The sequence below is a fragment of the Tinamus guttatus genome, unplaced genomic scaffold (genome assembly GCF_059628265.1).
Source record: "Tinamus guttatus ecotype Peru unplaced genomic scaffold, ASM5962826v1 Tinamus_guttatus_pri_ptg000188l, whole genome shotgun sequence".
In the NCBI taxonomy this organism is placed as follows: domain Eukaryota; kingdom Metazoa; phylum Chordata; class Aves; order Tinamiformes; family Tinamidae; genus Tinamus; species Tinamus guttatus.
The window spans coordinates 1,876,884-2,021,062 of NW_028288722.1; the positions used below are offsets into that span (position 1 = coordinate 1,876,884).

Below are 144,179 nucleotides of genomic sequence, written 5' to 3' on the forward strand. Positions count from 1 at the left end.
CATATTCTTACATTTTCATCTCCATTTAGTTCATTTCATCACGGTTGAGGTAATGATAAAATACTGGTGTTCACCGCTCCCTGTGACCACGTCTTTTCTCTCTGCCTCTTGCAGGGCTCGGCATGACGCAGCTGCTGGCCCCGGCTGCTGCTTTGCAGACCGGAGCTCTTGGTTCAGGGGCCGTCCTGGAACTGAACGAGTTGAGCTGCGGCATCGTGACGGGGTGGCTTGTCAGCGTGAAGGGCACTGTTCAGCAAGATCAGAGCAGGGAATATGTTTTAAAGTGTTGTGCAGCTCTGCCATATGAAGACCACAAAGATTTGGATATTTTTGTTTTTAAATTCATTGTTGGTAGCCACAAGATGGCAGTTCGTCTTCGTACTGCTGTCAGAGCTGCCCTGCTTTTTCGATGGCAATGATTTTCACCTCCAGCTCTGAATGGAGCCATTCAACCTGTGCTTGCCCAAATGTAGCACCGTTGCTGTACACACGTAGCCTATTAAACCTGACTTGCTTCGTCACCCTCGTAAAAGAATCCTTTTTTCAGGGCAAGACTGGCGACACTTAGCAATGATGAAACTTGCTGAAGATGAAGTATCCCTGTGGTGAGGTCTGTCACTCTTAGGTCATAGACAAACAAAAATATCCAGACTTCACTTCATCAAAAGTCAAAGTCAAAGCCTCTTTTAATAGCTCTTTAATGTGACCCATTTAAGCAAATGTCTGTGTGTCAAACTAGCTTTAGAGACTCAAGCTTCATTTTTCCCCTTGAAGACTTACAAGGGTGATGAATCAGCTCCTCAAGCAACTGCTAAAGAGTTTAGCTCATTCCTTACTGACTACAAAAGGAAGTGGCTCTAGCAGTAGGGCTCATAACACTTATCTTTAATAAGACGGATGTGACTGCAGGGCAAATGCACAGGTGAGATGAAGCTGTAATTATACCTGGTTATTGGATGGTTATAATTAAACCCCACTGTCCCAGCCCTTCATATGGAACAACAGTTGTGTGTGTGTATATATATATATATATATATATATACACACACACATACACATATGCACATTTGAAAGAAAAAAATCAGGAAGAACTAAAAATGAGCCAGTTGCTGGGTTGTTGAAGGCTGAAGTTTGCAGTAGTATTCTGACGTAGGGGCTCCTTTCCAAAACCATAACGGGTCTTACTGTTGAGGTTCTTGTTGCTTTTCAAGCGACCAACTATAAATGACAGCTTATATTACTCAAACTTGTCTTAAAGGGTACTTGCATCCTGGCTTAGAAGATGAAATTCTGTGTAGATCAGAGTAAAATTATGCACATAAAAGTGAAAAATAGCATTTAAGTTCCATCCCTTCACACATCCACCAACTTTGGGTCTTGCTTGATGTTTTTAATGCTTCTTGGGCTAACAGGTACCTTGGAATCTAAGGGCCTGAATTTGGTAGTTACGTAAATCGGAAATACAACTCGGCAACCAAACTGAGTTTAATAAATGAGCTGTGTACAATAGTAATGAGAACAAATACCATGTAACTGTGTCCTCCCTTAAGGGGTTCATCAGAACAAAGATTAAATTAGTGAAACACAAATAGCTAGAAAATTTCCAAGCCTCTGAATACTTTGGTCATCCCACACACAGAGATAGACGGTCGCTTCAGGGTCACTTAGTTGAAGTGATAATAATCCACCCCTTCCTTCAATTTCAGCGTGTTTAAGTTTTCTTCAAATGCTCCACCTGTCAAATCCTATGGGGAAGAGAAGAGCATTGGATCAAGCAGACAAACTCATTTCAAGTCATTGCCAGCTTTCACTAATTTGCCTCTTTAGACCACAAAAAAGTCCTATTTGCAGAGCTAAATGTAAATAGGCGAGAGTTGAGAGATGTTTTCATACCAAAATTAAGTGTATGCCAAGAAATTAGTGTTCAAATTAAAATGTTTGGCGAGTTCATTGACACTGTCAGCAGGAGAACACGGCAGGTTTGCACCAGGAGCCATCAAGCAAGCCTCAATACTTGCTCTGGGGTGGGTTTGAATGCGTGAAATATACCCAGGTAGCAGCAGAATCAGACCTGTGAGCTGCGTCTCTGGTGCTCTGAGGAACTGGAGCTTTGTTGCTCTTCTGAAGTGGCATCTTCCAGAAACACCAGTTCTAATTACAAAACAAACCAACCTGTTACCTCTAAACCTCTTTCCTTTTGCTTTAATTTATAAGTGAAAAGAACCGGTGCGTTGTGTGTGTTTGTCTCAAGTCTCTTGCCCAACCCAAGCTGTGGTGCCTCAAGCCCACAGGGCAGTTCCACCTTCTCCTGTGCCACGCTCACCTACCTGCCACCTTCTGCCATTTTCACTGGCAATGCCCAAAACAAAAACACACACAAAGATCTTAAGATCCTCAACAGAAACATTACTACCAGGTTTAGAGTTAATATTTGAGCTCTGATACTTACTGATCCTAAAAACGGTACAATAAAAACCAATGCAGCGTTTGGAAAAGGGCAGAAAAGGTCCCATGACAATGAAATGTTTAAGACGGCTTCACTTATCGGTGGTCACCAGTTATCTGAGAGCGGAGGCCTCTGGTTGTGAAAGATGTTGAGTGCCATTTCAGCTGCTTGAGTCAAGCATCCTTGACTCTGCTTCGAAGGAGCGGGTCCAGGCTGTGCACGTCGGGCCTGTCCCTGGGCCCGTGCGACGTGTGCCCGGCGCCGCAGCAGGGAGGGCCACTCCGACACACGGGCGAGCTCGTGGCCTCGCTAATGGTTTCATCCATCCTGCATTGCCCAAGTCAGGTCATAGGGGACAGCCCTGTTATGTTTTTTAGCAAGTTAATCCACCTGCTCTAAAGAAGGATTACGAAACAAAAAAATAAAAAGAGCCCAGATGCTACACTAAGTTGGCTCATTAAAACCAAATCTTTCATTCCCAGAACACAGGAGAGAGGTGACAGAACAAGGCAGTGTTTTACTGTAAGTAGTCTAACAGTAAATTCACTTCATACAATCAAACTAGTTTAATTAGTGGGACGGAAAGTAGAAAATCCCTTTCAATTCAAGCACTTGGACTCCAAGCCAAAACAGGTTACAAGCAGCGATTTCCAAGGATTTTTGCTTTCACCTCAACAGAGAGAGCACGAATACACAATGCAGACCCATGGGTGAAGTGGTCTTGGAGGCTGCAAGACGATTTTGATGAGCTAAAACTGTGATTTTAGTCTCTGGGTGAAAAAACATGAACACACACACACACACAGAGGCACTTCCTCAGCAGCAGATCAGCTACAGCCCTGTAAAAAGCTTCTTGCAAATTAAGCAAAAAATCAGTATGATAATGTGTTTGTTTCTTTTTTTTCCAAAAATTATTCAGTGACAAAGTAATACAGAAGCCAACAAGAAAACTGCATGGAATAAAAATGAAATGAAATGAAAACAAATGCAAACAGTATGTGGCGATCAGAGCTGTTTCTTGCAAAAAACATTTAATAAACATAGCTAATCTTCAAAAAAATAGAGTTTTTAAACTGCATATTTTTAAGAAGTTTAAAATGTGCACTGGAAATAGTCGCCTACCACGAGGATAGCAAAAGGCAGTACGGCCCCAGAGCACTATTTTCCAGCAGACGAAGGATGTCATTGAGGGTTGGAGTAGTCTAATGAAGATGAATTTGGCTGTCCACGTTTTTTAGGTACTTGCTAATGATTTAAGGAATTAGCTAAGTGGCTCTGCAGCTCATTCTGCTTTATGACAGTCCCATACAAGGTGCAACTAGAGGCAGTGGGGGAGAGCAGTGAGGTCACAGTGGTTGCACTGGCATCTAGGTACAGATGAACTGCTGCGCCTAGGGTTTGCCTTCTCTTTGCTGTGACTGCATGACCTGAAGGAAAGAGTCGGATGAAATGACTTGCCTTTAAGCATTTGAAAATGCAGGTAACCTCTGCGTGTGGCAGCACGAGGATACCGGCCTTTTATTTTTGTTTTTTTTTGATGAGACCTTTCACATCTTCCATGTGGCAACATCCTCACCAGCTGGGGACTTGACCTCATTTTTTACAATTGTGTTTGGTAAACCTGGATAAATAGCTTCATGACAGAAGAAACAACTATCACAAAGCAGAAACTATTTTGTTATTTAATTCGGTCATAGCACCTATATATTTATCCCCTTACTCTCCCTTTTCCTGCACAAAAACACAAGGCAAATCCCACCCGTCCAGTGATGCAGCAGAACCAACCCTTGCCTGTGGCAAGGATCGGCGCAGAGGAGTGAAAGTTCCACTCTGCTCTTTCCAGCCCCTTCAGAAACCACCTTCTTAGTGGCCAGGCCTGAAGTGTGAGGGCAGGCAGGATACCTGAACACATCACACCACAGACACCTACGCGTTTGGTTTGTTTTGCTTCCCATAACCAAATGGCTGGTGAGAAGCGTGGCCAACTCCCGCCACCATCTCGTGAGTAGCAAGAAATGGATTTGATGGAGCCGGACAAGCTCTACCAAGACACCCAAAAGCAGCTAAATACAGCAAATATGAGAGCGGCTGGAAGAGGCTGCCAAAAACCCTCTCCCTGCAGATCAGCTGCAAATCCTGGTGATGGAGGAACAGGGGCTCCAGCAGACCCGTTCTGGAGAGGGATTTGGTAGATGACTGACTCGCTCTGTGAGACCATCTTTTCTCTTGCCACTGGGTTTTAAACTCTTCCTACTCTTTGGTACAGATGTAATGTCTATGTTTTTAATCTTTTCCTTGTTTTTTATTTCTTTTTTTCTGTGATTAAAAAGATCTGTTCACGGTTACTAGAAATTTGGCACCACACAAATGGCTATTGGCATTCTTCTAAAAATCCAGCTGCTTCACGAAGTTTAAGAAGCAACTTCACAAAGTCTGCAACAATCTCAAGCAGGTCATATTGCCCAGCCCGAAACTAGCACTGATTATTTACACGCTAGTACAGTCTGCCACATGATGTGATCAGCAAGTGGAATACGCTCAGTGGCAAGGACTGGGAAAACCTGAAATCACAACTGAAATCCTGGGCTGTGGTTTGCAGACAAGACGGTGCATAATGGGCTCATTGTGAAGGCTTCAGAAATGAACTGTGCTTTGACAACAGGTTGCACAGATGTTTTGTCGAGGGACTTCCACCCACCATTATACGCAGTATGAAAAATTAAATTAGTTGCAATATTATGAGTTTAGCCAACAGTCTATCAAACAACAGTACATGATAATGCCCTAAGGTACTTTCAGGCTGGCTTCACAACTCGCAAGTTATGATCTCAACATTGAGCATAAAGTAAGGAGTGCCAAGTTAAAAAGGGACAAAGGGACTGTAGGAGATGGGCTGAGATTCAGATAATCAATCTTTGAACAGATATAAAACATCTTTAATATGCCTGTGTCTATATGTAGCTACATATTTAGTTACTTCTAGAGACATAGTGCTTAAAATTAGTCCGTGTTTGCTATTGTGCTATTGTGTGGCTGACCATATAGTCTCTTTTGTACTTATAATGGTGTTGGACAAGAAGGTAAAATATATCGAAGCTCATTTACAGGAGCTCTACCTTTTATTAGTCTTAATACTGCCTATTTTTCTTAATACTGTTTTAAATCCCCTAACTAACTAGTGTGCACAATCAAGTTGGTGAAAAGGCAGTTCCATATTAAAAGCTTCCATGAAAAGCTATTCACAACGAACAGCAATTCATATGGTGCAAACACTGACTCTTGGCATGTAGCTGAAGTGGAGCTGCACTCACCAACTTCACGCAGATGATGAACGGTGGAGCTGCCTCTCTGAAGTGGCATATAGGAATCTTTGGTTTGGGTTTCTCCTGCAGGAAACAAGAGCGAAATTGAGTTTTGCACTGCACGCGGGTTACTTGTTCACTTTCTTCTAGGAGCTATTAAACATTAATCAGGAAAACCCTGAAATAGTCCCTCTGTTCAGATGCTTCTGCTCCTAATTTTCCCTGTCATTTCAAGAACCCGCTCGTGTCTGTGGCTGAGGTTTTCTGCAGCACCAGCTCTGCTGGAGGACTCGCCCCTCTCTGGCCCCAGCTTTTAGCCCTCCCCCAGCAGTTGCCCCTTTTCCCTGCTCTGACTGCAAGCCAAGCTGGTTTAAGTTTATATCTTTTTTTTTGGTCAAGTTCATTTTCTGCCCCTTCCGGGAGCTGAATCACCTTGCTGCACCCTCAGGGAAGGCCCAGAGCAGGCACAGGGCAAAGGGCAGGGGCAAAGATCAGAGCTTCTCCTTCCACAGGAGCTGCTGCTGGCTCGAGCCCAGCTCTGACTTCACCACGGCTCCAAGCTGCAAAATTTTCTACAGCTTCAGCACAGGTCACAGGGCCCCGTTCTTCATGGCTGAGCTGATGGGATGTGCTCGGTGGGCAAGTGCTCAGGGTCTGGACCAGTTACACTGGTAATGTCACCCCCATGGTGGTGACCAGCGAAGCCTCAACACTCCAGGTTCAAATCCCCCCCTCCAAGTGCTTTCTTGCAGGGGAAAGGTCTCATTAGATGCCCAGGACATGACTTGCTTTTAGTTGCCCTAGTCTAATCATCAGCTGCATCTGATGCCCTCCAGTCACATCCAAGGACTGTGCAACCTCCGGGTCATCTGAGTCACAAGGCAACTTGGTAGAAAACTGGTTATTTGGAGGGTTATTTTTCTGCCAGATCAGCAAACCCAAGAGCAGTGAAGCCCAAGGACAAACAGTACCTTTGCATCAGCTTCCACGTGTTGGGTGAAGCTTTACTCCAGCTCTTGAGCCACCATGACATTCATATGGCCAAAAGCTGGCAGCCTTTTTTGTCCTCTATGGTTTGTTTTTCGCCATCTAAAGAAGATCATCTCTCCAGGGAACAAAATGCTGCTGCCTGCAACACTGCAGGCATGTCAAAAACTCCACATTCTTGCTTCTGTTTTTTTTCTCCATTTGCATAGGGATTTTGGTTCTGTACATCTTTGCTGACCAACCTACTTGTTCCTTAGCCCGGGTTCACAGAGACACCTCCACCAGACGAGTCCCCTGGCTCCTGCGCCCAGGGCTCAGTGCGGGTTCTGCTCTCACCGCGGCAGTTGAGCTGGGGGTCTCCTTGCTCCACCTTGATCCCCGCTGCGGTTCACGTTCCGGGACGAGCTCCCCCTCTCCCTGCCTGCTCCTGCCCCGGGCTGCTCGCGCAGCACGCGCTGTGCAGGATGCACACTGGGGCGCGGGGTGGAGCAGCGCGTTCCCCAGCGCCGCAGCGAGGAACGTGCAGCAGCAGTTACAACCAACCTCTGATTCCTCGTAAGTGTAGAATCCTTTTGCTATTTTCTTTTCATCAACATCACAAAATGCAGTTACCTGGCGAAACAAAAGCAGATATTCCAGCTGCATTGTATTTCTGTAAGGAATGTTAACGGCATATAAATGAGGACAGGAACATGGCAAATCACCTGCTCCTCATAAAGAGCTTAAAACTATATTAAATCCTTTCCACACAGATCTTAATGAGATTTTTATAGGTGACTAGGAGCACACTGTGGTGAGCTGAGCTACTGACTGTGCAAGAGAAGAAATGGAAGAAATATTTGAGATCATTAACTTCATCCTTAGAGACATGGGAGCAGACTAACAGCAGCCAGCTGAGACCTGCGTCGTGACCTTGGCCCTTCCATTCAATACCTGCCATGGGGTGCTCCAAATCCTCCTCCTTCTGCCCACCCAATCGTACAACATACCAGAGGACACCCCAGGGGAGCAATGCTGCAACAGCACTAGAGGTGCTCCAGTGCCACCAGCCTCACTCCTACATCAGCTCGTAACCAATGTGGGGGACTCCCATTTGTACTTCTGGAACCCCAGAAGTCTCTGACTGTGACTGCAGATTTCGTGCTCTCAAACATCCTAAACGACAGGCACGGCTTTGGGGTTTGTTAGCTGCAAAGCCCTGCAGATGTGGTGTTTAAACACACATATATAATCATGCTGCTCTATTTTGCTTATTCTTACTGGAGTTATTACTCAAGCATTACTTAGAGCCCTAGCTGCCAAATATTTGAGATGTTTATTTGCATTCCTCATAAACATGCCTGCAATCCAGCATATAAACTGGCCTTATTTTTGAACCATTAGGGTGCCAATAACATTTCAGAAGACTTTTTGCAATGAATATAAGTGTGTTTCCCCTGCTTTTCACTGGCTCTACTCATGTTCTATACACAGGACTCTCACACCGCAGCGGAACAGTTAAGTTAGTTAAGGCCTGGATGAAATCAATTATTCTGGGGAAAGATGGAGAAGAGCGTTCCTATCTTTTAATTGTTGCATTAAAAATTGATTAACAACACTTAATATTGAGAAAATTTGAAAAGCCAGACAGCTGTTTCTTATAAATTTCTTGAGTTACATAAGGCTGCAAAAGGCTGGCCTCCTTTCTGCATGTGCAAACATTGCTCTCACATTTCCCTCCTTTGATTATGATGATGATTTTCTTTTACCTAAAGTGACCTCGTTCTGTTTGGGCAGGAGCCCACTGGCACGTGGGGATCGGTGTCACACGGCGGGACTCCTGCCTTCTTTTTCAGTATTTCTTTCTCAACACCCAGTGCCATCTTTGTGGCCCAGTGGCAAAATGAGGTCCCTGTGGTTCAGGAAATGGCCAGATGGAGCTTCAGCAACAACAAAGACATTTCCAGGTCAAAAATACTTTGGAGATGGCCAATGGAATAGCTTCCATTTCCACTAGAGCAAGAGCTGAGCACCTTAGACTCACTTCAAAATTTCCTCTCCTCCTCAGTGGCCGGTGACAGGACAAGGGTAATGAGTACAAGGTGAACCCCAGGCAGTTCCAACTCCATATGGGGAAGAACTTCTTTGCTGTGAGGGTGCCAGAGCCCTGGCACAGGCTGCCCAGAGAGGCTGTGGAGGCTCCTTCTCTGGAGATCTTCAAACCTGCCCGGATGTCACCCTGTGCCCCTGCTCTGGGTGTCCCTGCTGGGGCAGGGGCTGGACTGGATGATCCCCAGAGGTCCCTTCCAACCTCAACCATTCTGGGATTCTGTGATCTTATATGTCCTTGAGCACACACATATGTCCATATACATACATACATACATATATATATATATGTGTATACATACACACATGTACAGGTTACTTGGCTGTTTGAGTTATACTTCTGTGTTCACCACCTTTAAAATTCATTAAGACTTCAGTTTGCCCACTAATATCTCGCTGTCGTAGAAGCTGTGACAGTTAGAAAAAAAGATTTTAGCAGCTCTAAAAGGATGAGTCTTCACTGGCAACTCAACACAGTTTGGGGGATAAATACAATCCAAAGGTTGACTTTTCCTACAGTAATTGAAGCTATTTTTTCAGCTGCTCACACGTTTGTTGTTTTGCTATTCATCTTTCACATGGGGTGAAGGGAAATTCCAGCCACTCTTCCATGCCAGGAGCCGACACTTCAGCTGTCAGGTCTGTGCTGAGAACATGGCTCCGCTCACCTTCCCCGTCAGCGTGTTGTAACCAGTGTGTCCACAGCGCAGGGATTTCTTCTCACCTTGAGTGTTAGAGACCCCAGTAGCATCCTAGTGGCACTGGGTTCCAACAGTCATGTTAACTTCTCTCAGCCTTTACCATAACTCCTGCCATTAGATGCATAAAAGGACATGCACCATCTTCAACATACAAACCACCCAGACCTGAACTAGCAGCCCATGAAACTCCCAGGAACAGCAGCTGGGTGCAAAAAAGCCCCAGGCAGGACAGGCAGGGCTGGGACAGCTTCCCCTTGGAAGCCACTGCTGACTCCTAACCGCTTTTTTGAGTTCCCGCTCAGGTATTTCCATGTATAATTTTCAATAGATTCAGCCAGCTTAAATCTGATAGCTGCAGTATCACCAAACAGGTCAGACTCGACGGGGCAATTCTGCTGCCAGAATATACACCGCGTGGGTGGCCAAAGCGTAAGGCAACTATTCTTCTGCCACACACTATTTATTTTCCAATTAAAGAAAATGCGAGTCCGGAGACTAAATACTGGCCTTGCACACAATTGTTTATCCAGTAAGGAGCACTCAAGGCATCAGGCTTATCTGAGCTATTTACTTTAAAATATTCGGCTTAGCGGAGAGCTACCTATTTATTTTCCTGCATTAATGGGCTCCTACCTTAAATCTTTCCTCAAGACCAGTTATCCCCACTTAAACTAGGTTCTCTTGAGGAGGAGCCTGTGTTGTAACTCTATAAAGCATTCTCAGGCTTTTTCTTTATTGAGAAAATACATTAAATACTAGGCAAAATACATTACAAATCTCAATATTTTACTTTCAACTGCTTCCCACTGCAATCCATAGCATCGCACCATGGTAGTTTGAGGCCTCGGCTCATACTTCAGTTACAAGGAAACTGAGTATTTAGCGTTGGAGCCTGACTTGTATAAAAACCCCTACAATTGCAAAAGAAAAAAAAAACACTTTTCTGTCAGCTAAAAATTGGAAGAGCCAGCTCAATATCAGCTAGCACAAGCCATTTAGTTAGTGTATGTAACTGTTTTATAAACACAAATTGTACCATATGGAAACAATGGTGTAAGAAAAAGGGAAATAGGAGAAAACAGTTCTCTCCCTCATGAGAGAAAGGTCATACAGCTCAAAAGATAAGGTATTTACTCAAAGAAAACTGGCGGGGAAGGCACTTCTGAAGCAGATAAATGCACTTCTCTGCTGTCTCTTTTCTTTTTCTTTTTTTTTAATAAACAGAGCAGCTGCATGAAGGGACTCACAGATTTGGGCTAGGAGACCTCCCCGTAGTGAAAGGAGATTAATGGGCAGGACAAGCCAAGGAATCATTTAAGAGTCAGCCTGGAGTCCACTCCTGAGTTGTTTGAGCTGTGCTGCTGTTATGAGAAAATTGTGTCACGCTTGATGCGTTGGCCACGCAGGGAAGGCTCCCTTCCCCTTCTGCTTCCCCTTCCCCTTCTGCTTCCTCTTCCCCTTCCGCTCCCCCTTCCCCTTCCCCTTCCCTGTCCACTCAGCTTTCCTTGGCCTCATTTTGGTGAATGATCTCCATGGCACTTAGTTCCCCACTTTATTTTCACCTGTGAGAGGTTTACGGCCCCCCTGCGTGATGCAGGGCAGCCTGGCAGTGCTGAGGCTGGATCCTCTTCGGCGCGCGTGGAAGGACACGAGAGACCAACTCTGCAAGGCAGAGCCAGCACCTTGCACAGAGCACGTGAGGAAAGATGGAGAACCCTTGGGACACACGATCCCTTGCCCATTGTGTCCTCTCCCTCCTGACTCCATTAACTGCTCTCACAAAACTTACCCTTAAGGAAGGCAATCTCCATAAAATCTTATGTGAGCGGCTCTTCCCTATTAGTGTCTCTCCGGGTCCCTGGCTGTAGCACGATGTTGGGAGAGTTCACAGTCCTGCTTGCTCTGTTCATTTGCACATTTCACACCTCCATGGCCCTCCCCATTCTGTTATTTTAGCCATTCGTGTCAAAGGAAGGACTTTTAAAGCATTACAATGCAGGTTTCAATGCTAATGCCTCCCAGCACGGCACACACAGAGCCTGGAGCTGATAAGCCCGTGGGCGCTCAGGCTCAATCTGGATGTTTGCGGTACCGGTATCAACGCGCTGCTCCTGTCCACCCAGGCAGCATCACAACCTCTGCTGAAGCTCTGGGTGTCTTCACCTTCCACATGTGTGGTTCACGGAGGAGTTTTAAGACGCTGCTTCGCTAAAGACAGCGCTCTCTTCCCTCCTGACATTGCTGCAGAAAATCTTAATGCCAGAAACCAACATCCACACACAGGCAGTGCCAAAGACTGACAGCCACAAAGACTGTACAGACACAATCACCTTGTTAACTACAACTGCCTTCATGCAAAGCAGAACGGGAGCTGCTGCACGGATCTCTCCAGGACAGGGGGCTCTACACCAGCTTCTCACGGATGTGCTCTGCGCTGCCAGCGCTCGTGGGAGGTGCAGAAAGGGCCTCCTGCAGAACGGGGCTCCCGCCAGACAGATTTCCTGACTGCATTTAAAGCATTTTATATAGTGCAAAATGAAAACTGGCAAAACAGAGGCTTTGCTTTAGGATGCCCTATGCTGGGCACTTAACTGACACTTGCATCTCTGTCTTTTTGCTCTTTGAGCTCTTCTACGTTGCTTCAATGCTGACACCTTATCTTTTGCTCCACTGAAAGGTGGCTGCAACACCCTTCTCTTTGCTTGTGTTTCTCTGTTTCTTCCTGCCCCCACTTCAGCTGCTTGCATTGCAAGCTGCTTATTTTAAGAGTATTTAAAATGCTACAAAACCAAAACATTTCCTGCCCTTGTGGGCTAGCAGAAAGGTGGCAGGTAAAGCCCATGCTTTAGTGTCATGGGATAAAGCAGAAGAGAAGCTAAAATGAGACACCGCTGGAGATTTTAAACGGTTAATGAGCTAGGAAAAAGGGTACAAAAATTCTTTCTTGAAGCATTCAGATCTGCTTCTGGTGGATAATGTTGTCATATAGAAACCTCGTGGGCTGGATGTGTCCCAGTCCTGTTTCCATGCCACTGATTATGTGTCTGCTGGTTATTTTGTCCTTTTCCCCTCCTTTTCAGTTCGGTTACTTGAGCACTATTTTCAGCTATCGGAAATGACACTAAAATGTTAATTCTGAACTTCTTTTAGCTGAGGTTTGACGAGGAATAAAAGAGCAGACAAGACAGCTCAGAAGCCCTCTAGGCATATGCGGCAACTCCAAAACATTTGGTTTCCATCTTCAGCTGCGAATTATAGACAAGACGGATGTGTTTTAAACAAAAAAAGGTCTGTTTGACTTCACTCTTGCAGAAGTGCTCATACTGAACCACTGTCAACTGTGTGAATCAAGAAGGGCACAGCCAGGAAAGTGAATTTCCCTAAGAATACTGAGATCCTGGCAATTAATTCATTAAAAAAAAAATGTAGTTGAATCATTTTTCCCATGTTGCTGTGTAGCAAGAACACTAAGCCTTGGAGTCTTCTCCGAAATCTCTGCAGATAAAGTGTTATTTTATTTTATTCACCACGCAGATGTCTGCAGGAAGAGAGAATATATTACTTAGGTGTCCTTTTTTCTTTTGACATTTTACATTCAGACTGTTTTCCAAACATACTAAAATAATAATTTGTTAGTGAGTGTGACCAAAGATTGCTGCTTCCTGGAACAAAATTTTGTTTTCTAATGCATTTAACCTATTTATACTTTTTGAATATCCTACAACAGCCTAGTCAATACAAGAAATGCAATTGCGCTGTTTATCAGGTATCTAAATTTTCTTGCAGAAAATTTAGAAGAGCTTATGTTTTCTGTAATTCTGAGTAAAACAAGCTGTATGTGTATATTTTTTTAATTTTTATTACCTGTTTTGGTGTGTCCTGCCTACTGTCTCCAGGTTCTCAGAGCCAGTTCAGAACAACTTTACTGAGGCAGGAACCGGGCTCATGACTTCCCAGGAGACCCCAAATCTCAGCAAAAGGCTAAAGGAACAGGGACACAGAGCAAAGGTGGCACTTTCAATAGTCTAAACTAGTTTAAAATATGAAGTCAACTGCAATGAAATATAGGCATTTAAGTTGTACAGCTTATTTTAACAATCTTACTTGCATGTAAAAGTGTATTAAACCTTCTAAGAATCACACTTCCATGCCACTGTGCCCTCAGAAAACAAAATGGTAATTATATCGGCACAATACATCATATTTTGACTTAATATGCTTGTGAAAATCACTTGTAAAGTTTTTTAAAATCTACTCTAAAAATATTTTTTAAAACTATTCTACAGAATTGATGCAGCAATATCATAGGGCCTCCATTTGCAGTACAAGATTAGACTCTATTTGCAGATTCAAAACAAGAATGACTGTCCTCAGAAGATGAGCTGAAAATGTAAATTTGGTTAAGAAAGTCTTCTGCGGGTGAGACAGGAAAGGTATTTTATTGTTTTTCAGGGCTGGAAACGATGAGGCAACAACTATTTACAGCCTTTGCTCATATGGGATTTTCAAGTCTTTGGCAAGAGCTGAAGATTAGTCACCAAACACCTGAAGAATTTTTGAGGAAAAAACCTAACACTGAGTTTAGCCAGCCTGTTTCGGTGATATTATTTTAGAAATCAAAACAAAACAAAAGCTAAGAAAAACTGCTACGAATCACCTACTGCAAATGTTCTGAATGGAGTCTCCTTCCCTGGAGCGCTTCCAAACCTGCCTGGTGCCACCCTGTGCTCTGGGTGTCCCTGCTGGAGCAGGGGTTGGACTAGATGGTCTCTAGAGGTTCCTGCCAGCCTCAACTGTTCTGGAATTCTGTGAATTTACTTCCCCAGGCTCAGGCAAGTCTGACTCCTCTTGGCAAGGCCGGGCTGCTTTGGTTTTTTGAGCAGCCTTTTGCCCCTGCCCAGCTACGCAGCACAGGGAGGACGTTTAGGCTTCACTTCTGACCGAGCCCAAATAACTAGAAAAAACATCTTAACCACTACAAATAACTCTGAACTTCACCTGAAATTAGCTCGCTAAAAATTAGGCTTCTAATCTATTTTAGGATGACAGAAGTCACTTTCTGAAGCTATTTATGATTGCTGGTTATTGAGGAAGCCTCTGATGCCAAATGTGAAACGGATGAGGATGGATTACCCTATGCAAGACACTAAGAGCGAGGCTGCAGCTCTGTCTTAGCAGCTGTTTTCTGCAGAGCCCTGGCAAAATGAATCACACCAGAGAGGATTATTGCACATGCAAACTGCATTTGGTGCACAGGCTTGCTAAATGCACCGAGTATTCAGTATTTAACAGGTTAATATTCAATGTAATATTTCAATATCAACCTAAAGCATACTGGAATATGTATAATTATAATTTTGACAGAAGCAAAATAATATCGCGGCCTCCAGCACTGCCAAAGCAAACGTTATGCAGAGGTCAGCTGGAAGGAATGTTAGAGATCCTGGTTAATCAGAACCACACTGTCAGGAAAGTTGGGAATTAGGGTTGCTCCTTGCTCAAGGAGAAGTAAGTCCACGTTGTTTAGCAGCAAAATATCACAAAAACCAGTCTCATTTTTCCCTTGCCCTTTTTATCCTCTCTGCAGGGGCATCTTCAAATTATTGTGTTGGCTACACAGGATGTGAAGCTCTGAAGAAGTCACCTGCAGACGTCAGCAGCAAGCAGAACCCAAAGCAAGAGATTTGCTCTGTTTTAATATCAATTCCCATTTTGTCTTGGCTCATTATAAAAAAAGAAATAATACCTAAAATGGTGTAACATTGCCACAAAGATAGCATAGCCCGTTTTCTACTCTGCCTGTCAAAAAGCCCTGCAGAGCATCAGCAGAGAGTCTCCATCTCTTCCACCAGCAACTTATCTCCTAATCCTTATAACTGTGTAGACAGGACAGCGTCCTGGATGCTGCAACTTAGAGGAGTTCACAAATTGTTCTGCAAAATACTAACTAAAAAGCTCATTTTCACCAAAGCCCCGAAGCCAAGCGCGCCCGACACCGCTCCACGAGGTGACTCAACGCGTGCCATGGCCCGTGCTGCCCTCCTGGCGCCGAGCGCTCGTGTGCTGCCTCCAGGCCGTGCCCGTCGCTGCAGGGCGGGCGGGAAGAAGGGCGCTGCGGCACGGAGCGGGAATTCCGCAGCGCCCCGTTCCTGGGCCACAACCGGCTGCGTCTGTTCAAGAATTTCCACTGCCGAGTCACACGTTTCTTCTCTTTGTACACGCGTGTGGTCTGGGGACTGCTATGTTAATCAGGTTTACGTAGAGATTTGTCACTCTGTCTTCCCACACCAGTATTTTTAAGGAAAGAAAACATATTTGGTAGTAAAAGTATGTTATGTGACTGTTTATAAGAAACAGCCATCTGAAACGAGCCCTTGAGCCTTTATCTAAAAAAAAGTTATTAGACAAAAGGCTATGTAATAAAAGTAAGGCATTTAAACTCTCCAACAAACCTCTCCTGAGAAAAAATGGTCATTGCCAAACACAACTTCCACATTTGTAAATAAATTAATTGTAAGTGGAATTAGATATTCACGTGCAATTGTTTCTCCCTGCCTCTGCCCTTGTTGCACTCCTTTCTCTTTAATGGCTCAAGCTTTTCAACAGGGAGTTACAATACACACCAGGCTGCTCTGCATTTGACAAGGAGCCCTCTCAAATCCACTTAGGATTGGGGCAAATATTTCTAACTTAGTTTCATCTAGTTCTTCTTTAGACATAAGACAGTGTACAAGAACCTGACTATATTATGTATCAAGAAGCAAGGAGGCATAAGAGAAAGAAGCAAATGCTTTTATAAGCCATTTTGTCCAATGTGAATAGCTCACCTTTTTCTGGTTTGCTGGTGACAAGCTTCTGTAGAGCTTCTTGCCCTGTTTGCCGGCATTCCAGATGGTGAACGACGTCCAGCGGGTGAGGACTCGGTCTTCAAGAAACCTGACTCGGTGATTCCAGATGGTTCCCCTGGACAATTGGAAAAACAGTGGAGGTTTTGGTGGAGTTTTTCAAACAGAGATCATAAGGATAGATTCAAAGTCGTAGCTGAAGTATTATTTCCAAGAAGCATTATAGAAAATCGCATCAACATGAACAACTGCAGTTGTGGAAATCAAATTCAACAGTGGCAGGTCGGGCTGTCCACCAAACACACCTATCTGGAAGCAACAATTTGTAATTTGCAATAGATTCTGGCAAGGCAGGTCCCAAGCCCAGGCCGTGCTCTTCCATCCACCCATACATTCATCCTCCTTTTTCAATGAAAATTTGAAACGTCAGTTTTATACTCTGCTCTATCCATGCAGACACGCCAAAGCTGGAAGGCAGGTCAGTTCATTACATCTTCAACAAGTCCCTTTTCAAAGCTCAGATTCAATGGACGACTGTTCAGGAACTGCCTAGCGCTGACCTCCGAAGTGGCCCAGAAACAACCAGAGCTGAGACACGACTGAACACTCGTGACTGGGCATACACACACGAGAAGCAAAATTAAAGACAGTGATTTAATTTTGAAGTCTCCAAGGTGTTATCCAACAGTGATACAAATAACTAACCGGGCCTTTTATTTTGAAGACAATCTTTATAAGAATTAGAATTGCTGGACACAACAGAGCAGTGAAACAAATCACTAAATTCATCCACGGTTTTCCACATCCTGGGAACAGCCCTTTTTCTTACCAATGTAATTCAGGTTTAAGCCCCAGTTTTTTGACTCTCTTAAGTGGGTATGCACGTGACAGACTCACAGAGTATATTATTGTCTCTGCTTCAAATCAGAGCCCATCAGTCAGCAAGGTTGTCTTGGGACAATCACAGCGGTTCCAACCTCAGCTTCTCATCTGACCAACCACCAACCTTCTCCTCTCCAAGTGCAGCTTGTCATTTTCTGGCAAAACCAATGTTTTTTTCAAGTGTCCTTGACATTATGCAGCTCAACTGTCCATGAAGCACAGGTGGGAAGACAGTCAGGACTAGGAACTGTTCTGTTAAAATTTTATAAAACTTAGTGCAAGGAACTTTGTTTTATCTGGGTTGTTCCTTCACAGTCCTGAGTTATGGGTTGAGAAATATCAAGCCATCACAGCACTGAGAAATATGGATTCCTGCTGCGATTATTAGCTAGCTCCAGAGACCCTAACCTCACTTTAGCATGAAATTTTTGAGCACAGCCCGATCCTTGTAAGGCCACTTAGCACTTCATCACCACTTGGGGTGTGATAACTTGGAAAGAACTTCGCATGCACCCAAGAAGCAGAGCTACACCATATGAAGCTGAAGCAGTGTTTTGAAGACGATAGGGCTGTACACCAGCACTTCCACTAATGGGAAAAAAATAATCCTGGATTTGACTGCAATTTTTTTCTAATGAAACCACAAGCTGCATCTCTGCTGCAGAGCATCCTTCGACATCTGCCTCTGCCTGGTCACTACCACTCACCCTATCCCCAGAGGGAAAGGAAAGAAATAGGAAAGACAAGTATTTTTCCAGGATCGCATTCCTACAAATTTAAGAGCTTCTGCTAGCTTCTGTAAAGGAAGACTAGCACTTTACACATAAATGGAAAGGTTTTAAAACTGATTATACTTTGAAATATGACTTTAGAACAGTGCTGTATTATATTCCACAGGTACTTCTCTAGACTTCAAAATCTGCTAACTCGAGTGACACAGACAAGGTTTTCCTTGCAAGCCTGCAAAGGCAGGAAAGCTAAGGAAGAATCAGCCAAATTCACAAGTCATACAGAGAATTCACTAACTTCTAGTGGTGGGGAGACCTGAAAACTCAGCTAACACAGCGGGGTGAGCCAGGTTCACAGGGTCATTAGCAGTACAGCAATGATCTGAAAGAGCCCAGCATGACTCATTTTTCTAAACATTATGTCAAGTTAATAAGGAAGAATGGTTATAGACCAATGTATTTTTTTTTTGAACTGCATCAAAGTTACAAGGCTGTGGTGACTGCCTGGAAAATCTGCAGCTGTTATGGTGCAGTGATGACATTTTCAATAATCCACCGCTCGGACAGAAGCCAATCACATACGTCTCAAAATTGAAAACTATTTTTTAAGCTTCAGAGTCTACACAGACTCAAAATAAGTTGTGCTATGATGTGACACTTATCTGTCATTTTTTTCCATCTCTGAAGCAAACAGAATATATAAAACAGCAAAAAAAAGAATTAAATACTATAAAGCAATCTGTATATTACTTATCTGTTCAGCTGAATGCTGTAGAAATCTAATGTGCAGCTTAATTCTGAGTACAGAAAGCTTTATTTATACAGAAAGATTTATTTAAAAAAGGCAAAATAAACCACTGGGAAAGGTGAGATATTAAAAGCTGAGTATGCTGGGTTACATTAGACATACATACATTGCAAAACATAAAAAGATCCATACCAAAACAAAACCACCAACTGAACATTCAGAGCGCACAAGTAAGTAGTAAACCAGGCGGTGCCACATTACACCCCTGCGCAACCTCTATTAAGCCGCTGTCGGCACCGAACCAGCTCTGGGCAGCAAGAGTGCTGGATCCCAAAGAAACGAAGGAGCTGGGGGCTCCTCGACCTCCCCACTCGGGCAGCCACGCGCAGGCGCACGGAAAACGCCCCGACTCGCCGCAGAGCTGCCCGGGCTCGGTCGGGGCCGGCGGCTGCAGGGCAGACGCCTTCGCTGCCCGGTGCCCGTATCTGCTCCCGGCCACGATCACCTGCAAGGATTTCAGACTCAAGGACGTTCGCTCGCCCAGTTTTTTCTGGAAATGTTATATTCAGGATTGCAGGCGTGAACAGTATGAAATAGGGGAGCTGGGCTCAAAAATGAAAGGATGTGAAACGCCTTAAACCCAAGAGTGACTGGATCCCCGGCCAAATACAAGAATACTGCTAGACTGACTTCACTTAAATACCAATAACTGGCTTTTTTAAGGGAAGCCAACACAAACAGCACTTTTGATTCATTACTCAAATGGCGAAATATGAAATTCATAAGATTTATTATTCAAACGTGTCTGCTATCATCCTAAACAGAAAACGCTACTAGAAAAGAACTTTAAAAATGCTTCCCCAGACTCCCAGTGCCCATTTGTACAAAAATTTTAGGATGTATCAGACACACTGAGGTTTCGAGGTGCAACCTTGAGCCTCTCCTGGCAGCTCCAGGCCGAGATCACCAGGCAGATCCGGGGCTGAGGGAGGTCAGAGCGAGGACTGCAGGCTCCAGCCGTGTGGAAACCTGCCCCGCACGCCCCTGTCTCACGTGTCCAGGCCAAGGGGCGTTTACGGAGTGGCAGAAGAGAGAACCGCAGTTATCCCCTCCAGGCTTCCGGTTCACCTCATTTGCCGCGTTTTGGGATCTTTCCAAAGTAGATAAGTGGGATTCCTGCCTGGAGGGATGAAGGAATGCCATTTTCCCATCCTTTAGGAGCCAGTGCAGGTGCAACTGGGAACTGCAGCAACGTGCAAAGGATGATTAAAGAAGGTGCCCGAAACAATCTCGGGGTTGTACGAGTCCCTTCTCACCAAGGCTTCCCACAGTTATCTTCAGATTTCATGTTATTACATATTCACAGACACGAGCAAGGTATCAGCATCCTGCCATTATCCCAAATCAGGGCTGCTTTTCCCTAGCCATGTCAGGGCTAAAGCTGTACTTTTCTGGTAGCCTTTGGGATCCTTTCCTGGCCCAGATTCAGTGAGACTTTTCCTCCAGCCAGCAGCTGGGATGTAGACCCAAACTGCGGAAGTTGATACCTGCCTCCCAATTCTCCTCCTCCAGCCAAGCTCTTGACGGACACCGGTTTCCCCTTTCCTTCGTTTTCTTGTCGCCTTCTCACTGTCCAAAAGACATGTTAGAAATATACATCTTTCCTTTCGGAAAAATCACTCCTAAGTCTTTCAGAGATGTCCTAGACAATCTTTTCCATGGCCCCTCTGGGCTCATCAGTTATGTAGTGTCTGGAAGGACGATGAGGAGCCAAACTCCTGCGGGAGTGAAATGAGGGCATTCATGCAGCGGCGAGAACAGCTCGGGAGGATGCTCCTCCGGCCGGGGCCGCTGCCACCATCCCACCCTTCCAGGAAGCACAACGGAGCTCTGTTTTAATGCGCAGGCAGGAGTCGAGAAACATCTGCTCTACTCCTATTTGGAAAATGAAAGATAATGTGACAATAAAAGCTAGATGATTTAATGCCCGAGCTCAGTTAAACTTCTCCGTGCTGCTGGGCTCCCCCTTTCCCGTCCTTCCCCGCTGCGAAGCTGCCTGTGCAAATCCACAGCCCAGAGACAGACGCCCAGCAAGGACTTGGAAAATGCAGAAACACAAGCCCAAAATCTGAAGCAGAGCTGAAACAGTCGTCACCAGTCCCTGTCCCCACTAACATCATCCATCCCTCTGCACTCCTCTGGGTGCACTGCTGCCGCATGCCGCTCAGGGGGCAACAGGAGCCGAGCTCTTCCAGCTCGTGGCCTCTTTCTATTAAATCACAACAGTTTAATCCAGATTTACACTAGAAGTGAATACTATAATGGACTTCTAATGGCAAAGGGAGATATTAAAAACAATCGCAAGACTTTTTCATAGTTATTTTGCAGGGAGGACCCAGGCATTAGGATCCACAGCAAATTGAGACACGAATCTCATGTGAACCTTGACCACGGTGGTGAATAAACTGATTTCTTTTCTTTTTCCAGAGTTGCTGTTCTGTTGAACTTCACGTGAACTTATTAATTGTGGGACTATATCGTCCCACTGAGTTATTACATTTACACTGTTAATAGGTTCTATTAATGTCCGAGTTCATCTTCGGGCCGTGGGTCACTGGCTGAGGCACGGTTCGCAGCGCCGCGGCCTATTTCTCATGAAAGGCTTATTAAGAGAGACAGAGACTATCAATGTTACTGCCATTTGCTCTTCAAGAATCTAATGAGGTCATTAGTCGCTGTGTTTAATTGAAGTGACAAATGCAGGCAGGGAAGATGAAGAATGCGTTTGAGCTCCTCATCGCGCGGAGATGTGGCACCCATTGCTCTGCCCTGTTTATTTTGGATGCCGCGTTTGCGGGGAAGGAGGCGGCACTCCCGGGCTCACCGGCAACACGAGCGCAGGGCTCCGGTACCTCCGGAACAGCCGGCGCCCGGTGCGCACAAGATGCCCGTTCTCTTTGCTTAGATGACACTGGAAGCTTCTAGTGCCTGAAACCAGACGGTTGCAATAGATTATGCAATGTTGGTTATTTCTGCAGATCAGGCTCAAATACAATATTGTATTTGTTCTGAATCCACAGCCTATGATACTACTGCACTCTTAACATTTGCTGCAGAAGAGAGAACTGCCTGAATCTCAGAGGAAATGTGCTTTTTTAAAATCTTATATTCTACATATATTAAATGTCTCTTGAGCAAAGTTTTGCGAATTGTTACAGAGACTGGTGTCCTACACAGCTGCCTGCCTTCACGAGCAACAGCACATAAAGACAAATCTAACTTTTTATTGCTAATCTTGAACCACACAGACTTTCATCTCACAATGCAGTACATTGTTTTATACACAGCTCCTTTTTTTCTCCCCTTTGGCGAGATAAGGATCTATGATTTTTACAATGTTTTTATTATACACTGAACTTTCTTACGACAATATTTCTCACTATAAAGTCAGCTCTGATATTGTATCAGATCAGTGTAACACAAAGTACACATAGCCCTAGGACACAAGCTGTAACGCAAGAGAAAATGATTTAGATGCAAGAGATACAATGTGGGGGATCTGGGGCTGTAAACGCTGAGCTGCAGAGAAGTTTCTCAAAACCAGCACCGCACATTCACATCTAGCATGAATCCATCACAGACATCATATAAAATTACTCTGAGAACATTTATATAAAATTACACTGAGAACATTTATGTATCTGTATGCGCCTAATAAATCTAAATATAGACTGCACTTCATTCGGACTCCGTCACATGCTCCCAACATTTAATAACGCAGTCCAGTGCCTCCAGGGCAAGGGAGGAGGCGAAGAAGTTCTTGTTTCCTGTTTCACAGATACTTTCACCTCTAGGTATTTGTTCCAGAAGGATACTAATCAGAGCAAGTGATTTAAAAAAAATCCTTTAATGTTTACAATTATATATCAGCTAATGTAAAGAACTCAGGGCTGCTTGCCAAATAGCTTTTTTTTTTTTATGTATTTCAGCAAGTTTGAAAATGCAAAAGCAAGCCTCAATCATCAAGTCCTATTATCCAGCGTATTGAAAACTTATTTCACTTTTTAAGACTGGAATTAGGCAGAAACTATTTAAAAAAAAAGAGGGGTGCCAAAAAAAAAAAAAGGCATCTTTGTTATAAGTAAAAAAAGCAGCTTTGTTATAAGTAACCCCTTGCTCTTAGCCAAGACCGCTTGGTGGTTTACTGCTCCCAGAGCCAGGTCTAGGCTAACTCCAAAAAAACATAAATTTAAAGACAACATAGACCAACACCGAAAGGCAAAATGCCACAGAAACTGACCAAACAAAACACACCATGGAAGAAAAGGCATCAAGAAAAGGTGCAAAGCGCATTGGAGAAGCTGGAGTGAGCACAAGGCCGACTGCAATGTTAAGTCGCCTTCGCTCTGTCACAGGCAGCGCCATGGCGACGGGGCAGCGAGGGCCGGGCCCCTGAGGCGCAGGCACCAAACTGCCCACACAGAGAGCCATGACACGAGCTGGCGCTCGGGAGCTCATCCAAGCCGGCCTCAGAAACGCCAGAAAGGCAACGGGAAGAGCGGCGAGCCCGGCTTCTTCGAACGAGACGCGAGAGGCGCCGATTTGGACGTGCAGGCTCCACATCTGAAACAGCTTACAGCGTTTCCACATTCTTGCGGGGTGTTGTAATTCAGGGGGCTTGTGCCCCGCAACCTTGTAGATGTGAATAAGCAACAGCTTGCAGTAAATTCAGAACAAACTCATTTCCAAGAATGAAAAGCTTTCCCACAAATACAACCTTCCAGGCGCTCCAGCATCCCGTGATGCCTGGCTGAAGGGTTTGCAACCAAGTGCCAAAACCGTCATGCACAAAAACAGGAAAAAGGACTATTTAAACACCAATAAAAGAAAGATAATGTATGTCATACTTGTTTACAAAATCCAAAGAGCATCTTCTCTTTGCTTTAGATGAATGTTTCAGAGTTAAACGACTTTATGTTTATGTGTAGGTATATATGTATGTATATATAGTACGTATGTATATATGTGTAGGTATATGCAGATATACCTACACATCTGCAGAAATATACGCTCTATGTACGTATATAAATATCTATAGTGACATTAACCATGACTATGATTAGCTTATTAGCCTAGCTATTGTATTACAGCATTTGAATAACAAAATAATACACTAATTTCAAACTAAGTACATAAGAACATTATTAGTTTTACTAATTACTTCTCCAGAGATACAAGCAAGACTGATTGTATTTATCTTGTTAATTAATAAGAAAATGGTTTACTAATTACTCTCTTGTTCTGGTGCAAGACTTCTAAATGGATAGTATGACTTACATAACTTTTCATTAATAAAAACACACAGGAAAAGAATGAACCATTTTTATTATTATGACGTGGGCTCAGCTTGCAGGACTTGTGACTGGGAAAGACACCTTAGATGGCAAAGATGAGCAGAGGAATCACCTATTAGCAATGTAACATTTTATTTTAGGCTAAAAGAGCGCTGCAAAAGCAGTAGGCAATGATTTGCACAGAAGTGCCTCAGATAATTACTCCTAAACATCCACAGGTATTTTTCAAACCTCGCTATCTGATTTGGATGATTTATATTTTCTTTGCCTATTTTGAAAGGATTATGAGTGTGGCAAATTATCAGATGAGTGGTTTAGTTTTTATTAATTTTCCTAAAGTAGGCTTATGTTGGTATTACAAAAGGCTCTGTTTTCTTTTAAACTCAGATATTTCTTTTCAAATTAAACTGTAACATTAATAAATAATTTTCTTACGTTCCACACAGCACGCAAATACGTTAAGCAAAACCTCCTACTACTAATATCCCCACAAAACTTCACCACCGGGGTATGTTTCACACAGACTCTAGCAACTGCCTTCAAAGTGCTCAGGAAGCTACTGCTGCTCTGCTTGCTTGGGCCATGCTCAGCAGACGTGTTAAGCAGCCGTATGAAGTGCTGGAAATCCATCTATTGTGAGGCTAAAACTGAGGGAGCTTTAACTAACCAGAGAGGATGTCCAAGCAGACTGTGAGATCTCATGTGCTGAGCTACAGCGTTTTGTGAAATTACTTCAAGAACAGTTGCAAAGACCAAACAGCTTCTCAGTATTTTTTCTCAGACACTTTATGTAGGTGCATGTGCCTCTCTTACCAAAGGATTTGCAAAGAGCACCAGTGGTGCTGGGTGTGCTGTGATGTGTTACTTTGGTGTGATCAGGAGGGAAACACCTTTGACCACAGCAGTTCTGTTCTTTGGGCATCCTGCAAGGCTCTGAGCAGAGAGGTAGGACAAACTGACACATTACAGAGGAAAACAGAACGCACCATCAGAATGGGCTACTGCCAGCATATGATATACAGCTTGTTTTGTCTTCTTGAAAACCAAAAACAACAACAAAAAACATAACTAGGTATTCTATTGCCTGAAATATCTGGAAAATAGATTAAGCATCTCACTTTGCCAACTGCCAGTCCTTCAAGGTGAAGCTAATCTTTGTGCTTATGCACTATAAAATACGCAACTTACTCTAGCACGGAATGAGTTGCAGCCTGGGGGTGGTAGCGGTACAGCAGGAGGCAACGGTCAACACGGAAGACGTCACCGCCCTTTTCGATGTGCTTATAAAAAAACAGCAAATCTTCTGGAACGCCCTGCAAGTGAAGCAGATATTTCAAACCAAGAAGCAACTACCATTCCTTGTACATCAGGCTGCATCTGAGTTCACATTTCACTTCCCTGATGACTGTCTAAGGTTTAACATCATTTTATTCAAATTCTTTGTACGTCATGCCGTGCCATGAACTTACCCCATGGGTCATTGTATAGATATATGTACAGAAAATATAAAGCTAATAAAAAAACAGTCAGGGCTGTTGGAAAAGGAAGCACAGCTGAGCACACGGACAGACGTGAAAAATAAACATCATCTCATTCTGACAGGGTATAAGGCTTGACACAGGTTCATCTCAAAATACATAAATTCAAAAGCTTAACAGTTCATAAAGCCTAAAATGCCAAAGTAACCCAATTCTTTCCTGAAGGGAAGCAGTGATTTCAGAAGAGTGAGGGTTTTTGCTTTAATAGAATTCATGCTCTTTGGTTGCCATACAGAAGCATGCACCAGTCTTCCAAAATAAGGTATATTAACCTTAACAAAAAGCCTCAGAATGATTCAAGCTCTATGAACAAAACTTCTTTTTTCCTTGCCACTTTCTTCTATGCATCATTCTTCCTAGTGGTAACCTCTAGGAAACATTAGAAATCTCAGGAGCATATGGAAACATTTCCAATCTAAGTCCTACGGTCATCTGGACAAAGATGTAGTGCCAGAAACCAATCACATAGCACACAGTATTCACTTGCATCTCATACATACCAAAGTAGAAATCCACCTTCAAGGACACTGCCCTACACTAAAGGTGAAAAGCAGCACTTGTAAACATTTTACAATGCCCAAACTTCTTGAAAAATTAAAGTGTGGCTAGAAGAGTCGATTTTCAAATATTTAAATTCTTTCTTCTTTCTTTCCTCAAACTCACTGTTTAAAAACTCACATGAATTCATCAGGTTAAAAATCTTTGATATGAGAACTCAGGAGTGCCAACTGAAATACTTAAGAATAGCATCAATAAAAACTGAAATGTAAAAACTAACTTAAAAGTATATATGCTTGAGAAGCAAAGGTACAGGGAGCCAGGGAAATACATTTACTTCTGCAGGCAATATCATATACATGAATGTGAACAGAGGCATAAACCTCAACCTCATCAGTAGGTAGTCTATTTTGACACAAAAAGATAATGAAAGTACAAGCTAAATTAAAAACCAACCAAACACTTGAATTGTTTTCCCCATTACAGCCTCTGAGTGTTTTCCGTAATTAAGAAAAGGAGATTCTCTAATTGAAGCACTGGACACAAATTCATTCTGTGGTTTCTTCTGGCCTTTCAGTTCCATCCAGAAGAGGACAGTTCTGGGCCTGCTTTTCATACCCACCCGCCACACTTGGTGCTCGGCTCAGACACCGTCGCGACTGAGCGGCCAGAGGGGAGCGGTGGGAAAGACAAAAAAGGCTTTGAACCTGGGAAAAAATTCCAAGCAATTGAACATACATATTTTGGAAGAAAACAGAAGCAAATTGAGCTCTGGAGTTTGCAGCTCCACACTTCACTATGCAAGATTGATTTAAGACCCTGAATTCGTCGAGGCTCCCAAATTCTGATATAAAACGGATTCTGATCTGGCTGCTTGGCAAGGGCAGCTTATCTGCAATTAATCTTTCTCTTTGTAGTTACTTGACTGATTTCTACTTCAAGAGCTCTGACACAGAAGAAAACTTTTACACAACTATGTAAAATTTATGCTTTATATGAACCTGCTTTGATGGTCACAGAAGGAATCTGAGGGAGGCTGGAGGAGAAGACAGCAACCACAATCAGCAGGAAAACAAAAGAGAAACACGTAAACTCAAATTCCTTCCATTTATCGTGCAGCCATTTCTATTCTTTGCTTATTCCAAATGTCAATGAAAAGACTAAGAGTCAAGAGCAGAGTTTAAACCTTAAGTCTGTTTCCCAGTCACACGCTGTGTTAGGCTGGACGCAAGTTTTATAGCATGTATCAGTTTACTGCGTAGACCTATTTTGATTCAGAGATATTACATCACATTCTTACTTGCAATTCATTTTATTTGGCCATGAATTTATACTATCCATCAATACCACTGAAGGTTAGGGTGAAAAAAAATGATGTACTCCAAAAGTGGGAGAATCTGTCACTACCGCTCGGTGCCGGAGGGCTCTCTGGCTTTGCTAGGAGCAGTGGATGTATTTCTGAGATAGGGCCCATTCCCGCAGGATGGAGCAGGTGCCCTGCACTGCCCAGCAGTGGCCTCTCGCATTGCAGAGCGGCAGCCGTACGCATTCCAGCGGAGGAAAGATGCTGCCCGTGTTACAGATCCTGCAGGGACGGGACTTCCTACGGCTCTCGAGCATCTACGGTTGTTCCAATACAAGAGCTGCCTCCCAGCAGAGATACATTATTGGATCCAGATGGCATTCTGAACACCAGGAATCTTTGCCAAAGGATTGAGCTTTCAAGGGAGAAGCTGTTTAACCACGACAGGGTAGTTGGAAGTATTTTGGGAAAATTAATAGCTACAGTTAAAAATATCAATTAAGAATCCAGTAACTCAGCACTAGGCCACCATATAAATAATTCCCAGCATGAATAAATATAATGAAGTTGCATAATCTACATGCTGCCATACTACATGTAGACTTTTCCAGATTATAGGCAAGCCCCTGCTTCCCCCTAGTCTGTGCATGCCTGCACCGAGGGCTACGTATTGGTGGATGTGTTCGGAGCAATCGGCCGGCTCACTGCTAGCAGGGCAGGGATTTGTGTCTGCCCGGTACCTGGGGCACGCACCCCTGCATGGATGAGGGGATGAGTTTGTGTTCAACCTTGCAGGAACTAAGCATATTCCTTGGTCAGGGATCAAGCTCTAAATATCTGACAATTCCCGCTTGTCCCCTCCTCATTGCCACTCTGGTTTGCTACTACTGGCAAATCACTGAACACGAAGCTCTGTCCCATAGGGTATCACAGATACACTGCTCAACGTTTATATTTGGGAAGCTGCAAACCAGCTACGCTGCAACATGCAAAGCTGGTTACTTTGCAGCTCCAGCACCAGTCGTTAGTGCCCCGTGAGGCACTACTTTGCTCCCCAAAAGGAGAACAAGAATACGGATGTGGTGATACCGTTGGCAGTTCTGGGAAGGTTTTCACTGACAAGAGGCCCTCTGCACAGTGCTGTTGCTCGGCTCCTGTAACGAGCAGATCGTGTTGTAGACCTGGGACAACCAGCTACCTCCTTCCAGCCTTCACCTGTGACTTGTGCTCTTCCCCTGTCCTCTTCCCGCTTCCAATGCTCTGGCAGGCCTGGCAGAGCTGTGTGGGCAGAGCTAGAGGAGACTCCCAAGCAGCCTAACTTGTGGAAAAGGGGATCTGATCCTCAAAGTATTGCACTTCAGTAACACAAGCCTCAGGTGATGAAAAGCAAGGCAATGCAAGCAGATCTATTTACACACCAAAAAAAAAGAATCTTAATTGGAGGAAAGTTTATTTACTCCTTATCTGAGACATGAGGGAAAATCAGGCTATTTCTTGGAACACCTTTGACCAGATAAAGACATTACAGTAAATGCTGGGTAGAGTAAGTACAGATTTTTGCATTCTTCAGAGAAGACTAAAATTGCTGAATGGGAAGAATGAACCAAAAAGGAAGTAACATTTGTTAAAATTTAATTTAATGTTTAAATACCATACTAGCCTGTTTCTTTCAGTAGTTTGTAAATACCTTGGAAAGTACTTTGTTGCATTGATATTTTTCTTTAACTAATGCATTTATATTGCACATTTTAGGTCAATACTTAGAACATTTCAATAGTTCCATGAAAAGCAGATCAAATGATGCAGGTTAAAGCAGTTAAGACTAGAGAGAAAAATGCTAAAGACTTCATCAAGAAAGCAGGAATGTTGAATAAATATCAAAATACTTATATTTCAAAATACTTATGTCAACAGCAATTCAACAGTATTTCCTGGCATTTTAACTCTCTTCCTCAGCAGCAAAAAGTATTCAAAACTCACTGCTAATGGGACTAACTACCAAGCTACTGTAGCCTAAAACTAAATAATATTTTTTTAAAAAGCAGCTAATCTCTGATTTAAATGCAACAGTGAACAAAACCAGCAGACGCAGTAGTTCAGCAAGAATGAACCATTCTTCATGAACCATGAACCAAGAATGAACCATTCTTTACAAAAAAAAAGCAGTTTTGTATTAAATGATACTTTGGTAAGGAAGTTCTTCTCACTGAGATTATTTCAAGCAGAAATTAGTAATTGAAAATGCTCCTCAGTTTAACTTAGGACAGTTACCAGAGCTTTTCTTTTGGATTATCCAAGATGTTCTTCAATACGTCTCTCTCCTGTGCAGATCTGTGAGGCCACCCTATGGCCCATATCCAAATCACGTCTTTAAACCATCTTGGCTTGAGTATAAAGCGGAAAGCCTGTATCAAAGCTAAATTTACTTCGTTGTTTAGAAAATCTCTGCAAAATTTCTTTCCTCCAAAAGGAAGGGACACGATAAATTCTAGCTGGTATTTAACACACTAGTGAAAAAAAAGACATTAGATGTAGGGGATGGGGTGAGTTTTCAAATAGCTTAAGTAGTAGTTTATCTTTGACTCCACCACTTCCTTTCCTTTTTTGATCAAATACTGATCTCTGCTCAACTTTAATATACCAAGCCAAAAATACCAGGGTCTGTGTTTTATCCAGATTTTTCCCCAGAGCCCCTTGATAGGTTCTTTCACAGACTGACAGTACTTTAATTTGTGTTCCAAAAACCCCAAATTTCTACTTAGCCTTTTACCTTCCAGGCCTTACTGTAACCGCCCGCCTTTCTGGAGGGAATGACATCTGTGTGCTCTGGCAGAGAAAAACGGAAAAATGCATTCCTTGGTCTCTAAAAGACTACAAAGTGCTCTCCGAGCTGTGCAGGACACAGACTTTGACACCACCTTCATGTTTACTTTGACCTTTTAGCAGAAAAATAGATCAAAACCGAGTCCCAGCCACTTTGCTCTGAACTGCAGCTTGCATTTGGTGGCTTATAAATACGCTCTTCCACCTGGACTTCATTAGGAATAATTCCCCTCTGTTTGCACTTGTAGATTAGGTTAGGACTTTAAGTCATTCGTGCCATTTTTAGTCTGCATATGCTTACAAAGGAAAGCTAAGGACAGGGGTGAGAGCCTTTGGTTAAAAAAAAGAAAAGAAAAAGAATATTTTCTATGTGGTCTACCTTGGAAATAGGAGACCAAGCTTTGGAAAAGGCACAAGAGAATAAAACCAAGTGTTGTGTTTTACTGTCTTTATGTCAAGAATAATCCTGCTTGAATAACGCCATGGCCACACACTTTGCTGCGTTTGCACGCAGTGGGCTCGGCAGGCAATGCTCATCCGTGCAGCTCTTACCACTATCTAGGTTTCCTAAAGCACTTCTTAGCTAAAGCCAGAAGCTGGATGCTTCAGCTGGGAGAGCGGTGCCCGGTGCTACCGACCGGGGCGGCCAAGGGAACCAGCGGGGACACGTGCAGGGCGCTGCGGCTGGACACGAGAGCAGGGCAGCGTGGGCAGCGCCACCGGGACACGTTTTGGGAGAGCCCACGAGCGCAGCCAGCTGCAGTTTCCAAGGCTTTGTGGGGACACAAGCGGAGCTGCCCCCTCAGGTGTTCACCTGGCTCCTAACCCGCAGCACCGGCCGCTCCTGCACTCGGTTTAGAAGCTGCCGAGTTTCACAGTTCGCTCAGCCTTGATATCTGCCACTCATCCCATGGAAGAGCCTGTCCGGGTTTTCCACAGCACAGGTTTATGCGACACTTCTGGATACGGTTACGACACTTCGGCAACAGCACCAGCCATGAGAAGACACCAGAAAGCAGAGGAGCAAACCCTACGGATAATGCGAGCTGGGGAGGGTTCAGCAAAGCCTCGGTGCACCTTTCCCTCTATGGTTTGGATAACTTTCAGGCAGATTATTTCCCTTGAGCTTCCTGAAAAAATCAAGCCAAAAACACAGTTCCTGTGACTCTCTTCCTAACAGTGGATGCTATTAAAAATGAGATCCTTTCTCTTTGCCTAGCTCAGTCTCAGCATACCACAAAGAAATAACTTGTTAAAATCAACTGTTTTCAAGTACTTTTAGCTTTTTTTATAACATTAGTGATCCCTTTAGCTTTGCTTGATAACAAGAGGTTTCACACTGAAAATATTTCAAACTTGGGCTCTCATCATGATCATGAATCTACAAATATTAATCATATATCGGAAACTGCATAAATAATGTCTCTGCCATTTTATTTAGGCAGCACGTAAAGCATACCAGCTTGTGGATACTGTTTCTGTGGAAGCCATGTAGAATTTGGTTTGGACATTGCCACAGTGAAAACACACAGAATAAATTTCCAGATTGCAGATCTTGACCTGAAGGAATTCTGCTTGTGAAAACATTTTGTAAACTATTTCAAAAACCTGTTTCTCATAAAGGACAGACAGATACATGTATACCTACCTCTTATAAAAAAATGATTACATCAGAGGTCATGTATTTATATTCTATCAGTCCACCCATACTATTAACTTAAAACATCAAATCACATTCTCTGCGTGGAAGAATTCCCTTCCATTTGTTCCAAGGACTGAAATATGAAGAACAGGTGTTCGGATTTAATTCCAAATGAGAAATGCAGCTTTCTGGCATGGAAACAGTTTAGCAAATGGAAAAGACTGAGATCTGGACATTTCTCAGTCCGTTCCTGTGTTTACTGGAAGCAATACGACACTCGCAGGTTGCACTGTTAAAAACTAACTCAAAAATGGAGAGGATAGGGATTAAATTAACTTAGGCAGATCACCGGTCAGGTCAGTGCATGCACACACATGGCTAAGATCCTGGAAAGGGCGCAGTATAATAGCCCTGTTGATACATATCGAAAGACTTTCTTTGCTTCAAATTAATCCTTTTCAGGGGGAAAAGAATTAGATCAGTACTAAATACTTTACAGTGCCAAATGCTAAAAGATTTAGGACCTGATGCTGTGCTCTCTAAACTCGCCAGGATAGAGGTTTGACCTCGCTGCTCAGACTCCTGTCTCGTTCAGATCTCTTGCCAACCCTGTTAGCAGGGAGTTTTTGTGGAAGGTCCCCGTGTCAGCCAAGGCAACAGATCCAACGCGATTACAAGGACACATCACACACTGCTGCTTAAAATCATTAGGATTGTTAGTGTATTACATCTTAATATCAAGTGGCACAGTTCCCACCTAATTACAACACACACAAAAAAAGACAGGAAAGGCAAGAAAAGTGAAGAGCAGAACAATAGTCTAACTTCTTGAACTTTATCATTAGATTTGTTGCTATATTATTCTGTGTTTTGTTATTTTTAACTTACCAATGATGTTCAAGAAGTTAAATCAAATATATTCTTCAGAGAGTGAAAATACAATGATAAGGAACAAGAATTAAAAGAAGAAATAAAGAGCTGGAGTGAAAAAATGTAGACTGCAAAGGAAGCCAGGCTCCATTCCCAGGTCTGCCACCCACCTGCTGTGCAATTAAAGGCAAACCTATTAAAGCCAAAGCTTTTCACCACTCTGAACACTTGGCCTGCTCTTTGTTCATTGTCTTTTTAAATTATATATTTTTGGCAGCCCAAAGAATATATTTGTATATCCTCATATACTGACACACACACATATATATTTATGTATAGATGCACAAGATGCATGGCCTAATAGGGCTTTTAGATGTCCTTCAGGTTATGGATATAAATATTTTTCCCCTTTGAAATATCTACCTTATCATTCAGAGATGGTACAGCATCCATCACAAAATTACAAAAAGTTCTTCCTGGCTTTTATTTATCTTTCACATCTGCTGCTACTATTTCAGGCCTAAAGAAGAGCTTGAATTTCTGAAGTCCTGTTTCATTTTTCCAGGTATGCTGATACATCTAACAAAATGTGCTAGAGTTATCTGCAAACCTGACTTCAGTTATGCCCTTGAGACATCAGAGTAGCACCAAACCAAATGCATTTGGTTAAGTACTGTTTTCCATGAAACTGGAATCAAGAACAATGTATGCAGGACAGTCCAGATATACTGGACCTCATTTTGATCTGTTTTTTAAAACAATTTTCAGGCCTTCAAAGGCTGTAGTCAACAGCAAATAGTCCCTACAACAAATATGCTGCAAGTCAGACCAGATGGTTCCTTGTCTACATGTCCATCCACAGCACTCACCTTTCCACCTTCATCAAACTTGCCCACATGATAAAACCATTCTCGGGAACAGAACCAGGTTGGCATGATCACAGTAGGGCCATGGGAGGTAAACACCTAGGAAAAAGGTGGGGAAAAAAAGCTAATTAATGTCAAAAATAACACCTACTGGGAAACAATGCAGATCTTACACATTCACCTAAAAATCTGCAAATAATTAGTTATATTTAACCTTCAGCGTGGAAAAGCTCTGCTAAAATATTCATTTACTTAAAAAATAACATGTGCTTAGAACGTACTGTATAGCAGTATCTCAAGAGGCATCACAGCCACGTGGATGAGTCTAGGTATTTCCTGCCTCAGATTCACAAATTACAAGCAAACGTGGAGTATTTGGAACTGTATTCCAAATTTTGAGAAATATCCTGGAAATCCCAGTTCTTCTAAAATGACAGTGCTGACAGTGAAGAGAAAGAATTTTAAACTCAACTCTAGAATTGCATCTTGATTTTGTATCCCTTATACATATATTCAGTAGGAACTTTCACTGGCCTTTTATATAATGATGCTTAAATTATCAAGAATGGACATACAAGATGCGATTTGGTTTTAAACATCACCAGAGCACTATGGATTTGCTATCCCAGCAGTACCTACCTTAAAAGGTTGTTGGAAAGAGAACACTTTAAGGAGATGGAAAGGGATTGACTATTAATTTCATCCTCTCAAATAGTGACAGCCAAGAGCTGTACAAATCAATCTTTGTGGCTTTAAACAAACCTGTCAGGAACACAGCTATGAAATAAGCCAGGATCTAGATGATGGGAGACCAAGTGATGCCCTCCTCTAGCCCAGGACGGAGCACCCAGCCCAGACTCGTCCAACACGACGGGCAAAGGGACAGCAGGGCCCTGTGCCACCGGCCAAGAGCTTCCAAGTACAGCCCCATTAATACAGTGAGGAGGAAAGAAAACAACAAAAAATACTGCACACCATTCCTGCTGCTCTTCAAACACTAATGGAAATGCTGATCTTACGAGCACATCATTCCATAGCCGGATGCATTGGCCAGATTAATATTCCTGTCGAGCTGAATTGTTTAAGCACTGGCACATAGTGTGAATGTTGTCACTTGCACCCAGGCACTTCCACACTAAAGCAATAGCTATCCGTCCCCGTGACTGCCACCCGACACGGAGCTTCCCCAATTCCTGTCGTGTCTGAACGCTTCCATTTCCATGGAGAAACAGAAGCCAATTTCTGTGCATCCAGTTCTCTATATGCGGTGAGTTCTCCAAGCAACCTGGTATAGAAGTCTAACCAAAAGCCCGTCTGCTCCCAGATTTTTTTATGGAATGAACCATCTGACCAAACACAAACATCCGCTTCTGGGAGAAATGTGCTGTACTCTGAACTCCATGGACTTAATGGCAGATTCCTGTTGTCAAAAAAGGAGCCTAGGGTTGCCTGGATGCTTACAGTTTAGGCAACCCTATTGAGTCAGAATAATCCCTATCACTTAATAACTACGATTTAACACATTAATGGCTTGTCCCTAACAGGAATACGCTGGCTTCTAAGTCAAAAACTCTCCCCACAGAATCAGTTAGAGTTGAAATATTCAAAAGCAAAAAACCAGTGTGGACATGACTAGTCCATACATGGCTATAGGCTCCACGCTAACTGAAAAGGACAATTGTCCATGACACACGGCACATAGAGATGTCCGTTCTAAATCAAACCTCACTCTCCAGATCTGTTCCAGAAAATATACTGGATCACACACGGTCATTGATGGAGAGGTGGAGGAGCTGCTGTGTAAGATTTCAGCATCCTATCCTTCAAAAAAGTCCTTGAACCTGGAAGTCTACACCAGCTGAAGGTCAAACACATGGTGAAAGAAAACCTTTCTCTATAAAAACGCTTCAGCAATTTCCAGCCTAATGTCTACATAAGCTTAAGGAGATCCAAGTCTGTTATGCTGCTGCAGAAGGCAAACTCATCCTCCCTCACCCCTTACAAGGTCCTCCCTTGTCCCTTGCAAGGTGACGCTGAAGACAGTGTTAGTGAAGCTGCGAGGCCAGCTTATGTATGTAAGTATATACATGTATGTATATATATGTGTGTATTTTTGTTTCGACTGTTTTCAGCTGGATCTACTCCCGGATCCCATGAGCCACGTGAACACCACGGTGACCACGAGTGTTTCAGCAGTTCGGTGGCTCGAGGCGCATGCTAGCACGGCGGAGCAGGGAGGAAACCAGGCCACCAAGCACAGAGAGCAGAGCCAGGCCGTTCCCCTCAGCATCTACACAGAGAAGGCACAGATAATCTTTAAACTGATGGCAGAACCTCTGCACTCAAGGTCTACTGTTATAAAGGGCCTGGATCCCCCGGCCACCTTCCCCACCTCTGCACCCTGGCTCTTCCAGCAGTGCTGGCACTCACCCGACCCCATGGGCACTGGGTTCAGAGCACCAAACCAGCAGAAAAACTGTTCTTTTCTTAGTTATTTTTCCACAGTTTTCGTCCTCTGAAGCAGTTCACTGTGGGGTCAAATAGTAATGCTGGTGACATATGGGAGGGGGAAGGAAAATGTTCTGGAGAAGAAAACAAGACCTCCCTTCTCGGTCATGGCCCACAGTTAATCAACGCGGCCGTAATATAAAACTGCAGCCTCTGCCTGTGAATACTTCCAGCGAGGGGAGGAGAGCTGGCTCCGAAAAACCATTAAACTCCTAACAATTATATCGAAACGCTGCAGCATCTGCCAAGACTTTGAAAGCTACTTCGGCTTCAGGAGGAGGAGAACAACCACAACTTTCTGTGTTTGGGAAATTCGAGATGTCAGTGGAGTCGGATGGGAAGGTCTCCTGTGAATTTCTTCTTTTGCCTCCTCCGTTGTCATGCACGCTAGCCAAAATATTAGAAATTGGTGGAAAGGATTAGAAGACACTGATAAAAAGCTTTTGCTTTGCAATATTGTCACACGAGTTTTTATATACAGAGCTTTTAGGCTGTGTGGATCAGAGTAAGATGAATGAACAAGACATGCTAGCCTGAAAAATCTCAAAATCAACCCAAAGTACCACTGATGATGCAGGCCCAAAGCTGCTAGGTTAAATTTTCTTGCAAACAAGGACCCCTAACTCTGTCTACCAAATATTCTGCATCACCTCAGAAGCTGCTTGGGTCTCCAGCCCTTTTCTTTCACTAATTCCTAGCGAATCCTCTACACCTGTAGGAGATCTACTAGGGGACTTAATTCATTATACTGGAAAGCAATATGGAATTCTTCTTGTATAGCTGTCTTGGAAGATTAATCCTCAACTACAGTTAAATCTGCTGTTAGTTACAGTACACTATAAGCTATCTAAATATAGTCCAGTCAAACGAAAACAGCTTGTCACAAAAACAGGGCTCATAGATGATGGTTTAAATCTGTCCTGATTTAGAATTCCTAAAGAACACAACTATTTATCATAATTATATCGGGATCCATCTTCATCAGCTTCCAGGTGATACAGGCTAATATTTCAGCAACATATTTGTTAAATTATGTAGAGTTTTTTTGTCATCTGGTTCTATTCCAAGGCTCAAGCAGCAAGAAATTGCAACTGATTTACTCTAGTTACTCTTGCTAACTGCTTGGCTATCAAATTACATGCAAGTTTTATAGAGAATCCCAGGGCAAGCAATCTAAGGAACGTAAGGAGTCGGAAAAGCTCTTTGTATTTGTATTTTGCCATGCAGAACACACCCAGGAAACAGCTTTAACCAAGGGCACAAATTGCTTTCCAATGTAACAAGTTAATTCCCCAAAACACATTACTCTGGAGTATCCATGAAAAACAATATGCACACAGGTCACCAACATCACACATCGGATCTATCCAGACCACGAGCAAAGGTCAACAGTCCTGATTTAGATAAAACCACGTGTTAATAAATCCTGGCGCATTTAATCCTGGTCAATGCACCAGGATTTCATTACTGGAGAGCAGGATTTACGTATGGATTCAAGGATGTGCAGGCATGTGATAGGACAGACACAGGGGTAGAAAAGAAGGCATTTCTTACCCTACTTCAAAAAAATCATTAGGCAAATAAAATTTTTCAAAACAAGATTTACAACAAATTTTACAAAGCCTTAAGGAACCTAAACACTCAATCTGGTATGGATTACACTGAGTTAGTTTATATTACATTGAGCTGTTTCACCCTCTGCTACGTCTATATAAATAATTGCCTAATCATTGCATGCTTTAATACTAGCTGAAAATCCCAGATCTGGCACAATAAAAAGTACACTTCAGAGCTGCAACCAGCCAGAGCCTTCCGCACTGAAAGCCTGGGCCATAAACAGCAGCTCTGATACGGGCTTGACGGAAAATCAGCATTCCTCATCCCTCGCAACCCAAATTACATGCAGCGACAAAATTAATTAAAAATGAATAATAATTCAGGCATCTTGGAATTGCTAAAACCTGCACCTCTGAGAAAGTATTTCAGTTCTTCTGCCAGAAAAAATTATGACCCACAGCTCCCAGTAACTTCTTCAGGATTTGAAGCCTTAATGAAAGCTGCAGTGTTTCACAGCAAGCAAGAGGGCACAGAACTAATGTGAGCAGCTGCAAGACGTTGCTGTATCTGTTTCTCAAATATTTCTGCCACTAAATAAAATGATTGTTTGAAGGGACCTACACTGGATGGTTTCTGTAACAACCACCTAGATTGTACATACAGTTCCCATTTCATGATGTAGCTGCAGAGTCCTCCACTGCAGGAATTTTTTTCTTAGACATCTAAGTAGGTTCCAACATCCTGAAACTTACTTCGGGGCAAATTAAAAGATTTCTTTTTCAATAGATTAGTTATATAAAGTGACCTTTCTTTGGTCAACCTTCGACACAAATAGCATTCCTATGAACGACACTGTGTACAAGCGGTATGACCACCCTTTTTTTTATTTCTTTTTTTCTTTTTCTCAATCTGCAGCTGAAAAGAAACCTGCTTACAAGTCTTCCAAAGGTAAAAATATTAACTAGGGCTTTGTAATCTAATGCATACATTTTGATTTAGATACTCAAATGCATTTTGAATGTGTCTCTGCTTTTTGGGAGCTGGCCCATGCCAACCCCACTGTGCCGCATAACTGAGAGCCGACTGTGCCACCGAGGCTCTTTCCTAGCTGAATGCTCCCAGTAAAACCCAATGGCAAATGCCATTCTCCCAGCCCTTTCCAGACTTTTTATCATCTAATGATGATGAATTAACTGACTGCTGAAATCAAAAGACTAGATGCATGCTCAGAGAACAGCCTGTACGATTTTGGAATGCTTTACATCTTTCTTCTTGTCTGTAAAGCTGCTGGAAGTGGTGTTGTAACATCCATACCTTAACAAGCCTCTAATTCTTGGAGAGTTTCCAATATTTAAAGAGTCAAGTATTTACAATGGAAGAATTACTCCATCCAGTAAATTGAAACGTTTTATACCAAGAGGTTGTCTACTTGGCTTTTAAAAGGCTTGCTTTTTATGCTGAGTTATACTGAAAGATGATAATCTTCTTAAAATCGTATTAGCAAATAGTAAATTGTGATATTGTGATTAGAACAAATTGGAAATCTGTAAAAATCCTAAAAATGAAAAATGCTCATGTAATAAATCTTAGATAGCTGTTTCCACTTCATTTTTTCTCTTTTAAAGAGCTGAAAATGCCATTAAGTATTTTTGCAAAATGAAGACAGTCCCCAAATTACAAAATATGTAACTGAAATCTAATAACTGAAAAGTTATTACAGAAGAGCTTATATTTATGCAGAAATTTTCACCTGAAATATTTATGAAAAACAAAAGGGGATGCAAGTGTCCCAGCTGGAATGACAGACATCCCAATTTGGGGGCTAACAAGGACAATTCTACCCTGACAAAAAATTATAGGTTCTTTAGTGCTCAGGAGATGACCGCAAAGTATCACAGAAGCCCAGAACAGTTGAGGTTGGAAGGAACCTCACAAGATCATCTAGTCCAACCCCGTACTCCATCAGGGACACCCAGAACAGGGGCACAGGGTGGCACCAGGCGGGTTTGAAGATCTCCAGAGAAGGAGCCTCCACAGCCTCTTGGGCAGCTTGTACCAGGGCTCTGGCACCCTCATAGGAAAGAATTTCTTCCTCACGTGGAGATGGAACTGCCTGGGGTTCAACTTGTACCCATTACCCCTTGTCCTATTGCTGGCCACCACCAAGAAGAGTTTGGCCCCATCCTCCCTACATCCTCCCCTCAGGTACTTATACAGATTGATCAGGTCTCCTCTCAGCCTTCTCTTCTCCAGACTAAACAGGCCCAGCTTGCTTAGTCTTTCCTCATACGACAGATGCTCCAGTCCCTTCATCATCTTTGTTGCTCTCTGCTGGACCCTCTCAATATCCTTCTTGTCCTGGGGAGCCCAGAGCTGCCCCCAGTGCTCCAGGTGCCTCCCCAGGGCAGAGCAGAGGGGCAGGATCCCCTCCCTCACCCTGCTGGCAACGCTCCTCCTCGTGCAGCCAGGAGCCCATTGGTCTTCTTGGCCACGAGGGCACATTGCTGCCTCATGGGCAACCTGTTGTCAGCCAGGACTCCCAAATCCCTCTGTGAAGCTGCTTTCCAGCAGGTCAACCCCTAATCTGTACTGGTGCCTGGGGTTATTCCTTCCCAGGTGTAAGAGAGGCATCTTCTACATAAAGAAAGTAAGTTCTACGCAGTTTTAGATAATTAAGAAAACCCCTTTCAAAATCAAAAAGTCCACCTGTGTGATAATGCACATGCCAAAGGTCTATAGAGGAAATATTAACTATCCATGCAAACTATCTGTATTTATTTCAATATATGTGGTATTTTTTTCAGTTTTCTCCCCCCTCCTGAAACAGAATAGAAAAAAAATCAGAGCACAAACTCAAAGTCACAATCACATACGATCACAATAGTAGAATGTTTTCTCTAGCAAATCTAAGCAAATGTTAGCATGAATCTTTCCCTCATGGCTTCTCATTGTATCACAAGTCTTTGGAGGCTACCAAAGCTTCGAGCACATTCCTGCACCCCATGAGGGCACTTCAAAATTGTGGATGGGAGAAACCAAAGGAAAGATTGAAAACAGAATCTGTTATTTAATTATTTTAGTAAAAGACATTTCCCTGTTGCACTGTTTGCACTGTGCAAAAAAATAAAGTGACAGATTTTTTTGAGAAAAAAGAAACAGAAAATAACAACAAAAAAACCCTCCTTGTAGGTTTATTTTATAAGAATGGCCAAATACTGATGTTCTGCAGATTATTTCAAATTTTTTACTCCACAATCCACATTCTTGCACTGATGTATACTCATTGTGGGAGGAAAAATAATCAGCACCTCTGCCAAAGATTTTACACACACACAGAAGTTTTTGATAATGAAAGGGACCCAATACATGTCAAGAACTTGGTGATCTGTTGCACCAGTTTGTTTTCCAGCAGTGCAGAAGACCAAACTTGAAAGGTCTCGGCCAATTGTGAAAATACACAGAAATAAAAAATAAGTGTCCATTAATTTGTAAAAGTCTGAGAAAGAACAGAGCTGGGAGCCGTACAAAACTTTTCCCTCCTATCTGCAGAGCCTTGCTCCAGCCTCCCTAATAACTTGCTGATGGGTTGATAACGTGGGATTTGTTTCTGTAGGTCCTTTCGCTGCCTCCTGGCCAACAAGCTGATGAACATTTCCCTTCTCTTCAACCCAAGAGAGCATTTGCTTGCTCTGCCACCACCACTCTCACAGCAAGAGGCAGTTGTAGATCGTATCAGCTCCGAATTTGGGCTCCAAGCAAGCAAGACCACTGCTGTTGACTCCTACTTTAAATTTGCTTTTGAAGGTGGCTTTCCCTATCACTGGTTTGAATTAGTAACTACTCTGTCAGGGAGGCAATCAATCTAGCATGCTGAAATGTTTTAAACATCTCAAGAATTCAGTGATAAGAAGGAAAGTAATGAATAACTTAATAACTTCCCACTGGGGGCTGCTGCGGATTAGCTGCAGGGTAGCTGTGCTCCAACTGGACCAACACAGCTGATGGCAAAGAGCAAGTCCTGGGGCTCTCCTCCATCCCCATCCAGACCCTGCATGGCAGCTCATCCAGCAAAGGCTTCTGCTGCCCTCTCTAATGAGCGTGATGGAGCCCAGAGCCAGTGGGGCTTCTACAAGAACCAGTTCTAGGGAGTCCCAAGCTTTGAGCAGCTCAGATCTCCACAGCAGCCTTCGCGTCTCCATAGGTTCAGGGAAGTGGACTACAATAAATACCTCCAAACTGATGCAATGAAGGAATGCAAAGACATCTCTGTAGCTCATGAAGCTGGGTGATATGTGGAGGACAGCTAAAAATGTTTGAAGAATTAAGACGAAGTCTGCTCTGCTGCACATATGAAAGAGGCTTTTTTCATTCTTCAGGACCACTGCCTTATCCTCTCCTGCAGAAATATCTACACTTGACCAAAGGTAAACACCTACTATGGGCACCCAGCACAGACCACTGGTAAATCTTACAAACAAAATGGAAGCAAACAAAGGGCGTTGTAATAATTTAAATTTCAAACAAATTACCAAGAAAAAATATTAGTGGCTATCTAAAGAAAGCTCACTGATCTAGCTAAGAAAAAAATGACTTTGTGACTGCTAAAAATCTGAAAACCAGCAGAGGAAACATATGCTAGAATTGTACTTAACCATGTAGTTTGAATTTGGAAAACAGAGCAGAAATTTCGCTATACTTATAAAGTCATGTACACTTGGAGCAGCAGCTGAGAAGCATCAACCAAGCAGCTTTCAGGATTTGTATCTTTGCAAGTCGGTGCCACAGGTGGCAACGTCACAGCTGGGCGCACGTATCCTGCTAGAAGTGCTTAGTATGTAAATGAGATTTCAAATGCCCAAATGACAAAATAATCAGAAGATTATTGTAAAAAACAAACAAAAAACATAATGACAATCTATTTTAGAAATCTACAGTGGAAAGTTATGTAATTACAAACTATGTATTTCCTTAATACTACTTTGTTAAATTCAGACAAAACTTTAAGGCATTTTTTTCCACCGCGCACGACCCGCTGCACCGCGCACGTCCCGCTGCCCCGAGCATGTCCCGCTGCACCAAGCACGTCCTGCTGCACCGAGCATGTCCCGCTGCACTGAGCACATCCCGCTGCCCCGCGCATGTCCTGCTGCACCGAGCACGTCCCGCTGCACCAAGCACGTCCCCCTGCACTGAGCATGTCCCGCTGCACTGAGCACATCCCGCTGCCCCGCGCATGTCCTGCTGCACCGAGCATGTCCTGCTGCACCGAGCACGTTCCCCTGCACTGAGCATGTCCCGCTGCACTGAGCACATCCCGCTGCACCGCGCACGTCCCGCTGCACCGAGCATGTCCTGCTGCACCGAGCACGTTCCCCTGCACTGAGCATGTCCCGCTGCACTGAGCACATCCCGCTGCCCCGCGCATGTCCTGCTGCACCGAGCATGTCCTGCTGCACCGAGCACGTCCCCCTGCACTGAGCATGTCCCGCTGCACTGAGCACATCCCGCTGCACCGCGCACGTCCCGCTGCACCGAGCATGTCCTGCTGCACCGAGCACGTTCCCCTGCACTGAGCATGTCCCGCTGCACTGAGCACATCCCGCTGCCCCGCGCATGTCCTGCTGCACCGAGCATGTCCTGCTGCACCGAGCACGTCCCCCTGCACTGAGCATGTCCCGCTGCACTGAGCACATCCCGCTGCACCGCGCACGTCCCGCTGCACCGAGCATGTCCTGCTGCACCGAGCACGTTCCCCTGCACTGAGCATGTCCCGCTGCACTGAGCACATCCCGCTGCCCCGCGCATGTCCTGCTGCACCGAGCATGTCCTGCTGCACCGAGCACATCCCCCTGCACTGAGCATGTCCCGCTGCACTGAGCACATCCCGCTGCCCCGCGCATGTCCTGCTGCACCGAGCATGTCCTGCTGCACCGAGCACGTTCCCCTGCACTGAGCATGTCCCGCTGCACCGCGCACGTCCCGCTGCACCAAGCACGTCCCGCTGCACCGAGCATGTCCTGCTGCACCGAGCACATCCCCCTGCACCGAGCATGTCCTGCTGCACCGAGCACGTCCCCGGCGCGGGCAGCTGCGCTCCCAAGCGCAGGCGCAACGCGGCACTGCAAAAACCTCATGAGAAGCAGGTCATTCATCTCCCACTAGGGTCTTATCTGACTTCATAATGATATCGAGCACAATACCACTACAACAATAACAGTTAAATAATGAAACATTTTTCATGTCTGTTACCCTAAGACATTGCGACTTCTAAGTACTATTTTGGAAAGAAGCATCCACTGAAATCTAGGAAAAATTAAACTTTGTGGTTTAATGGATGGCGGCTCCGGCGCGGCCGCCCCTCCGTGGCTCCTGCGGGGCAGGTTGCAGCCCTGGCTCCCGCGGGTGCTCCAGCCCCTCGGCAGCGGCGACCGCTGCCCGCCCCAGCAGCTCTGCTTCCCAGGGCAGCCTACGCAGAAACATAGCGGAGAACCAGAAGGACTTCCAAAAATAGCACAACCTCAGGAATAATCCGTTAAATCCTGATTCAGGAAACCATTGCTTTAGCAACATACACTTAGGTAAGCTGCATATGTTTAAATATTTAGCTAGCGTGGGACAGCTATGAACAGCAATTTTTCACACATACATGTGTTATTTTGCCTCAGCAAAATCCACTGGGGAGTTTGATGAGAGTTTGGAAGGAGAAAAAGGCAGTTTGACTAAGGGAATAGAAGGCAGGATTTGCAGAAGTAGGACAACGCATCTCGAACAGCTGCCCCTTTGCTACAGCGTGAACTCGCATCTTCTCCAGTGGCAACAAGTCTGCCAAGGTCAGGTCCAAGGAACAACGGTCAACTGTGACCTGCCAGCCCAAGCGCTTTAGGCCTGCCCCCAGCTCCATGATAATAAACATGTTCTTCCTCTTCCAAAAAGATGAAGAAAAAAAAAAAAGGAAACTTCAAATACTTCCAAAAAGGCCATAAAACTAATAAGGGATAATAACTGTGGGACTTGTAATTCTGGAGTATCTCAACCAACACCCTCTGAAAAATGACAGCAGCGCTGGAGCCGGGCAATGCAGAGCTGGTCACTGCAGCTCTCTGCAAAGCTCGTGGAAAAATGATCCAAAAATGCCAAAATTCCCATTTACTCTCCTGCTTCACTGCAATGCATGAAGGAGAAGCAGGGAATGTGGTGCTGCATGCTCACCACATAGGAGGTGGGATGGAAATACCCACTCGGCTGGGAAAAACCTCCAGAAGCAGCCGGGGAAGGCAGTGCCGTACGCCTGGTCTCAGCCGTACGCCTCCTTCGGCTGCTTCCCCGCACCGGCCGTGCCAGCTTCTTAGTGTCGAAGCAAGTGTGACACTTGAGGCACTTTAATTTTCAATTAGGTTGTTTCCAATAACCTCTTCCCTTTGCTTCCAAGGGGACCTTCTCACATGTTTCATCCTGCGCAATGATCCCGTGTTTATACCATCTGCCACTTGGGAAAGATATAAACCAGGTTTCTTTAGAGTATCTGTAAAATGTAAAGTTAAAAAATTGCACCAAGGCACCGCACAGTGTTTTAAGTTGAATGGAAGACGTTTCTGCTTTCCCTTACATCGGTGAGAACGTGGACCTCCTTCCCGGAGCGCGGCGGAATTCCTGGCGCGGGAGCAGGAGCTGTGCTCGCCGCACCGCGAAGCCCCGGCTGGGCACACGGGCGCCGAGGCAGCCCTCGCTCTGTGCTGGGAGGTGCGGGTGCCACATGGGCACCGGGGCGCCCCGCGAAGCCCCGGCTGGCACACGGGTGCCGAGGCAGCCCTCGCTCTGCGCCGGGAGGTGCGGGTGCCACGTGGGCACCGGGGCGCCCCGCGAAGCCCCGGCTGGGCACACGGGCGCCGAGGCAGCCCTCGCTCTGCGCCGGGAGGTGCGGGTGCCACGTGGGCACCGGGGCGCCCCGCGAAGCCCCGGCTGGGCACACGGGCGCCAAGGCAGCCCTCGCTCTGTGCTGGGAGGTGCGGGTGCCACGTGGGCACCGGGGCGGCACGGCAAAGCCCCGGCTGGCACACGGGTGCCGAGGCAGCCCTCGCTCTGCGCCGGGAGGTGCGGGTGCCACGTGGGCACCGGGGCGGCACGGCGAAGCCCCGGCTGGCACACGGGTGCCGAGGCAGCCCTCGCTCTGTGCTGGGAGGTGCGGGTGCCACGTGGGCACCGGGGCGGCACGGCGAAGCCCCGGCTGGCACACGGGCGCCGAGGCAGCCCTCGCTCTGTGCTGGGAGGTGCGGGTGCCACGTGGGCACCGGGGCGGCACGGCGAAGCCCCGGCTGGCACACGGGTGCCAAGGCAGCCCTCGCTCTGTGCTGGGAGGTGCCAGGTGCCACGTGGGCACCGGGGTGCCCCGCGAAGCCCCGGCTGGCACAGGGGTGCCGAGGCAGCCCTCGCCTGCGCAGGGGACACGCTGACACCCAAAGGCCTTTGCTCCGATTCACGAGGCCATCTAAAACGCCCAAAGCACCAGTCACCGGGACGCCGCGAGCAGACCTGCAAGAGTTTGAAGTCAAAACATTTTACAGTTCAGCAGCAATTAAGAAACCCTCATTTTCACACGCATCACAAAAGTGCTGACACTGTTTTCTTTTGATCACCACCAGAAGACGTTTGGACAATTTTTTACCCAATCTGATCACGTGCAACAATCACATATTTTTCATCCTCCAGGTTACAGGGCTTCCCAGCTCCAAGCCGTCACTCCAGCACAATTCCTGCACGTTGCTGCCCGCCGTGTTCGCCCCGGTCCCTGCTGGGCCCTGCCGGCTCCCACCCCAGCACCTCTCGGATGCTCCTTCCACAGCAGGGCCGCAGCCACGGCAGCAGAGAGCAGCTCCCCTTTCCCATCACACACGAGCCCTGCTTTTCTTCCTGCTGGCAACTCCAGTGAAGGAAAGGCAAGTCTTTCAGTTTTCCTTTCAGGAACACAAAATAAACAAGCTGTCATTTTAAGGAAAAATCTAGGAAAATAACAAGGTCTGCAAGGAAAAAAGAAAAAGAACAAAACTTGAAACTTCTAAGGCTGTCCCAGCTGTTCTGGTTCTTGCATTCTGTTTAAATATATGTATATATATAATCTAACAGTCAAACACTTCAAAACAACATCACACGTATGGCTGTCCAAGAGCTATCAGACCTGGGTTATCTCATTTCTGTTGTAGCGAAAAGACCTGCTTGTTTCTGTTATCAAATGAATTTAAATAAATAAAAAAATGAAAACACACTTAAGATCACTGAGACAACAAATGATTCCAGTCTTATCCTTTCTTACACCAAATTTCAGAGACCTAATTGCATCTTTCAAAAACCAAACTTCCATTGCAGCTCACGGACAACAGCATACTTACGACCTAAGGCTTTTTGGCAGAAGCCATCTAATGCAAACTCCAATGTCAAGGAGCCAGTTAACAAGCTTTTATTTTAGTAAAAACATAAGTAACTTGAGGGGTTGTCTCTCCAGGGACACAACACACCACAAGGAGAGCTAGCAGTGCCTCACATCAGCTCGCTCATGTTACAAGACGCTTTCTCCCCACAGAGCACATGTATGTCCTAATGATGACACCTTATAAAACCTGAAAATTAGGCTTGCTTCAGTAATCATTTACTAAAAACAAATCTCAGACAAACTTTTGCTTACTCCACTAACATAAATATTGTAAAACAGAAGGGCCAGGAAAGATAAGAGACACAGCATCAGGCTCCTCTTGGGTTCCTGCCTCCTAGCAGATGTTATTTTCAGAGAGTGGCAACTCTCTAAACCTTGACTGAGCCTTTTCCCTAACGAATACTAATACATCGGTTTGTTTTTAGAACATATTCCACGTGTTTTATTCCCTTCCTTTGTAGGGAAAAAAAAAGAGAAAGAAAAAGGACTGGTTCGTTGTTGTGTTTGTTTAAAGCTACATTAACAGAATCTTGATGTTTCACTAACTTTGTCCAGTCTTATCACCTGCTGTCACAACAGTCTGATACTTCTAAATAATTCTACACAATTTATTTAATAAGACTCCTATCAACCTTTCTGTATAAGCTAAATAGTTGCTATTCTCCTATTAGACATAGCTGCGATTAGAATAATTCTTAGCATCGCAGCTGCTTAACAAATCCAACAACAATTTTAAGTGTCAATGCTTAGTTCAAATCCCAAATCCATTCCACATTAAAACTCGTAATCTTTGCAGGAATGTCCTTCATGTTCTAATTTCCCCATCCCTCTCACCCTTTTAAAAAAAAGTTAAAATAAACCACTTGGTGGACAAAATTTTGAAAGCAAAGCTGCTTCTTTTCCAAAACCACATCAAACACCCTACGACATCCTGGCATCCAGCGAAGCTCCAGACTTTGATGTGTATTTGAAGGGGACGGTGCCTTTTGTCAGTAAAATCTAGCAATTCCCTTAGCTCTGTGTTGCCAAATATTTGGAAATATACAAAGTTACTTCGTTAGTAGTTGATAAACACGAGCAAAAACATGAGAGTTGTGAAACAGGTACCTAAAAATTAAAAGTGAGGTTATAACCTTTGGTTAAAAGAGGAAACCAGCTTCCCCTGCATGCAGAGAAAGGCAGGACGTGGCACTTAAATCTCCAATAACTACAGATCTGATGACAGATCACAAGTTTCAATCCTATAAGGAGAAAATTCTTTACTTAAAAAGGTTCTCAGAGCTAAAGATGATTTATGCCACCCTTGGGCGTTCCTTTCTAAGTCTTAAAAGAGAAGCTGTTAGACCAATGTGCTAACCAAGGCGTCAGACTGTCACTGGACACAGGATGTACTTTTTTTTTCTTTTTGTCTTTTTGAAAAGGTAAAATATCAATGCGCTTTTGGGGGAGGAAAAAAAAGCAGAGTTAAAGAAGAAATGAAGAAAGGAAAAAAGATTTGAGGATATAGGAAGATTAAAACCAGCATTGCACTAGATATGCTCTCATCCACCTACGCAGATGTTCCAGATTAAAATGCCCAGGGCCTGTTTGGGTGCAGAGTGGTGAATCTCTCACAGGGCAGGAACTGTAATAGCTGCTGCTCAGCAAAAGCCTGAACGAGGTGTTAAAGTTCCAGCATGGAATAGCTAACTGAAGCAATAGGAGAGACGGAAAGAAATGGAGAGGAGAGTGGTGGAAGGGAAACCACGCTGTAGGAGCCCCTTCAGCAGAACCCAAAGCTACAGGTAACAACTACAAGCACTTGTAGAAAGATCCTCAACTACAAGAAATACCAAATTCTTTCACTGGTTTCTGCCCAAGCAGGAACAGTTCCCAAGGCCCCATATGCTGCTGGTCTGCTCAGCCCAGGAGAGGTGATGTTGGGTATAAGGCTAAAACCTTTCAGCACGTTCCAGCACATCTCGTAACTCTGCCCTTCATTTAAATTCACATGAAGTCATCTTAAGGAAAAACAAAAGCAACATGATATGCCAATTTATTTTATAAATGTCTGCTTTTACAGGCCCAAACATGTGGATTTGATTATAATCTGCACAATTTTATTGATGAGCTTCCTAAATCCCTCCTAAATCATCCTACACCAAATGGATAAGTGTAAACTCATTTTCGTAAGTTTTTCTCACCCGTTGTTGATCTGTAAAGTCTATTGAAATAGTTCATAAAATCCCTTTTAGAGATTTTATATGTTACATGGCGTAGGGACAGAATCATCTCAATTATTTCTCAAAAAATTAATTCCTTGTCATTAATGTTTACTTTTGTCTTCTGAAAAGCTTTAACTATGTACAAGTTTTAAAACGCTAGTGAGCAGAGTAGAAAAACATTATAAACTAGAAAACCAGTTTTCATGCTCACAGTTCTGAATAGGTAGGTCAGCACTGGAAGAGACACGATGGGCCTAATTCAAATTGCTGTATTTACTATGTGCATTAATCTGCACTATGACGTCTGCAGCATTGCCTCAGTAGCTTAATAACATTTCTTTAGAATATTCTATTTGTACAAGCGTGAAAGAACTGAATTTCTCTTCTGAGCAATTGTTGGCTATTTCTAATCTAAATTTAGAAGTATTTCAACCTAGTTCCTATGTCAAATGGCAGCACAGTCATTATCTTCCACTGCTTCATTCCATCATAATCATTTTCTGTGCGATATGCAGATACGTATGTGCACATATACATATAACTAAAAGAGAATGACACTCTCAACACAAAGAATTAATGCTACAAGTTAGACTTATTTGTGGCAGTCGATTGTTTAAGTCTAGCAAAAGAGGGTATTCAGAAAGCAGTAAAAAGTGATCGTGGGCCAGTGATGTGGACACTGGTCGGGAGGGAGCTCCGCAGAGACAAGGGGTAAGATGGGAGAAGGCCCAGACACCTGGGAACAGCAGCAGGTCACCAGCAGGGCCTGAGGGACAACCCTCTGGTCCAGGGATATGATACAGCTTGTGTCTGATGAGACCAAAGGACCTCAAACATGAACGCCTGCACCTTCAGCTTGAAGCATCCGTTGAGGCGAGTCTATTTAATTTGTTTACAACCTGTTCCCTCTCTTCCAGCTTTTTCAAAATCCTTTCTTTTCCTTTCTTCCATCCTTTTTTCCTTCATGATTCTCCCTCCTTCCATGCACATTTTGCTGTCTTCTGACTATGTACCTTCATATTTGCTCTTTTCCCTTCCTGCTCTTACCTATCAGCTTCACATTCTTCTCCAGTCCTCTAGATTTCCATACAGTTCTTTTCCTACTTTTTCTGGTATTTGTCTTTTCCTTTCCTTACCTATGCCCGAGCCTCTCCCACACGCATTCTACACACCTTCTTCAGCACACCTCTATGAGCTCTGAGCTCTAGCTTCCTCTAGGTGAGGTCTAAGCAGACCATTTTGGTCAGATTGATCTGATCAGGATCGAAGGGTGGAGCAGTTGCACATGCAGAAGGGCTGACCAAAGCCAAATGAAGTCCAATTGTGGGCTTCCCTGTGTAAGACAGATGGGGATTTACTGGAGCACATCCAGCAAGGGGCCACCAAGACGACTGAAAGGACTGCAGCCTCTCTTCTATGAGGAGAGGCTGAGAGATGTGGGAATGCCCAGTCTGGGAAGCAGATGGCTTGGGGGATTTTTAAGCAATGTTAATAAATATCCGAGGGGAGAGGGTAAAGAGAGTGGGGCCAAGCACAACCTGAAAACTCCACAGAAAATTCTACTTGAGCACAAGAAAACATTCCCCTCACCTACTGTGAAGGTGCCTCAACATTGGAACACGTTGCCCAGAGCTTCTGCCATCTCCATCCTTGGAGATATTCAAAACTCAACCAGATGGGATCCTGGTAACCTGCTGCAGACCCTGCTAGAGCAGAGAGCTCGGAGCAGGTGTCTCCCGAGGTTCCTTCCAACCCCAACTGCTTTGCACTTGTGTGATTCCATGATCATTAACTTAGAGACAGAAAAAAAATGATGGCCTGGAGATAGTCTTCCAGAAGAATGTGCCACATGAAAGTTTTTAATTTCCATAACAGGGATTAGGTTCACAAAAAGCAGAAAACAATATATGAGTAATGAAAACAGTCAAAAAGTGTTTGTTTGGGCTTTTTTCTTCATAAACATTGTTTCTAAGTGGAACCATCTCAAACCTTAAGGCTCAGTCCAGTGCATAATGTATCCCTGTTAAGTGGGATTGATGATACTGGTCTGACAGAAAGGGCCACAGTAGCAATGTGCTAAGAGAACCCAGGGGATGCTCTTCCATGGAACATATATTCGACATAAAGCAAAATAAATCCAACCAAACATAAAGCTTGTTCACAGTTACGCCTCATTTCGTATTGGAATATGGACCACATGTCTGAGGATTAAGTTGGTGAACTCAATCTGTTTCCTCCAGGAAACAGCAATGTAACAATTGGCCTGCAGAGCTGTCAGTTATTTCATACAGACCAGCTGTGCACGGAGCATTTTGTGCTCCTCAACACAGACCCCTGCAACATGAAGATCTCCCATAACAAGAGCCTTCAACTCAAAACACACTCAGATGTAATTGAGCCAAATAGTCTTTCCATGGGAGAAAAAAATCCACATGTAGATTAATACCCCAGATGACACATTCTGCATTTCAGAGTTCCTGAGGTGGAGGTGGATTTCACATGTCCCCTTTTTTCATCTAACTTTTCTTTTACAGTGAGTTTCTTTTTAATAATTTGTATAGGAAAAAAAAAATCTTCATTTTTTTAATCACTGCCCAAAAAATTATGTTTCACCGTGCACCAAGCAGACCTCTATGCAGAAAAAGCCTGCCAAATTCTAGAATTACAAGTTTAAAAACAGACAAGAGCGGCGGGAGCAGCACGGGAATCATAAATCTCAGGAAACCCTACAGTGAACGGCAGCTTGTCTTTCCTTCTCAGCCTTCTCCAGCTATCAGCATCTGACACACCGAAATCAGACAGGTTTCATAATTCCTTCCCAATACTTAGGCTTTTGCATGGCTCTTAGGAGCTGAGATACTTGCACATAACTTCAGAGGTATCCAGAAGAGATGGACAGTCAGTCCAGAGCGGGGGAAAAGCCCCCTATTGCTTCTTGGCTTGCAATTCTAACAAAGTCGGTGTTTTAACCAGTCATGTTCAATCAATTCATGTTTTGCAAAAACCTTCCAGGCAGCAACAGCTAAAGCAAGAACCACATTTTGTTTATTTGGGCACTCACTTATTCTCTAAAAGAAAAACTTAAAGCCATTCAGGGCACTTAATAAGTCAAGCAAATCTTTTTGTTGTCTTTTTAACTTCCTCTATAGACTTTTTCAATCCATGTTTTGAACCCAGACTTAGGGTCCTGAGAAATTATTTATGTGTCCAAACTCTAAGGTATCACTAATGGTTTCTATTAAAACAGTGAGCTAGCTAAGATCCCAACTATGATTTTTGGTCAAAAATTTGCACTGGCATTATGAGACGTCATGTTCTACGGGTGAAGAACATTCTAATTCCTCCAGTGTCCTGCAAGATTCAGCAAAATCACTAGATTACACGTTTGGTGACTTTAATTACCTGATCGTCAGTTCATTAGTGGAGGGGGGAAAAAAAAGAAAGAAAAAAAAAAGACGACTGGTAGTAGAGAGCTGCACTCCAAATGTGGAAGGTTTGCAGGTAGGTCCAGAACTTCACTATTCAGGGACCAACATTGTGGCAGGGGTCTGGCCTTAGCACGTCCTTTACTCGACGTGCCAGGAGCCCTCTGAACGTTGGGGAGGAGCGTCAACGGCCTGTGTGACGTGGGCAAGGATTTCTACACCAAAGCGGACAAAGTGCAGCCATCCTCAGCCTAAACATAAGGAGATACATGATGCTGTGCATGAACAGACGGGGAAGCCCGAGGGACAACTGTGGCAATTTTATTCTGAGGTGGCACCATTAAAATTTTAAAATTTTAAAGATGTGGTGTCAATGAGTAAATATTTTCACTCACAAGCAATATTGCTGACTTTCAGACAGGTGCTGATTTGTTCATTTTATAATAAACATTCAATGAATAGATTGATAAGAGAAAAAGGAGATCGAATTCCCATAATAAAAGCATGTACATGATGGTTCAAAAAAAAAAAATTCTGTTTTCAGTCTGGGTATTCATATCCATGCTTTTCCAAACTTATCAGAGAAGTTCATGAAACAAGAGTAAAGCCAAAAACAGAAAGTCAGAGCACTCAGAGCACAACTTGATTATTTTTTAAAGGGGTCTAAGCTCAGCTTGAAATGCATAGTCTCTCTGTAAAACACAACATCACTTCAAGAAATGAGGTGAATATTTTACCTCCACTACAAAACCCTGTCTGAAACGAACGGTTCCTCCGCAGCTCCGGGCCGGTGAGGAGAATGCGGGAATCCCAGCGATCCGGCCGCGGAGTTGGGATGCAGGCTGCAGGCTTGGGCAGCTTCCCTGCGTCACACTGCTGCGGGCATGATCTGAAAGCGCTGAACATAATTCGGTATTGAGACAGGAAAAGAGATTAGAAATGAAAATCTTGTTCAAAGTTGATCCTTATGCCAGACCCACCAAGTTGCTTAGAGAAGCTTTATACGGAGAGTTAAAGCCGCTTTGTTATGTGGCTTTAGAAATATTTTGAGCTGTGGGAATTTTCCCCCGGTCCTGTCCCTCCCCTCCGTTTTTAAATAAGAACTTTTATAAACCAGTAATCAATTCCAAACTGAAGAACAGGGACGTCGAGTCACCTCTATTACAATGTCTGATTCATTGGGTATTTATATTGTAAGTTAAGTTTCACTCTACTGCAAAAATCACTTCTTCTCAAGATGAAAACACTCAGTTTTTGCAAATTTTATACTACCTGAAATCTGAAGAAAATTATTTGTGAATGTGGGAAGCAGGGGTTCACACAGCTATGAACAGCAAAGACAACAGAATGCTACCAATGCTATCTGCATTGCTTATATCCATATTTTAGTAAATTTTTACTTTTTTCACCCCCTTACAAAACCTAGAGCCTTGAGCTGCAAGTGAACTCAATTTATCCTCTAGAAATTTTTACATTTGAGAGAGAAATATTGCATGTTACCAGTTTCCTTTTGTCTAAAAACCTGCCTTGCTCCTTTTCCCTATAGTAGAAGATTTCTGGGGCTCTGCCAGCAGCCTCTCTGAAGAAAAAGTGATGTGTGAATAAAATGAGGAATGCACCTTTGCAGAAATCTCAGCTCAAAACAGATCCTGTGGAAAAGCCCTGCTTCAAACATGATCTGTGAGAAGGGAAGCATTTCTGTATGTTGAATACAATGATGTTGAATACATACATATTCAAATCTTAAAGAAAAAGAAACACAAGTATTTTCTTAAAGAAAAGAAATGTGATCCTTTCACATAAGGAACATTCATACCCTTATGGCTTTCAAAAGAGCCACCACCAAGGAAAGACAAAGAAAACTCAACAAAACAAAGCAAAGTAAACAAAACAAAACAACAAAAGCAAAGTAAAGGTGGGTGGTGGCACGTGATTAAAAAAATAAATAAATAAAATTTGAATAAAAAAGGAAGGGGAGATTTTTAGAAATGAGAGCCCAGAAAAGGAAGCAGAGTGCTAAGCTGCTACTCAGCAACACCTGTGAGAGCTCCACGGAATCAGGAGTGTCCAGAGGGTGTGAGGCAGGGCAGGAACCATCCCCGCTCCTGCGGTCATCGTCCTCGCTCCTTCGCTGCCTTGGCCACATATTTCTGGGAATCCCTGTGCTTGGACCGGGTACGCCTGGATGCAGAAGGCTGCTAAGGGAAAATGCTGACTCTAAGCAGCAAAATATTCACAACGATGGAGAGGAAACACCACGTGAGTTTTATTTCTAATAAAAACAAAACAAAAAGCATAATCATTAAGATGGCTATTTACAGAAATCTAATTTTTAAGGTGGAAAAAATGTATACCTGACTATTTTACTGTTTTCATTGGAAGAGCTCCTGCTGTGAAGGAGGTAGCCTGCCGAAGAAGGCAACAGGAAGAGCTAGGGCATTTCCAGAGCCGGGATCCTGGGCCTTCTCTCTCTATGAGCAGAAACTTGCTTATTAAGTACCCAATACACCATCAGCAGATGCTGCCAACACTTTGAGGTGTTTTTCACCTGTTTAATCTCTCTACACCATACCAGGAAAACCTCTTCATCTCTCGGGAAGATTATATACCAAGCCAGTTGTTTGCCATCTTTCCTGTTTCAAAATACTACCCAAGAAAAATGTCTGTGCAGACGTTTCCCCTCCCAGGCACCTGTTAGTCAATTAATAACTCTGCAGGAAATCCCACTGGAGCACAAAGGACAGCGTTAAGCCAGGAAACCAGCTCTTGATCTCAGCACCAAACCTAGGCAAAACCTACAAGCAAGTCTATTGCTTAAATTCGTCCACATGAATACATCATACCAAAAAAACGAAATAAAATCCTTGACTGACTGTTGAAACCAAGATTACCTCTACGAGCTTTCCACTTCTTGGAAGAATATTTTCTAACTTTTACAGGTTTTTAACTTTTGTCTTTGACACAAATAATAGAGCTGCTGAATATCAGTGCTTCCAAATAGCTTGCAAAAATAAGTGTTACTGAGAGATTTCATTCAATGAGGATGACATTAACTGTCAACAAATCAAATGTTCCGAGTGAGGTAGAATTCCTTGACTTCATTAAAATCTCCTAATCACACAATTACGGCTTGTTAGGACAAGCTCCCAGTGCAGTCCCTCTGTCAACAACAAATAATCAGCTTCACCCACCTGAAAATTAGGATAAACTCTTTGAAATAATCCTGGGATGGGGCATGAGGCCCCTCTTTGTCCACATGCAACGCACGCTCGAGCAAACCAAGCGCACGGATCTGCTCAGCCGTGTTTCCAAGGAGCTGGCATTTTGGGTTCATCTAAGCAACTCCACACAACATTACTAGCTGAAAAGACCACACGTTTCCACCTGACAACCCTCCACACTTGCTACAGAAATGTTAGTAAGGTTATTACACTAGCTGAGTCAGTAGGAAGCAACACCAGTCCTGGCCATGGGTTTTGGGAGCGAGAGCCTCAAGCAGGCAGCCCAGAACAACAACCTGTTTGGTTGCAGCTGGAATCTGTGGAGGCCCGATGAAATCTGCAAGCTACCAGCATCACGGAATTGTCAAAGTCATCTTCCCTTGGCTTCCTATGGTATTTTACCGTATTTCCCAACAGAGAAGTCCTTTTACCTGGATCCACACACAGGGAGTCCTCAAATTTCTCACCTGATCAGGTCTGGATCAGTGGATCTCCTTTTAATACACCCTTTATTTTCTCTGTGTTCTCCAAAAGGCGAACCCTGAAGGATGAGAAAGGACTCTGTTCCATTTGTCTGTCACAGTCTAGTGGAAGAAAAACAGATGGAGCTCCACTGTTTTACCCAAAACTAAACTGAAGAAGTCAGCTGAGGTTAAAAAGGTGATGCATAAACCAGAGTAAAGCATTTTCAGGAAGTTATTAACCTTTTCAATACAGGGTTACTGGATGAAGCACCATGGGCTGTGATGATGTTCAAACAAGCACACGCATCCAGCAAGGAAAAAGCTTTGCTGGACAACTTATCTAGGGACAAATTCACAGATGAAAGAATTTAAACAATGAACTGTCAACGTAAGGGTAATAGAAGATGAATTACTATTTTGAAAGCCATACAGAACTCTCCTATATTCGCCCATGAAAGGCAGCCCAGCCAGTCCTTCCAGCATCCGTGTTAGCAACCCGGACAAGCGACAGGACACCGGCATGTGCAGCGCCCTGCGGGCAGCAAGCCAGGGGCTTCTTCCTCCGCACCACAGCTGAATGCCTCAAATCTGGCCCCTAGGACCTCACTTGGGAGCCTGCACAGCAACAGTCATAGAAATAACAAGAGCTGGCATATAAAAAATCCTGGAAAAAATAAATTTACTGGAACAACCCAAAGTTTCTGTAGTGGAAGAGACACATCAGACAATTTTGACACTCTGCTGTCAGTACAAAATAACCAAAAGAAGGATTTAAAGCTGATGGAAAGACAGCAAATTTTGTACTTCCCAGGATACAAGTAGAAAATTAACTAATTTTTGATTTTTGAAGAGCTCCAAGAAAGTTAGATGCATCCCTCATTGATTGTAATTGAATACATCCCTCCTTGACGTAATTGAATATATGCCTAACTGGGCAAATATGCCCAATTTATGCTAGTGCCTTTTAAACTAATCACAATATTTAATTGACAGATGTATTTCTACCCAGTTGAGCAGGTCAGTATTTAGCAGGGAAAGTTGGAGGGAGGAGTGAACCTTCACTAACTGCTTGTCAATACTGAATTGTAAATACAGATTTGAGCCACTTGAGATTTAATCTTTTGTGAGGAGTTCAAAAAGTCTTCACAGATACCAATTAGCACCTACAGGTGTCTCAAATGCCTTAGATGCCCTGGCGAATTTGAAGTGCTTTTGAATAGATGCTTCTACAACCCTCGTTATGCTTCTTAAACAAGCAAATTAAAATTCCAGGGACTCCAAAGGCAATGATTTTTTTCCATTCATTACAGTTTGATCCCTGACTTCCACTTTCTGATAATGCATTTTGTTAGATAAGATTACATTTACACTGCCCGAGATATTTTATCTTCATTTTTTATTTCAAACCAACTCTGTCAGTTCCCGAGGCGGCTTCTCAAATCAGCACTGCTGCTTCATCCGGAATAACACATCGAACTTGTTCTGTCCCCTTAAATTCTTCGGAAATAGATATATAAGTATGTATATACTTACTCTCTTTTTTTGGTATCTTTTCTTTATCATGGAAAAGGTCACCATCACTATCTATGCCACTGCCCAGATGAATTCATTTTTTACCACTGCCAGTGGACAAGGTAAGGAGGAAGTTTTTGCATAAAGCCTTTTCAGCTAGTTTCTGTGCACAGATATGCAGAACTGAGAAGCCATGTGACTGCAGCATCATGAGAATGCACTAGGAATAGCACTTAACACCATCTGAGACAACCAAAACATCATAAATTTTTTAAAATTCTATTTTAGTATGATACTTTAACATAGAAAGTCTTAAGAACTTCAAGACTTCAAGACAGGCAGACTGCTTGAACAGAACAGTTTCCTCTCAGATACCACCAGGAAGATCCCCAGGGAGCACAGAGTGGTCTGGGCATTCTTGCAAGGATGAAAGATACAATCGGTCCTGAATGCAAACAGAGACTTTCCCTCAAAGCAGAGGGCTTTCACAGAGGCTTGCATGTATTTCCATGGAAAGCCTAAAACTCAGCAGTTTCTGGGCTGGCCACCAGACGGGATGCATATTCAAGGGCTACAACCCTTTTACCAGACTTCCCTGGAGTGAACCCAGTAGGTATCCTTGCTGCTGACAAGATGGAATTAGAGGATCCAGTTTAGCCGGGCTGGGTTAGCTCTGGTTTCTTGCTTGAGCAGGTGACGAGGCTGGAAGCTGTGACTCATCCCCAGCTCAAAGGAGCCGGAGCAGCAGTGCCGCGTTCTCGGCCACCTTGCATACAGCACAAGCATCACAAATGTAGATCAGCATAGGGAATATGATGCCCAGACTAAAGGATAAAAACGGAAGTGATAAACAAGGAAAAATACTAGAAAGCGAGAAAATCAAACACTCGGAGTTGGGTGACATATTCTTCAATGGCAATGGACAAGCTCCCACTTAATTGACATTCTCGAAGCAGCTACTGCTCATTTCACGAACACCATCAAATCAATATGGTAGTAAGAAAAAAAAAAAACAACTAAGAAGTGGTCAGATATTAACAGAGAAATATGCATCTTCCTTGAAACGAGTTCCCACTGTTTTCGGAGATAATTACAAATGTATCCTGTAACGGATTTAAGCTATGTACTTGAGTGTAGCCTCCCATTTTCATTAGTAAAATCATTCCAGGTAAGCTAAGCTCACAAAGAAGGGTAAATTTGTGAATCCATACAGAACCTATATTTACCAGTGGATAGAGTATAGAGAAGTTAAGGAATACAGTCCGCATCTCTCTTGATTGGCTATTTGTAACTCAAGAAATAATCAGAAAAATAAGTAGCAGCTGGTGACCTTAGGAATAAAATCACAGTACGAGACTATCAGATGAGATAAAAACAATGCATAGTTTTATAAAGTTTATGCCAGGCAAAGGTTTTGACAATGAGGTGAAAACATCTTCCATTATTTCCCCGTTACACAAACAACTACGTTACTCGCACATCACATGCGCTGTTCCCTCTTCTCTTGGAGCCAAAAGCAATGAAACAGCAGCTATTTTACAGTGTAAGAAATCAAAACATGGCTAAATTCAGTCATTTCTGTTCAAAGTCAAGGAAATCTTGCAGTCATTAGCTTTTTTCTTTTCTTTCAATGAGTCACGTCAGCATTTTTCAACTGACAACATCAGTTTCGTCAGCATTTAAGAACAGGAGACTGTCAAACAAAGCCCTTACGTATCCTGATCCACTGTACACTGGACAGTAACAGTCATGCTGTCAATACCAGAAATAAAATCTTCATCTGTTTCATAATTATTTCGGTGATCAAAAGGTGGCCAACATCTGCTGCTGGTAACCAAAGTGGCCACGTTTCAGCCTTTTTCTGAGGAGCAAGAAGGCCAGCCACCCAGCGCACCACAAAAAGAGCTCCCTCCTAAAAAAGACCAACTTCCCCACAGTCTTAAAATACACATCTTTAGATGTGCTTTGAGTTTATGCAGCTGGCAGAATTAAGAATAAACATGACTATATGTAAAATGCTGACACAAGTATTAAACCAGAGAGCAGCTGATCTTATGGGCTTGCCTAATAATGAACTCGCTGCTGCAGTCGTCAGCTTGGAAAACCCTACGGGTCTGCTATTTCAGAGGCCTTTCAACAGCTAAGGACTAAAGGCCTTATTCAGGAGGTAAATTTATCTTGGGAAATGCCCTGAAAGCACACACTGTACTCTTGCTATGTACAGTAGCTTACTATTTTCTGAAGATTTATCACATACATTTCTCAGTAAGTGATTGCATTTCATTATTTCCAAAACTGAATATATTGCACAGTACTTCTACTAAATAGGCTCTCTTTTAATGGTCCTTCTCTTCTGACCAGTCTTACCTGGCTATATAGGTCTTTTAATTAAAGGATTTAGGGCCCATCATTTTACCCCTGTTTTTATATTGTCTCCTGTTTATTTATTGTCACTGTAGCAGCTGAAAGGAAACATTTGGAAAGATCCCACAAGGAAAATTCTTGTTGGCTTTCCCCACTAGGAGTGTCCAGCCAGCTTCTGTATAATCACACAATAGCTAGTGAATTATATAGTGTGTTTTTTAATTTATTGCACGATTCCTTTTTCTCCCCTCTACAACTCAGATCTCCAACCTGAGAACTGCATCCAAAGTCTCGAGGCCACTGGATTCTGGTTTTGGTTCATTCTTTACTTTGGCCATGATGTGAAACATAAATCAGCCCTACAATGGAATGCAGCTGATGTTTGCTAACATCTTTGACTTATTTCTTTGGATCTGTCATGAGAAAGCCAAAAAAGAGAGAATGAAAGGACGCATGGTGCATATTTGTATAACTATTAATTTGCAAGCACTGATTTTTTCTTGTGTCACTAAAGGGTAAGATCCCATCTCCTGTGAATAATATCCCCACTCAACTATCCAAAGAGCCAAAGTAAAGAAAAAAAAGTTGTATTTAGCACGCAATAAATTTAGGTTAACTTCTCATCAATGATATGCATAAAAGGCATTTAGAATCATAGAATCGTTAAGGTTGGAAGGAACCTCTAGTCCAACCCCTCTGCACACACAGGGTAAAGTTATTTATTGATAAATAAATAACTTGATCATAAACTTTTGGTTATATGATCAAATACTCCCCTCAACCCAACATGTCGAAATTCACTATTATTTTTTACTTTTGTTTCAAAAACAGAAAAAAAATGCCTATAGGTAAGGATATAATTTCATTTATGTTTAAATACTTTTCTTGCCAAATAGAAATAAGAAGACATAAACGCACCAACGCCTACAAAGAACCTTTGTTGTACAAATCCTTGAGAATTAATTTCACAATCATGGCCGTATCAACTCTGGTTGATGCCAAGAAAATATAAAACCAATCCTTCCTTCTTGTTTCCTTCCTTCACCTCCTCTGAACATGACTTGTGAGGGAATTTGTTAGTCTTTGGGCAACATTAGCAAGGAAGCGGCAGCAGAGTCAGAGTGGTATGAGATCCCATTTAACACTACCTCTTTTTGAGGTTCTGGAGCAGTATCTAATGTTTCCTACCTGATGCTGCTAAAGTTACCATCGCTGCGTCATCTCACTAAAGATGCAGATTTACCACAATTTCATACTGAACTCTGCAGGTTTTTTGGCATTACCCTTTTATTTACTCCCGAATTTACCATTGTTTCAAATCCGAATAAAATCTCTACAAATCCTTTTTAGCTGATTTTAATCTAAGCCTCTTTTCCTGCTCAGTTCAAACACATATACAGCTCCAATATCAGAGTAGAGAGAATCAAAACAATTTTATCATGATGTCATAGCATGTCACCATGCTATTGGTATTTTTTACACTATAATGGGGAGCTCTTCAGAGCCCTCTATCACCTTCACACACGCTCTGGTCACAAAATGGGCCCAGGCTGCCCCACCGCAGGGTCCTCCTCGGGCAGAGGGGATCAGCGCAGCTCCTGTCCCCGCTCGCCTGATCCAGGGCCTGATCCTCAGCCTACGGATGGGCTGCACAGTCGGCACGAGGCCACCGGGACCTGCTTCCACATCCGGAGCAGCTGCAGGTTCAGCAACTGGAAACAGCCCCGGGAGGGGCACTAAGCCTATGCGATGACGCTGACTTTAATAGCTCCAGAGCTTGCAAAACTTCCAGCTTCTGAAACTCTTTAATTACCTGGACGAGACTGGTTGAAACTCAGTTTAATTGAGTTTAATTACATTGAATTCAGCAGGTAGATGTCTCAGAAAACAATAAGGAAGATGCAAGGGTACCTTAGGGCCACTTACAAGAAAGAGTAATAGAGAACCCCGGGCTTTTGTGGATTTCATTTTTGCTGGTGTCTACAGACACCTTTTAATTGAAAGTGCGTTCTAGTGGTCATGGTGCACTTTTCCTGAATTTTGGCAATTTAACGTCAAGAATCGCAGGGCTTGCAGTTTCCCTAGTTAGGAAACTGGGAGCAAACCTTGCTTGCTCAGGTTTTCCTAAGGACAACAGGAAAAAGGATTCTGCTACACAGTTAAATTCCTCCTCATCTGTCTGCCTAGAAGGAAAACGGAGACAACCCAGTGCAATGGGAGATGTCACTGAGGCACAAAGCTCTCATGGGGCACGGATAAACCTCCTGCAGGTTCAGCAGCGATGCAGCTACAGTAGGATTTGGACACGATTACCAGCATCGGCTGTGAAGCCCCAACACGACATTTCTTTGCTCCATGATTGATAGCATGGGTATGTGCTGTTAAAAAAAAAGAGGCTTAGCAGTAAATTTCTAGGTTTCACTTGTTTGCATTCATTCACTTGTATTGTAAGTATTCACTTGTTTGCAATCCTAGCACAGGAATATGCGTAAGGTCCATTTTCTTGTCAAATATAAGGGGGAAGAAAGGTTTTCTTTAATAAAAACACATTTTTAAAAAAACACAGATTATGTTCAAAGGCCTCGGGTTTTCAATTCAGCCTGTATCAGTTCAACAACAGAACCTGCCAACGTCCATGCCTACGACCAGACGTGATGTGGAGGGGCAAAGGCCCAATGAAGCTCCACGTCAGGCTCTGCGGGCTCACGGCTACACAGCGACACCAATTTGCTCTGAAAGTCTTCAGGTGAAAACAAACTTCTGCAAACCTTGAAGGGAGCTGAAAGAAGAATGTTGTGCATTCCACAGTAAATCACATTTGCTTCTAAAAGAAAAGTCCATTACTGCTATCAGATCAAACTGCAAACAACACGTAGTGACAGAAGTAGTAATATTGTCACTATTTAAAGAGAACTACTAGACACTGTTGAAGTGGTATTCCTATAAATACACAGACACACGCACACACACAAATGCATGAATCATAATCCAAATGAGAGCTGAATATCTGGAGATAAGAAGTGGCCTGCTAAAGGTGATAAACTCAATCATTACTGTAAGGGCTGAAAAACTCTGGGGACCACAGTATTTTCATCTTCTCCAGTCACTAGGTACATTATTCTGTTCTGATCTGGAACAGAAAATAGAAAACAGGCATTTTGCAATTCTAACTATGTAATTCCAGGCTATTCTTCATTTCAAAATGAAACTCTAACTCTTGCTTGGATGTTGCCCTCTGCAAAATTCACCCCATGTCATTGACACTTTCCACCCAGCATCACTGTAATTTCCTAAAGCTCAGGTGCCACTTTCACCTCCACTTCCAACCTGATAGTGTATGTATTCACACATACATTTCTATATGTTTGTGCCAGGGTGTGCGTGTGTATTTGTGTGTGTGTGTGTGCATGGGTAAATCAACATTAGCAAGCAGACACCAACACCATGCTGTGGCACCCCAGCTGATCTCTACATATTGATGCATAGATCCCACTGCACCATGAGCAACCCACTAGCACAGGACCCGCTAGATTTATTTTATTCTTTACGGGAATCTGCCTATTTAAACACAGGAAATAATCAAAACACAAAAACACACTGAAACAAGTAAATGCATATCTTGCTTTCCATTCAAATAAATATAATTTGATAGCTTAGCATCCAAAAAGTTTGGCAAGTTGTTTGTTTTGTTTAATGCAACTTCTGTTTAGGGAACAAACATACACGGTTGGCTCTGAAGCCAAAGACAACACAGCAATTGCATGTGAGCACCATGAGAGTTGCGAGTGACGTTATGAATCTTTTGGTTCACAATCCCTTCGATATAGGTGCAATCTATCTTTACATTGGTATTTTACAGCTCAGGAAGCCACCACCACCACAAGCCACAAACAGATCCACTATTTATACTTGCACTTGCTTAAATTTCTTAAAGATTCCCATGGCAGAAGGATAGCAACAACCAAAGCAGCATATTTGAGGAGCTGTGTCAGCATCTAACACACAGGGTAAGAGGTGATGCATCAAAAACTCAAACAAGAGAGTGAACACTCTGAAAACAATCATGTTTCCAAATATTATATTACTGTTTAATACATAAATTATGTTCTATACGAAAGATCAGCTGGGAAAAAAAATGTACTGATTATCACAGAATCACAGAATCATAGAATGCTTAAAGATGGAAGGGACCTCTAGAGGTCATCTAGGCAATCCCACTGCACACGCAGGGTCACCTAGAGCACGTGGCACAGGACATAATCAAAAAGTACTGAGAGAAATGCTATATTCCAGAAAAAAAAAAAAAAAAAAAAAAAAGGAGGCTTCAGGAGAGTATCTGACTGCAGGAGGACTTTTATATCCAGAAAGAGGAGGTTGCGGCCTATGCAAACAAAAGAAGACGTTTAAGAGCACATACTTCTTGTGCATTAGTAGTGAAATGCAGCAGCCTGGACAGAGAACAGAGCTGGTTCCATTCCTGCAAACACCCCTGAAGGCATCTAAACAGACATGGTCTTCCTAAAGAGCATCCTGAATCCTGGTTAAGGAGATTTCTGTGTCAGCTCTTGTGAAGGAAGCAAGTTCTGAGCACAGACCTTTGGAGATGGAGGGTGAGCAGGCAGGGCGCAGGCAGGGGACACGCAGGAGGCCTCTCTGGCCGGGTCGGTGCCGTGGCCTCAATCGGCAGCACGCGGGCACGTGCAGGCCGGGCTGCTCCCGCAACGCAGCGGCTCTGCGGCGCGCGACAGCTCCCGCCCGAGCCGCCCGGCCGGCCTCACAGCCCGCTCCTCTCGGCCGCCTCTCCTATCCGCTTCCAAAGCCTCTCCCGGGTTTCAGGCTCCGTGTTGTCCTGCCCCATTTGTTCCAGAGGCCAACGCAGACGCCTGCGCTCTGACCCTTCTGCCTCCAGGCCTGGGGGCTCACAGGCCGCTGCTTTTGCCCTTGTCCTTCACTGGAAGGAGTCACAGGTAAATTTTCGCCCTCTTTACATCTACTCTAGTTCAATTATCACTTTAAGGGGGAAGAGAGACTACACTGAATGGAAGGCAATTCTTGTATTACGCTCTGTGTTTGTTACCATTTTTCATGGTTTTGCCATTATACAATGACAGATGAGATTTCCTTTTTTCTTTCCTCCTTCCTCTTTCTGGAGGTTACAGTCTCAGTTTCAAATTCTTTGTCATGTTTCTGCCTTGCTGCAATTCATTAATACCCAGCAGAGGTTTGATTCTAACCTTGGTGTGCTTTTAAGCATTGTTTAGCTTTTTCAGTTTCACAAGACCTGTATATGACAGATACTATTAGTATCATGCATTAAAACCTAACACTCTGAAAATATTTCAGCACATAATAATCAAATAGTGACATGTTGTCATTTTTAGAGGTTATAAACCACAATCACCGTAGCCACTTCTACAAACAAGATTTTACACCTTCTGCGATACCACTTCTGTAAATAATAAATCAGAGCCCACTGAGCATTTTTCATTTGAGGGTCATAAGAAACTAGGTCGGGGCTCCATAAAGGACAAATTTGATTTGCTTTTTTTCTGAACTGAGGTACAGGTTGTCCAGCCCCAGTGTGTGTCAACCCGCAGTCCCTGTCCCGCGCTCAGGCTGGCTGCCAGGCTGGCACGCAGGAGCCGGGAGCCCCTGCCTATACACAGGGCCTGGAAGGGCTCCCTTGAAGCCACACTGTAAAGACTCCACATGCCCAGCGCAAATCAAAATTCACCCATAATGCTTCCCTATGGGGACGAGGCAGAAAAAATTTGCCATTACTGCCTAAAGACAGCAGATGCAGCAGAAAAGCATCGACAGAACAGGGAAACACTCTCCACTTAGCTCGCCTGGCAACACACACTGCGTTATTTTAGAAAGATCGTTTCCCTTTCCCTTTCAGTCATCTGCTGTTATTTCAGGCCCCTACCTATGTTAACACTACATAAAAAGTTGTGGCCGCCTACCCCGACATCCCTCCTCCCCTCGAAGGCTTTGAGCGACAGGAGGAAGCGCAGTACAGAGCGGCGCGGTGCATGGCCACACACCCCCGGGCCAACGAGACAGCCGGGCCCAGAAACACCCTCCAAGAGCACGAGCAAGCGGCGACCGCAGCCTGGCCCCAGGCGAGGCAGAAGCAGCTGCTTTTTTGCCCCTTCTCTCTCCAAGCAAAGCCCAACCGCAACCCCTTGTGCAGGCGAAGGCCATGCCCGGGAGCAGGAGGCCACAAGGAAATCCTGGTGGCCCAGGGGCTCGGGGAAGGCAGAGCTCCGCCCCCAGAGACAAGGGTATCGGTTCAAGCAAGGTTCAGAAATATCCTAGCGATAAACGTTTTATAACAGCTGTAAAGCACCGGGTGTGGCTCAATACGTCTGTTCCCGTAAAGCATTGGCAGGCAAAAAGGAGCAGCGCAGGGAAATCCCGGAGCGAACGTCATGGGGCCATTCGGGCATTGCTAGAAAAGACAATATTTTGCAAATACTTCTGTTTTCTACTGTAGGTTGAATTTGTTGGACTCTTTCATTATTTCACTTATTTACAGAATATGCCCTTTTTTTTCGCAGCAAAACCTCAGGGCTTCTTTGAGCTATTTTTCTCCATCTACTTGGCAATAATTACACTAGACTTGTGTTTTTTTCAAGACCTTATCGTGCTACATAGGCCAAAAAGAGATGCTTTGATTATTTAATCGCGTATGACCAGGAAACCACCACTTTTAGCTGCTGTTGCACTACAGCTATCTTAAGTTGAGAAGTTTCTTCTCTAAAATTCTGTGAGACAACAGACAGAATTGCTACACCACCACGGCATTAGTATTCTCTTCAGTTTTGATGCATAACCCCGCCAAAGAAACACTCCACATGCAATCCTGGAATGGATTTAAAACATTCAGGGAAGTGACTCGGAACATTCAGAGTTCGATGGGAGAAGCAGAAGGGCTGAAAATAATGAAAGGCTATGGAGAAGGGGGCGTTTTATTGTCGAGCTAGATTGCAAACTATGCCTTTCTGGATGGGGCACAGAAGATAGAGCAAAACTGGATGGGCCAAGGGGATACTCAGAAATCAGCTGCTGCCAGAGGAAAAGCAGCAGAGAGAACCGAGGGCGAATATTGCAGGAAAAGGGGCAGCAGAAGAGGCTTCCGCATTGACAACAGTGCCCCATCATAGCACGATACCTCTGGGCTATCAAAGCTCTAGCAAGAGCAGTGGCATTATATCTGCAGAAGCAATGCAGGTTAGTTAAGCTGATTATGCTGTTCAGCGTGAAAGTCAACTACTTACATGCATTTAACAGCCAGGGTCAAGGCAAAGCAAGACCAATTCTACACTGAGTTTGTTTCTAATGGTTTCTAATAACACAGCATCTGAAGGGCTCAGTGAAGGACTGACAGCCAAAAGAACTATTTCTTAACCTAGAGATGATAGCTAGCCAAACAAATGCAATTAGGAGTGGAGGGAGACGGTAAAAAAAAATAACAGTTTTCTGCTATCAACAATGACAAATCTTCCTTCAGTTCAGACTTAAAGGTTCTCCCTTCTTCCAGAACAGAACACAGATGATTCACAGCTGTCTGGCATCTGCTGCATCTCTGCCTAGCGAACTCGCTGTCTTTTGCCACCGCGTTTCCCTGCGCACAGGGCAGGGCTGCGCGCAGCCGCCTCAGCGGAGGGGCCGCGGCAGCCACCACGTTGCTGTGGGACCCACGCGCCCGACCACAGCGCAAGGCCAGGACTAGGAACCTACAGGTGGTAAAACACAGTCAGTGTCTGCCCAAGGAAAGACATTTCTCTTTAATGCCACTAGTGTAATCTGTAAAAAGAAAAATCCGAGATCATCGCCTTTCAAATCGAAGTAGGATCTTGTTGCCTTTATCTTTGGTAACTAAAAAAAACCTACCTGGAATTAGAAACATTGCAAAGATCCAGTACCTCTGATTTACAATTTGAGAAGCCTCATGTTTATTGCATGATTGGGAAAATGTATTTGTTACTTAGCTGCAACATTTTGAAAATGCAGGATAAGCCAAGGCTTTAGTTATTGTTTTGTACTGCAGAAGCTTTTGGGAATACAAAACCAATTTTATGTACGCTGCTAATTTATATATATATATATGCATTACTTTTGGCATCAAATTATTATATAGCATTGCACGGATAAAATATCTCTTGAAACAGCTGTGCAAAGTGCCCAAGCTAATTCTCTTTTCCCCCTCGCTGATAAACCTCTAGTCTGCTTGGAAATTCCTATCTTCTCCATCTCCGTTTGCCGGCTGTTTTGGCAATCCTGCATCCTCCCCAGGCACAACCTCTGTTCCAGGCAGCTGCAGACACAGGAATTGCCATAAAAATCCACACATATTCATCTAAAGAATTGGATTTGGAAGCTTCAAACCTGTCAAAGCAAAAAGGGGATGGAGCACAGTGCCCGTAGCAGTTTTTGAGATGAATTACAAAAATAAGGAATAGCAGAGTCATTTAAAAGGAAAAAAAAAATCAATTTTTAAGATAAAAAAGCACATCTATCTAGACTGTATTCTCAATTAATAAGTACCAGCTCCATAATAATGCCAAAACCATTTTTGCAGGCAAACATATTGGTAACTGCAATATTTTAACGTGAGTGAAGTATGAGGAGTAAACTTCTGCTTTAGAGGAAAGCCAAGGCTCAAACAATTCAAGCTACGCTGCGGTAAGCAGACCAAAAGAGATGGTGCAAGCTCCGTGCACACAGCATATAGCTGGACATACACATATAGCCCAGGGCTCTCATCATTTCTGAACTCCTGACAATTAGAAGCCCCAAAATAAAAGTGCATATTTCTTGTCACCCAGCAGGAATGCACCTTTGTCCAACACGTCTGGATAAGGCAACTTCAGACACAATCCCAGCTCTGTAGAAGGTGCCAGCACCTCCGCTCATGGCATCAATGATCTCAGCAGCGTGATGATTTTTTTTAGAGGTACAGAAAGACTAGGTAACGGCTAGATCTTTCCAGTTATGTTTTCAGACTCTTCTGGGCAAGTCTTTCTCAAAATTCAGATCCTGATAAAATTTCATCTGTCATTCTGTCATTCGAAGATGAAGTTCTTACCTGTTATACAGGCCGGTCAATATTCTGATTTTTTTTCAAATGATAATGATTATAGTTTATTGAAGGACTAGTAGCATAATTCTTTGAGGAAAGCATCTCAAGTTCAAACAGGCAGAGTGAAAATAAGGGTAAGAAGACAAATACGGAAACCATGCCTCAATAAGAGTCGGTGCTTGCAGTGGGTTATCTTTTATATATATGTATATACACACACACACATAAAAAAGTATAAGTTATCTTGCAGTAGGTAGATAAGGATGTCTTTCTGAGTTGCTCACACATAATACCACATACGGAGTGCCACTCTTTTTGAATTTTCACCTATGCAATGTACAGACAACTTTCAGCCTTGAAAAAAGGTTTGGCCAAACTTATAAAAGGCATGTAGAGGCCAAAACCTATTATTTTTATTATCACTGCAAACAGACTGTAAAATACTAGTATGTAGCATTTGGTTTGCTGATGAGGGTAACAGGTAACATTTTTACAATCATCCAAGTCCCTAGTAAAAAAAATTAAACAAACATCTCAAGCAAATACTGAATGGAAATCCAAGCAACCTTTAGAACATATGAAACACTTGCAGAAATGCACAATGGTTTTAGAAAGAAGATTATTTCCTCATAAAATTTATTATATGCATTTTTAGAACTCCATGGTAAAGGGTAAAAATGGAAAATATTGCAATTGAGGCTATTGATCAAAAAATCTGCAAACAAAAATATAAAGCCTCAGTGTCACTGACAGCATCAGTCTGCCTCCCAAAAAACAAAATGACAATTTAGCTTGTAAAGGTATTTTAACTTTGGAAAGGTTCTCATTTGATCAGTAAATTTGCATCCTTGAGTCAACATTAAAAAAAAAAAAGAAAAAAAGAAAAAAAACACACAGAGGAAAATAGTTTGCTAACTTGAGCAGATTATGAGATGCAAGAAAAAATATAGTATTTAATTTACTAACCTAAGAATCCAAATCACAATCATATAATTCAAAGAAAGCTCACCCCAGCTAAATAGGAATACCCAAAACTGTGCGTTAAATGGAAGCTAGAAAGAAATTATAACTATTTCAAAAATTCAGTAGCCTAGATTAAGGAAAAAAAAAAAAGAAAAAAAAAGAAGGAAAAAAGAAAATCCTCGCCCCTATTGTGAAGCCTCCATTGGTATGCTTCCTTGTCCTAGGAGGAGAACAAAAAACAACCCCCTCTACTTCCCCTAATACCATTTGCCCTTGGAGTTAATGCTGTTTGTCAGTATAATATTCTAAATGGGATAACTCAGAGATTCATCTAGGATAAGCAGATGTTATTGCAGTCTCCTAGCATCCTATATTAATTTTTTTTAAACAAACATGGACTTTATTGGCCATGTTGGCAAAACATTGCCTTCATTTTCTTACTCACCTCAGCATTTATCCTTCTTTCAGATATTATATGATTTGCCCTAACATTTTGCTACCTACATGTTACCCACACGGAGCAATGGGCAGTTTTAATTTACAGGTCAATACCTCCACATAACACGTCCCTGTCATGCTGGCAAAAACACCTTTGTATCTACAAAGTGGAGGTAGAGAAAACTGTCACAAGTCACCCGTATCCTCATACACATATAGGCAGATAGGAGAGCTGCACACAGTACCCCTCTATGAAGCTGGAGCAGCTGGAGTGCCGGTACCTCAGCACCGCTCAGGGCAGTTGGAGCACCAGTACCTCGGCATAGCCCAGGGCAGCTGGAGCCCAGTACCTCAGCACCTCTCAGGGCAGTCAAAGCGCCGGTACCTCCAGCTCAGGGCAGCTGGAGTGCTAGTACCTCAGCATAGTCCAGGGCAGCTGGAGCGCTGGTACCTCAGCGCAGCTCAGGACAGTCGAAGCGCCGGTACCTCAGCGCTATTCAGGAGAGTCAGAGCTAGTACCTCAGCACAGCCCAGGGCAGCTGGAGCGCCGGTACCTCAGCGCTATTCAGGGCAGTCAGAGCACCAGTACCTCAGCACAGTTCAGGGCAGCTGGAGCGCTGGTACCTCAGCACAGCCCAGGGCAGTCGGAGCGCCGGTACCTCAGCACCGCTCAGGGCAGTCAGAGTGCCGTTACCTCAGCAATGCTCGGGGCAGTCGGAGCGCCAGTACCTCAGCAATGCTCGGAGCAGTCGGAGTGCCGTTACCTCAGCACAGCCCAGGGCAGTCGGAGCGCCGGTACCTCAGCAATGCTCGGGGCAGTCGGAGTGCCGGTACCTCAGCAATGCTTGGGGCAGCTGGAGCGCCAGTACCTCAGCACAGTTGAGGGCAGAGCACTGCTACCTCAGCACCACTCTGTGGGTCCCACTGGTACCGACCCAGCTGCAGCCACGTGGCCATAAACTGCAGTTGCACTGGCTCCTTTTAGAGAGAAAATGTATATATAGTAATGTTGGTTATGTTTTATTGCAAACAATTAGCTCTGTTACAACAGCAGCAGCTTGTCCTTGAGGCTGAAGCCACACCAGCAGAAGGGAAAGCGAGCTCCTTGCTGTGTCTACACGTAGATGTTGCAGCGGGTACCCTTTATAAAATGACACTCTGGATGTCACCTACCGGAACTTGGAAGTTGAAGTACCAGAGCAAACATGCCTGCTACTGAGGCACGTACCGTCTTCCTTCCTCTTTCTGCTAAAATTATTCACACACACACGCAAAAAAGCCCCAGACCCTAGAGTTCACGTGTCACCTAGAACATTAGCACAGGCACCACAATGCATGTCGGTCTGACACAAAAATACATGATTGCTTTTGAATCCTGAAAAAAAAAAGCCCCTCCTATTTACTACAAATATTATTTCAGCTATTTGATATATTTGATAAATATTTTTATATATTTTGCATGTGCCATTTTAGCAATGCTCTCATCTGTGTTCAGGGGTAACCTCTATAGTACAAACCTGCAAGCTGACACATCAGTGACAAGAAACTTATGTTCTTATTCTCACCTTCCATAGCAAGGACTTTATTATGAAAGCCAAGAAAAGCATCTTGGAAAAGCAAAAGGAAAGTTACTTTGGTTTCCAGCTGTAGAAACTACCTTTCTGAGCCTGAATACCCATTGGGTCCACCAGGGCCCTTTGCTTTCCATCCTCTAAGCTCTACTTTGTTCATTCTCCTTGTCCCATGGTCTCCATCACTGCCTATGCTTGTTAAAACTTGAAAAATCAAACTGGATAAATAAGGATGTATCAGTGGGAGAGTTAACAAAATGTATATAGCTCTACCAAAAGAGACAGAAGTGGGAAGTCACTGGATACACTGTCATCTTCATTCCTTCCAGAATGCAGAACGATATCAAATTATCATTTCTAACCTGCAGCAAATAGCAATCATTTAAGTTGTTGTATGAAAACACATTAAAAATGGAGGAGGGGACTGTATTAGAAATATGATTTATGTAAAAAATGAAACACTGTCACGTTAACATTGTGAAGTGACACACTGGCAAATAAGAGAAATGAAAAGGGTAGCTCTTCCACACTTTCTAAAAGATCAAGGCAATTATCATCCAAAGATGTATAAAATGCACAAAATGCAACTTTTTAACTCCCAACTGTACATCAGCAGGCACAGACCTTGCAGAAAGGAACGCAGAACCTTGCAGCGCCATTGCTGTTGGCCAAGGAGGAGAAGGGAGGCTTCGCAAAAGTGGTTTTGTGGAATGCAACTGGGCTCGGGCCCACAGAAACAGCATCGCTGCCGCCCCGCGCGGGCAGGAAACGGTTGTTGCCTTGAGCCTTGATCTGCCCACGTGAAGCGGCGCTCGCTGGCTGACCACAGACCAGCCTCTGTTCTCTTTGTAATTGTCAACATCTGCTCTGCAGATCTATGAATAATTTTATGACACAAAAAAATCCCTCTCTTACAGACTCCAAAGCTCATTTTTCTCAAAAAAAAAAAAAAAAAAAATATATGTGTAATCTGAAACTGATGTTAAGAGAGAGATGGTTTTGTTGACAGGTTAAAATTTACATTCTCCTGAAAGATGCCATTAGAAGGGAATTCAGGTTGGAGGAGCTGTGCTGTTGGCTGTTAGCGGTTAAAATCAGGTGGCTGGAAAAATGCCGGCAGCTGAAAACAGGCCTCATTTCCAAGCTCCGGTGCTGGGCTCGGAGTGGGGCAGACAGAGCTGTGGCTCCTCCAGCTGCCCAGTTGATTCATGCCGGCTACAACAAAGTTCACCTCAAGCCTCTCACCTCTGAAGGGTGGGGATGCAGAAATACCCATGCTCAACGTTACTCGAGCTGCAGCTAAAGCGAAAGTGCTCGACCCTCCCTTCTGTTTCCAAGCAAGTCATGTCATGCTCAAAGAACACCCAATGTTTGACTCCTAATGGGTGCTCCTAACTAAAACAGCATCACTAGGAAAGATACAGATGAAGCTGTGGGGACTCGGCCACTATTTTAGATGCTCACCATGCCATAATAACTTCAAAAAAGGAAGAGAAGTGTCTAAAAATGGAGGTGTGCAGAGCTACTACTATTTGTCTGTCTAGAACACTAATCAGTAGTGCTGCTCTTGAGGATTAGCCGAAGCAAAAGAGCAGAAACAGAAATAATTAAAGAACAAGTCACAAGGGAGTAAGTATTTGCCGGTAGAATCTTTGACACAGGTTTCCAGGACTGGAACACAGTGTGACATGGCTCAGAAACCTTACAGAAGAGCTTAAAAATAAACACGGCCCTTTCAGCGTTTTGCTGAAGTGTGCACTGGGTTCAGGTCCCTTGCAGTGACTTTTTTACCAGGTTTTCTTGTTTCTGTTATAAAAAGCTCAAAATTTCCCTCTGTGATTTCCCAGATGTAAATGCTGCTATAGTAAGACTGTTTCTTGCTAGTTAATATTAGGTTCAATATTACTTTTCTGGCCTGGCAGCATTCTAAATCAAGTTTGTCAAACTGTACGAGCACCTTCTGCAGAGATCTGTCTCCTGCATGGAGAAACTTGTCATCTGGTTTCTCTCTAAAACACTGAGTCCTGTATAATTGCCAGCCTGATAATCATTTTACTTTATTTTCCAGAGACTCTGACATTTCTAAGGAAATGCAGAAGAGAAATTCATGGATACAGTGCTGTTTACTCCTGAATATGGAGATGCTCATTAAATCTGCAGCTTCACTCATGGATGGTTACGTTTAAGAGCTCTTTATTAGAGGCTACGAAGCAATTTGCTCCTTGCAAAATGAATGGGCAATTAAGCATGTGGTGAACTCTTGTGAAGCATCAGGGAAAGACACAATCCTTTGAGGGAAGAAACGAAACTGAGAACCGAGGAGGAAAGTGAAAGCTGCTGAATGCAGACACAGCCATAACAACTGATTCCAAAACCCTGCAGTGGAAAACAGTGAAAGGGGTCAGGAAACCAACAGGATGAAACTTGGCCAGACAGTCCCCAAATGCTCAGGAACTGCCCAGAGTCAAACAGATGAGCCGCTGACAAAGGAAAGAGTCTGGTGTGTGAGTCCAAAGTAAACTTCAATTAGGGGGTAAAAAAAGTCAGCCTTTAAATTAACTGGGATATTTCCCACTGCTCATCTAGTAAATGAAGGTGTGAAAACAGCGGCTATCACTACTACATAATATTAAGCACAAGGACGGCTTTTATACTGTAGAATTCATAATCTTGCTCCAAATGTGCTTAAGAAGGATAAGAAGTGCCAGAAGGAGAAAGAAATTAAGTAGAAGGACACGAGATAAAGCAAAACTCAGACAGGCACCATGCAAATCCACAGAAGGCTGCATGAAATGGTTTTGAAATGAGGTTTGTGTAGCAGACCATATTCAGATGAAAAAAATAAGTGCATTTTAATAGTCAACATGCTCTGCTTAGAATTGAATTCCCACCAGCCAGTCATGTTATATTGTCTCGGTAAGTTCTATAAACTAAAAGGTAGCTCAGATATGGAAAGTACAAAGGGGACATAGAAAGAACGCAAACCCCTCATTCCACTCTAGCATCAATCCACCAGGTCACAGAAGGCAGAAAAGTCTCCTCGTAACCCCTACACCACAGACACCTTCTGATTTGCAAGTTGGTATCGCCTCAGCAGCGCCGCTCGGCAGCAAAGACGTGGCTATCTCCGTAAAAAGCGACAGCATTTCACTCTGGTCACAGCCATATGAGATGCAACTCATAAAAGACGTAGCTGCTGTTACAATCACTTGCACAAAAGTGAACCCACATAAGGGCTTTTAGTATAATTATTCTAATATCAATTCCCCACTTGGATAGATATCCCAAAATACACTTTCTGCAAACTTACAAGTAAAGCAGGCTAGATTACAGACAGCATGTTTATTCCATCTTCAGTGGGTAAAAAGATTTGAGGTCACATAAAATACAAAAAATGCTTCAAGTATAATTTTAACCATTATATGAGCAGCTTGTCTTAATTTGATTTTAATGATTTATAAAATAGTCATGCTCAACCTTAATACGTTCATTCCTGTATATTTCAATATGACATTATTACAGGTATGCAAAGAATTATGCAGATTAAGTAGAGTATCCCTGTTATGCTGAGAAATTATGGAAATAATAATTCTTTGTATTCTTTGCATTGTACAAACTTTTACTCATACTTAGTATCTTCTATGGTAAGGTTCAAGAGCACGAAGACATGTGAATTCAGATTTGTCTAATACAACATCTGGTAGTATTTTGCTTTTTCAAGTACAGTAACTCCAAAAACAATTACAATTTGGAGCAACTACTAAGATGTGGTATGTTGCTTACCAACATCAGAATCTGCAATTTCAATGAGGTATTATGTTCCTAAAATAGAGGGTATAAAACTGCCAGGCTTGCACTTCTCCTCTGCTCCCTTTTCTGCGCTGTGGAAGCAGCCATTGCAAGCGATGCAGGAGGTTAAATCCGCCCACATCACAGAAACCAGCTCATCCAGGGAGGTGGCAAAGGCCCAGCAGTGGCACTGGAAGGCAGGCGCGGGCCCGTTTCCTTCCTCGCCATGCACCCCACGCTGCAACCGCTCCGGTTTCCGTTGGGGCCAGGGCTCCTCCTCGCGCTAACCACAGAGCACAGGGCGCCGCCGCCGCCTGCGCACGTGCCTCCTCCTCCTCGTCTTCCTCCTCACACGGGCGCTGCGCTCACGAGCTCTGCTGCGAGGGCAGCCAGCCCCGCGCTCGGCGTCCCTAACACCACGGAAGGGCAACAAACAACCCCCTATTCGCAGCAGCCCTGTTCACAGCTACGAGGGACGCGCACTAACCCCCTGCAAACCAGCTGGTAGTGCTTATGTCTGCCAACTGCAGCTCAGGAACTGCTGAGCGGCGTCCCTGCAGCCAAGGCTGGGCAAGCAGAGAGCAGAAAATCCCTGTGCCAGTTTGGGCCCACACTTGACCTGCTAGCACTAACAAAATAATCTGGGAATTGAGCAAAATCGTCCACTCTGGATTCTTGCGCTCGAGGTTGTTAGGTTGGAGCAGCATCTGTTCTTTTCACAACACGGAAACAACCTCCCTGCCAGTGTGGCAATAAAACATATATCCTTAATACTTAAGAAAGGAAAAGGTGTATGTAAACATTTTAAAATGTATCTTCCTTAACTAGGCAAGAAATCAGAAAAGCAAGAACTACCACAGAGCCAACTGCTGAAGACGGCAGAGCGAGGCCAGTGCAAGGAGCAGAAAGGAGCAGGGCAGCCGCGAGGGAGCCAGGCAGCCCCTTCCCCCGGTGGCCCGGCGGATCCCTCCTGCCCTGCCACCGTTAAAGCTGAGCCCAGACAAGCACGTCGCTCTTCAGCAGTATGCACGGGGGCAGTATGTGCCCAGTGCCTCCCTACAACAGAGAATAACAGTGCTTTTTCCTACACATAAGGCTATAACAGAGAGCTGCACTGAAGTGAAAATACATTTAAAAATCAGCAATTTTTATTACACTAAAAGCCACAGTAAAAAATATTTCTATTTTTGAGGAATCAGCATTTTGATCTTCAAACTAACAAAGGAAGAAAATTACAGGAAGTGATGGGTGTATCTGCCCTGTGCTCTCACACACGGAGAACTGACTGAAAACTAAACATCATCAAATTAGTTGAAAACCCTTCTATTTAGAGTAACTTTTGTTTTGGGAAGGGGAGAGGAGGGGAGTTACAGCCAATGTAATATTTCACCTTTCATTTTCAGACCCAAACTATTTTTTGTTCTTCCTTTTTTAGACCAAAGTTCCTTTAAGTTACAAAAGGCAAAGAGGTAAGAGCCCAAAGCGACATTTTGAGGCTATTTATTTTTAAGATAACGCAGGGCAACTATGACAGCTCAAAGAAGCCTAAATTGAGCATTTAGGAAACAGATTTTAATATTTCAGAAATTAGAAGATATGATTTGGTTCTGCCCACGTCCCAAAGACCAAAATCAAGCTAATAGCTAAGTCCTGGTTGAATCTGCTGCATTGCTTTTCAAGGCAATTTTCAAAAATACTGAGGAGACATAGACGCCTGACAGCCCTACACATTTTCAGCAAAGATAAACTAATTTGCACCAGCTTAATTTCCAGCAGACTCGTGTCATTTGTCTTCCTGTCACAGAAGTATCCAGCAAGCTGTAGGACCGTATGTGCAAGGAGCTCAGCTCGACTACTTCATCCTTGGAATGAAACCAAACTTACTCTGGTCTAAGTTGCCTGTATACTGTATTTCAATGTTTCTATTGTATTTAAATGCTGCCCCATATTATGAACCACATTCAAGTCTTGTTTAAGCACACAAATCAGCAACCAAAATAAGAAAAATAAATCCAAGCTTTTTAATACCCTTTCCTCTATGAACCTCTAGGTTTATGCAAAATTGCCAAAAGACAAAGTAAATCCTTGTTTGCATTTTGAGCTACTGGAAACCTGTTTCTTAAAGTTCAAGAATATTTGACCCCGAGATGCCTTTTCAGAAAGCCTCATTAGGAAGTTCCAATTATGCTTCGACTTCACAGATGTGGATAAACCACTTTCCATTAAGCTTTCTAGAAAACTCTATGAACTTCTTAGAGAGGCATTTTCAAAAGTAAATATAAACATCAACCACCTCATGCAATTTTCTCTCATTCTGCTCTAGAAGGGAGAAAAAACACAAAATGCAGAAGCCATTTTTCTCTTTTATGTTTTTTTCTCATAGACTTAACAGAATTCACTTCTTTTGAAAGTTTGTAACTCTGCTTGTATCTCCTTTGTAAAAAAAAAAAAAAAAAAAAAAAAACACAACAGGGCTTCACTATTAACTACAAAGTTTTTAGATGTTGTAGTGAAGGAAGAAGAAACAGTGACAAGAAAAGCCCCAGAAAGCATTGAGAGCTTCTGATCAAAAGACAACAGGCACAAGTGAGCTCTTATTAGTGCAAAGATCAAAGAAGTTGGGGGGAAATCAATCAGCCTTTTCATGTTATCGCCATCCTCAAGGAGGAAAGTCCTACCCTCCACCCAGCTTCGGCCTTTGCTCGTGTCACAGGCCAGCAAGCACTGCAAGCACTTCCATATCCCGCTTCCATACTGCCACCTCATTTCTTCCATTTCTGGTCACTAAATCCCTGGCAGTCACTGCCCGTCAGAACCGCCTGTGCTGCCAACTGTGGCCTTGGAGAAGAGCTGCTCTAGGGCAGCGGTGCTCGGCCTGCGGCTCGTCTGGAAAACCACCCCCAGCCACAGCCACCTCCTGGCAGCTCCCGCCGGACTCTGGGGCTCCTGCCGCAGACCCGCGCGCTACCCAGACATGCCTGCCCACACTGGGCTGCAGCATTTCCCAAGGACACACCAGCTCCATCCCTGTAACGCCGGCCTTAAGGCACATGCATGAGCCAGAGGAGAGGGCCAGCACACTGGCCTGACCAGCCAGCTCCCCTTTGGGGGCACACGGGGAATCACAACCGTTCCCCATCTTCAGCCAAGCTCAACTAGGACAGCCCAACCCAAGCAGCTGCAGAGTCCCGTCCTTCGCGCATGGCCGGTCTTGTTCGCCATGCACTTTCCAAGGGAATGGCCATAAGAAAGCAGAAGAGTTTCCTGTCTTTGGCAGGGGAAAAGCAGCAGCAGATGGAATTACACTGCAGGCCGGGCACAGCATGGCTCGAGCTGCCAGAGTGTCACCTCTCCTCAACCCTGGTTCAACAGACACGGACATGAGCTCAACTATGTTGCTCACAATCTGCAACAATCTTTAAAATATACTTATATCAATATTTGTGTAATTAATCCAACCTTAAAAGCCTTCAGATGTTTTTACTCATACGCTACAGCAAAATTTCCACTGTACAAAAACTGCTGCATGATCACAGTTCAATCAGATTTCAAGCACAAATCACACTCGGATATCCTATATCAAGATCAATTCTAATCTTTTTTTTTTTACTCATTTCAACATCAAACGGTTTTAAACGGTTACTTTTTTTGCTCATTTTCTTCCTGCGCCTATCATTGTGTTCTGCCCTGACTGAACAGCCAAACTGATCTTTTCTTTTTATTTTGACTATTGAATAAAAAGATAGCAACCCCCTCATACACACACAGTTTAAGGTTTATATTAGTAGACCTGCAAAGCATGGTTTACTCAATTGGAACGTACACAGCAGATAACCTTAAACAAGCAAATATAAATCTCTTAAGAGGTAGTTTCTATGTTACTGTGCTCTCCTTGCACTCTCTTGCTCCCCACGGCCTCTCTGAACGTGTCCTCTGCAATTTCACAGCCACCAAAAAGCACCGTGGCCCTGGCGCCGCGCGGCCGCCACAGAGGCGGCTCTGTCAGTGGCTGAGGTAACGGGCGGCACCAGAAGGCAGTCGCTAAGGGGAAGCAAAAGTCAAAGCACGAGGAGCCTTCTGAAAGGTCCTCTCAGCATGAGGACACAGGACGGACACTTGGCCCAGCAACCTGCTGCCCACTCGAGCGGTACCAAGTGGGCAGCCCCCGCCAAAGCCCATGAGGGCATCCAAGCATTTAACCACCGTCTGCAACCACCCACCTCTTTCGAACTGCATTTTGGTCACTGCCTGGTAAACCAAACAAATGTTTTCAGAAATTGTCTGATTTAAAACATAAATAATATCATAGGAGATTGCATGTTCCTGACAATTGACTATTTTTTGTAAATCGGTGTCTTAGTTTCCCGAATTACAGCACAACTAATTGTATGTGCCTGATACAGGAATGCAGCAGAAGCGAATGGAAGAAACGCGAGGCAATGACTACCGAAATGGATGAAGAAAAGCTGATCATTCTTTTGCTACAGGAAACCGCTGGAGACAATATGCTGGAAATTCAAGCCAATCTTGCTAACTCCCTGAAGAACTGCTTCTCCCAAAGATCCTGCAGATCCATTAGCAGCAGCTCATCACTGGAACCGTCATTTTCCTAGGGCTTATTTATTGAAAAGAATCAGTGAACACGCACCCGGAATGAACTCCAGCACGGACCGAGGGAGAAGTCAAGCCCAACCCCACGTTACAGCCTCGCAACCTGATATTACAGAACAGCTGGGTTGTCTCCTTCTCCTGTCTCCCTCTGCTATCTGTACTTTGTAATTCATAAATGAATAAATAAATAAATACCTTTCTACCTGAATTTATGATGAGAAATATGAATATTGAGGCAGGAGAAGGGGCATATCCCAACATGTAGTGCACCAAAAATTAAGTAAGTTATTTTTTAAGCACCAGGATTAGAAAACCAGGCTTCCTAAGGCCTTGTGTGTCACTGTGGACCACGGGCTCCAGCCAGAGCCTTTCTTACACCTGGGCACCTAAGATCTCAGTCCGTGGATCCTAGTGTGCCTAAGGCCATACAAGCCACAGCTGCTATAGAAGGGTCTCTCTTTTCTACCTAGCTTCACACTTCCACAAAAGGTTCAGGAAATTGTGTCTTTGAGGAAGTTCTGGGCCTGTGTTAAATTTGGTGGAGAATTGGTAATAAGTTCAAAAGCTAACTAGTACCGCAGATAGCATGATTGCATAAAACTCATCTTTTGTTAAGAAAACAATCCAAAAAGAAGCAAAAGTTCCACCATGCAGTCTTCTAGTTCCTATCACAATGTATTTTCCAACATTTCTCATATAGTTGCAAAATGCATGAAACTAAATCATGTGTTAAAATAATGGATTGCACATGCTGCTTGATTAAGGCTTTTCAGAGTTATTTACGTTGAAATGCATGAAGATTCCCAGGTCATGGTATCTATCAGAAGCATTATAACATATAATCTCTTCCAGAAAACTTACAGCTTCATCCTAAAATTAGTTCTCTTTTCGTATCCACCTTCCTACTCACTAGACCTTAAATAATCCCGATATCAGGATATTTCTTTTAACTTCCACCTTAATTCATTAAAGACAGCACCTAGCAGCCACCTGAAGATAAACGAAGCACATCAGAATGTGTGGGACGAGGTTTTGCACTCCCAGGTTTTCCCTTCAGCAACACAGTGAGATGATATTACTGTGTGTCCAGATGTTGTCGTCAGCCAAATTCACTATTTTCAACCTATGAAAGTTGGTTAATGCCAAACTGAAAATATTCCTTGAGTAACTGTTTTTCTGTAACTACTTTCACTTGGTAAATCACAGGAAACCATAGTACGACTGCTGATTTTAAGAGAAGATTTTTACTTTCTGTGTTACAATTACCATACCAGAGTCTCTAAGTATGTCTTTGGGGTTAGGGTAATGAGGAACACAATGCAGTTTATAATAAACTCTAAAAAAAAAAAAAAAAAAAGAGTATGTTAATCTTTTCAACCACTTAAATCTACAAAAATCAAAAGCAAATGTCTTCCTGCCATAGCACCACAAAAACTAACCCCAAGTACTTGCATCTTAATGCTTGCTGCGTTGTTTTTTGTTAACCCTGCATTAGATTTCCTATAGTACTCAGTTAATACACACAGTCTTCCACAAGCTGGACTGATTTCTACCACAGTTTAACTTGTTTTTGCCAAAGTCTCTTGTTTAGTTCAGCACTGGTTGCCTGCCTAACGAAACAACCTTTTCTTGTGCCAAAACTGTCATCTTCGGTTGCACAAGATGCGTCTTACTAAAAAACATGAGTAATGGGCCCAATGTTTAATCCTTGAAGAACTATTTTTAAATGATTTCTAGCAAGGCTTAACCAGACACAGAAGCAATCAGCACCTAACCTTATGGAAAGAAAACTCCTTCTCAAAAAAGACTATATTTTTCTTGTGTACTTAAATACATCTTTTAAAAGAAGATCCTAATCTGATTATAAGAACATGAAAGTGCATGCATTTAACCAAAGACAGTAGCAGCAAATATAAGGCTCACTGTGAAGCTCAATTCAAAAGCTTCTACCTCTCTCAGGGTGAGGTCATCAACTTTACAAAATAAATATCTGAAAACTTCAGTAAATAATCAACCATTGTTCATGGACAGTACAACTTCCTGCCACAATTTCAATTGCAGTTGAAAAAAAAAATACCTGTGTAAGAAGCTGGGTTTTGGTCAGATTATTGATCCAACGAGTGTACCGTTCAGTAGACTCCAATGGCTCTCTTCTGATTTGGCAACCAATAATCTAAAACAAAAGAAGATAAATTGCTTACTGTGAACTGTTGTATAATCCCAGAGTAACAGAACAGGATCATCGTAAAATAAGCATGTAAGACAGTGGCAGTCCCAGAATTAAATATTATCTAGACATAATCTACACAGTATCTACACGTAGGCTCCTTCTGTGTCCATCAAATCAGTCTTAAGAAATCTGAGCCAAATTGTTTGAAATTTTACAGAAAGAGTCATCCAGAGGCAGATATCTAGATCACAAAACTTCAACCAAAATAATGACCTTGGCAAAAGAAAATTAGATAATCTTATCGATAGTGCTACTGCCTGCCTATCATCATGCTACTTGCATTTCAAATAAAATAACAAAATATTTTAATTCATCTTCTTAAATGCACGTGGTAGAATTACCTGGTTTGATAACCACCATTATACTATATATAATATTACATTCCCATTAGAGCAATATTTTCTTCTCTACTACTGCTCTGTAGTTCTATGGTTAAACATGTATTTTAAAATTCATTTGTTATCATTTGCAAATGCATACATACAGACTCATGCCATTTCATACGAACATCAAACTGTCCACTGCACAAATCTGTGGTCTGACAAAGAAGCAACCAAGGCAATTCAAAAGGAGGAGTGTGAGAAGGGAATTCGAAGGGAGAGTTCCCTAGGAGGAGGATGACTGCAGATCTCCCTGCCGGCTGCCCTGCGCGGTCTGCATCGACCCCAGCCGCAGGGGACGACAAGGAGGAGCTCTGAGACGTTTTGGTAACGCCAATCCAAGATTCCTGTCAACCCAGTACCAACTAGGAGTGTCTGTAGATCTATTTTTAAAAAAGGCAATCCACAGATATAAAAATTTCACAGTAGTTGATCCAAGGTACATATTTTGTTTAATACAAGGAAGATTTTTTCCCTAAGGGAAATATTTATAGAACTCTTACTACTATTCACTAACCAAGAGAAAGCCCTTTCCTATCCTGGGATTTTGAAAGTTAGCCCAAGACACTTCGCAAGAACTATGTGTGAAAGTCAAGAACACGGAAAAGTTACCAAGTATTTTAGGGACCGAGACATTCTATAACAACACGATACAGAAGCTTGCTTTCTCTACCCAAATAGTCCCAGTCTAAGCTTGGTACCTATAAATCCTGAATAGCCTTCACAAAATAAGAGATATGTAGAAGAATCTCAGATTTATTTCCTGAAAACCAGATTTATTTTTGGAGTCAAGTAAGTAAATGCAGTTGCCTCTTTCTTCTGCAACGTGAAATTTAAATGAGAAGCAGAGAACAGAGTTTCATATTCTTAAGTTCATTTTTGCCCAGCCCAACCGTATCCACAAATTCTGTAGCTTTAACAATCTGAAAAACCGCTGAATCCACATGCTCAGTAAAATGACAAACTCAAAAGAACAACTGGCCCAAATCTCAACTCATTCTTGAAAAATGAAGTGGAATGTGTTTGATCCGCTATCTGCACCTGCATTCAAAGACAGATGAAGGCAGGCACAATAACGCTTATTAAATTGGACTGTGACCACACTTTTCTGTATCATACATAACTCTCTGTAATTTCTAGAGCTTGACTTAAATCCTTGGCCAAAATTTCCCCTTCTTTCTATATAGCCATGTAGAAAATCCCACGGCTCACTCCACTCTGAGTGTCGGCTTGTACCAATGATTCGGAACTTGCTGGATGTTGGTCTTAAAATACTGAGCCCGTTGGAACAACCAGCATCACAGCAAGGAAAAAATCTGTTAAACTCATCACATAAACATGCACTGTAGGAATTACTGCTAGTGCAACGGCCTAAGTCTACAGTGGAAAAACTAACGGGCTACACTGAATTTCAGTATAATTTGGCAGGAAACTCCAGGAACAGCAACTTTCTGAACTCCTTCACCTATGGACAGGCGAACTGGCAATACAGCAAGAGAGCAACAATGTAGAGCCTCACATACACACGAATTAGTTAAACAAAACACTAGATATCATTCAACTAAAAATAAATTTATCTAGTTACTAATTTCTTTTTCTTAGCCAAGCTCAGCTTAATGTTTAGAACAACTGTAAAAAACAGTACAATACATTAATCTAGGGAAAAAACATAAAAATGTAAAACAAAGAAGGAGACACAGGAATAGGCTTTGCGTCTGATCTTCAGGAATCAGATTTTATGGTAATTCAGCGTTACAACAACCAAATTACCTTTTTTTTTTTTTAAACTTATCCCTATGCAAACTTGGGATGAATCATTACAGAAACTCTTTTGTGTGACACGAAGTCTACACAGCTTTAACAGCGCTCTAAACGGCTAGAGGTTCACGGGATTGAGTCTAAATACGGTCTACCGGAATTCATGGCAAGGTGTTAGAACAACGAGCTTTATGCATTTCACTGCCACGACAGAACAGCACAAGGTTGATAATTCTTTGTCCCTGAATTTTCAAAACAAGAGTCTGAAAATCTCCAGCATGTGACCATTAATAAAGCTAGACGCATAATCATTTAACCTAATATAAACCAACACTAAAAAGGAAAAAGCGTAAAAGCAAAGCTGAGAATTAATGTGGGAAAGAAAAGCTTGCTGATGGAAAAGAACAGAAGACAATTCAAAATGTAAGTCAGAAAAACAAAAATATTCTCCAACTACAAGACTCCATGTGCCTACAAATCTTCCCATTTCTCTGCTGTTTCAATATGTGATGGACTCTCTCCTTCATCTTTGGCTTTTCTTACTTTCTTAGCACGAGTGCTAGAACGGTGCATTACTGATAAATGCTTCAGTGTAGTTAATATAAATAGGAGGTTAAGATTTCACCCAAATTTCTTCTTCCTAACACGTTGAATAGGATCATTATCTAGAGAACACAAGGCCGTAATACATATGTAGCAAGACTGTTATTTTTCAGATATGGAATCAGAGGAAGATGGAGCACAGGACAGGGAGAGAGATGAATACATTTCAGAAATCAGTAGAATGTCCTCCAAAATAGTGGCTTTAAGTTGGCTTTTTCTTCAAATTACCTAAATGTGTTTTCTATATGTAAAACAAAATGTTTTCTAACATTCAAACAGAAAACATTTTCCAGAATGTTTTCTAATTATTTCTAAAACCCGCCCTTCCACAAGCATATTGGATTGTCGCTTCTATTGAAAAACAAACAACTGAAAAACAAACAACTCCCCCAAACAAGTATAAATCCTTTCTTTAAAAGCAAAGAAGCTGCAGTCTGTGCTCTGAGCAGCCTTCCAAAGACATAACAAACCCTTGGGAAGGCCACATAAAAACGAGCCTCTCTCCTGCAGAAGACGGTATTGTAAAACATCATTTAATCACGTTCTTCAATTACAATGATATCACAACAAAATACCCTTAATAGAAACGCATGCTGTGGAGAACAGCTGCTTTCTGATCTTGCAACACAGCAGGACGATAACTACCAGCGCGTAACACTTGGCATTTTGTAAGAAGTGAGATGTTCACACTTCCCCCTGCCCTAACATAACCGGGAAGTGTTTTGCGCAGTGCAAAGACTTCCTGCTTTCTTCTCATTTTCAAAACCAGTATCACTCCAGACTGCTTTTAGCACCATCTTAAGCTGTGTGCTTTACAGGCGTGGATCTTAAAATTGTTACCATGCAGGCAAATTCACGCCTAGATGCTCAGGCAGGAGAGCGCGGCGCGCTCTGCTCGTGGCTGTCGCGCTCGTCCCTCAGGAGGCCTCCCGCCCCTGGCGGACATTCCCGGCGCTGGTGGGGCGGGATAACCCCCCAGCACAGCCCAGCTCTGCCGGAGCCCTCGGACGAGCTCCTGGAAAGCAGCGCTCCTTTAACCAGCTTCTTTCACCCAGCCCAAGCCCGCAGTGGCGGCACAAACACAACCCCTGGAGCTCCCAGCGCAAGGTGGGGCACCGAGCGCAGCTACACCCAGCTCCCCGTTTCCTCCAGGGCTCACAGAGCTCTTTTATTCTCAATTCACCGTTTCCTTATTTGCTGCTTCTTGCGTAAGTCTTAAAATACCTTTGACAAAATCCCTTCTGGCCAACTTTCCACCCATTCAGACTTCTGGAAAGTAGAAGAAACTCTCCATGTTACAAGCATTCTTTTCATTTTTTAAAAAACTAGGTTTCCATGCAAAAATTGAGTTCATCCAAGTTTCAACTTTTTGATCTGATGAGGCAAGTTTGTTTCTCCTAATACAAATGCTGGCTATACACTGGCACGTACCTAGGTTAAACTACAGAACAAATATATACAACAAATGCTATACATCCCATACCCCAGCGGGAAACCCGCTGTAGTGTCGCATTAATATTGGTCGCCTAAAATGCAGTAACTGAACTGTAAACTTTTTTTTTCTGGCTGATAGCAAAGGACTAGTGCTGTTCATGGGACTAAGGAGCTCTAAGCATGACAGAAAACCATGGGAATCTTTTCTGCTATTGCATCAAATCAGGTAATTAGTTTTCTAGACTGACACTTAAAACTTGGCTATTAAATTATTCATCTATTTACTTAATTGTAATGACCACTGAAGAAATAATATATACAGTCGATGGTAGCAGGAGCCAGCGTAAGTAAGAAATATTAAGAACATAAAATAGTAAATCTAGTTCTACCCTAACTCTCAACAACAAAGGCATACTCTGAAAAGCCATTCCAGATTCTTTTTAAAACACGCAAACAGCATCAAATAAGCTGAGTTTTACAGAGCAGCTAAATATCAGCATCTAGGACCTTGGGGTCCTGTTTGGCCTCTAGCTTCAGCTGCAGAAGACCCAGTCCACGAGCTATATCCACCAGCCTTGCCTAGATGGCCTCAGCTACCTTAAAGTGTCCAACTGGCTTTACAGGTCTACGTTCAGGCACCTGAATCTCTCCTCTCGTAACTCTGAAGCTTCAAATTATTTATTTGGTTCTCCATCATATAATAATTTAACTATTATTTGCTTGTAAACATTTCTAGAGAAGTTTTTGGTTTGTTCTGGTGTGTGTATGTATATTTATCTAAAAGCTCAGTAAACCTTTATGTACTGGCGCAGAGGACCCAATCGCAACCGCTGTTATGACTGTGCATCAGCAATGTCCCAGGTAGGTTTTACTGGAATTGTGAAGCACAAATTTACCACAACAAGAAAAATTAATCAACATAGAACAGCCACGATTTCAAGTACACTTAGGAAGGAGAGTTTGTACCATAGTTTATAATTGCACAGCCTGTGTTAGGAGCTAGTGCACCTGCAACCTCAGTTTGCTGCAGATGAAGCTGCCTCCCCGGGGGCTCCCGGAAGGTGTTTGTACAAACGCTCCTTTGCATAAAGCTTAAGAACACTCAAAAAGAGCAATATGTGAAACAGTGTCAGTTTAAAAACTGATAGTTGATTTCTCTTGTGCCTGTAGCTCCTCAAGATATGCTTGGGCTAGTAACAGCCTATGATCCCAGCAAAACAAGGAAGACACAAGTCGTTTTGACAGCGTTGACTCAGTTGTTTTGAGTTGTAAGACATGAGGACAAAGGGACTTGATTTTCAGTTACTTAGCACATCACCCATACTTTTAAAAACAAAATACTGAAAATCTAAATGACAATCAGACACTCGGGAATATTGAACTGCACTCCCAAGCAATCCTCTGGTGGGGTTATTGGCATGTGGAGGCCATATTAAACACAAACTTAATTACAAAGGGCTGTAGAGCGAGCTGTTTCTCATTTTGGATATTTGACTAAATGTAGAACAGACATAAACTGACACTGTGACTTTGAAAATCTCCTGTGGTTTCTCAGAAATACCAAATTAAAAGGAATCTTAAAGGAATCTGCCTCATAAAAAGCAAAGACATAGCAGAATTCCAGTGTATTGATTGATTTACATGAAAAGGTTTGATAGACAAAAAACATCATAAAGATGATACTCTCGCTACTAACGAAAGGATTTTCATACTCTTTAGTACACAAAAAGAAAAGGAATCTTTCCTGCTCCTCTTGCACTTACTCAACTCTGTCACCACTTCATGGCAAAACCTTTACACAACCACCCTCCATGCCAAACGTTGATTACTGAATATTACAGATAATCTTAAAAAACCTCCAGTAAGAATTTGCTGGTCATACACACACACACACATTTTATATATATAAATATTTATAAGTATTTCACATATGTGAAATACATAAGTATTTTATAACATATCTTATATATGTGTATATATATATAAATACATGAAGTATTTCTATTGGACACTTATCTAGGGTGACATTTTCCCCTGGCTGATGGAAATAAAGACACACACATTGTTTATGAGATGCAGTGCACTGGAAATGAACATGCAGGATTGAAGTCCTAATGATGAGAGTGGTTACTGGAAACATTGTCAGGAGATTTTATCCTGGAAGACACATAAACAGGTTTTGGATCATGGACAATTGCAGGTAATCACCTTGAGAACACGATCTCTAACATCTCTCCCCCTGTCCTCTCTGAAGATGGAAGAGCACCTCCTCAGATCTACTTCACCCATTTATGGGGACCAATTCTTACTAGTAGGATTAAACAAACACATTTCCCCTCCTCTATTCCCCTATCCTCCAAGTCATGCCTATATCCGATCTATTTCTCCTCAGTAGCTACTATATGAATTAATGCTTATATTAAGGTTTAATTCTATAAGCACTGCTTACCAGGACATGCCTGGGCAACACACACTGATCCATCTCAAACGTGCTGAATAAGGGAAAAAGCAGGACAGCTCATGCAAATTAATTAAAGAGAAACAGAAATTACCTAAGATCTACACCATGAAGATTTTAATCAAGTTCATGTCCAAAACAAAAACAATTATTAAAGAAAAATGTGTTGATCTATACACAACAACTGGAAGATGGAACAGTATAAGGGAGATGGGTAATACCCGGATCTCAGTGGAAGAGATAACTGACAACCGTTAAAACTATCATCCGCAGCAAGGATGGAATTTGAAAGGCAGCACTTTTCTGTCACCCTGAACAGCCAGGTAGTATTTCCGTGTTACGTAATTATGTTTAATGACAGCTTAGCAAAGATTCACATTAGCTTATCTTTTAACGCCTGCAAAATTACATATAAAATACTGCTTACCTGATTTTGTAGACTAAACCACTGTCTAACTTTAAAAAAATAAGAGAAAAATTAGCAAGCCCTGGGGACTGAGGCTGAGGCCAGCCGGCGCTGTGCAGCCCTCCTCTCGGGAGCCGCGGCGCTGAGCGCGGCCAGGGTCGCTCCACACACGCCGCCGCTCATCCGCTCGCTGCGACCCGCTCGCCACCCCGCTCCAGGCAAACCCAGCGCTCTGGACCACGTCCTCCTGCTCCCTTCCAGGCCGACACGGGTCCCCCTGCCCGTGCCCCAGGCTGGGCAGAAGCTGGGGGGCTGCTGCGAGAGCAGGGCAAGCCCCAGCCTGGATATATCCTGTAGGGCAGGAAATACTACCTGGCCTGAGCAGAGCTCTGAGCACAGCTACAGCATCCAGCCAGAGCAAGCTGCTGTCTGCAACACCCAACTTCCCCCCACCACTTACAGACCCCTAACAGAGCTTTTTTTTTTTTTTCACTGTGTCATGTCAGTGCATCATATCAGATCCAAATATACTGAATAGTTTATCAACACATTTAGACTTCAGGGCACCAATGCTTCTTAGTAAGTTTACTTAAGACTTGTAACGCCACTAAAACAGCAAACAGCTGATAAACTGTTATCTTTACATGTTCTCCAGTTAGAAAAGAGCAGCACGCGTGATTATATGAAAATCCAAACAAGCTTTGAAGTTTCTTGATTTCAGTTAGCACTGGGTGACAAAAGCCTACATTTAGAACAAGTCCTGGGTAGGGATGCACATTATCTCAATTTGGCCAGCTCTAGCCACGCAACCAAGACTACCCTATTAGGAGGATAGTTCCAGAAAAGCCATGTCTAGTGCAATGTCATTACCAGACTGCATAATAACCACTTTGACTTCCAAGATAAAGCACAAGGATGAGGCACAGGATATAGTCTGAAAAGTAATCTGTATTTACAGGACTACTCGAACACTAGACTAAGAAGATACAGCAAACAAAAGGCTCTAAGATTTTCCAGGGCTGACCAAACGTTGTTGGTATGTGGAGCAATCACCACACACTGAGCACTGCCAATATTCCCAAACTGCTACTGTCGGCTGCCAGTGCACAAGGTGGCCTCCCTCTTCATTTTTAATTCCCATTTTAATTCTTCTTTCCATACTCCTTTCATCATGAAGCAGCTTGGCCTGGCGTGGGCCTCCTGCCTTTATTCCAACCTCGTGATAATAAACAGGAACAAAAACCTCCATTAATTTGATGTGTCCCAGCTGCTCAGTCCAAGGCAACGCGGAGGAGCGTGTGCTGCACACGCCAGCGCTGCGGGGAGCGATGCTGCCTTTGGAGGTGACGCGGGAGATGCGGACGGTGACGCGCACCCCCGTGCCGAGGGCCGTGCAGCGCTCGCACCGCGTCGAGGCTCCGGGCGGGTTACTGTGCAGCCACGTCGTGCGTGGAGCGCGCGAGGCGCCCGCCGCCCTCCCTGCACGAGGAATCGCGCGGGCTCCGGCCTCCAGAGCTGCTCGGATACATCGGACAGCACAGGGAGACCGGCCCAGGCTGCCCGAGAGCACAGGCCGCCCTCCGAGGCGAGAGCTACATCTAAACTAGGGGACTTGCTGCCACGTGATGTAAGAAGGTCTATTCATCTTTTTGCATTCAGAACAACACAAAGCTCTGTATTTTTTAAGCCTTTCCCACAATGCTGTTCTCATGGATTAGCTCATCTAAAAATTCTGCCTCTAGCTGATATAAAAATAGTTGAATCATCCCATCATCATCCTTTTGGTATTTTGAAAAGGAATCAGATATTACTGTCATGACAGCCACATAAATAACCAGAACGCTAATCCTAAAAGTTCTGTTTCATGCTAATATCTACTTCATATATCATTAAAGCTTTTAATGTAAACTATACCTGCAAGAAGGGACTTTGATTTATTCTACATTCTTTCTATTGCTACTTAGAAACCTTCACTTGCAGTTTCAAATATTGTTTCAAATGAATAAGGGGGAAACCAGAAGAATTGACATAAGCAACGAAATTAGATCATTTCAGGCACAAAAGAGAGTGAAATGGGTGCCCCTGCAGCAGAGAAAAATTCAAGGTAGCCACCTCCAACTGGATGTATGGCGCTAAATACGCAACTGGTAAGGAAAACAAGGGAGAAGAACAACTTTCTCCATATCTAGTGCATAATAGAAACGTGCAACAGGTCCGAGCAAGTAGAATGTCACTGGGTAAAGCAATAACAGAAAGACTTACCTGTTACTATATAACTTTCCATATCAAGAAATGTATGTGTTAGAGTGGGCCCAAACTAAATTTAAAAAAATATATACATATACTGCTTCATTTCTGAAGTTCAGCTCTTTGTGAGCTTCCTCATGGAGGTGGTGCTGATCATGGTGAAATGGGGCAGGGAAGACAACGCTGTGGCCTCGAGTTGTGCCTTAAAGAAAGGATTAAGCTCAGCTACCTCCTGTATTCATTCATTTGTCTGATTCATTTGCTAATTGTGCAGTATTTGTTTACAGCTTTTCCAGAAGAAGATGAACAGGTCTGCAAACGAGTAGCGTGTCACGCACTTCTCCAGTTCCCTCAGTGCTGCTGTAAGGTCACACAAACTGCCAAAGCTACGTTGAAGCACAATTTATTTGGTTGGTTAGAATATTCAACTAACGAAATTATCGTGGGTTCAAACGGCCTTAGGTATTATGACTCTTGGCCCAAGCCCAAGCACGAGCCAAAAATTTGCTTTGAAAATGCAAAACAGAAATTCTCACTCAAGAAATGAAAATGATAATATACGATGCTGTGCATACCGTGCCCCAATACTCTAACACGTGTTTGAAGGAGAAGGTAGCAATTTTATAGTAACAAGACAGGTGTTCTCTCTGACACTGGTAAAGATTTGCATCACTTATTCAGCCAGGAAAAACAAAAGAAAATAAGGCTGCTTTCTACTTCTCTTGCCCAAATTGTGATTCCACCTGTGGGGAAGATGTGGAGAAAGTGCTTAATTATTTTCTACATGATTCTGCAGGAAAAAAAGAATGAAATCTAAGAACAGGAAGGGACGTGCTATTTATGTGCATTGTCATATTCTGGGGTCACACCTACACTCATACATAAGAATAGCTTATAGAGAAGAGTTTGTTCTTGCTCTTTGAAAGCACAGTGAAGTAGTCCGTAACAGAGGAAAAGCCTGAAGGCTGCAGTAGGAATTCAGCCTGTTCAGATTCCACTGCCTGAATGTAGGGATGCCTCGGTGCAATCCTGGTCTCCAAATTGCTCTCAGTCGCAATCAGCACAACTAGGACTAAGAACAAAGTTTTAAATGCACAGTGAGAATACCATAAGGCAAAACTAAACTTTAAATCCAGATCAGGAGCAGTTGCAAAACAGCGGAAAGTTCAAGTCTGCAAATTAGAATTTCAGGAACAAAACAAAAGAGCTGACTGCTTCCCGGGCATTTCTCCAGCTTCTGCTTTTTCTGCATCTGCCCTGGTTGATCATACTGCCCAAACTCTGCACCAGAGCTTGGGTTACCAAACTGAAGTTTACTCAAACCTCTACAGTTGCCTTCCAAAAACAGCAAGTTGAAAGGCAGGATGAGTTTGAGAACAGAAGAGAAATCCTTCTCTTAAGTTCACTCGAATACCAGGCAGTGTATTTGTGGCCAGAAGGACATCTTTGAGAAATATTCCCATTTCTCCTTTCAAGCCTTCAAATTAAAGTTCTGGAAAATACTACATTATCCATAAAGCATGCACGAGCATCACAAACATCTTCTATATCTGCAAGATGGGAAAACAAGTCGCCTGCAAGTCAACACAGGTAAATTCTTGCCTTCTTAGGGTTCTCAAGAACACAGAGAAGGAAAATCCTTTTATCTTAAGGCAGGATCAAAAAAGTCTTCCAAATATAAATAGATAACTTTACACACAAGTAATTACACACAATAAAAAAATTAACAGAAAAACAAACAAAGAAAGATTGAGAAATAAGGTCATTGTCAAAAAAGCTACAAGGAAACTCTCTGATTCAGTAGAAACCTGAGAAAAAGTAAAGGCATGAGACAGGCTCTTCCCATCTGCATAAGGCAGCTCTCAATCACTCCTCTTAAGGTTTAAAATCTCCAGCTTCCAGGCTCTGCACAGTCAGCCCTGCAGTGAGAAGGGGCCTCAGAGTAGGCACGGGAGGGTCGTGGTGCCTTCCTGCCCGCTCTGTCCGCGCACTGAAGATTCCCCGCACGTGTGTCCGAGAGCTGAGGGTGGAAGCCCTTATTCCCCATCCTAAATCCAACTCACTTCAGCCAGATTTATTCTGTGAAGCAACGAGCCCAAGCGAAGCTTCGCAGAAGGAGAAGCCCCATGGCACTAAAACGGGACCACAACTTCCAAACAGCTTCAAGCCCAGGAAGGAGCCTGCTGTCTGCAAGACACCACGGAGCCTCCTTTCAGCCTAGGCAGGAACTAATTATGATTTATTTGATTGCCACTAAATAACTCATATTTAACGTTGTTAGGCACTACAGTAGAACAGAATATATACAAAACAGAATTGAAGTGTTTTCTAAATAGACTACAAACTGTTTTGCTGTAATTAGTCTAATTAAAAAAATATATTAATATACAGATAGAGAAGTCAAACTAGCAAGAAACACAATAGCTCTTAACACTACTTTCCATCAAACACGCTGACTGGATAAACTTGCCTCTCTGGTTTTTTGGCATTTAACTATGGAATTACATTAACTGATTCATTTCAGATCAAAAACTACTTTCCATGTATCACTTCATTATGTTCAGAGCATGAACTCAGTTAATTGCTACTCAGCTCCGACTAAAACCATAATCTCATAAATTGCACGGTGAGGAATACAATTTCAGAGAGAGCTGGTGCAGGTGGAGCGACGGGCAGACACACGTCCCACCACCCAGCAGCAGGTTGCTTGGCAGACGCTCCTGAGCTGAAACGACTGCAATAATCTCCATTTTGGAGTAGGGGTGTTTAGGAGGAAAGTTTCCAAAGGGGTTTAACTCCAGGGAGGGACAACCTGAAAACTGTGTGCTCTGTTCCCAGATCTCTGTTACTTTGTAACGGATAAAGTCAGTTGATCCAGAAAGCTATCGCATGCTGCTTCCCTATCTCTGACATTTTCTCTTGTAAAGTTTATTTCCTTCTAACCGTTTTTGAAGAATATTGATGACAGGTTCATGAACTGCCTTTTCAAACTTATAAAGGAGTACTTATGTCAGTACCAAAACATTTTTTGTAACAAATTACTCTATCTTCAAGTTAGAAGAGCAGATACATAAGCTAAACTCTCTTCAAAGGATAGTGGGCCTAATCTTAAGATTAATTTAACAACAAAATCACATAGCTCCTAAAACAATTAACTCACCAAGCATTTTTTGATAATTTATTTCACAAGAATAAAAAATGCCATTTTGCCTGACAACACCTTCTTTTGCGGTCAGTCATAAGGAGAAACATCAGCTTCACTGCAGGCCGGTGTATGAATGACAACAACCCAGGGACTCCTCATTGCTTACAGCTTCTTAAACATTAACCACAGCAAAACCAGAGTTCCGGCCAACCCTGAAGTAGCTTTTCAGATTACCTGGTTAGGTTACATAGAAAGGACCTTCTATTTGAACATACATATACTAGAGAAGCCTCTATTAATTTTGGTTTTTTAATAGTACCACTGTCAAAATAAGATTTAGTTTATTAAACATAAAATAAGCAGAAGTTCAATTAAAACTACTACTGAGAGTAAGGTTTAAAAATGAAGGAAAAGAATATACTGGGTTTGCTTTGCCAGCACCACCAGCCCTAGTGTGAAATTTTCATATCCTTTAAAAGATGTATCTGGCACCCTGTAAAAGAAAAACACGCCAATACACACAAGAAAGAAGTACTCACACTGTTTGGATGCTGAATGGCAGCTTCGTGCTGCAGCCTGACCCGCTGTGGCATCATCACATCATCCTGGAATAAAAAGCACACTGTTGCTGAGCACAGAAAGGGTCACAGTACAGTACGCAGACACACACTAGAATATGCTGTTAAATTAACATCATTTTACTGGCTTCTAGTCAAAAATACAAATGGAACAAATACTAAAGGCACTGTGAGCATTGCTTGGTTTCTTCCAAATGGATGGAAGTTGCACACTGAAAAAATAGAATCTAACTTCAAAACCTGTGAACGACTGCAGTCAAAAATAAGACACAGTTTTTAAAATGCATTTGTATTTTCATTTGCTATTCTGCTCCAATCTCAAAACATTAAGATTAAAATAAATTATTAACTACTCCCCATGATCTTCGTAAATGAAGCTTTTGGTGCCTTCTTTAGAAAAAACAAAAAGGGAGCATATGCATGCAAGTAAAAGGGCTTCATGCCACCAGAGCAGATAGAAATGATAAAATTCTCATCTCAAGAAGTTCTTCATTCAAAAGCCTGCTTTTTATGAGCAATATGGGATAGCCACTTTCTCAAATACCCCCACTCAAAGCCCACAAATTTACTTACCAAGTAAAAGTATTGGGAACATTTGTGTATATAGATGGATAAATAAGCTTACAGAGTAATCTGTTACAGGATAGCAGGTAATCAATCATGCTCCCTGAGAGTCCACAAATTTAGAGTAAAGTTAAAGCTGATTAAATGACCCTGCTGTTCTTCGTCACCCCATAGCAGAGACAATAAGAGATGAAAGGCTATTATTATTGTACATTACTTTAATCATCAAAATCATTAGCAGACATTATAGCTGCTTAAAGGTCTTTTAAGTTCTTGAACTTCATTCAAGATCAAAGACTTCATTACAAATCCATACTTCAAAGTTGGCTGCTTTTCTCAGGTATTTCTTGAAGACATGACTACAAAGCCCACCACAAAATCTAGTTCTACTATTTTTCACAAAGTCAATCACAAGTCAGCTCAGATTCAACAGCAATGAGATATAAAGCACAAGACTCCTGTTTTCTTGCTATTGGAGACATAAATGTCTCATTTCTCAATGATTCATGAGCTTGTACTATGTAATTACCATTGGCAAACACAAGTCCAATGCATCCTGCGCATCCCTGACAGCCAAGGACAGCCATTCAAAGGACCCCAGAATTCCTGCTCCACATGTGTTCTTTAAAAAGCTCTTCATGTTAAAATCAAGCTGGAGAACCCACCTAAAGCCAAATAATAAACATTGAATACTCTCACATTAAAACTTTCAGGTAAATCAACGGCAGCAGAAATCCATTAGTGCTTTAACAGTTAGTGCTTAAAGGGTTGAACGACCTTGAGGGTGACACTGTTCTTTTATCAAAAACAAAAGGAGAAAGAAAAAAGTTTGGGAAGCAGATCCAAATACCTTAATACCTTCCAAGGTTACAGATAAAGCGATGAAATAATCAAGCTGGCCCTTACCACATGTACATTTATTAAACATATAAGGGACCTACTGCTAAAAGCACTCTTCTGTATTTAGTACTTGGAGGATATTTTGTAACAAGTACAAGAAATGTCACTGACTCTCGAAGCCAATGTGAAAAAGCCTCCTGACTTTTCAATAGGAGAATAGAGCCCTGAGTATTAAAGTTATTTTGAAAGAATGACAATATTGCTTACCATCTAATGCAATTTATCAATAAAGCCACGAACTCAAGAACTGAATAAAGCAAATGTTCCAGGAAAACACTTATCACTTCAGAAACACACTCTCCACAGAAAAAAAAAACACCTTGCTAGAAGAATAGAATATTAAATTTAGACAGGACTTTTTGGTAAATCAAAAAGCTATCTGAAAAATACAATGGAAGCCATTTAGTTGAACTGTTAATTAACTGCTGAAGAGCTATATTCATTTTTCTTTGTGTGCACAGTTAATGTTTTAAAATCTGATCATCTATAGGAGTCATGTTCTAGAGATGCTTGGTTTACTTTTCAGAATTCCATAGCATTCTTAACAGATGTCCTCTTGTTAAATTCTCCTCTAAAAATAAGAGGAAAAAAAAAAGAAATCCATCAAAAAGCAAGGAATTCCAATGCTTATAACAAGGTTACTATTATCTTCTACAGTACAGGACACACAGTCTTGTGCTAAAAGTTTCCAGTGTTCCCGACCCTGCAAAATGGAGATATCTTTAACAAAAAAGACACATTTGCAAAGATTAAAAATAATACACAGGATTTCAAAAGGTTATATTAGGGTATAAATCTTTCAGGCCAAATTCATTTACCATTTACCAAACAGGTTAATGTTATATTTTTATAGTGAGACAACTTGACAGCAAAGGTCAAGCTCCCCTAACAAATCAATAGGTCATTTTCATGCTATTGGCAAAACCAACAAGACTACAGATTAGGGACCTGGGCTATCACCAAGATCATCAATATTCTGTATTACCTAACTTCAAAAAAGGGGCACTATCAACCCAAGAACTTTAAAATATATTTTTTCAAGACTTTTTCTTCTCTAATGCTGGAAAAGGTGCCACTTTGCACAAAGATGAAAATACAAACTCTTTTCCCAAACAACCTTAAACAAAGGCATTTTGTCTTTTTTTAAAAAAGATCTTTTTCAATGTTTTTAATACAGTTCTTCAGTTCTGTGTATATGGGCCCATAAGAAAAAAAAAAAAGAGAGAGAGAAAAAATGGGACAAAACAGAAATCCTGTTTGAGTGACTCCATCCTATCAGTTTTTTAGACTCATTCTGGGCAACTATAAAAGAGAGTTAACTGCAGTGCTCAGTGTTAACGTTTTGAACATGTCTATAGTGATGATTATGCAGGTAACTGCTAAGTGAGCAGAAAACATATTAATATAGAAATATCCTTAACTAATATTATTGCATCGTGCCTCAGTAAGTGTTTAAAAACTAATGAGTAAAGCATGAAGGCTGCACCCCGCAGGGAGCGTACTGTAAAGCCTTCTCTATTTCACAGGTCTGTGTTAGGAGTAAGACACCCAAACAGGCTGTATAGATAAATGAGACAACTGGAGATGCTAGAGACGGATAAAATGTATTTTATCCAATTACTTTGTTTGCAACGCACTTCATGGAAACACAAATTCGCTATCAAAACATATTTACAATAGGGAATTCAATAACTATGATGTTATATTTTTATTCCTACAATCAATAGAGCTTTTTTCCTTGGTTAAAACTACGAATGTGATCTCAAAAGTTTCCAGGAACACAAACAAAAAAACACACCTAGGAGAACTGGATCTATGTCTACTTTTTTTTCTAGATCTGAAAGGAAATCTAAAACACTAAAAGGAAAGCGCACGTAGAGCGCACACAGTCTGTTTCTGAATACCAGGTAGGAGTCGAGAAGAGGGCAGCGCTAAATAATATGGGGTTGGGCTGAAAACAGCACTCGTGAGTAATAAGATTCATTCTATTATTTTTTAAATCAACATTTACAAAAAAAACGTTGCAGGAGAAATGAAGTAGTACCGAGAAAATCTTTTAACAACTAACTTTAACATAAATTTCTACAGGAATCCTGTTTTCCCTGTTAATGTGTAAGCCTCTAAAGTCGTCCCTTGGCAGATTTAAGGGAGACAGGATGAGGAGAGATTATCCAGCCGGCACTGAAAGACTGACAAGCCAAGAGATTTAAAATAAACATCAGATAAACGTATGCCTTCCTTTAGTAGGTATTTACTAAAGGATAGCTAAGTTAAAAATAATCTGTAAGAAAATCTATTTTCATGGGATCTCATTAACCAAACAGAGTAGAGAAGAGAAATCTCAGGTAATAGCTGGGTTTACTGGAGTTACATACATACAAATGCACAATGCAATAAATACTAAAAAAAAAAAAAAAAAGGCAACATAAACGAAGTTCTACTTCAGGCACTCAAAATACCCCGGAATCCCGCAGATCCCGCGGCCCCGGCCCGCGCCACCCGCCGCGCTGTCCCCGGCGCCCGGGGCTGCTGCCGCTCACAGCCCCGTTGCTGATAAACGCGCGCGCCGTTTGTCCTGAGCTCTGTTTTGCTTAACTCACGAGCTCACGGGAAGAAAAGGGAAGTTAAATCCTAGCCTGCATCTCAGGATGCTATTCAAATCTCTTATTCTTTCAGTAGGGGTTCGTAAATCAGCCTGGGGAAATTCCAATGACGAGCATTCACCAGCCTGCCCAGGCATCACTGAGCTCTGCAGTGACAATATGAAGGTTTTCCCTTAAAAGTTTATGTTTTTTCTGCCTCAAGCAAGGCCTGCGGCTCAGTGTACCGTCCCCGTTTCCTCTCTCCCCGCGTGGAGCCGCACGGTGCCCCGGCTCGGGGCCGAGGCGCTCTGTGCCGCCCGCGCAGTCTCACACGCGTCGGGACAAACCCTCGGTGCCGGTGCCACGCGCCCTCCACGGCTGCACCTTCTTCCCAGGGCAGCTCGCAGGCATGGAGACACAACCTGTGGCTACAGCAAGAGGAATGTCCGACTCCCTGAGGCTCTACGTGGCGTCTCCAGTGTCTTTCAAGCTATCAGATGCTCACATTCATCTTCCTGCACCTGCCCAGAGCACAGGTAGAATTTTCACTATTGGTTAGTGCAGTTCCTTGACCCAGAGAAGCAAGAGGCCTAGAAATCCCCAAATCACCAAACTGGCCTGGCAGCAGCACTATCAAGGTCCATACACGGACCAGAGGCCACCCAGCAGCCAGCTTGCTAAGGCAGCCCACGCCACCTAACACACCAGAGCTGGTCACTGACGAGGCACCCTAGTAATTCAAAAAGTAACCCAGGAATATAGGCAAAAAAGCAGCCCTTTTTGGTTTCTACTTCTGAATCAATTTTAAATTAAATTGGTAAAGGAGACTGCAAGGAAAATACTTTGAGAATCTCACTTCATGTCTGCCTTTATCTTCTCCTGAGCATTGCAAGATGAAGGCCATGTGTAAAACTGCTGATCTTGTCCCAGGTGAGCAGCACATTTCATCAACATAAAATTAATGACAATCTTCCTAAGCAATCTTTTATATCAGCGCTGCTTTCAACTGGCTGGGATAATTTTATTATTATTATTTTATTTTCAAGCCAATTCCTACCTTGGTGCATGTGTTTATCAAAAGTAGGTACATGCCATTTCATACCTAACACTTTTGAGGTCACTGGAGACCATCTCAGAAAAAAAACATTAAACAAGTGTGTGAGTGTCTATAGACTATGGAAGCCAGCAATTTGCACAGCGTTAAACAGCAAAGTCAGCAAACAGAGCAGACTAAAACCCTCGCTGTCAACCCCAAATACCCACCTCAGTGATAGAAGCAATGAAGGGGAGTGCAGCTGCGTGCTAGTTTGATGCTAGATGCAGATGTTCATTTGAAAGGAAGGAAAAAAATATTTCAAAAGTTGATCCATAACACTAATTTATTAGAAGAAATTGAGTCATTTACAGTGGCAAGTAACAAGAAATTCATCAGCAAGTTATGGAAACTGTAAAAACAAGCAGCTATGTTTGTAATTGAAAACAACTTTGAAGGCTGGAGATCCCAAACCACCTATTAAGTGTGGCTAGCTAAGGTCTAAGAAATTCTTTCAAAGACCTTTAAAGACCACCCCCTCCCTGAAGTGGTTTTGATCTTGAAACTCAAGAAAAAAATAATGTAATTTCACAGTAACTGAGAATTTACATTCTCCAACTTAAGTCACGCAAGCAAATCTCATAAACAGAAAGGTCCAGGCCAGAAACTGCCAATTTGAACATGGAATTGCTGATTCCTGGGATCTGCCCTCACATTTGGAGAAGAAAACTTAACTGTTTCCCTATGCCATTTTCAACTATTAGCAAGCAGAGACACTGTGACAGAGTTCATTGCCACAACTCCGAACTAGGAATATTGAAAGCAGTGTAACACGCTGCCAGCTGAGCCTTTCACAGGGCTCAGAGCAGCCTCGAGCACCCTGTGCAAGCACACGTGATGGGGCGAGAGGGACTCAAGGCAGGGAACGGATAAACTATGATTATAATAAAACACGACTGGTAAATAAAGTCACATCCGCAGACAATTTGAAGTAAAGGTAACAGTGAAGCTTATTTGCATAGATTAGTGAGATCTATTGTCATTATGACAAAGATTTTCTGAGAGTACAAATGTTAAATATGAACAATTCGTTAAGGATCTTTGGATTTTCTGCTTGTTTTGCTGGTGGGAAAAATGACTCAGTAGCTTCGGGGAGGAGTCTGTTAACAGCTACAACAAAAAAGACCCACAGCAGCTATTAGTCAAACAGCTGCCACTTCACACACAAGAATAGGCTGATCGAATTGTGACAGTTCTGAGCTCTGCAATCAGTTTTCTTTCCACATTTATTCCCAATTTGTTGTCCTCACAAATCTATCTGTGTTGAGAGACGTAATGCAAGCAGCTTGACTCCAGCTGGAGCACCAAGCAAAACGGTTCCCTCTGGAGCCAACGCTTGCAGAGATGTGCAGTGAAATGAAAGCAGAAGGAGCCGCAGGGCGCTCCGCACCGGCCCGACCCGCACGCGAGCGGCCGAGCCGGCCCCGCGGCTCCGCACGCTCACCCGGAGCCGACCTGCGGGAAGGCTGCGCTCCAAGGCCGCCTCCCGGGCAGCTCTGCAGCACATTCCACAGGGCTGAGATCAACATTCCTTCCCAGAGAGCCTGCTGCTGCACTGGTGACGGGACGAGGAAGGTAGGTGGCATGGAGAAGCAGAGCTGTTACGCAGCTGGCAACATCTGTATCTGGGCTGCTATCACACACCAGTTGTAACTGCTGCTAAAATACTGAGCAATTTTCAGATTTGCAGAAGTTTCCACATTTATTTTATTTCTTCCAATCTGTTTTCAGCTAACAAGAGTAGCTACTAGGTAAGATGGTAAAAAAATAATTTACTAATAGTAATATTTTTCTGAGCCATCTAATAGCTCAGAATGACTTCTATTTGGAAGCATTTAGCTCAGTGGTAGGTATAGGAATGTGCAGAACAAGGACTCTTGGTAGCCTCTTCCAAACTTATCCATACTGTAATTCATAAAATTCTCATCCAAACCACTTTGACAAGGACTTAATTATATCAAGAAATATAAACTCATGTTAACGAGTAAGCTGGAAGAAGTCCAAAATCCTCACCAAATCCCCGCAGGATGGTAGATGGTTGCCCTGACATTTGTTCCTTAGTGAGCAAAAAGGAAAAAAATAAATGGCAGCATGAAGATACACACAGTATAAGCATGTTAAACAATAAATCAAGAAATTTGAAAAGATGCCTATAAAGTATAATTAATCTCATTTAATTGTCTAGTTTATTGCTAATGATTTACAAAGGGCTAGATCTGTATGAATACAAAATTCACCTCGGTACATCACTGTACACAGCTTTGAGAGAGATGAAGCTCCACGGGGTGAGAGAACAACTCCAGCTAACTTCAGTCAACAAATCTATGTACTCCAGGCTGCATCCTGCCCCGAATACCTCATGGAGGCGGCTATCTGTCCAAGCCTAATGTCTGGGCTTTGCAAATCATAAGTTTTCACAAGACTAGATTGAGTTTTTCTCATCTTGCAAAGGTAGACGGCATCACTACCTCATAAGACAGGCTCAAACTCATGGAACTGCTCCTAGGAATTAAACTGGCACCTGGATTTTGTCTACCTACCTGTAGTATTGCAAGAAGAATCCTGAGCTCCTTCATATCAACAAAACTGCCACCAATTTCAGTTAACTTACGGCCTAATTTACAGTGCCTACAGTTTTAAAATAAATCTGTTTAATGTGGTGATAAAAATCAGAACAGTAAATTTTGTGCTCACACCTCCTCAAAAAAAAAAAAAGTTCATGAAACAGACACTCAAACTCAGTGCATTGTAGCTGAACATGAAATAAGCATTTCTTTCCTGTGCAAGAAAGCAACCTGTCCAAAACTCCCATTAATTTGTATATGTGATTGTGAGCTTCATGCATTCAATGAATGCTCAAAGTTTTCTTTTTGGAATATCTGCATTCATAGTTACATATATGTACATGGCATGTCAAAGTTGCATTCTCCATAAGCTTACACATAAAGATCTGTGTCATACACACATGTTTAAAAGCTGTTAATGGGAAAGTAAACATGTAAAAAAAATTATGTAAACACATTTAAAAAGGCAAACTATATCACTGACTATAGTAATACCTTATAATAGCAAAATCAAAGTCCAGGAAAATTGTCTGTAAAATTTAATTTCTTAAATAGAAAGAAAAAAAAAGAAATTTCTACTTCATCGCCTTGATGAAAATAAATATATCAACACTTAACTAACCATGTTTTGCAACAATCACATTGATTAATTCATAAAGATTTAACATACAACCAGAAAACACCCGCTATCCACCTGGTACGAGAGGAGTTTAGGGATGGAAAAATTAGCCAGCTTAAAACCGGTGGGATTTACAGTCCTGCCCTCATGAAAAATGCCATGATACTTCCTGATGAGCACGACCAGTGGTAACGTTAGCTGTACTCTTTACCTGAAAACTTCCAGCAGCCAGAGGCTTCCTGACACTAAACTATAATGCAGTTCCAGCTCAGAGTCAAAAACAAAGCTTCAGGTGAAGCTGCACGAGCTCAGGGAGCCTGAAGGGCCCGGCTCTGCCTGCGGCTCCTGGTCACCGCTCTGTACAGCAGCAGGGCACAGCTGGGAAGGACGGCACAAACGCAAGGGGCGACGTGAGACCTCTCCTATTTAGCATCAAAGGCAGTAGATTTCTCCTAACTTCTCATGCAACTTCAACAGTATAATTTTCTGAAGCCTGTGTGATTGCAAAAATCCTAAAAATATGTGAAAATCAACTTTGTCCAACCCTGCTCACCACAGCCTGGGGAATCCAAATGCATCCAAGAATCGAGTAGATTTTCTACAGTTTGAACAACTATAGAGCTATAAATAGGATCCAGCACGTGCTTAACATCCAAACAGGTTTAAACTACTTGGAGCTAAGGCAAACCAATCATTGCATTAAAAACAACAGGAGAAATTTATTGACAAAACTGAGTTAAACAAAACACAGTAACTTACAGAATCCAGAAAACAGAGATAGGTTCCTGAGCTCTGCATTACTGCTTGATTCTTAGCAAGTCCAACTGTTAAGAAAATAAAAGATCAAATTATATGGAGCTCAGTACAGATCCCCACAGCACAGCAGCCGTGCTACAAAAGCTATCTCTATTAAAAGTTTTACCTAGAGCACATGGAGATAACAATTAAACTACAATAAATGCACTTCATATGCATAATTTATACTAAACATATTAACTTTGTTAGTTTGAAATATACACATGCATAAATATCTAAGCATACACACACACAGTACATATATTGTGTCCTCAGTCCTCCCTATTTGTTCCACAAGCACTGATCCACAAGGTAAATTATCAGAGCAAGGAAATAACTTTTACTATCGCTTTTATTTGTGCAGGACTTTGCATAGGAGGAGATTAAAGCCTGGCTGAAGCCCTAGACTTTACTGGAACAAACTGTAAGGAAACAACTGAAGGACAGGAGAGCGTTAGACAACTTGTTCTGGGGGCCGAGTTCTCTGAAGGACATAAGAAAAGGTTCTGTTCCAATTTACTTGTTAAATACAAAGTATGCAAATACAAAAACTTCATGAGTCATTTAAAGTAATTTTGAAACAGTGTCTCATCAGGAAGCTACAGAAGAATCGACATTATGTAATTGCTCATGTAACACAGACAGGAGCCAAAGGAGAATAATATATGTACAAGGGGCACAAACCTGGCATATTTCTACCATACCAGCTGTAGCCTCTCCAGAAGACCATCCTGAAATACAAAGTCAGTCAAATGACAATGTTGGTATCTGTGGTTTTGGAGGCTGCAGCACCCAGCAATGGGACGAGCTCCGTCTACCACTGAACCACATCTGCAAGGGACAAGCCCGAACCCGCCACGCGGGATCATTCCTGCACGCAGACGTGGCCACCGAGGAAAGCCTTGTCTTTGCACCCTTCTCACAGGCAGCATCATAAAGCAAGACCACATTATCCAGGGTTATCCTGAAAAACCTCACGCGAATTCCACTTGGTGGTATTTGAGTCATTTAAGCCTTCTCTAAAGTATTAATAGACCCAAATCAGGGAATTCAGCAAAAGATTGCTGAGTGCAAACCACATGATGTGAAGATATGCAGCACTGCATTTTCTGTTTTCTAAAACGGGAAAAATGAAAAGGCAAAAGCAAAAACCCTCACAATGAAGTAAAATAGGATAATTTTACATGGTATTAACCCTAAAGTTCTTGAATTTGTACCTGAAAAAGCAGTATTCTGGAATTCTCTCTTTATGTCATGCAGGTTTAAGTTTGCTCAGGAAACAAATTTAACTGGACTCAAAGGTCACTTTGTTTAATGCTCCTGCTCCTTGGTCATTTTGCTTACCAAGTAAAATAAGAGGCTTATGACCACATTTCTTACCGACTGAAAGGAACATTATGTCAGCTATCAATAGAAGAGTAATAATAAAGGCTCTTCCTTCTATATTTTGAATTTTTTAATCCTCCCCTTGCAGATGTCTTTCAGTCACCTTAACTCTTTCTCTCCATCATGCATTTCTTTAACTTTGTTATGGTACCTTGCAATATATTTTCATATTAGAAGTGTATGAATATCTAAGCTCACTGTTACTAACTTATAAAGTTAGTCCCATTTTCCTTCCTCCTGGCAGCAGAAAGCAGCTGGCAAAGCCAGTGGCAAGCACAAAAGCAGGACTGAATCCTGGCACGGGCACTTTCAGAGGGAAGTGACTAATGCCAGGTAGCAGGCCAGGACATGCCAAACAAGCAGAGCCCTGATCCCGAAGAGCTCCCTACTAAAGCAAGAGCAAAAAGGATGCGAGAGAAGGAACTTTGCCCAACAGCAGTCAAATGAATCTCCAGGTCTATCAGTACCAACTGCAAAGCAGCTTGTATTTATATTTCATTGCTGTCATTATTATGCCCTGATATTGGAACAATCTTTAATATAAAATTAACGTCGTCCAAGGAAATCAATAATGAAGAAAAAAAGGGAAAGGGACTCCAAGGCAACTACAAGATGATGATTAAATTATTGTACATACTTTCTGAAACATTTTGAATCTCATTTTCAAATAAAACATTTTAAAGAAAAGTGTGAAATATTAAATATTTATGGCAAAAAGTCTGAAAACATGTCTTTGCAAGATTAAAGCAGAAAACTTCACCAAGTTCTTCCTATACAGGCAGTGTTTTAGGGGAAAAAATACATATTGTAAAAATTATTAGAGAGAGACATAACTCCCTGGAGAAAGCAGATATTAAAGAACTGTTCCTACACAATGAATCCTGTTCGTTAGGAATAAAAAGTTTTCTTAAATATTACTGTACTGAAGAAAACCCAATGTCTGTGCCAGCTCTCTGGGTTTTGTAAGGCCTGCTTACTTGCTGAAAAGAGCCTGTTACCATGGTCACAGCCGTAAAAACTTAAGCTTCACTGAGATATTAACATTCCTCACTCTTGGAAAGAAAAAGGGTTTTTTTTTTTTAGGCAAGTGACCCTTTCTTTTTTTTCAGGCTCCCCCCCCTTTCTTTTACACGTTAGAAAAGAATCAGAAATAAATCCTAATCTTGTGTAAATAGTTGAAGATGTGAAGCCCGACTACTACATTGTTTCTGTATTAAAGCATCTTCTTTTAAAGGAGACTCCTTACAGTTGTAACTAGCCCTTAACATAATAAAAGTAAATCACTGAAAGCAAACAAGTACTATGGATTTCAAGCAACCAGCTCCTAAAATGTAACAACCATGAAGAATAGACGGTCTCATTTTAATGGCGACCTGGGAGTGACTTCCACATGAACAAGCTTTTTATTTTTTAAAGCGTGCATTTTATACTACTATTTAAAACAAGGCTCACCTCCCCCGCCCACTTTCTTAATGACCTTCTCAGGTTTCTGCTACACTAAACTGGACAAATACATGTTAAAATGATAATTAATCAACATAACTGTTTAATAGCACAAATTATTCACTGCAGTCCTCAATTCTTTAACTTTGTTTCACTTTCCTAGAGCACAAAAGTGAACTGACCTCAGAATATTATAAATTATTTTCAAAACTATTTGCTCTTCCAAATTAAAAATTGATTTACAGACATTATCAATACAATCCTATATTTGGAACAAGACTTAATACATAGAAAAGTGTTTTATAAAAGATGGAAAAAAGATGAGAAGAAAATATTAACAACAACAACAGAATACCAGTCAACTCTCTGAAGTACTATAAATGATAATGTCTTGGTATTAATCTTTTACTTTTGGTTAAGAAAGCAATGGTTTAGACAAACTTGAATTTGCAATCAGCTTCACAGCAATTCCTACCTGTCTATTCATTGTCACAAAACCCAGGAATTTTATTCATACATCTCACAAACAAAATATAAGCTCCCTGTTGTGCCTGCTTTGCCCTGTGGTTGCTCTCCTTCAGAACACAGATGTGACCTTCTGACTATGTTTAATACTATCTGACAACAGCTTCTTCAAAGAGCAATGTACTTTTACTTGCATTTGACATTTTAGGAAGCGAAAAGCCTGAAATACCAAACAAGCAAGATGATCCAAAGAAAAATCGCCCCTGAGATTTGTTCGTTATCTCCAATGGGAGAATCACAATTTGCAACTATGAGGAATCTGCAGACCTATCAGCGTTTACAGTTGGCACTAAAGCAGTATTTTTAGTGAACTATTTCGGCAGTTTATTGTCTTAGCTCACATATCAAAACCTCTTGATGATCAGATCAGAATGGAGGATTTAAAAGAGATACTGAAAAATTGGTTTGTTCTGTTCCATGTTAAGTTTCTGTCCCTTGAACAAAATCAGATACTGGTTTTCCTTCCACACCTTAAAAAGGGAAAGCAAGGCTTAATTTTCAAAATATAGATTTTTTTTTCAGATCCCACCATCTCTATCTTAATTCTATAGCAACGTATTTTGTTGTTCAGTCTGATTCTGTTATTTACTGGTCAATTACAAAATTCTATAACCAGTTCAGATTTGGCTTGGATCAAAGAGTTAACCCTGTTTAAAATGAGGGGAGTTTTGCAATAAAAACAATAAAAAGCCTAAAATTTTCAGTTTCTGCAACACAGCTGAAATATTCCTTTCCCACAGTCATTAATAAAAATTTTTTAAATCTGTGACCTTTAATTCAATCGTATTGTTTATGATGGTGGGCTTTATTCCCAGGAGCATAATTTGGGAAGGAGAGGAAATGTTGAGCTGATTGGAAATCAAGATTTAGAAAGAAAAAAAAATGTTTCAATATTATTTTTCCTCTGGGGTCACTCATTTTTTTCTACAATAGCAAGAGATATCCATTTGTTTTTTCTATGACTATGTAAAAAATCTTGGATTTCTTTTTTTTTCTTTAAATCCCACATCCTGAGAATAAATCAGATATTAGCAGCTCACAGCAAGATTGTAAGCATTAACAACATTGTATATATTATAATTAAACAAAATTCTTCTGCTGAATAGAGCCCAATTGTTAAGCCAAGTTCTTCTCCCCTGTATGTATAAACAAAGACAACAGAGCCAACACAACAGGGCCAAATTCTAAACTAGATTTTTAATGAGGAACTCTGAAAAACTACATATGTTTCATTTCTTTTTCCACTGCAACATACACGGCTACAAGGATATTTTTCAAACTAAAATAAAAAGATACCTGCTATAACAACATAACATTCAAAAAGAAATCACTATTAAGCTACCTACCTCCTCCAGGCTGGGATGAATCATTACTTCCTATGATTACTGGTATGCCAGCACCTTCCAGCTTGACCTTCCATTTTTCAATGATTGCAGCTGAACTGTCCTGGTAAAATAATGACACAGAATCTGCTATTTTATCTTGTATGTTAAGCCAAACAGAGCCCTAAATAAAAGTTCTTAAGTGAGACAGTATTTACTTGGATAACCTTTTAAATATGGTCTGAAACATACCTGACTGGCATCATTAAAAACTGACAGCTCCAGAGTTTCTTTGAAATCTTGCTCCAACACTGACTGCAAGCATTCATCTAACCAGCACTCAGCATTGTGCACGGGCAGGATGATGGACTACAAGACACCAAACAAACAGGCGTGTTAGCAGGCACTGCTTCTGCTTACATACAGTTTAAAAATATCCAGGAGAAAACATAAAGCCTTCTGAAACAAACTTGCACAGAAAAAAATCATCTTGGGGATAAAAATAGGCAAAACAGAGGTGTTTTCATTACAATTAAATGCATGAATTTCTTCTTTATTGAACTGTGTGATTTCTGAGTTCTACAAGATGGAGTGGGCAGACCTTCATGCAGTCAAGTGCCTACTGAACCAAAAGTGCTAACAAAGCATCTACATCACCACTTACCTCCTAAAAACACTACTGCCTTATTTTTCTTGAGCTTCTATTTACCTCTGGCTGTGACTGAAATGTCTTTTGCCTCATTTTCTATTTAAGCTTACTAACAAATTGAAGAAGATTAAATACATTTTAAAGACATAACTGTTTAACAGCTTCCCAGAAAACAATCCAAACTCCTTATCTTACCACGTAACCCTAAGCACCTAGTTTAAATAAACAGAGGCTCAGTTCCTATTCTGACTACATCAGAACTGGAAAGCAGACACTAAAAAAGCACTGGAAGGGGTTGTTCAAGATTTATTACATATGTGGGCATGCAGTGCATACACCAGCGAGCAGACACACTCTGTGCACACTACAGAGTGCCGGTTCTTGAGGGGCTACAGAATATGACCCGTGGTACAACACTTTACAAGGAAGATACTTAATAGCATTTCACTGGATAAATAAACTATACCAGTCTAATAGCAGAATGCACCTCCTCATTTTGGCAGGATGCTGTAACAGGCTAAAGTGGTACTTAAAAGTAGAAGGAAAACTTAAAAAAATTTAGAGAATAAAAAGTAAAAATATGACACCAAATATGAAAAAAAATCACAATAGCAATATATACAAAATGATATTACAGAGCTTTGTCTCACATTAGTACTACGAGACTTCAAAAATAAGCAGAATTCTGAGTCTCAATAAATTTAATCTACTCAGGATTTTAATGTCCCTTACGTATAGATAGCCAATAAAATAAGACTTCAGATGTTGCTGCAGACCAACACAACACAGTTACACAGAAAAGGGCTCTTCAGTTCCTCCAATAGCGATATTAACATACTGCAATTTTGTAGACCCGGAAAAAACAAAGTTTTCTTTTTAAATTAACTAACCTCAGAAAAAAAAAAACAAAGAACAAAAAAAACCACTTGATTTTGCCACTACTAACTAGCTTGATCCAGCTTGAATACTGAATAACTAGAACTCTTTTCTTTTCCCACAGTGAGACCAAAAGTGGGGAAAAAAATGTCAGCATTAGGTTAGGACTTTTCTCTTTGTTTTGGACCCAAAATGGCAAAGGCAAGACTTCAACGGCAGCACGGAGGAAACAAACCACTGCTGCTAAGGTGCTCTGAACTCTACATAATAACCTATAAGATAATACAGTATTTTTTTTTTTCTTGAGGCCAGAGAGAAGTTGAAAACAACACAGAGAAAAACTTTCATTTTTCCCTATTCATTTCTACATCTGTATCCTGGTTTAAAAGACGAAGCTGGCACTTATCCTGAAGTGGGTATTTTGTGCCAGGCTGTGACTTGGCCTGAGAACGATCAGAATACTTCAATCACCTTGGTGCATTTACAAGACATGAACTCTAGGGCACAAATTTCATAAAAAAAAAAAAAAGAGAGAAGTTCGGCTAACAGATCCTGTCCATTACTTCGGGGCTAAAAGAGGATTAACCACAGCTATGTCATTCCTGACAAATCCCAGTCTCCCGTGACAGAAGTCCCAACCTTGCCAAGGAAATCTCTAAAAGCAGGAATGCGAGAGACCTGGAAAAGAGGCTTCCTCACGATACAGCCCGTTCACTGCAGTTTATGCCAACTGCTGCCTCCCGTTCCCTGCCCAGATCATCGGTCTGGGCCCCTTTGCAGCCCCCTTTTACACGTGGCGGCCGTTCCCACCACGGAGCACTGCGGAAACACGCGCGAGGCCCTCACAGAGGAATTCGGAGTCAACACACGGACATAAACTGCAAACAGTTTATCTGCTTTTGTGCTTACAGCACCACCTGAGCCACACTGAGCTTATCTTCTGATTAGTTTTGTCTGCCTTTTTTTGGCAAAACCCAACATGATGATGGCCTGGAGGTAGACTCCTACACTGAAGGTACAAAGTGATGAACCAGGAGATGGTTTTTGGGTTTGTTTTCCCAGTTCTGCCCATTGATGGCCCTATCAGAGCACTACGAAACTATGTGTTTTTCCCTGAACTTAACAAGTCATGAGACCAGAAGCAACTACGAAGTGATTTCAGGAGCTTTTAGCAATGTCACTTTCCCATCACTAAACTGGAGATAATGACTTGTTTGCTGTACGATAGAAACGAGACAGCGTTAGACGATGACAAGGAGTACCCCTGCCTTCCACAACCTTATTACTCCAGTGAAAAAACTCCTCTCCTCACTCCACCAGGTGACTGAAAAATACCACATCAGGCCCAGGATACAAGAGGTGAAATCTGGGGGGAAGAAAAAAAACAAAGTGATGCAAACTGTGTGACTAAATGCTTAGTGTCTGGCATCCAAGAAACCTCCATTTTGAGAGGAGATACGTAGACAATACCTCCAAAGCGAAATGCTACTTCCAGTTCCAACAAAATTCAGTTCAAGCTGGCTCCTATGGGCCTCCATCACGTCTGAACACTAAACATAATTGCCGGGAAGGTTTTTACACCGCTGAGCGCTTCCCGTGAGGCAGAAGCTGTTGCTGTGGTGTCCGGACGGCGCTTTCCTGGCACAGCCCCTCACACCGAGCCCCAAGGCCCCCGCGACGCGGCCCGGGCGCGCGAACCCTGTCACATCCCCCGCCTCGTGCTCCGAGGCTGCGGCCGGGGGGCGCCGGGAGCAGCGGGTTCCCCCGTCCCGCGCGCGGCTCCGCGGCGACTCGGAGCTCCCCGGCCGCGCGCGCGGGCCCCGCCGCCTCTCCCCGGCCGCGGCCCGCACGTACCACCCGCGCCCGGCCCGCCGGGGGGCCGCGGGCGCCGCCCGCCTCCGCCAGGGCCGCCCCCGGGCCCGGCCGCGCCGCGGGGACGAGCGGCCGCCCCGGCGGCGGAGCAGCGCCAGAGCGCGGGGCGGAGCGGCCGGAAGCGCCGCCGCTCTAGGCCGGGCGCGGGCAGCGGCGCCGGGGCGGAGCGGAGCGGCGCGGGCCCGGCCGGGCTGTTGGGTCTCCGCGGGGTCCGGGGCTCTGCCCGCCCCGAGGCCCCCAAGGCCTCCCCGCCGCTGCCCGCCTAAGGGACACAGGGGCCCTCGTGCCGGGGACGAGCGGCCGTTTTGGGTCGCTGACTCGGTGCCTTAGCCGTGGCGAGCGCTCCTCCCCGGCAGCCCGCGCTGCTCAGGGCGCTCGCAGGGCCGGGCCTGGCGTAGCGACCGCTTCTCGATTCACAAAATTTCACACAATGCCATTTTTGTGTAGCAAAATCCCGAGATTATCCCTTGTTTATCTGCAGGGCCTTCCGAACAGCTACACAATCCAGGCACAAAAGAGAGTTTTATTAAAACGTTTGCTGGCAACAGAGCCGTGGCTCTGGGAGGGGAGCGAGGAGCGATTCCCGCTAGGAAGCTCCTCCGAATCGTCCGCACGGCTCCTCCGTGCCTGCTCTTGCTTAATCCCTCCACGAACAGCACAGGTAAACGTGGTCATCTCGTCTCCTCTGGCAAGGAGGACCACTGGCAGGTTCATCTGGGAAAGCAGAGAGGAGCTTTGCTTCATTCACATTCCGAACAGAAGTTCTGCTCAGACCAAGGCCTCCTTGTGCCAAAACCGTCCTTCCTTCCCCCAGGAAAATGGAGCACTAGTCAAAACCACCAGCAATGCTTCCTAAGTTGTTCCATAGTGGACCACAGAGGATAATGAAATACAAACATTTAATTAAAATGTGATTTTCATTTGGGGGAATTTTGGACAGACTTTTAAAGGTCCACAAACACGCAAAAAAGAGTATTTAGTGGGATTTTCGGTGCAACTGATGCATCTGAGTTCCGCTTTGAAAGCTTATAAATACTGCCTTTTGAAGACCTAGTAGGCATCTCTGCATTCTTGGGCAACTAAATGGTATTTTAAATATAGTCCTTTGTTTCAGTGCTTATGCGTCTTTCATGTGGGTCAGAAAAGAAAAAGGTCTCATAATTCCGTAATGACAAACTCATTTAGAAGCAAGCAAAAATGGTTTGATCTTGGGTGGACTTCTAATTGCTTTGCTTTAAGGAATTTTCGCAGTGGTAGGAAACAGAGCATACAAAGCAGCTGTTAGAGCTAAAAGCACCACAGAGTCCCAGACATGTCTCATCACACTGTTTTTCAGCTATTATTCCTGATAAAACTATCTTTGGAACTTCTTCACTGTGCACTTAAAGCTTGCAAATGTTGGATGCTTTAGCTGCCAAATAGAAAGTTTCCTGATCCTAGTGGAAAATCATACTATCTAGAAAGTTATTTTGTGTTCTCAATACTCAACTCTGACATTTTGGAAATGACACAAGCTGATTAACGTGCAGATGCCTTGGACCTCCTGAGCTGCAGGGGCAGACCTCCCTTGGTTTCTCTGGAGGTTTAGAAAGGTAAAAATGGACTGCTCGTTTAGGGCAGAAATTAGCATCATTTAGGCCAAGTAGTCTTGGAGTTAATCAGCTTTCTGAAAGGAAACTGGAGGGGCTAAAAGAGTGTCCTTGCAAACAAATATATCTTTTGATGTTGTTAATGGATGCGAGACACTTAAATTTATTGGAAAGACAGAGTAAGCAAGTACCAAGTTCCCTTTTAACATTTCTTTAACATTCCTTTTAAGATCTATCTCCAAATTTATAAGCATCAGTGCTGATATTTCTAGACATAGCAGAGCGGCAAGAAGAGAAATGCAATATTCCGTGGTGCTGGAGGGCAAAGTGAGATTTTAAAAGCTCACCTCGTTGTCCTGGGGCAGGATCAGCGTTACTTCGACATTCCTGACAGATGCTTCCATGCTTACTAGATTGTTTTTAAAGGCCTCCCACTAATAATGGAGACTTTATAACATCCACAGACACCTTATTCCCCTGCCTCACTACTTATACCCCTAGGGAAAAAAAAATCTCAACTTCTTAACCGAGAGGTTCCTCGCTGTGATTTCAGCCCCCCCAGCTTTGGTGAGCTAAGACTTTTCGCCGGTAGCGAGAAGGCCCAGACACCCCTTCCCTCCCCATTTAACAGCTATTGAGCCTATTGAATAGTTTTTCCCCTTTTGTAAGAAGTTTCTTGCTACATCTCTCCTTTCGCAGACCGAGGTTCATCAGCTCCTACAGTGCAGTTCCACAGTCAAAGCCCTTTGCCACTAGTAAAGGTTTAAATAACCTTCCTTAGCCAGAGATTTGTCCTCCTTTCCTCCTCTCTCATTCAGCTCAGCTCTCTGACCACGGTTTGGGCCAGACCTGTGAAGGGCTCTGCTGGGCTTTATAAAACCAGTAAACCTGTAGTGTCCTACCCAGCCTTTTGAAGGCCTAAGAGGAATCAGCATTTAATGACCAGCCACAGCAGATGAGCATGACCACGGGGACATTAACTTGCAGAAGAGATATTCACTGATCTCTTAAACCAACTGTGCCACCAAAGGATACAGCCCAACATCATCAAGCCTCTACCTCCCCCACAAGAAGGTCAGCCAACCTCTTGCTTAAGGGGGTCTCTGCTAACCCTCTCCTGAGGGTTTTTATCCCCTGCAGCTGTGTGGCTTCTCAGCTGCTTTCTTGCTAATGCCTCTTTTAACCCCTTCTTTGCCCAGCAGGGCCCGCAATCCCCATCCCAAATTTACTGCTCCAGGCACAAAGCACACGAGCTGCTCCCTTCCCTTCCCTTCCATCGCTTCTGGGTCTGAACGTCGCCGCGTTGCCCTGCGCTCTGGTGCAGGCTGAGAGCCTCTGATTCATTCAGCCTTTCCTCCTCGGTCGTGTTTGCGACGTCTGTTTATCCTCACCTCTGTCTTCTGGACTCTCTCAGCTTCCCTCCCGTCTCCCGTGGAGCAGGACGCCCCGCGCGGGCCCTGGCGTCCGGCCGCGGCGCTGAGCGCGGCGGCGGGGCTGCCTCACGTGTCTTCAAGCCGTCCCCCTGTTTGCACAGCTTAGCGCAGTGTTTGCCTTTTTCACAATGGCTTGACACTGTTGACTCCTAATCAGCTTGTGATCTATTATATCCCCTAGATCTTTTTCTGCATGAGGGAAACAGTATTTTAGCAGTTTTATTCCAGTCAGCCGCATGAGAAGAAAATGACTGAAGTAGCGTGAGTGAGATTATCTGCTTTGTGCTTCAATACCAGAATTGTTTACTGGTTTCCAATTAGTTACATGTGGACACCGTATTAAGAGAGTTGCACAAGTGTTGCTAATGCCTTGTTTTGGCCTTCAGAGCCTTTATTACTAGTGGGGACAAGGAGGGGAGAGCTATTTGGGTTAATTTCCCTGTGTACTCAAGACTTCAAATACTAGGCTGGAAGTGCGAGGCTAATTGCTCTGAAGAAAATGCCTTATAATTTAAGCATATTGCATTTGAATGACCTCCCTGAAAATACTGCCACTCTTGGAGGAGACCTGTTATTTGGCATGTTTATCTCTTTGAAGCATTAGCTGTCGTTATAAAGGATATTGCTGTTCATGTTTCTGTTTTTCAAATGAGTCAAGCTGAAGACGGCTGTGGTTGTTTGTATGAGTTGGCAAATGTCACAAATCCTCAGTTAGCAGGAGCAGTGGCCCAGGCCGCGCTGGGGGGAACTAGAAAGTCCCCATTCATTTCGGAACCGGTCCCCACCTCTGTGCGCCTCCCCGTGACCCGCCGCATCACCCCGTCCTTGCGCCCTTCCATTTCTTGCCCTCTCATCGATCTGCTGGGCCACGCTGGAGCTTTGTGCTGGTTTCCCCTGTTCTGCTTGAGCTTTCCCCTAGCTTCTGTAGCCCGTGTGGCTGAGGATCCTTTTCTGCTTCGTGTGGTTTTTATGGCATTAAGAGAGGAGTCACTTTAACTGCTCTCAGGCGGGAGATAAGGCCCAGGGGCAGGGCAGGGGCTTAGATCTCTGACAGAATTGAACAAGACCAGCACAGGTTTTTAATTTGGCCACAGCTTCAATAATTGATCACTGTTATGCAAGTTTACCCTTTTGTAGTATTTTGGCAACCTCTTCTGAAAGGAATGCTTCAATACAGTGCTTTTCTTGGGTTTGGGGATTTTTTTCCTCTTTTTTTTTAAGTGCAATAAAGGAAACCTCTTTATTTTTAGCTGGTGAAATCTGCCATTCTAGAGAAGTTAGTGATAGGCAGCTGATGATGGTAAAACCATTTGGGTTAATACAGTTTGGTTTTGTTATTAAGTAACCAATCTGAAACCCAGTAAAGTAATAATGGTATTTTCCGTACTTACCCCAAAAGCTTTATAAGTGAGTTATTTGGAGAAAGAAAATGTCATTTACCAAAGACAGCAAGATTCAGATAGTGGAAATAGATAAAAGTTACCCTTGAAACCCTGTTTGCCTAATCTTGACGAGTTCCTGTGCACCGCAAGTGATAACCCTTGAGAATCAAAGCTTCTACTTGAAGAAGAGTAAACCTCTGGCAAGCTCAGTTAGGTTCTCTGGTTTTCAAACCCATACCTGTGTTTAATCTTACTGACTGATGCATGAAGTGATCCTAAAATAAAATTGTGCTGAGGAACTGAAGGAAGTAGATGGGATCGAGTATCTCCTGAAGATTCATTGGTAAATTTGTACTGTCTACAGTCAGAATTTTGCTAAGCTTCAGTACCTTTGGGAAGTTAAATGTCTTTGTATACATGTACAGGAAGCATCTGACATTTTAAAATGGGAAAGTGCTTAAAGAAATAAATCAAATCTGTACAAAGGAATGTATACACAACAGGACTGGGACGTGTATAATATACAGATATCCACAAGACAGAGTGTTGGGTGCACATCTTTATACGATGTACGGTCAGGAAGGGACGTGAATAACCTTTTGAATGACGGATTAGCCAAAGGCCTCTGAAGAAAAGACTGCAAAAATTGTCTGGCCTAGAAAACACAGCAACATTTGCTTAATACATCTTCACTGACTGCGTGTGTGTGTGTCGGGGGGGAGAGGAGGATTTAATAGGGTCTTTAAATCTTTCTGCTACCCTATGAAGCCATATCATTTTTATCATTCTTAAAGTACCAATCTGCTTTGAAAAGTGAGATTTATTGTGACTGATTCCATGTCCATTTTGTTCAATTTTCAAGCAAAGAGTAAATGTTAATGGCATCCCGGGCTGTGAAAGTCAAAGCTTTTTCAGGTTCATGCAACTTCTGTAAAACAGATTTTACAGCTTCACTTAAGTTAATAGTTGTGCTGATAATGCAAAGCCTGGTATCATGAGCAGCTTACTCCCTCACAGCTGTATTGGCTCAGTCTCGTAAAAGGGTTTTAAAGATGTTTTTCTTGTCAGAAAAGTGACCAGATGTGAGCAGAACAGACAGGAAACTGTTCCCTTTCGGTGAAAAGCTGTTTTTCCATTTTTATATACTTTCTTTGCTGAATACGAGTGGCCGGCGAGCAGTGCAGATGACGTGTGCGGTGGCGGGTTCCTGCCGCAGCCGGGGCTGCGCGTGGCTCCCGGTGGCGGCAGGGACGGTCCCCAGGCACGGCGGCTGTCGGGGACGCAGCTGGGGTCATCGCACAGCCCCGCGCCTGCCCCCGGCTCCCGAGGAGCTGGGAGGAAGCCCTGGCCCAAGGCAGCACCACGGGCTGCGGGACCCGCCAGCCTTGAGGTGTGAAGAAAGGGAAAGATACTATGAGTTCACAGTAATTCTGTGTGAGTAACTTTCATTGCAAGCTTTTTATCTATTTTTTTGGTAGCATTATGGTGGCTTATATGGCATACCGCTAGAGAATGGAAGTTGCCCATCAAAAGGGTTTTAGGAGTAGGTCTGCAGAGACTACGTCATTGTGCTAGCAGGATATGAGAGATGACAGTAAATTATTTCATTGTGTGGAGGCTCCCTGGTAACATCATCCTGATGCCATTAGAGCCTGCAATAAACCACCATACACAAAAGACTGTTTCTCCCTCCCTGGGACAACCCCTTGCTCACCCACTTCTGCTGAATACTCTTATTCTTTCCATAATCAATCCAGTTACTCAACTTCATCTAAACTTTCCCTCCCAAATAAGGTACTTCTTTTTTCTTTTCTTTCATTTTTTTTTTCTACAGCAAGAGAGATTCAATTTTACCATCAGGGAAGCCAAGATCCTCATTTTGATTTCCAGTGAAATAAACTAAAAATAACATTATGCTTAAGTTGCTTCTTGTGGTGTGTCCGGCTCTCTGCCTGTCGAGATGGAGCTCGGTGGTGCAGAGGTGCTCAGCTGCCTCGATCCATGGCCTTCACTATGGATCTGGTCCAGAAAGCTGGGAGATTTTGATTAACAGAGACTTGTTAATGTGAACAGAAACATCCTGGAGATGTTTAAATATTGGGGTATCCGCACAGGCATATGAGAGGTTTCGTTGTAAAGCCTCCACCTGTGCAAAGTTGTATTTGCTAGCGTCTCCTGCGGGGTTCTCAGCCAACGAGCCTGTGCCAGTTGTGGTTATTATGCGTGGAAACTTGAACTTTGACATTTCGGGCTGTTGCTGAACCCTGGTATGTGCATTCCTCTATCTTCCCACCATCCCTGCAGTTGCTCTACATTATTGTCAGTGCTTATTAGTTAGGAAACTGCATTCCGTTTTGTTTGGGCCAATTAACTGGATGGAGGGAGAGTTCTAGGATCCCTGCTAACTATGTATTACCAGCCATCATCTAATGATTCATTAAGTAAATGTGAGCTCTGGTGCACTATTCAAAGAAGCAAGTTCCTGTTTATCAGCCGACTAACTTGCAAAAACTCTTCTAAGTTCTGGGTATTCTACTCTTAACAGCAATTAAAGGAAAAAAGAGCATTGTGCAGCCAGTGAAATGAGAGCTGCTGTATGAATTATTGTCATAATTGCTTTGTGTGTATTTTTGTGTATTTAGGTTGCTGTCTTTCTAAATATGATGTAAGGCGAATACCAGCAGAGGAAACAGCCCTTGTGCTGCTTCAATATTGTGACTTGCAGCTTGTCTGAAAGCCTCACAAAGGCTTCATTGTGCGAGTGCCCAGCTGATCCAACAAGCAATGAATAAGTGAGTAATGGTCAACAGTGAAGGAGTGGATATCACAGAGGGCAATTCAAAAAGGTTGTAGTGCTGTGAAGTGAGGGAAGTGTGAAATGAAATAGAATAAAGATATAAAGATAATCGGCCACTTGGTTAGTTCTCTTTTTTTTTTTTTTTTCTCCTCCCTCGGAATAGTCTATCATTTTAGGGTGAAATAATAATAAAAAAAGACAGTAAACTGGCAACAGAGAAGTATTCCAATACAGAGGAAAGCAATCACATGCTCACAGTCTAAAAGAAGTGTGTGTGTGTGTATGTATATTTTTAAGCACCTGATCCAAGTGATCAGTGGTATCTCCAGAGTTTTGCTTAGAGGACTTGTTACCTAGCACAGGATTGATCACTGTACGTGGAAAGATGGAATAATTTTCAGATTATTCGGTCCCCATAAGGTCCAATTGGCATGAGACTCACAAGAGTGAGACATAAGGTGAGAGTCCTTCCAGTGCTTTGTAGGAGCACAGATATCTAGGGAATATCTAAGGAATCTTCCCTACTGCTGATTTTACTTTCCTTCCAACTCTTATCCCAGACTTTTTGCCCTTTTTTAGATTTAGATGACAAAAGCAAGTTTTCGAAAATATTAAAATTAATTCTAGCTCCGTGATATTTCCGAGTAAATATATGTTCTAATTTGCTAGTTTTTCCTTTTCAGCTTCCCTTAAAGTTCAAGGCTCTGTCGTTGTCCCTGGGACATTTCAGATGAGGATGTCTTGGCCTCTGCCAGGCCTGGTATCCGACCTTCCAGCCTGCACGGTGTCTTGGCTTTGCCACTGCCCTCGCTGTAGTAAATTGGCAGAGCACCAGTTTGTGTCAGTTGATTCTCAGAATTCCTCAGCACCTCAACTTGGCATCATCACACCGACAGTGACTTTCAGAGGGTCTTGCAGAGAACTGAGAGGACATTTTGGTAGAGGACATAGTTTGCCTTGTCCTCGCTCCCCTACTGAATCAGCAGGCTATTTCTGTGGCTGGATTTGTAGGCACCTACGTGGGAATGCAATCTGACCTAATAAAGCTACTGTAGACAAAACAAGCTCCAAACTGAAGCAAAAGCCATCAGAATCTCTTCCAAAAACTGTATTGCCTGTCATCTGGAAATTTTGCAAAATAAAGATAGTCTCTCCTCAGCCTCAAGACCCTTTGGAGGGATATTCGTGCTCTTTGGTAGTGTTAAAGTGATGAAAGGATACACGGCCTTTCATCCTTTTCTTCAAATACATCTGCCCTGCAAACACAGCTAGAAGCAGCACAAAGGACCCTACTTTATGGAGCAGAGCAGATCTCATTTCATGACCTAATCCACTGTTTTCTCTTAAGCAAAAATGCAATAATATCCAAATTTGTGGATTAGTTAGACAATCCCTGGTCATTGCCTTCTAGAGCTGCTCTTATCAGTTGGTGATGTTCATCCGAGAATGTCCCTGATCCATGTTCTGTGCTCACAGGTTGGATGTGTACAGATGGATATTTTAAATTTTCATCTGTTAATGAATTTAGGAAGAAAATATCCATGTGCAACCAATAACAATTGGGCAACCTTTGCTGCTCTTTCTGTAGCGAAGCTTGCAGTGTATCCAGGGGAGTAAGTTTGTCATACAAAGCTCGAGAAAGTCTGTATATAAACATTTGAGTCACTTACTGGGCAAACATAGCTTGTTTGGTAAAGGGGTAATTACTCATTTTAGAAATTAGAATAATGCAATATCTGTTCTGTTTAACAGATTTTCCTTAATGCATGATACTTCCTCAGCTCTCTGCATCCGTAAGCTTTCCAGGTGCTCTGAAGAGTGAAATTCGCATTTTACCTGAGTAAAACTGATGTAGACACAGAGTTCCTTCTTTTGCTTTGGTGGAGTTGGCTCCTTCAAGCCAGTCCCTGTGACATTTCAGATGAAGACCTTGTAGCCTGCACACGCAGCATACCTTCAAGCTTTCCTGTTGTTTTGTGTTTGCTGGGATCAGCCAGTTTCATACATGAATGGCATTTCTCAGCCTGGTGCTGTTTGTGACCCAACCAAGTGCTGCAGGATAACTACAATTTCCATTGCAAATGTCCTACCCCAGATCTCTCTTCATGCTTCTCTTCCTCACCTTCGCCCCCAGTATCTGCACTCCGTCTTGCACCTGCAGCCTCTTGGTTTACTGTTTTCTTCCAGCAGCACGTTGGGTTGGTTTAGCTGCCCCTCCTCCCATCACCTTCCTCACCAAACCGCTTAGCGGGTACAGGGTATATTAGAGCAAAGTGTCCCTGGTTCAGCGTGAGGAGAGAAGAGGAAGAGACAAACCTACTCCATGGGCCTGATCTGGCTCACAGGAGCTGGTCAACCTTCCTCTAAAAAAGTCTCTGTCATCAGACCCGAGGCAGATCCAGGCTCTGAAAAGACTTAGCTGTTCAAAATAAAGTGTGAAAGTGGCAAATGATTAAGTTGACTTATTTATCTTGTTAGTTCATCAAGGCTGCAAAAAATATTCAGTTCCCAACTAGTAGCCTAGCAACGAATACGCAGCGCACAATTATTTTTTCACAATTTGTTGGAGAGTTGCATTAAAATGCATGTCAGTGTCTTTATTTCATGACAGACATGTAGGAAACAACGCTGCAAATGTTTGTTTATCCTGGCAAGGGCTGGATTTGTTTAGCGTAGCGCAGCATTAGTTTTGTCTAAGTTTTGAAGCAGAAGGGAAAATATACTCTTGTTTTCAGATTGCTGCGACAAAAACTCTTTCTAGCTTTGTTTTTGTTAGGAGAAGTGACTACAGCTGGATTTGGACCTCTGTCCTCTGCTATCAAATTCTTCCCCTGTGTGTCTGGGAGTTTTGAACACTGTGAGCACGGGCTGAGCCCACAGGTTGCAGAGTGCAGGCAGGCCAGAGGAACCCGAGAAAATGAAAACCCTAAGCCAGCCAAGAGGATATGCTTCAAGATAAATATCGGTTTCGCAGTGGCATAAATTACGTTTTCTCAAACAGGAAATTAATGTTCATTAGATGGTAGAAACAAACAACTGCTCCTTTTCAAAAGTCCTCAGATTAAATGCTGGGTTTCTGAGGACTTTTTGGCAGACATCTGAAATACCTTGGTTATTGTGAAATGAAAAGAAAACACTGATTCTTGCAGATGAAATGCATAGGACTGTCCCCCAAACAACAACATAGTGAGGCCTATTTAGAGGTTTTCTGTTTGATTTCAGCTGTACCCAGTCTCAGGCACGCAAGCGTGAGTTAATTCCTGCAGCCCAGAGGAGTCTCTGGGCTTAGGCACTAAATCTTCTGCCCGGGTCCCAGGGTCCTGAGGCAGTGTTGCTGCCTGGGATGGCAAATGATCTATGTTTCTGAGGCATCTTTTGTGCTTTGTGTTACCTTTTTGATCCTCTCAATAGCCTGCTTGGGACCGGCCACCATTCTCTTCATTGCTTTTCAGTCTGACGTGCAAAGGGCAGAACGCAAATTCCTGTCTACATGGGCGTAACGGTTTAAGGGCTTTGGAAGAGGGAAATGGTGAGAGAGAAGCTCAGGAACCCTTTTTTTTTCTGTGATTTTGTGGCCCTTGGCCTGATGAAAACCAAACTACATAGTCTTGAAAGAGGGTCGTGGGATCCTAAAACTATGGTTCTGCTTTAACCTCAGAGCATAGGTTCCAATCCTCGCTTTATGTGAGGCTACTTAGCCAAGGATGTGCTGCAGTTGGTGTCTCTGATCTGCATCTCTCCTCGCTAGCTGAGGTGCTTAATTTAAGAGCACTGTAGCCCCAAGTATAGTCTCCCTCTGGCACTTGCAGAAGGGGAGTTGGGCATCCAGGTGGGCTGAGTGACCCGTCTTGTCCCTCTCAAAGGCTTGAGTTACTTGTGCCCAGTCTGGCTCCTTATCAGAGACAGCAACAGGAGGAGAAAGAACAATTTATTTGACAGCATTTCTGAATGCAGAAGCTCTTAAAATAAAATACGCACACACATTGGCCAAACTACAAATTCGTCTTAGTTGTTGTTATGTGTCCGGGGTGAAGGAGCTTTGCTGCAGGATGTGACACCCGTTTTCACGTTCCCCCGTACAGCCGAGAGCCGAGCGGTGTAACTTCAGGTACACCTGCAGGTTTGGCCACATCGCAAGCCTGGGCACCTCCGCTTCTTTATTTATTTTGGTGTGTTCTGTCTTGTAATTAACTTGTCCAAATAACTTTTTTTTTCTTGTTTGTTGGACAATTTGACTCTGAAAACATCTAAGTCTCACTCGTGAGCCTGCAGCCGAGTCTGTCGCTTTGGGTGCGAGGGAGCTGCCCGGGATCCCCGCAGGCATCCGGAGGCAGCAGCCAGGAGCGCCGGTCCAGCGCGGGGCCGCTCCGCTCGCTCTGCGGCTCTGTAAAGGGCCGTATCCACACGGACCCTTCTCCATCCAAAATCACGTTGTTCTGCTGCTTGGTTTTGGGCATGCTGTTGGCACTGTCTTTTTCAAGGCAAAACTTGCTTGCTTGCTTTTTCCTTTAAATGCCTGTTATTTTCTATTTTATTTTAAAAAGTTTTCATCTAAAAAGAAAAAAAAACAGGAAAAGCAAGATGTGAACAGCAGTGACTTAGGAGTAACAGGAGCTATGCTCAGAGATATTAGTACTAATAGAAGTGAGCAGCAGTAAGCAGAACGGTGCAATTACGGATGAGTGTACTTTCATTACGAATTCTAATTTCATATGATTAAAAAATGCAGTTCCTCTTCCCACAAAAATTTCCTGCTGTCCATTCAGCTACTGAACCTGTTTTATTTATTTATTTATTTATTTATTTTTGTTCTGCTTACTGCTGGACATCTCTGCTATATTTCGTTTATTTAATATTGCCCTTTTGTGCTACCTTTCTTTCATCATCTCTCGAACTTGCTTGCATCCCTCTGCCCTGTTTTGCCACGTTCTGCTCCGGCTTTGCCTTTCCAACAAACCCTCTCCTTCCCCCTCCTTTAAAGTCTCAGATTTCCCTTCCCATCGGCCAGCGAGGGCTGCACTCCAGGCGCTGGGGGCTGCTCCGATACCGCTGGGCCTGAGCTGCCTCCTCCCAGCTGAGGAGCAGGAAAACAAACAGGCTGAGAGGGAGCTGGTTGGCATTGCCAAACCTGGGGCGCATGTTGAAAGCAACACACGGGCTGGGCAATGACCAGCCTCGCAAGGAGTGTCTCTGCTGGACATATTCCCTGGGGCACAGCGAGACCTTCAGGGGATTTGCTGTGTCTGAAGCAGTGCTGTGTGTTGCTCTGGGATGCGCCTAACCCCAAATCAAAAAATCAAAAGAGCCACTGCTCTGGCTTGGATCCCAACTTGGCAGGAGAGTTTTCTCCCTCATACTTAAGATCTAAATCCAGCTGTGGTTTGAGGGAAAATTTAAATCCCGACCTGAGCTTGAGCCCATCTCTAATCACTGCTTGATTTGGTTTTCTCCAGACCTGCACGCTTGATTATCGAAGCAAATAGCTCGTCTCTCCTCGAGAGGGTCCTGCAGCCTCCCATTCTCACAGTCTGCAAAATCCCCTCCGCCTGCTGCGCCTAAGCATGTAGCTGTGACACAGATAGTTGAGATGGACTGAGAAGCAAGTGCTCATGCAGGTCCTCGCCTACCCGAGCTGCTCCTTGAGGAAGACAGTGGAGCTCTAGCAGGGTTCAAGTGTGGGAGTGGAGGAAACTCCTTCCAGAACCTGTACCTCCAGTCCTGCAGCACTAGGCCAGGGTAGCAACTCAGTGACTTCTGCTTTTGGGGCAGTGAGAGGCCTTCCTTGCGAGGGATTTATGTTTCCTTTTCATGTGATACAATATTTTCCTCACAGATTTCGGTGAATTTTCCCCCTTTCTGAATGGCAAAGGCAAAGGCAAAAAAAAAAAAAAAAAAAAAAATTACTGTTCCGAGTGTGCTCTCTTGAAAAGATGTTTGCTTTTCACAGCTCAAACAGAAAACAGCTCAGTGCATCCAAAAGCTGCCTCACCCTTTGAGCGTGTTCCCAGATCTCAGCCAAGAGCACTACTATGGAATAGCTGTGAGTAGCCGGAAGAGCATTGTGGGGATTGAGATGCAAATAAGGCGGCAGCAGCCCCCTGCGCCGCGGAGCAGCTCCGGCTCCTCCTGCCCCTCGCGGAGCGGCTGCATCTCCTCCTGCCCCTCCAGGCCCATCTGTCTCCTCCTGCTCCATCTCCTCCTGCCCTTCACGGGCTGCTCCATCTCCTCCTGCCCCTCACAGGCCAATCCATCTCCTCCTGCCCCTCCAGGCTGATCCGTCACCTCCTACCCTGTCTCCTCCTGCCCCTTGCAGAGCAGCTCCATCTCCTCCTGCCCTGCCCCTTCCTGCCCCTCGCGGAGCGGCTCCGTCTCCTCCTGCCCCTCCAGGCCAGGCCGTCTCCTCCTGCCCCTCGCTGGGGAGGCTCAGCCTCGCGCCCTGGACACTGCTTGCTGTGAGACTCTCCCGCTTGGGGCTGATGGAGAACTAGGCCAGGGTCATGATGGCAAGGGCAGGAGGGGCTGTCAAAGCTGCTTCTCCTGTCTGGGGTGCCCAAACTGAGCGCGGCTGCCCTTTCTGAATTACAAGAAGGAAAGGTGGAGGAGGGGAGTGCTGCTAAACAGCACACTCTGCTCCAGTGTCCTAGAAATTCCCCCTTTTCAAGCACTTCCCAGAGCCCCAAAGTGTAACATGGGTGGCTGCCTGGGTGTTTGTTTTATCAGAAGCGGTGAGTGAGAATATGACCGATTACATCAAATACAGCAATTTCGGAGGCATACAGAGGGAGGGCTGCATGCACAGAACTGGCCGAGACGGTGGGCAATACGGCACGGGCGTCACAGGCTTTGCTCGAGAGCAGCATGGAAGGAAGCGGCTCAGTCTGACAAAACCTCCTTCTGAAGAAATAATCGAGGCATTGAGCTTTAAAACCCTGTCGCCGCACACGAGCGGGAGAAGGCGGCATTCTGCATTGCCGTGTGTTGTCATCGCGTTGCTTGGCGTTGTCGCCGCATGCTAATTACATGTTTACAGGCGTTGCATCATTTGCCATAATTACTGTAATTAGATTAATGCTTCATAAGCAGCAGAACAGTACCTGTAATTTACCAAGCAGAACCTAAATGAAAAGCTAAACCCGCGGCTGGAAGGAGAGGCCGGGCACAGGGTTCAACGCGCTGGACTGAAGCGGGTGGGAAGTGCCCGGAACCCAAAGCTCCGGCTTCTGCCACCAAATCTTGCGGGCTGGGCACCTGGCAAGGACGGCGCGCCGGCCCGTGGGCAGCGCGGAGAGGTTTGATGCTCATCCACGAACTCTCACCCAGAAAGAGCCGTGCGGCGCCCTTAGTGAATCCACGACGGCCACTTGAAAGCGCAGCAGCAGCCGTGCAGCTCGGCGAGCCGGGAGCGCTTTAACCCCTCTGCTATCTGTGGCTGTGCAACAGCGACCGGCGGCTGCTGCTAATGCGCAGCGGGGCGATGGGGAGCAGCCTGGGCACAGCTGGGTTGATGCACATCTAGGGTCTTCCCTGCTCTCCCTCGGCCCAGATACTGCGCTCTTTGGGCTCACTCCCCTCCTGCAGTTTTCTCGAATCCCGGGAGCCATTTCTGTGCCCCTAGTGCCCTGCAGAAGGGTCTCTGCCACCGAGGGTTAACAGCCCCAAGCCAACCCCGGGCTAAACAGGGACCCCGGCCAAGAGCAGGAGTGAGCCAGGGTGCTCGTGAAGAGCCGCGGCGCTGCAGGGACACGAGTCCCGGGCACTGCACGGACACCACTCCCGGGCGCTGCAGGGACGCGAGACCCGTGCACTGCACGGACGCGGGTCCCGAGCGCTTCCCGCTGCGGGGACACGGCAGAGGATTCCTGCGGGATTCCGCTGGGGAAGCCGTCTCGGGGGGCAGCCTCCCCCGCGGGCCACCCGCTCCTCGCCGCTCCCGCGCGGGGCCGGGGGCGGCCGCGGGGCCGGGGGCGGCGCCGCGCTCGGGGCGGGCCGGGGGCGGCGCGGGCGGCCGGGGGAGGCCGGGCCGCGGCCGGGGGAGGCCGGGCCGCCGCCGCCGCCGCCCCTCAGCTGGAGGGCGCCGCGCGCCGCCGCGCGCCGCAGAGCCCGAGCGGCGCCGCGCGAGCCGGGCCATGGGGTAGCCGCTGCCCCGCCATGTAGCGACCCCCCGCCGCGCACCGCACCGCACCGCCCCGCTCCGCGGCACCATGCGGGGCGCCCGGGCCGCCGCGCTGCTGCTGCTGCTGCCGCCGCTGCTGCGGGTGCTGCTGGGCGGCGGCGGCGCCGCGGCGCAGTACTCCAGCGACCTCTGCAACTGGAAGGGGAGGTAAGCGGCAGCGCGGCCGCGCGAGCGCGGGGACATCCCGGCCCTTCGCCGCGCCCCCGGGACGCAGTGCCCGGTTCGGCCCGCTCTGCTCCCCCGCGGGGCTCCGCGAGGCTCGGGGGGCTGCGCAGGAGCGGGGCGAGGAGGAGGAGGAGGGGGGGGAGGGCGGTGCCGTGTCCGCGCAGAACTTTCTGCCCGCGACCATCATCGTGGCGTCCGGCCGGGGGAAGGCGCGGCGGCTGCGCGCGGGACGCGCTGCACCTGCGGGGCACCCGCAGCGAGGCCAGCGCCCGCGCCGCCTCCATCCTCCTCCTCCCGCCGCTGCCGGGGGCCGCTCGCCGCCAGCAGGGTCTGGCCCCGCGGCTCCGCTCCCGGTTCAGCCTCATTGCGAAACCTGCGCAGGTCCCGAGCGTTTTATCTCCCAAATTATCTCTCCTTTAATTGCTCGCAGTACGCGCAGCGTGTGCGGATGGCTTCGGGACCTGCTCTGCTGCTCCGCGCTCGGAGGAGCCGCCGTGGATGGGGCTTCCAGCGGGCCCCGAAATCGTCCTGACGGAGGCAGCGTTTCTGCCTCGCGTTCTGGCCAGATCTGGGTTTCTTTAACGTAGAAGTTAGACTCACTTGGAGCAGCAGGACGCTTTGGAGTAGGGAAAATTCTTAGTGGAGAAACAGCTGGGCTGGCTTTCAGTGCAATAATTTCCTATGTGTGACAGCGCTTCAGCGCAGATGCTTGGTATTTGCCTTTTTTTTTTTTTTTCCCTGAACTTTTTTTGGTGGCTCTTGAACAATTCCTGCACAGTTGATCCCCACAGCTCCTCTTGGAGGTGAATATGTTCCCTATGGACCGTGAACAGAGCCTGTTAGCTCTGGAGCAACCTCCTCGCTGTGCTGTGCCGCTTCACCAACCCTCCTGTGCCCGTGAGAGCTGCAGCCTGGATGGGGACCTGCCGTAATGTCCCCAGCCTTGCCCCATGCTCCGGAGCGCGGTGATGATGGCAGTTGGGGCGATGCTGCTGCAGGCGCCGGGCGGACGCGCTGACGGTGCTGCACGCGGCTCCGACCGGGCGGCTCCTCCTGGAGTTCAGCAGGGAGAGGATGGAGCAAAGCTGGCCAGCTCTGGCCTTGCTGGTGGCAAACGGGGGCCACCACGAAGTCCTAAGGCCATTAAATCTTGTCTACTTGGTGTTAAAAAATGATTTTTTTTTAAAGACAAATCAGAAACAGTACTTCTATGAACTAACAAATAACATCTAATTAGTGCAGTTTAAATGGCTATTTGGGTCAGAAAAACTTTGTTTTACATAAAAATACTTTAAGTCATATGTTGTTTTTGTGTGTGGGTTATTTTTTTTTTTAATCTTAACTGCTTGAAAAGTCTCTGAACTTAGATGCCAAGATTTAATACTTTCCCCCCCCACAGAAAAGTTCCAAGTTGCAGGTGCAGGCAGATTTGTGAGTCTAGCATCTCCTATAGAAAGCCTGAAGGTGCTTTCTCACCTTCATACACATATCTATGTAAAAGCGATGATCTTAAAAGTAAAATGTTCTGGTTATAAAGCTTTTTGTCCCCATTAGCTTGTGGAGAAATGCCCAGTTCCCATCCCTTGCTGGTATGAAGAGCCTCGTTAGGAGCCCTATGAGCATCGCTGGAAAAGCTGATGCAGTGCCCAGCTTGACACCTGCAGCGGAGCACGCGCTAGGCTAGAGCAGCACTTAGTAAATAGCTTGAGAGAGAACATCCAGAAAAGCATGTCCAGAAGAAAGCAGAAACTTCACTGTGGCACCTGTCTGGCTATTGCTCTTGCTGCAGTTTCAGCATTTTGCAGTGCAGTGGCCGCTCGATGCTTTGAGCAGGAGGTCTTCTGCAAGAGGCTGTCTTGCCTTTTTGCTATTGGCTGTAGGCGCAAGAGCCCCTGGCTTCTCCTTGGGGTCTGCTCTGGGCTGACTGTGATCTTCCATGGATGGTGTTGTCCATCTGCTTGCTTGGCTGTAACCAGGAGAAAACGCTCCTTTCCTTCTCCATTTTCTCCTTGTCTCCTGAAAAGTTGCTGTGAGAGTAGCAGGGGACAGTTTTGCTCTGCTGTGGCTCTTGCCCTCTGCAGCACTAGTTTAGCCAGGACAGTGCTGTCGCTCTCTAGATAGTCATCCTTAAGTAGATCCCCCCTCCAGCTAGGAGATGAAGTTCACCGAGGACCTGGTGAGAGATGGGAGTTTCTAGGGCTTTTGAGAGCGTCTGGAATAAGAGCTGAAGTAGAGGAGAATGTTCCTCCCGACACCCCCTGCATCACCTTTTTCCTCTTTGCGTGACTCCTGTTGCACCTTGCAGCACAGCAGCTTCCTTTGCGAGCAGAGCACCGGCGCTGCCGAGGAGGCATTGCTGGTGAAACCCGAAAGGGAGGACAGCGAGAGCCCGCTGCCGTGGCTCGGGGTGTTCCCGGGATCGCTGTGAGGAAGCAGTACTCGTTCGAGATGCAAGTCCCAATAAACAGAGATCTGAGGGGCAGAAAGATGGCTCATCCATAACTGTAACCATAAATTGTCCGCTCTTTTTGCCATATATTAAAAAGAAAACCCAAATCCTTGGGTGAGCTTGCAAAAACAAAAAGAACGGCTCCTTGTCCTCCCTTGCTCTGTGGCCGTGGTGTGTCGCATGACCAGCTAGGGAGAATTAAGCACAATGTTGAACCACTTTTCGCCACAGTGACAGGTGTCGTTTTGACGGAGAGCGAAGTGACAGGTCCTGCTGCACGAAGGTGGTGGCTCTTGAGTAACGCCGGCGCGTTTGGAAATCTGCTTAGCATCTGAGTCACCCGTCATTAAAAGGCTTAATGTGCACAGGTACGGGTGCTCCATGCATCTGTCTGATGGCATCACCCTGCACCTGTGGGATTTAATGGGCTGCAGAAGGTAATTTTGGAGTCCGCCCTGTTTTTTGCTTGAGCAGCACGAGCTCTGAACAAAACAAGTATGAGTCGCTGCGGGAGCGGGGACTTCTGCCCCTGGTCTCTCCCTTCTGTCAAGTGCCGGGGCTGCCGGGTGCCAGCGGCCGGAGGAAGCCCCAGCTGCCTGGTGTCCTGTGGGGCGGCACGGGGGCCGCGCGCGGGCTGCCTTGGCCCCTGCGCTCTGCAGTGCTGCTTATTCACTGCCTGCCACGAAGCCGGCGGCGGCTCCGCTGGCGGCTGAGTGGCATCGCGCGCTGCCGTGAGGGCCGCCTTTGGGGACCAGATGTAGCTTTACAGTCAACTTGAACTATCCTGCTGAAAGTTGAGTTTCCTGGACGTGTCAAGCACTACTGAATTTGAGGGCAAAAGACTAGAGGTCAAAGACTTGTCCTACTTTTCTCCTCATCTGGGCTCTTGATGTGGCTTTCAAGATTATTCAAAAGCACATGTTTGCAGGCACAATTATTATTAAATATGACTTTTTTTTTTCTCCCTGAGCTTCCTCGTGTAACCTCTATCAAGTGGGTCACCCTGACACTCAGAATAATGAGTCACGTCAGCAGTAAATGCAAACCATATGTTGGTTTGGATATTTTTTTCCTCCTTCTACATGGCTTCTTGTTACTTTCTAAATGCTGACTTGGATTTAAAACCTGTTCAGCACCTGAATGTATCTTTGAGGTGGGGAATTGCATGTTTGGAGGTTTCTGCTGAGAAACTAGAGCTTGATGTCACTACTTGCACTGGACTAAAATATGTTCTTTATTTACCACAGATTTCCTGTGTAACCTTAGACAAGTCGCTTAATTCATTTTAGGTTTTTTTCTCCCTTGCCTTGGTTCCTCTGTGTGTAATGGGAATTCTGTGGCACTTGTCCGGAGTGTGCAGAGCAGACCCAGGAGCTGGGTAGATGGTCTCCAGTTGGGTGCTGCTCTACAGGCACAGGATGAGATGCTCATGGCTTGAAGCAAAGTGCACTGAGCCTGTACCATAAGGAGAAACAAACTCCCCTTGGTGGGGAAGTGATTTCCTCGTACTCCCCTAAGCGGTTTGTGATGAGACCAAGAGATTTTTGACTAATGGTCTAAGTCACCAAACCAATAAACCAGGCTTCCCACAATGCTTTCTTTTAACTTGAGTGCAGGGTCATATTAGTACTTTAAGTTTGCTCTGGGTGGAAGAACCCACGCGGTTGGGGCCACTACTGGGGACATGTAGCAAGTGTTGTTCAGAGTTGTCCTTACTGTAGGCCGTGAGCAAGGTAGTTGTGGAATTCACCAGTCCTGGGCACAGCAGTTTGTTCCCATTAGGGTAGCGGTTGACCTTGACATCTCTGTGTTGCTCTCCTGTCCCATCTCTGTGGTCACTGGTCCTTGAAATGGCTGTCGAGGTGTTAATGTTTTGCAAGGGTGCCAGCTTTTGTGAGTGAGGTCACGGGACTGAAGGTGACCCTGGGAGGTGGTGGCTTGTGTGGTTGCGGCAGTGCCGTAGTAACTGGCCATGTGTCCGCTCTTCACTGTGTGCCTGCTCGTAACCCCTCGAAGATGGGGAGTGAAATCATTAGCTCAGTTATACCTCATATTGGGGTGAGATGAGAGAAGATGGGACATCCACCAAGGAGACGACTAACATTCAATGAGCTCTGGCTGGAGAGGACAATGTCATCTTTCTTCTCTGGGGATTGGGGCTGCCAAGTTGGGCATCCCTTTGCACTGGTCCACAGACTGAGCGTGGCTTCCCTCCCTGTTTAAGAGCCACTGGGAATATAGACTTGGAAGGGGAACAAAGCACTCGGGAAAAGGTGGAGTCAGGTCCGCGAAGCTGGAGAACGTGCTGCTGTCAGCCACCAGGACGGGAGGTCAGCCCTCCGCGTCTCGCTTAGTATGCGCCAGGTCCTCTGCCGCAGCTCAGCTGATGGACAGCTGCTGAGGCTGTAGTAATTTCATTGCTTTTGATCATGTGCTTATATCCTATTTACTTTTGAAGTCAATTACTAGTGGTTTAACTTTCTCTTTTGGGAGACAATTTAGAATTGTCCCACACTGTTAAGGTTACAGTCTTGCAAGAGAACAAGCACTGCTGAGCTCGCTGGACTCGCAATGCCATAGATTTTTCTGTGTTTGCTGATGTGGCCCTTTGAAGGTCTGAGGTTATGGCAACCTCTTAACTAGCTCTGTTGTTTCCCTGACTTCCCTCTCTTTCTTTCCCCAGTGGTTTAACTCACGAGTCGCACAAGAAGGACGTGGAGCAGGTCTACCTCCGCTGTTCAGAAGGGTCCATCGAGTGGATGTATCCCACGGGAGCACTCATCGTCAATCTGCGCCCCAACACTTCACCTGCCTCGTTCAAGCATTTGACTGTTTGCATAAAGCCCTTCAAGGACTCTGCAGGAGCAAATATTTATTTGGAAAAAACTGGAGAACTGAAACTCTTGGTCCGAGATGGAGATCGCAGCCCCAGAAAAGTCTATTGCTTTGGCTATGACCAGGGGGGGCTGTTTGTTGAGGCTACCCCTCAGCAGGACATTAGCAGGAAGATTACAGGCTTCCAGTACGAGTTGATGAACAAGGGGATAGCATCCGATTTGCACACAGTTTCTGGTGAGTTTGGGGATATCGGTCGTATCTTTGTGTTTTTTATTGGATCCATAACAGATGGCAGAGTGAGTTAGTGGGAAAGTGGCTGGGTCTGAATTTCATGTGCTTTTAAGGACATGCTTTATAAACAAGCTATTACGAAGAATTGATTTTTTTTGGAAGCTGGTAATGCAGGCAGAACAGGCGGAATCCCAGACGAGTTGTTAAGGGCGACGTCGTGAGCGATTTCCCCCCCTGCCCCTCTCAGGCCCGGGGCAATGGCAGGAACTGCCTTTGCCCTGCAGTGAACTCCGGCGTGAACTGGGCTCCTGAGCCCTGCTCTAACCGTTTCCTAACTACTTTTTAACTCAGTTTTTAAGCCCCCGCTGCATGTTTTGAATAATAAACATTTAAACAAGGAGGAACTCCTTTTCTGTGGGTGCTTTTTTTTTTTTTTCTTCCTCCCTGCAAGTACAGCCACTTGCTGACCTAATTATTGTGTTTTTTAGCAAGGAAAATGGTGTGTTCCTTCCTCAGCTCTGCCCACTGCACATTACAGTGCTAGGGCTGAACTCTCCGATGCCGTGAGCGTGCTTTTATTGTACTGCTGTTGTCTCCTCTCAACCTCTCTCTCTGTTATGAGAGAGAGAGGACTTTTAGCCCAGTCAGAAGTCTGTAGGAAGGAGGAACAGCCAACCTGAAAGAGATCTTTCAAGCCTGGAAGTGCTTTATACTAAATACCTTTTGGGCACAATTGCTTGGAGTGTAATTTAATTATGCTACTCAACTAGACAGTTTGAGGAGAAGAATAACTGGCGTTAGTGGCAGTAGATGGGAGGGAATGGGTACAGCACGCCTAAAAATGTCCCAGTGGATGTTGCTTGTCCTGCAGGAATCCCGGTAGCTTTTTTCCCCCAGTCCTGGCAGGGCAGATCTTCACAGTGGCCTCATGAACAGCAGTTCTAGGCTATTGTGTCCCAAATGACCAGAGAGGTTTATAATTCAGGTATTCTAAGCAAGCAGGCCGTGGTGGCAGGCAGATTTCTCCTGCAGTGGCATCAAGTGCAGAAAGCAGTGTCACAGCAAGGGGAAGGAGTCTTCCTAGCGTGTTAGCAATGATATTGCTGGGGTAAAACGAAGCCCACACTGAGCCGGAGGGGCAGCACAGGGGCTGTCCAGATCCCATTGCACCGATGCTTTAAATGAGGCACCCAGAGCAGTGGTGTGGCTTGTTAAGCGACATTGGGATTTCGGAGGCCCTTGCACCTCTCTGTTTTTTTTTTTTTTTTTAATTAAATTACTCATTACAGAATGCCTGTCCCCATCTCTCCCCTCCCTCAGTTGCCTCCCAGAGCAGGGCCCTGGGTGCGGGCGCTGGGGCGCACGCTGCCCGCTCTGCTCGTGCTGCCTTGGCAGTGCACCCGGCCGAATGAGGCACTTCCCGCTCACATATCCCTTGGCCTCTTGGCTTCGTGAGGCAGGAGCTGGCTGAGGGCTGGTGCAGTAACCCCAATAGCTGATAGATGGCGTGTTTAAACCAAAAAAATACATTTAAACCAAAATATATTATATATTTATAAACATAATTATTTAATTGCCTTCTTTGCCCATGACATGTGGGCAACCTGTAGCTTGATGCCAGGTTTGTGCATATGAAGTGGGTTTCTCTGCTGCTGAGCAGTGCAAGGACTGCAGGGGAAGCCGGGTACCTGCTGCAGAGCTGCTTTTGCAGCCGGATCATTTCTGCAGGGATGAAATTCCACACAGTGAAATTCCACTGCCGAAGCCACTAAATACTTAATTGGTCATTTGGAAAATGTTCCCAGCTTCAGGACTTCTCTTCTTGATAGGCTGTGAAGATGTGAGACATTTGCTTATCACTAACTTGCCAATCATAAACTTAGCAAGAAAAGTCCTGTAGTTTTTATGTGCTTTTACCTATAGGTAAAAATAATACGTGAGAAATAGCACCCGTCAGTGCTGGTTTTAATTTGCAAATCGATGTGGTTTCTCTCGAGCTCTGCTAACGTCGACTCACTGCTGGCAGACTTGAGATCACAGCTCGGTGCAGGCGGCTGTGTTTTCATAACTTAGTCCTCTTCGTTCCGCAGAAAACATTGGAGATTTTTAAAAGCTGATGGGAGTTTTCTTCGGGGACAGTTCAGAAGTTAAACCGAGGACTGAATCCAATTACAGCCTCCCTCTTTGATAGGCACATTAAATCACTTTTTCTATGCCTGCCGTATTTCCAGCTGTACCAGACACTGGTTGAATTTCGGCACTGGCTTTAAAGCAGTGTGGTGGGTTATCTCCTCCGTGCTCCAAGGGTCTTGTTTGGACAGACAGGGCTTTTTAGTAGCTCACCGGCGGGTCCTTTGGACTCGTCTGGGGTTCTTGGTTGCATTTTGAGTGGTTTCTCTTGACAGTTTTTCAAGCCCCTCTGACTCTGGGAGGGCAGAGTTAGGGGAATGAAAACGTGATGCAAATGCCCTCTGTGCCTCTTCCTCTCCTCAGATGAGCACTTTTATCCCCCTATAAATATCAATATGTCTGGGGAAACTGCCAAGTAGCTGCCTTGTGAGACTTGTAGAGAGCAATATATTTGTGGCTCTTTGTAGCTCCTGGACCTCTGTTCTTCTATAGCTGCTTCTAGTGTTTTTGCAAAACCTCCAACTAAATGTCCTTTGCTGAACTGTGTCTGTTGGGAGAGGAAGTTCGCCATCAATGGACTGTAATCACTGGTAGCCTCTTCATTGGAAAGGAGGCTCGAGCCAGAGGCAAACGTTGACTTTAAAGGAGGTGAAAACCTTGAAGATTCTGTAAGGTCCAAGAATATGTCTGTCCTTTGGCTGCAGCTTTCGCCTATGATTTTTTTTTGGCTGCTGTAAACATGAAGCATGAGCCTGACCCTCCCCGAGCTGCAGTTTGACAGAGCTCGGTGTGGCAGGGAGCACGTGTGAAGAGCTGAGAAAGCGTGAGGTGCTGCTGCAGCTCGGGGCAGAGCAAGCGGCTTCGTGCCCGAGCGCGTCCGATAGCAAAGGGCTATCACAAATCACAAGTGTGGCATTGTATTTTTCTTTTTTCTTTTCCTGTAGCGAAGCACAGAGGTCTGTCATGAAAGGCGCAGGTGTGGGGCTCGGTGCACGCCTTTCCTGGGGCAATAACTGGGACCAGTTTTGCTCACGTTTCCCTAAACAGTGTGTTTGTTTCCTAGTGATAATCACTGCACCCTGCCCTCGCGCTCCCTCACCCGGCACCCCAGCTCTGATTAAAGAGTATAAGTCATCTCTTTAATACTTTAATGACCTGTTGTGTCCTCGGAGCCCTGGCGTGGCAGGGTGCATCCACGAATCGGCGATGCTTGGCACGATGCCTGTGGTTTAATTAGAAAACCTCAAGTTTTATTAGTTTACAGTCATTCTTTCCCATTTAATCAGAGCTGAGCAAATAATTCAGGAGGGAACGTGCACAGGTTTGGAATAGGCCCTTCCACCTTCTTGAGAAGGCAGACTAATGCAGCACACAGTATGATATTTCTGAATTTTGGGGGTTTAACCCTTTCTTGGTTCTGAGTTGGCGTTACCCACCATGTTCCTGAAGGTTTCCCTAGCTCCAGGGAGTACGTGTTAGATCCTGATGGTTTCACCCAGATTAATGTTTGGCGCAGAGTGGTTTTGAGTGCGAAATGTCTTGTTTTGCTGGCTACCGTCCTCCCACCATTGGAGGGAAAAATGCCTCCTGAGTAAGAGGAAAACCGTGCTTAATGAGAGTGAGTTTATCTGCAGAGGAGTTCCTAAATCTGCCCAGCTTTGAGATATGGGTTCCCCTATGAAAGAGATCTTCCATGATGGGCTGCCACCTCACATGGTGTCATGGTGTGTGAAAGAGGCTGGTGCTGCCCACTGGTGCATGCCAGGATCCCTCAATTCGGGTGCAGTTGTTGGTGGTGGTGGGTTCCCCTCTGCTCTGGAGGAGCTCAGTGTTGCAGTTCCTTGAACTGGGAACAGCAGCAAAGAGAAGGGAACTACAGCAGTTGTCTCCATTTCTGTGAGATAGCTGACTGCCACAAGGCTCACCTTGAACAAGGGGCATCTTGATGGGTTCCTTCTGCTCTGGATGCCCAAAGCAAAGGGTGACTGAAAATGCTTTTGATTGCAGATTAGGTTTTGGATTGGACCCCTATGTAATTCCGGTTTACACTGATGGCCCATTAACTTCAGCCTGTGTTTTGAGTAAGGCTCCTAAACCTTGGTGTTTGCCCAACTGAAGAATTGAGGCACTGTGATGTTTTGGCCAGAGGCCATTTGAGAAGCAGCAGAACTCGTTTCGGTTGGTGAACTCTGTTGATTTTAATCTTTTCTGCTTGCTTTGGAAAAAAACACCTTGGATCTCTCTTGTACTGGCAGATAGGCAGAGGTTTGGCAAGAGCCTTGTTTGGCGGTAGAGCTCCTAGAAGTTTTCTGTATGCGATGACCCATGTGAGCCAGGGAACCTGCCGCTCTAGAGGAGCACGGATCTCTTCCAGGCCTGGCAGCAGGCGGGCAGCCTCTCACAAGCTCGTCGTATTAAATTGCTGTGAAAAGTATGAAGTCCTGTAGAGAGTGGTTTGTTTTTCCACAGCTTCAGCTCCTGCTCAGCTAGTCTGTTACAGGAATTCGCAGATCTGACCTCTCTTTTTTTTTTTTTTTTTTGGAAAAGAGGGTGAATCTTCCCCCCTTGAAACCACTTTGTTTTGCTGCCTAAAATCTATGTTTGAGGAACATCACCCGGCTATGGATCTAATTTTATGTAAGCTCTATAATTTGTCTCTCCAGTTTCATGTGGAGGTCTATAATTTGGGTGTGAGAGCCCAGGAGCTCAATTCCGAGTACTTTCTGTGCCCACCTGCGTTTGTGTGGTAAAGAAGTCAAACTTTAACAAAAAATGTCCCTTTATCTTGATGGCATCTCCCCACTTAGTGCAGCTTCAGGTAACTGTTTTCTAAGTTTTCCTTATTAATGCTGGGTACCTGGCTGAGCATATTTATAGACAGGAGGTAAACACTCAAGCAGCTATCTGCAAAACTGGAAAAATCCAGCTAAATAATTAAGAACAGTATCTAGCTATTTCCTGTATGCAGTTAATTCACTGGCCTGGGAAAACTTGGATTGGAAATTAAGAAAGCCCCTAAGCATGTGGGCTGAGCCAGCGTTTTTCCTCACAGGCTGCTTTCTGAAGCACCTCTTGCAACTACTGCTCCTTCCTCTCATGGGGTGGGGGTTTGGCCGATGTGGGGCACCAATCTGCCTTATCTCTGTGGCTGATGTCCCCAAATGGGGTTGTCCTTCCAGCTCCTCAGGTCCCGCTTCCCTCTGGCTACTCCCAGGTGTCCAGCTTGGTTTTGTTTTGCTTGGGGGTTGAATGTGCTGCTAATCTTTGTGGTCCAAAGCAGCAGATGTGTTGGGGCATTTTCACTTCTTGGTGACGCAGCTTTGCTCTCGTAGGGAGCAGGAAATCGTGGCTGGCACCATGGCCTCTGCAGCGTGGAAGGTGGTTCCGTCCCCGCGCGCTTGTTGCCAGTGCAAGCACAAGAGGTGGTGGAAAGAGGCTCTTGAAACACTTAAACTGATAGTCCCCGCGACCTTTATGCTTTGGCCAGGTTCTACTTGAGTCATTGCAACCATCCGAGACCTTCGCGGTCGCGGAGCTCGCGGAGAGGGGAGCACCCCTGCGTGACTGGGGCAGACACTGCCCTTTTAATGGTTTTGGCGTCTGTGTATCCTCCCCACAACAGGAGGAAAAGGATTTGGGTGATATCCCTTTCCGCTTGTGTGCACCGGATAAAACTCCAGTGCCTCTTGGGATGAAGTTGTGTTATTGGGGGGGAAAAAAAATAAATAAAGCCAAGTGTGGTCTGTTTTGATTTGCACAGGACAGAATTTATGTAGCGCTGCTCCAACCGATTGTGAAATGCATAATGAGCCGCAAAGCAACACATGGGATCTGTTCTCTAAGAGTGACTTAATGCTGTCTGGGTGATGTGTAAGGTAGGCTTTCCGGTGCAGCTAAAAAGCCGGCTGTTGATTTTTCATGTCTTTTTTTTTTCTTTCTTTCTTTTTCCTAAAAGGTCAACAGCAAGTTTTAAGCCAATTTACCAGAAATCAGCTTGCAACACAGTTGCTCAAAATACCCCACCTGCAATTACTGGCCTTATGAGGGACCATTTTTAGGCTAGTGCTGTAGGATATCTTATTTTCTGAAAGTTTTGCTTGTATGCTCACCCTCTCTGCAGGGAGGTTTTGATTAGTACCACTTTTATGTCTTATTTCTGATATATAAAAATACTATAAAACTAAATACAAGTGAATAAACAAAATTCCCTAGACTGATATCTATTTTTAAAAAGTGCATTTTAAGAAGCTGTGTTTTGAAGGACTATCATTGAACAGGGTTTCATGGCTCATGATTTAAATGGATTGTGCTGGCTGTGGACTGGGATTTATTTTGAGGCACTAGGAACCATTTCTAACTATTAATATGCCTGAAGTGGACGAGATTTGTAGTGAATGATTGACTAGAAGGAGGAGAAGGAGAGTTTGGAAGCAAAGTGTTTTTGGGTTTCTGCCTGGCTGAAATAATTTCACTGTGTATTTTGCATGCACTGGTTATGCACATGCACTTCTTACGTGTCCTTAAATTGAGCAGGGGGTGACATTTTTGGGAAAGAGAGGCTCAGTTGGGTCAAAAATGTTAAACGGAGAAGCCATTTGCTATTAAAAAAAAAAAAAAAAGATAAATCTCTCTTTTCTCTCCCAAAAAATGAGCTGGAGGGCAGTCCCTAACCTTGGTGGTCCTTCGCAGTTGCTGGGCCAGCACTCTGGTTTTGCAGAGGTGACAAAGGAGCCGTGATGATAAATACACAGCTGCGGGGGAGAGGGGGGCAAGAAAATAGGTTATTTTTGCTAGACTGACCACGAAAGCCGTTAGCTTATTTCTCAACTCAGTGGGCAGCCGAGGCAATCCGCAGTCAGGTGTATTGTGCGGGCAGCTGGGGCTCCGCTCCGCGCTGACCTTTCCGCGGGGCGGAAGATGGTCCCACGGAGCCGCTCTGCGATCCAGCCCAGTTGCTTGGCAGTCGCTAATAACGCTGCGTGCTGGCTCGGCAAAACTGTTTAGTTTGCTCATTCCTGAGGCTGGGGCTGAGGAAGGGGCTGGGAGGCTGCGGGGAATGGGCATTCCTCTTCTTGCCCCCTTCCTCCCCCCTCTTCCTGGAGGAATAGAAACCCACTGAAACGTGGGCCGGAGTTTTCCTGTGTTAGGGCCGTGATGTGCAGCGAATCTCTCTAGCCTTAATGTCTTACCGAAGCGAGGAAGTGTGGGCTGTAGTACTGCAGAGACCCGTGGAGGGCAAGCTGCACTCGAGGTGCTGCTCAGTGGTATCCTAAATTGGACCTTGACATGCTACATATTGGGTCAAGGAAGCTGCAGCCAGAGGACAGCCTGCTCTCATCCTGCATTAGCTTCTGCTGCTGACTCGAAGTTCTCCAAGGATTATTTCTTCTTGTGGCTTCTGTGACCAGGCTTGTGACCACCTAAGATACCTTCCTGCCCACCTGTGACTCCTGGATGGGACTTGGGCCTTGACTCCTCCTGCCACTGGTATTGACACTGTGTCGAGGGGCCGAAATACAGTTGTCTGAACCCTTTCCGGAGCAAAGCTGGGAAACCTGGTAATGATTGTTACTGTTGGCTGTGCCCATGGTTCGCTACTGACTTAGCACCTCCAGCACTGCTTCTGTCTGTACGGCAGGAGCCTCTGCCCCCGCAGAGCTTTGGAGGCCTGACACCCGCTTCAGCTGGGCCCAAGCCAACGCGAGACGCCTAACGCAAATGAAAACGCATCCAAGCTCACAGGGTTAGATCTAGCTCTTGCACAGCCCTCTTCAAGAATAGGCAGATCATATAAAAATGGTTTGAAAATGAAGACTGGCCATGTTCCTTCAGAGGTCACCCATATGCTGAAAATAAGGTGATTTCTAGAAACAGGAAGGAGAAGGGTCTGTGTGGACACACGTGCAAACACTTTTGGTTTGTTTTAATACTCGCTTAATCTCCGATCTGTCATTGCTCTGCTCTCAGGGTTTAACTTTACACAGCCACTTGTAAAAACCAGCTCCTTTTCCATTTTCTCCCCGAGTGCTGTATCAGCTGTGCGTCAAAGCTTTCCTCCTTGCCTTCTCTTCCCCTAGATCTGGCATGACACTTTCCTTATGACAAGAAAGAAATCTTTTTCCAAAGGAATTTTAGGAGGGCATGAGGCAAGCAATGAAAGCCTTGCACCCGCTCAGGCACGTTAATCTTGCACAGAGGCAGCAATAAGGTTGAGGAAGGAGAGAGGCATCGTCCATGGGATAAACAAATAGTTTTGTCTGTTTTTTATGGTTTTCCATTGGTGTAAAAGAATATGGATTTGCAGAGGCATGTTTTTGCTTGCTCAGTTCTCCCTTTTCTGGGACATCTTAGCAAGCATGGAGCACTTCTCCATGCAGAAAGAACTTAACTGGAGCTTAAAGGCCGGCTCAGGAGGCCTTTTGGGCATGATTCAGGGGGTCTTTTGGGCACTGTACGGGAGGGCTTTTACAGGAGCGATGTTGTTGCATCTCCCCAGTGCTGAGCTGTGCCGGTCTCCTCACCCTTCCATGCTGCCCAGCTGAGCGAGCTCCATGTTTGCCATGGCACTGCGGGAGCTTGAGGCCCTGGAGCGAGGGGCAGAGGTCCAGGGAGCGACTGAGAGGGCTGAGTGTGAGGGAGGCAGGGAAGAAAAGGGAGAAGGTGTTTGAAAAGCAGCATTATTCTTTCCCGGCGGAGCAAGAAGCGTTCCTGAGCGGGGCCGGCCAAAAGGTGGCTCAAAGAGAAGACGCTTTTCAGGATTTCTCCTGGCTCGGCACAAATTATGCGCAGGCCCGGAGGTGTGCTATAGTGCCCTCGATGCTGTTCGAATGAAAACCGCTCCACTTTTTCTTCTGAAATAAATGGCTGCTTGTGCTGCTAGCTGACCTCTCAGCCCATTTGTTAGGAAGGGGCTGTGTCTTGGAACGGCAAAAAGGCACCGGCTCTGCAACCCCAGCGGTGCTCACGGGCTCTGGAGCTGCCCGGCCAAGTTCCATGTCAAGAGCCGTTGCAAACGGAGCTCGCCTCGCACCGAGCCTTTCCTCAAACTGTTTACATAAACAGTCGTCTTTGGTGCTTAGGACTTTAATGCTCTCTTGGAAGACGTTTCTCTGAAAAGATAAATTTCTGTTTTATGGTCTCTTGTTTTAACGTTTCTCAGAATGCAAAGGTCATCACATCTCTGGTGGTGAGGTTTACAGCATGGCTTTTTTTATTCTTTTCCTCACAGGAAGGAAGTGGTATTAACTCGATTTTCTTGGCACCATCTGTGCCACAGCGTATGAAAGTCTGTGTTTTGTTAAACTTATTTGCAGGTTTAATTTGTTCCTGGCTGGACAATCTGTATTTTCCAAATCATTTCTGAAAATGTGTGTGTATGTGCAAGTTGAAGTGAATGTTAAAAATGAGTTAAGGCAAGGACACTTTCTTCTCCATGGACATCAGATCAGCAGTATCCCGGTGTCAAGGAAAGGAGCCAGGGAGAGACTCCGCTGCAGCATCCCGATTTTGGTACAGCTGTTGAATCACTGTCTTGCACTCCTGCACCTAATACTGGGCCTCTTTTGGCTCTAGAGGGAGGGAGTCTGAGGGTTTTTAGCCTTGTTTCTGATCAGATTGTTCTCAGCTGCCTTTTCCAGACACCTCAAGGGCTCAGATGAGCTTTCTAGCAAAGATGAGGATGAATTCTTCTGCCTTCAGAAAGGCACTAAACTCTCTTGGTATGTTATTCACAGAACTAACACTGGATTGGTCTAAGAATCACTCCCCCTGAAGCTGCATCCAAGGGTTATTCAGCCAGGGGGT

General features: G+C 44.0%; 2 protein-coding genes across 2 annotated transcripts in view; one reads left to right on the forward strand and one right to left on the reverse strand.

Moving 5' to 3' along the window:
- Positions 1–1,664: 1,664 nt before the first annotated feature.
- On the reverse strand, positions 1,665–115,182 carry QTGAL (queuosine-tRNA galactosyltransferase). The gene is made up of 13 exons (XM_088523463.1): positions 115,126–115,182; positions 113,172–113,321; positions 110,045–110,161; positions 109,817–109,916; positions 105,081–105,145; positions 95,961–96,026; positions 82,838–82,933; positions 33,625–33,720; positions 25,270–25,394; positions 16,352–16,487; positions 7,279–7,347; positions 5,758–5,832; positions 1,665–1,745 (listed from the first exon to the last, which is right to left on the reverse strand). Exons 1-13 carry the CDS (start codon positions 115,180–115,182, stop codon positions 1,665–1,667), a joined length of 1,233 nt encoding a protein of 410 aa, XP_088379589.1.
- Positions 115,183–128,591: 13,409 nt separating this feature from the next.
- Positions 128,592–144,179, forward strand: part of METRNL (meteorin like, glial cell differentiation regulator) — a 22,649-nt gene continuing 7,061 nt past the window's right edge. The window contains exons 1-2 of the mRNA XM_088523430.1: positions 128,592–128,710; positions 133,861–134,249. Of these exons, the coding sequence (XP_088379556.1) occupies positions 128,592–128,710; positions 133,861–134,249 (508 nt within the window). The remainder of the gene's footprint in view (positions 128,711–133,860; positions 134,250–144,179) is intronic.

What these genes read in the sequence shown, in the direction of transcription:
- QTGAL (XM_088523463.1), bottom strand. Translation starts at nt 115,182, where the DNA reads ATGGAAGCATCTGTCAGGAATGTCGAAGTAACGCTGATCCTGCCCCAG. An exon ending in ATCTCTGTTTTCTGGATTCT is followed by an intron (nt 96,027 to 105,080) that starts GTAAGTTACTGT and finishes TTTTTATTCCAG; the next exon opens with GATGATGTGATGATGCCACA. An exon ending in AAACCCAGCTTCTTACACAG is followed by an intron (nt 33,721 to 82,837) that starts GTATTTTTTTTT and finishes CCTTTTTCCTAG; the next exon opens with GTGTTTACCTCCCATGGCCC.